Consider the following 118,153-nt stretch of genomic DNA (forward strand, 5'->3'; position numbering starts at 1 on the left):
CTAAGATCAGGAACAAGACAAGGTTGCCCATTCTCACCACTATTATTCAACATAGTTTTAGAAGTTTTACCAATAGCAATCAGAGAAGAAAAGGAAATAAAATGAATTCAAATCGGAAAAGAAGAAGTAAAGCTGTCACTGTTTGCAGATGACATGATACTATACACAGAGAATCCTAAAGATGCTACCAGAAAATTTCTAGAGCTAATCAATGAATTTGGTAAAGTAGCAGGATACAAAATTAATGCACAGAAATCTCTGGCATTCCTATACACTAATGATGAAAAATCTGAAAGTGAAATCAAGAAAACACTCCCATTTACCATTGCAACAAAAAGAATAAAATATCTAGGAATAAACCTACCTAAGGAGACAAAAGACCTGTATGCAGAAAATTATAAGACACTGATGAAAGAAATTAAAGATGATACAAATAGATGGAGAGATATACCATGTTCTTGGATGGGAAGAATCAACATTGTGAAAATGACTCTACTACCCAAAGCAATCTACAGATTCAATGCAATCCCTATCAAACTACCACTGGCATTTTTCACAGAACTAGAACAAAAAATTTCACAATTTGTGTGGAAACACAAAAGACCCTGAATAGCCAAAGTAATCTTGAGAACGAAAGACGCAGCTGGAGGAATCAGGCTCCCTGACTTCAGACTATACTACAAAGCTACAGTAATCAAGACAGTGTGGTACTGGCACAAAAACAGAAAGATCAATGGAACAGGATAGAAAGCCCAGAGATAAACCCATGCACATATGGTCACCTTATCTTTGATAAAGGAGGCAGGAATGTACAGTGGAGAAATGACAGCCTCTTCAGTAAGTGGTGCTGGGAAAACTGGACAGCTACATGTAAAAGTATGAGATTAGATCACTTCCTAAGACCATACACAAAAATAAGCCCAGAATGGATTAAAGATCTAAATGTAAGGCCAGAAACTCTCAATCTCTTAGGGGAAAACATAGGCAGAATACTCTATGATATAAATCACAGCAAGATCCTTTTTGACCCACCTCCTAGAGAAATGGAAATAAAAACAAAAATAAACAAATGGGACCTAATGAAACTTCAAAGCTTTTGCACAGCAAAGGAAACCATAAACAAGACCAAAAGACAACCCTCAGAATGGGAGAAAATATTTGCAAATGAAGCAACTGACAAAGGATTAATCTCCAAAATTTACAAGCAGCTCATGCAGCTCAATAACAAAAAAACAAACAACCCAATCCAAAAATGGGCAGAAGACCTAAATAGACATTTCTCCAAAGAAGATATACAGAATGCCAACAAACACATGAAAGAATGCTCAACATCATTAATCATTAGAGAAATGCAAATCAAAACTACAATGAGATATCATCTCACACCAGTCAGAATGGCCATCATCAAAAAATCTAGAAACAATAAATGCTGGAGAGGGTGTGGAGAAAAGGGAACACTCTTGCACTGCTGGTGGGAATGTGAATTGGTACAGCCACTATGGAGAACAGTATGGAGGTTCATTAAAAAACTACAAATAGAACTACCATATGACCCAGCAATCCCACTACTGGGCATATACCCTGAGAAAACCATAATTCAAAAAGTCATGTACCAAAATATTCATTGCAGCTCTATTTACAATAGCCCAGAGATGGAAACAACCTAAGTGCCCATCATCGGATGAATGTATAAAGAAGATGTGGCACATATATACAATGGAATATTACTCAGCCATAAAAAGAAATGAAATTTTGCTATTTGTAATGAGGTGGATAGACTTAGAGTCTGTCATACAGAGTGAAGTTAGTCAGAAAGAGAAAGACAAATACCTTATGCTAACACATATATATGGAATTTAAGAAAAAAAATGTCATGAAGAACCTAGGGGTAAGACAAGAATAAAGACACAGACCTACTAGAGAACGGACCTGAGGATATGGAGAGGGGGAAGGGTGAGCTGTGACAAAGTGAGAGAGAGGCATGGACATATATACACTACCAAACGTAAAGTAGATAGCTAGTGGGAAGCAGCCACATAGCACAGGGAGATCAGCTCGGTGCTTTGTGACCGCCTGGAGGGGTGGGATAGGGAGGGAGGGAGACGTAAGAGGGAAGAGATATGGGAACATGTGTATATGTATAACTGATTCACTTTGTTATAAAGCAGAAACTAACACACCATTGTAAAGCAATTATACTCCAATAAAGATGTTAAAAAAAAAAAGAAGAGAGGAGGGTTATGAAAAGGCAAGAAGGGAGACTAGAAAAAAAAACAACAACAATAAACCCAATTGAAAAATCCACAATTGAAAGAGGGTTAAAGAATTTGGAACTTCACAACCTAAAAAAGTAAGGATGTCTATCTGATATGAGAAAACTTAGGAGTTTGTGGAAGTCAGTCAGTGAGACAGGAAAACATTTTCTGTGAGTGATTGTATGTGCGTTGCCTGAGGAAAACCTTGGGCTTAAGATTTTGTTGTCTTTCGACAACATTTGGTGTGGGAGAACATCAAGGTTTCTTTCCAGCATCTCTACTTTGATATTCCTCCCACTGGACTGTGGTGAAACTGTCTACCCCTCTGGACTGTAAGTTTTTTGAGGGCAGGGACCATGTGCTATTGAAATTTATATTTCCAACCCCGCACAGACTGACTGCTACATCATGGCAAATCTTCAGTGGATGAAGTTGAATTACCAGCTGTCAAGACCTTATAGGTATAAAATAAGCAGAAAAGTGCTGCCTCTCTTTTTGAGATAGTGTTTGGGTTGTCCCCAAATTTCTGAGGTGAACCCAGAATCATGTTCATAATCATCCATAACAACATCTCTTTTTGACTATCTGGACCAGCCCAGGTGGCTGCCATGTTTCAGGAATAGTTATTGTCCCGTAGGACACTTTTGCCAAACCAGGTACTCCTCCAGGCGGTGGTTATGGAACAAGAGGGCAATGGGCATGGGTCAATGAGTCAGAAAAGGGCAGAGGAGCACGGCCAAATCCAGAAGGAGCTTTCTGGGCAGTGAGCATGCACTAACATTCTTCTTTAAATTCATGATTGGCATGGTTAGGAGATGACAGCACTGGAACCTGGCATCCCTCTGGAGTCTGCTGTTCTCCCAGCCCAGCCTAGTGGCTGGATCTCTTGCTTCAGCTGCTTCTTTTGAGTGTTGGCACTAATTCAGGAGCCCTGCTCTGAAAATCTTCTTAATTTCAGAAAATGGGTGAGTGGGAGGTGAGGTTAGGGGGTGAAAGAAAAGAGTGGGTGAGTGGGTACATGAAGTGGGCAAGAGGGTACTAGAGATAGGAAACGAGAATTTGTTAGGGATGGTGGGTTTTCACTATTCCACCAAATATGCTCTTTATTAAAATGTGTACTAAGAAGGCATCCAGAGTAGTGGGATTAAAACCTAGAGATTTCAGCAGGGAGTATGTTAGGAGGAGAGAGTTTCTAGGGATGAAAATAATTTTGGACTGAAGAGTGGAGTACAAAAGGATACTGGACATAAAAAGAAGAGGAAAGAGACAAAGGACATGTGAACACAATGCAGAGGACTTGGGTTTGAATCTGTCTGTGTGAAAATCTCTGAAGCTCGTGAAGTAGATGCTAACATGCCAGCAGGCAGTGGTGAGGCAAGGGCAGCACCCCCAGTGGGGCTTATGTCATTGTTGATACACTTGGTCACTTGTCTCTAATTAGCAGCCTTTTCTCCTTGCTAGCTGCACTGCTTGAGAAAGAAGCCAGAACCAAAGGTTGAATTTTATGTTGAATTTGGTGTTCATGAGATGTGCCCTTCCATGCCTCATTCCACTTCCTCCCTGTTTTCCTAACTGGTAAAGATAAATGAGGGTGTCTCAGAACATTGCCTATGGAGTTAAGGAAAGCAGTTTCTGCAGTCAAGTGCTCCCTTCACTTCTGAAAATGGAGAGGAATGCTTTCGGTGTGTCCCTACCTTGCCTGCCTCTGTTTGAGGCCTTGACTGAAACCCCCTCTTGGGTTCCAGAGCTGAGGAAATCCATTTACTCATGAAAAGAATCTGAGGCAGCTATGCAGAGAGAATTACCAAAGCCAGGCTGGCTCCTAAAGCTAAGCACCTTGAGCGCGTATGAGGTCACATGTGCCTACACAGGACTAAATGAAAACGTGCTTGCATTTCCACAAGAATGTCAGTACTCCACAGCTGATATTATTTGTTGACCTGTAACTAAGGTTAGTCTTTCTTCAGCTAACAAATATTCATATTTCCATGGAAGAGTAAGCACACCCCTTAATCATGAATTTGGTGTTTTTACTGCCACAAACATCTTTAAGGATGTTCTACAGCTTTAACACATCTGGGCGCCTGAGGTGAATTATGATTTTGTTCCAAAGTTGTTTCAAGTTTCATGGCAGCCACTCTGATTCTCCCAGGGCTCACCTACCTCCCAGTGTGCTCTGAAGGCCTCAGGGCTCCTCACCCCTCTCCCATAAACAATTTATTTTCTCTCCTTCTCTAGAGAGTGGAGGATGAATGATTTCTTCTGAAAAGATTCAGTTTTTGCACCCTTTATTACACACACACACACACACACACACACACACAGTGTTTTACATATGATTTGTGGAGACCTTGAAGGGAAGTTGTGGATTTCTTGAAGCTTATCCAGGCACCTCAATTTAAGATGCCTTAGTTTAAACAGAGACATCTTTATTATTCGTTTCTGATACTCATCGTGTTGCGAAGCTATCTAGATTCTCCTCAAACCTCCCTCTTTTAATACAGACATAGAGAATGGACTTGAGGACACGCGGAGGGGGAAGGGTAAGCTGGGACGAAGTGAGAGAGTGGCAAGGACATATATACACTACCAAATGTAAAATAGATAGCTAGTGGGAAGCAGCCACATAGCACAGGGAGATCAGCTCAGTGCTTTGTGACCACATAGAGGGGTGGGTTAGGGAGTGTGGGAGGGAGGGAGACACAAGAGGGAGGAGATATGGGGATATATGTATATGTATAGCTGATTCACTTTGTTATAAAGCATAAACTAACACACCATTGTAAAGCAATTATACTCCAATAAAGATGTTAAAAAAAAAAACCCAAACTCCCTCTTGTAAAGGCTTTCCAATCTTTGTCATCGCAAGTTTGCTGACAGCTGCTCATCACTCTTTTGAGGATGCATGCCTGAGGGGTGAGGTGGTACAGGGTGGCCCCTACTTCCTGGGCTTCCGTTCGGGTTTGCTGGGCTTACAGAGATTAACCATTGATGTTTCTAATACTGCCAAGGGTTTCCTGATATGTGTTTTCAAACAGAGGGGGCTGGACCAAAGCTCTGGTGGAAGCTGTGGAAGTGATGGTACAGATCTCCCTTCAGGAGAGGCCCGGCAGTGGGTGTGCCATCAGCTGCCTGCCTCCAGCTGCTGTGATTTCAGGGACCACCACAGGGTTCAAGAGCAGACCACCCTCTCCCAGGAGAGCTCCCAGTCAGTGACCCAGCGTGTTGAGGGTACCAGGCCTGGCCATTTCTGCCCACTGGGGCTTTTCTCTGGGCACCCTTTGCACACTGGTGGGCCAGCTGAGACTTTCTCAGGGCTGCTTCTCATATGGAAGCTCCTCCTGCCCAATCTTACCCTCCCCCTTTTTTCACAGGTGTCAGATCTGCATAGTGATCTCAAGGCCTCCCCTGCTTACCTTCCTCACCCCTTATCTTTCCCAAGTGTTCCCTCAATAAATCTCTTGCACTTCTGACTCTGTCTTGGTGTCTGCTTCTAGGAGGACCTGAACTGACACAGCTCTACTCATAGGTGACACTGTTGGTCACTTCATACAATCCCATATTACCTTCCCAGATTCCCACCTGGAAACAGTTCCCACATCTTGCCAACCCATTTTGTCACAGAGTTAGGAGTTTTCTGGGTGTTGGGTTCCATTCTTTGGTCTTTGCAATTTATTAAGATTCATAGTACCACCCCATTCAGTGTCTTGTAGGTTGCTTAGTTTCCCTGGAGATGAGACAGAGGCATGAGACAGTTAAAAACATACTTTATTTCTATATGGAGATTCTTTCTATGATCTCAGGTTGGAAAACATAGAAACTTCAAGAACTAGCCCTCTCCACTTACATGATTCTTCCTGAAACCAGGTCAATAAGGTTAGCTCCCAAGTCCTCTTTTCCAAGGGTTCCACTCAGTCCTTCCAAGAGAAAGGACATTCCAGTATGTCTTAGCACTCCAGTGGGAGGTGAGGAAAACAAGGACCCCTATCCTTTAGTTCTTGCCATGTAGTGTCCCTCCCCAACCCTCAGTTGCTATGGTACTACTGTGAGTCCATTATATACATCAGCTTCTCTGAAAGAATGAGGAGGAGTCAGCACAATACATATAGCTCATTGACAGCAACTGGATTCCACATTTTAGAAGTAACATAACAGTGATAGCCCCATGATGCCTTATATTCTATTACTACTGAACAGAATATCAAGGAAAAACACTTAGGAGATAACACAGCATGACAGATTTCTATAAGAATGAGACCAATGCACAGTGCAGATCATGGTGTTTCTCACACATGGGAGGAGACAACAAATTTATAAGTTAAATGGGTATTGGAGAGTGGGTCAGAGGAAGACTTGCTGGGCTCTCTCAGAGGAAACGTTCTGCCATATTTGAAACTGTACACTCCTATTACGTGCAGTGATGATGCTGTCCAAACACAGCCCTTCAGTTCCCCTGGATTGGCTGGTGCTCTCTTTGGAATTATCTCAGAGAGCTCTCATTGCAAAAGGCTATCTTAAGGTCTTTGGCCCGATTACCCACGTTGAGTGTGGGTCTTTAGAATCCTGTGGAAAATCTGCTTCTCAACTTCCTCCATGCCTGCTGGGCAGCCTAGACCCACTAAGACTGGTGAGTTAACAATGTCCTGTTGGTAGGCTCCTCAAGAACAGAAGGAGCTGTGTGTCCCCAGCTCAGGGGCAAGTCCAGAGCAAGTGCTCAATAAACCTTGTTGAATTCAACTCTAACCTCTTCCATAGAGGGGATGTCCCCTACTCATTAACACTTTCTTCTTAGGTACTTCTCATAATCATGCCAGTTCTTTACATCCCTCTGAAGTGAATAATCCATACATGGCATGATTCTTTATCAGAAGTAAGACTAATGCTTTGGGCACTGACTTTTGTTACCCCTAAATTATGTGTTCCATTCATATATTTGCACTGAGCTGGTTTTCTTAGTTTATTTAATCCTTCTCATGCTGCTTTGGAGGATATCTTTCTGGCTTATACTGTTGCTATATAGCTTCTTCCTGGCCTGTCAATGCCCTGGTAGGGTTAGGGCCAGCACAGCTGCTAACGGCTGTAAACCCTATGTGCAGCACAGTTCTCCCTGAACATGATGGATGCAGAATATGTGCATGCATTCTTCAAACCACGAAGAAGGCATTTATGGTAGTTACATGAGGTTTCTGCTTTCAGCCACATCTGGACAAAGCACAGATCTGGGAGACAGAAAGAAACTGTACACTCACCTGCTATAACTCCAAAACTGTCAGGACACGAAGCTTTAAGTTTGTGACTCTCTGTCAACTGACTCTTCTGTAGGGTTGATCAATCATCCCACCTCTTTTAGACAGGAGGCCAGCAAAGCTGGTGGCAGGAAGGGGAGATTCAGAGAGTCTAAAGGGAAGATGCAAGGTGGCCTCTTCCCACAAGTGTTGTTGCAGGGTGCAGCCTCCTCAGTCACTGGGCATCTGAACTCATGCCTTATGCTAGTATAAAGCTAAAAATCTAGGTGAGTGCCCCTGCCCTAAGATACCCAAAAGTCCAGAGCAGGGAGCCTACATGTTTTTCTTCCCTGGTGGCATTCTCCAGCTGGGAGACTTAGCCTGTTAAATCCTTATAGAGAGATGTAGGATTTGACATGAAGTCCTCTGCTCTGTCAAAGGCCAAAATCTTCAGGAGAAGGAAAGTGCTCACAGTTTTAGGATAAATCAGAGAATGTCATATATGGATATGATACATGGTCTTAGCAGTTGCTACATCTCTAGGTATTAATTCGCTGGACTTACTCCTTCTATTCTTCCTGAGACTACAAATTTTTTGTTGAACAGTAAAAAAAGACATACAATCATTGAACCAATGAATGTTAACATTCAAAAGGACACCTAGATGTAGTTCAGCTCATAATTTTACAAATAAGGAAAGAGAGGATCAGATAGATTAAGTATTGCACAGTTCTCCTGAGTCTTGGTTCATAACAGACATTAGCTAGTATCAGTGGACATATTCTATCAGCATTGATTGCTCAGGACAGTCACTGGGGACATAATGCAGATAAACTTGAGGCTCTCAATCCCATACTGCACTGAATTATTGAGATGCCAAAAAGGGGCAGAAGTATGCCTTCTTTTCATGGGTCCTTAGAAGAGAGTGTTACATCTTTCATTCAGATTTTATGTGGTTCCTCCTTTTGTTCACCTTATCAAGCAGAGGCTGATGCAGTATGAGCCACCAGCTAAAGGAAAATAATCTAAGCAAGACTGAGAACACCTTTATTGAAATAAGATAGCAGCTCTAGGCAAACAGATCAGTTGGATCTTTTGCTGCATTGCAGGAATTACCCTGAAATGAGTGCCAACATGCAATTAAAGTTAATTCTAGAATCTTGGAATGGACTGTAGAGAAAATCGAGTCTAACCTTCCCATTGTACAGGCTCAGAGAAGTTCGATGATTTGTTTTGGGTCACACAGCATGTGGGTGGCAAAGACATAGAAGAATGCAGGTTTTTGACTCCAGAATGGAATGTTTTTCCTAAACTATTCTGACCTTTTCACAAGCTGCAAAAGTGTTTCTTATGGTCTCTATATTGAGGATTTATCCATGCATGAAATGAAGCAAGACAAAGACAAAGGTGACTGCGCCTACTGAACGCCCCATAGTCTAGGAGAGCATGTTGGAGTAGAAGCTGAAGTTCTCCATCGTGGTCTTAGAGTCGCTGCGAGAGGAGTCATTGGAGGTCTTGTCCAGGGATGAGGGCATGGCCTTGGGGCCTTCCTCCAGGTCTTCCTCATGGGCCCCCACCACTGTGGAGACAGTGGTCTCCAGGCGGCTGACTTTATACACACTGCCCTGCGTCTGGAGGTACCTAGTGGATTTCATTTCAAGCCCCTCATAGTCACCAGCACTGATGAAAGGGCAGCACCGAAAGGCTTGCTTGAAGCCCAGACGGAACCTGAAGAGAGAGTAGAAGGAGAGGTAATCCTTGAGTATGGCCTGCTTTCAGAGGGTGTTCCCATCATTGTGGTAGCTCTTTAATACGTGGACATACCCAAATGAGACACTGTGTTATTATTTTTTTTAATTAATTGACAGCTGAAGATGCTAAGGGCAAAAAGATTCAAAGGTCAGTGATCAAGGTTAAATCCAGGACTAGAACCCAAGTTCATGTGAAATGCATGTCTGTACTTAGCGTGGCTGTTGAAATATACTGCCTCCACTGGTTCAGTGTCAGCTGATTTTGGGTCAATTCAACATCAGTAAAAACATTCACCAAGTGTTTACTATATGCACAATACTGTGTCAAGACTCAGTCCTTTCCTTCAAGTAGCCCACTGACTTTCTGCCAATCATGTCCCTTCAGAATCAGCTTTTGGGAGATTAAACTTAGAAGTGTTTAGGTATGTTGTGAGGCTCCTAGAAGAAAGATAAATCCATGAGTTAGACAAGCAAGACCATTTGGACAAGTCCCAGGGAATATCTGTCCCCAAATTCATAGTACCTGAGTGTCTCATTCAGAGAAGGCACGTTATAGACTGATAACTGTTGGCTATAAATGTGACAAGCCTTTTTTCCTTCCCCCTCCTTCTCCTGCCTTCTTTTTCACAGAGGCTGAGATGGTGCTCCAGATGAGTGAGCTGCCACCATGGCATACCAGCTGCCTCTTGGGGACTCTGCACACAGTGATGAATTCCCTATTACTGAACATCATTCTAGATGGCTCTCCCTTCTGTTACTTGTCTGAGGTTGGCTTCCACTTCAGGGAAGTCTCTCCTGGCCCCTGTGGCCAAGTAAAGGCAGAATCAGGCCTTTGAGGCTCTGACTTCTTTTTGCTTACCCTGTCCTGCTGGAAGTACTGGAAGAAACTGGACAAAGCTGCCCAGATTTTATGATGGGATGGGAAGAAGAAAATGAGAGACCAGAGAAGGGAAAAGATGCCATGTGGTGGATAATTATTCTAGGGGAATCAATCTCTCTCTTTCTCTCTTGTTCTCTCTCTCTCACTATCACTCTCTGACTCATTCACTCTCTGACTCTCTCTCTCTCTCTGATTCTCTTTCTCTCTGTCTGCATGGACAACCCTCTGTGCATGGAATCCATAGAGCAGATTGAGAAATTCATGAACTTGATCCAGCTTGCAACCTGCTTTATATACATTAATCACAGAGGTTTTTTAAATCTGCCCCTGCACCCCACCCTCTACTACTGATTTAGTAACAAGTGTTTAAAAGTCAGAAGATTTCACATAAAAACATGGATTTCTGGTTCATCTTGGAAAAGAAAAAAAGTCTCCTCAGGGCTCATATTCCTGCATGGTGACAAGAAGACCACTTGTCTTTGTAGTCCCCAAGTAGCCAACCTAAGTGAGGAAAGCCAGCTGTGAGACAAGAGGGAGTGGTAAAGACTACAGAGAACTAATCATCACATGGTTCAGTCAGCAGGGATTGAACAGTGTGATGATTAGTTTCTTGTCCTGGAGAGAGTATGGGGGATGGGGTTCTTACCTGTCATTGAGGCAGCAGTAGATGATGGGGTTGTACATTGTAGAGCTCATGGCCAGCCACATGATGGCCAGGTAAACCTGCTGAATAAACTTCTCCAGGTAGAGATCAGGGTTGATGTAAGGCAGGAGGAAGAAGATGTGGAAGGGCAGCCAGCAGATGGCAAAGGTGCATACAACAATAATCATCATCTTAACCACCTGGCAAGAGGGTGAGACAGGTGAGACCACCAGCACATCCTCCCTTTCTCATGGTTATTTTCTCTCTTATCCTGCCCCCTGACTGTGCACAGTGTGATACGGAGTGTAAAGTAATTATAATAACACCTTTCAAGGTGGAGGAAGGACCATTTATATGTAGTACCAAAGGACTTTGGTTATGTCAGTGATTCTCAGAGGGTGGCCCCAGGACCAGCAACATGGCCATAACTTGAGTACTTGTCAGAAATGCAAATTCTTGGACCCCATTCTAGGCTAACTGAATCAAAAAGTTTGAGTGTGGAACCCAGAATTCGGACTTTGACAAGCCCTTCTGATTGTTCTGATGTGCACTCATGTTTGAGAACTTCTGTGTTATACCATACTTCTGGACAATGACTGGAGAAGCCAAGGGAGACCAGATTAATGAGCAAAGGGGAATGGGTGTTCAGGAGGAAAAGACCCAGGAATGGGGGGGAAGCAGCAGGGGGAAAGGGGCCATGAGCCAGAGCAGGCTTCTAGGTGTGAAGACTCAGGGAGAGGGAAAGAGAAGGGGTGGGATTTGGACAGCTGCAGCAAGGGAGTGTCAGATGTTTAAAGGGGATATTAATAAAATGGTTTTATGAATACTGGGTGATATAACCCATTCCTTTTTATTCCCAAGAAACCTTCAGAGAAAAAATGACCTAAGAGAGGTGTGGCCAAGATAGTGGAGTAGGAAGACACTGAGCTCACCTCCTCCCATGGGCACACCAACTAGTTACAGAGAAACTATTAATGAGAACGACCTGAAGACTAGCAGAAAAGATTTTCTTGAACTAAAGATATAAATAAGGAATCACAATGAGATGGATAGGAGGGACAGAGATGCAGTATAGTGAAGACCCATAACCCTGGGGAGGTCACCCCCAAATGGAAGGATGATCACAATTGCAGAGGTCCCCCCCAAGGAGCAAGAGGTCTGAGCCCCACATCAGCGGGGTATGCACTGGGAAGACAAACCCTCAGAATCTCTTGCTTTGAAGGCAAGCAGGGCTTGCACACAGGAGGGCTAGAGAGCTGTAGGAAACAGAGATTCTGCTCTTAAAGAGTGCACAAAAAGTCTCACATGCTCTGAGTCTCAGCACAGAGGCAGTGATTTGAGAGGAGCCTGAGCCAGACCCACTTGCTGACCTTGAAGAGCCTCCTGGAGAAGAAGGAGGCTATTGGGAACATCCCTGGGGACAAAAACACCAGTGGCAGCTGTTTTGGGGACCTCATTCTACCATGAGGACACTGGTTTTGGCAAATGCCATTTTGGAGTTCTTCTTTTAGTCTATTAGCTCTGGGAGGTTACCCACCCATCAGTGGGCTGGTACCAGCCCCAGGGCCCTCATAGACCCACAGCCATTTGCCCCAGGACCTGGCCCTGTGCACAAGTGCGCCAACAGTCACAAGGCAGAGTCGGCAGTGAACTGGGCTGGGGGCCAGCCCCACCTACCAACATGCCCACAGTAGTCAGTCCCACCACAACTGAACGGCCCACACAGCACACATAGGGGGCACCCCTAGAGCATATAGCTCTGTTGATCAGAGGAGAGTGTGCTGCTGGGCCCCACAGGACAGCTCCAACACAAGGCCACTTCTCTAAGATCAGAACATGTAACCAACTTACCTAATGCATAGAAATAAGCACAGAGAAATAAATACACACAATTTGAGGAGACAGAGGAATATGTTTTCAACAAAGGCACAAGACAAAACCTCAGAAAAAGAACTAAATGAGGTGGAGATAAGCAATCTACTTGAAAAAGATTTCAAAGTAATGATAATAAATATGCTCAATGAACTTGAGAGAAGAATGGGTAAACCCAATGAGAATTTAAATAAAATTAGAAAATATAAAGAAGAACCAAACAGAGCTGAAGAATAACTGCAATAAAAAATTCACTAGAAGGAATCAACCGTGGATTAGGTGATACAGAGGAGTGGATCAGCAAACTGCAAGACACCCAAGTTGAACAAAAAATTAAAAAAGAAAATAATTAACAAAAAACTGAGTGTAGTTTAAGAGACCTCTGGGACAACCAAAGTATACAAATATTTGTATCATAGGGGTCCAAGAAGGATAAGAGAGAGAGAAAGCATCAAAGAACTTATTTGAAGGAATAATAGCTGAAAAGTTCCCCAATCTGGGAAAGGAAACAGACATCCATGTCCAAGAAGCACAAAGAGTCCCAAACAAGATGAACCCAAAGCAGCCCACACCAATACACATTATATTAATATGGCATATATTAAAGATAAAGAGAGAATATTAAGAGCAGCAAGAGGAAACAAATAGTTACACACATGGGAACTCCCATAAGACTGTCAGCTGACTTTTCAGTAGAAATTTTGCAGGCCAGAAGGGAGTGGCACCATATATTCAAAGTGATGAAAGGATAAAACATGCAACCAAGAATACTCTATCTGGCAAGATTATCATTCAGATTTGAAGGAGAGATACAAATTTTAAGACAAGCAACAGCTAAAAGAATTCAGCACCACTAAACTGGCTTAACAAGAAATGTTAAAGGGACTTCTCTAAGGGGAAAAGAAAAGACCACAACCAGAAATATGAAAATTATGAGAGGAAAAATCTCATTGGTTAAAGCAAACATACAATAAAGATAGTAAATCAACCACTTATAAAGCTAGTAGGAAGATTAAAGACAAAAGTCGTAAAATCATCTATATCCACAATAAGTAGTTAAGGGATACACAAAACAAAAAGATGTAAAATATGATGTCAAAAACATTAAATGTGAGGGGGGGCAAATAAAAATGAAGGGTGGTTAGAATGTGTTCAGACTTAACTGGTCACCAACTTAAAAATAATCACATGTGGGACTTCCCTTTGGTGCAGTGGTTAAGAATCTGCCTGCCAATGTGGGGGACACAGGTTCGAGCCCTGGTCTGGGAAGATCCCACATGCCACAGAGCCCACGCACCACAATTACTGAGCCTGCACTCTAGAGCCCGTGAGCCACAACTACTGAGGTTGCATGCCACAACTACTGAAGCCTGCGCACCTAGAGCCCATGATCCACAACAAGAGAAGCCACTGCAGTGAGAAGCCCTCACATCGCAACGAAGAGTAGTCCCCACAACCCACAACTAGAGAAAGTCTGCATGTAGCAATGAAGACCCAACGCAGCCAAAAAAAAAAAATCACATGTGTATGTATATATAGTTTGCTATATATAAACATCATGGTAACCACAAACCAAAAAAATCTCTAATAGATACACATGAAAAAAGAGAAAGGAATCCAAACATAACATTAAAGGCAGACATTAAACCACAAAGGAAGAGAGCAAAAAAGAGAAGAAAAAAAGAACTATAAAAACAACCAGAAAACAACAAAATGTCAATAAGTACATTACAGACCAATATAACTGATGAACATGGATGCAAAATCCTCAACAAAATATTAGCAAACAGAATTCAACAATACCTTAAAAGGATCATACACCATGATTGAGTGGAATTTGTGCCTGGGATGCAAGGATGTTTCAACATCAGCAAATTAGTCAATGTATTACATCACACTAACAAATTGAAGAATAAAAATCATATGATCATTTTCATAAATATAGAAAAAACTTTTGACAGAATTCAGTATCTTTTTATGACAAAAACTCTCAACAAAGTGGGTATAGAGGGAACATACCTCAACATATAAAGGCCATATGTGACAAACCCATAGCTAACATCATATTCAGTGGTGAAAAGGTGAAAGCATTTCCTCTAAGATCAGAAACAAGAAAAGGTTGCCCACTCTCACCCTTTTTATTCAATGTAGTATTGGGAGTTCTATTCAAAGCAATCAGACAAGAAAAAGATATCCAAATTAGAAAGGAAGAATTCAAACTGTCACTGTTTGCAGATGACAAGATACTATACATTGAATATCCTAAAGAAGCCACCAAAAAACTATTAGAACTAATAAACAAATTCAATAAAGTTTCAGGATACAAAATTAATATACAGAAATCTGTTGCATTTCTATATACTAACACTGAAATATCAGAATGAGAAATTAAGAAAACAGTCCCATTTACAACTGCATCAAAAAGAATAAAATACCTAAGAATAAACCTAACCAAGGAGGTAGATAACTTGTACTTGGAAAACTATAAGGCACTGATAAAATAACTTGAAGGGGACACAAGCAAAAACCAAAATATAGCATGCTCACATATTGGAAGAATTAATATTGTTAAAATGACCATACTACCTAAGGCAACCTACAGATTCAATGCAATCTATCAAAATACCAAAGGCAATTTCACAGAACTACAACAAATAATTCTAAAACTTATACAGAAACACAAAAAACCCCAAGTAGCCATAACAATCTTGAGAAAGAAGAACAAAGCTGGAGGCATTATGCTCTTGATTTCAAAATCATACTAAAGGCTACAGTAATCAAAACAATATGGTACTGGCACAAAACAGACACAGAGCTCAAAAGAACAGAATAGAGATCCCAGAAATAAACCCACACCCATATGGTCAATTAATCTATGACAAAGGAGGCAAGAATTATAGTGGGGAAAATACAGCCTCTTCAAAAAAACATGTTGGGAAAAGTTGACTGCTACATGCAAAAAAATAAAACAGGATTACATTCTCACATCATATATAAAAATAAATTCAAACTGGATTAAAAACTTAAATGGAAGACCTGAAACCACAAAACTTCTAGAAGAAAACAGGAAGCACCCTTTTTGACACTGGTATTAGCATTTTTTAAAAAAAATGTGTCTCCTCAGGCAAGGGAAACAAGAGCAAAAATTAACAAATGGGACTACATCAAAGTGAAAAGCTTTTGCACAGTGAAGGAAACTATAAACAAAACAAAAAGGCAGCTTACTGAATATTTGCAAATAATATATCTGATAGGGGATTAATATCTAAAATATACAAAGAACTAATATCACTCAACATCAAAAAAACCAAACAACTGCATTAAAAAATGGCAGGGACCTGAAGAGATGTTTTTCCAAATAAGGCATACAGATGGCAAAAAGGCACATGTAAAGATACCCAACATCACTCATCAAACCAAAACCACAATGAGATATCACTTCACATGTGTCAGAATGGCTATATCACAAAGACAGCAGATAACAAGCATTGGCAAGGATGTGGAGAAAAATGAGCCTTTGTAAACTGTTTGTGGAAATGTAAATTGGTGCAGCCATTCTGGAAAACAGTATGGAGATTCCTCAACAAATTGAAAAGAGAACTACCATACGATCCAGCAACTACACCCCTGGGTATTTATCCAAAGGAAACAAAAACACTTTGAAAAGATACAAGTACCCTGATGTTTATAGGAGCATTATTTACAATAGCCAAGATATGGAAGCAACCTAAGTGTCCATTGATAGAGGAATGGGTATAAAAATATATTTTATGTATATATATATACACACACACATACAATGGAATATTACCCAGACATTAAAAAATGAAATCTTGTCATTTGGGACAACATGGATGAATATAGAGGGTATTATCCTAAGAGAAAGTCAAATATCACATCATCTCACTTATATGTGGAATCTAAAAAACAAAACAAAGAAACAAACAAAACAAAAGCAGACTCATAAAGATGTAGAGAATAAAAGGGTGGTTGCCAGAAAGAAGGCGGATGGGTAGGTGGGTGAAATGGGTGAAGAGGATTAAGGGGTACAAACCTTAAATAAGTCATGGGGATGTAATAAGCAGCATAAAGAATATGGTCAGTAACATTTTAATAACTTTGTATGGGGACAGATCGTTACTAGAATTATTGTGGTGCTAGTGGATGCAAATGTCAAATCATTATGTAATACACCTGAAATTAATATACTATTGTAAGTCAACTGTATTTCAATAAAAAAGAAAAGCTATCTAGCATCCACACAATGAAATACTATGCAAAGAAGTACCAAAAGAGAAAAATAAAGAATGAGAAATCTCTTTCTATATTGATTTTTGAAGATTTTGTGGATGTTGTTAAATTTAAAAATAAGAGGAAGAACAGCGTGTATTTACTATTTGTGTAAGAAAGAAAAGAATGTATATTTATTTGGCTTATAAATGCATTACAATATCTGAAAGGATTAACAACAACTGTGGTTATCATACTGTGTGTGTGTGTGTGTGTGTGTGTGTGTGTGTGCATACACATTTGGGAACTGTGTAGATGGAGGACCTAGAAAGGAGGGAGACCTTTCATGGTAAGACTCAATATATTTTTTGACTTTTAATTTCCGAATAATTTAAGACTCCCAAGAAGTTGCAAAAATAGGTCAGAGAGTTCTCAGGTACCCATCACACAGCTTCTCCCAATGATATCATCTTAGATAATTATGCCACATGATCAAAATCAGGAAACTGATGATAGTGCGGTACTATTAACGGACTGTATTTGGATTTTGCCAGTTTTTACATGCATTTTTTTGGGGGTGCATAGTTCTATGAAATTTTATCATATGCAGAGATAAGTGAAAAACCCACAGCAATCAGGATACATAGCTGCTCCATCATCACAAAGAAACTCACTCATGCTGTCCCTTTGTAGACAGACTCTTCCCCCAGTACTAATCCTGGCAACTCCTAGTCTATTCTCCATCACCATAATTTTGTTTCTTTTAGTACTTTTTGATGTTTGAACCAAGTAAATGTACTATTTTGTCAAATTTTAATAATAAAAGAGAACTGAATAACTCTTCATGCTTTTGTAGTTAAATATGTGTGTTTGTGTTTTAATGACTTGACAGTTTTCAATTAGCCTTAAGGCGAGAGTGAGGTGGCTTATGCCTGTACAGGCAGGCCTAGGTTACGAAAACATTGAAGAAAGATCTCTTCCCTCCCCTCCCTTCCCCTTTCCTCCACTCCCTTCTATTGTTCCCAGGACCCAGGGATGTTTTGTGCCTGCTGCCTCTGGGTCTCCTGAGGCTCTGGGGCTCATAAGCTTGCCGGTCTGTCACCTATGCCAGGGTGGGTTAAGTGCTGCCTGCCCTTTGCTCACCTTGCGCTTGGCAGAGACTTGCTCGTGGTAACGGTCAGAGGAGTCCCCAGGGATCTCGCTGGCCCACAGTGTGATACCCACTACAGTGTACGCATAGCCTATCACCAGCAGGGGGAGGAAGTAGATCAACACAGTCACACAGATGTGGTACCTGCAACAAGGTGGATGGAAGGGGTCAGTTCAAGAAATAATAGAGTTGGTCAAGCTTTGACGGTTACATTTCTCAGCATTTGCCATTAATAAGCTTTGATGATAAGGCTAGCCACCTGCATTGGATGGATGGGTGATATGTTAATGGATAAAGTAGAGAAAGCAAATCTCTTCAACTTATGTTTTTCTTATGGACTTTTTCCATAATGGAGATTCCTATTCAGAATGAAAAGAGAAGAACAAACACTGATCAGAGGGAACTGAATCTGTTGTATACCTACAGCAATTTTAGTTGATGTTAAGTTCAATATTGCTTACCTCTCCCTCCAAAGAGAAAATGAAATCTTAGGCTGCATTGATGGAAGTATATTCTCTAGAATAAAGGAGATGATTTTACTGCTCAATACATACTTGTCAGATTTAAACTTAGGGTCAGTTTTGGTGCAGGGACATAGACCAACTAGTACATTCAGATGAGAACCATCGTCATGGTTAATGAGACAATCTATCCTAAATGACAAATGGCTTCACAGATATAAGCATAATTATCTTGGAGAGAGATAAGACTTATCCTAGAATTAAGATCAGTAGGTGAGAGCCACAAAGTTTAAGCTACTTCTAGGCCTGGTCCTTAAATATATATTTCCAGATGGAAGCTGTCTGGGTCTCTGAGTTACCACTTGGAGGACAGATACCAAATGATTTGAGTCTGATTGGAATATGAGAAAGAAACAAACCTTTGCAGTGTTAAACCACAGATTTTGAGGTTTCTTACAACAGCACAACTTATCCTATTCTGTTTAAGATGAAGCTCATTGTAAGTTGGACATTTTAATAAGTTATTTGAATTTGGAGAAAGAGTATTTTTTCTCAGATGGTCCTTGGCATGTCTGGCTAGTTATAGGCCTTTCCCCCTGATGTGAGTTTAATGCAAAGCCTCAGCATTCCTGATAATAATAATAATAAGAAGAAGAAGAACAGCTAATATTTTGCGGGTTTTACTCTAGGTCACTGTGTTCATAATAACATTAATGATAGTATTAATAGCTGAACTGGAAGTTAGATTTTATTGAGTGAATAGCACAGTGCCATGCACTTTACTGGCATTATCTTCTTTAATCCTCAAAACAAATGATTAGGTAGATACTATCATAATCCCATTTTGTAGATAAGGAAACCAAAGCTTAGAATTTAATTAACTTTCCGAAATTCACAGTTGGTAAAATGAGGAACTGAGATTAGAACGCAGGACTGTGACCACAGAGCCAGCTTCTTTTCACTGGAGAAAAGTCACCCAGTGATATATATATTTTTTAATATTTTAATTTAATTTAATTTATTTTTTTATACAGTAGGTTCTTATTAGTTATCTATTTTATACATATTAGTGTATACATGTCAATCCCAATCTCCCAATTCACCCAACCACCACCATCAGCACCACCACTTTCCCCCCTTGGTGTCCATACGTTTCTTCTCTACACTGTGTCTCTATTTCTGCCCTGCAAACTGGTTCATCTGTACCATTTTTCTAGGCTCCACATATATACGTTAATATACGATATTTGTTTTTCTCTTTCTGGCTCACTTCACTCTGTATGACAGTCTCTAGAACCATCCACGTCTCTACCAGTGACCCAATTTCATTCTTTTTTATGGCTGAGTAATATTCCATTGTATATATGTACCACATCTTATTTATCCATTCATCTGTTGATGGGCATTTAGGTTGCTTCCATGACCTGGCTATTGTAAATAGTGCTGCAAGGAACATCAGGGTGCATGTGTCTTTTTGAATTATGGTTTTCTCTGGGTGTATGCCCAGTAGTGGGATTGCTGGGTCACATGGTAATTCTATTTTTAGTTTTCAAAGGAACCTCCATACTGTTCTCCGTAGTGGCTGTATCAATTTATATTCCCACCAACAGTGCAAGAGGGTTCCCTTTACTCCACACCCTCTCCAGCATTTGTTGTTCATAGATTTTCTGATGATGCCCATTCTAACTGGTGTAAGGTAATACCTCATTGTGGTTTTGATTTGCATTTCTCTAATAATTAGTGATGTTGAGCAGCTTTTCGTGTGCTTCTTGCCCATCTGTATGTCTTCTTTGGAGAAATGTCTATTTAAGTCTTCTGCCCATTTTTTGATTGGGTTATTTGTTTTATTAATATTGAGCTGCATGAGCTATTTATATATTTTGGAGATTAATCCTTTGTCCATTGATTCATTTGCAAATACATTCTCCCATTCTGAGGGTTTTCTTTTCATCTTGTTCATTGTTTCCTTGGCTGTGCAAAAACTTTTAAGCTTCATTAGGTCCCATTTGTTTATTTTTGTTTTTATTTCCATTACTCTAGGAGGTGGATCAAAAAAGATCTTGCTGTGATTTATGTCAAAGAGTGTTCTGCCTATGTTTTCCTCTAAGATTTTTATAGTGTCTGGTCTTACATTTACATCCATTTTGAGTTTATTTTTGTGTGTGGTGTTAGGGAGGGTTCTAATTTCATTCTTTAACATGTAGCTGTCCAGTTTTCCCAACACCACTTATTGAAGAGACTGTCTTTTCTCCATTGTGTATCCTTGCCTCCTTTGCCATAGATTAGTTTACCATAGGTGCGTGGGTTTACCTCTGGTCTTTCTATCCTGTTACATTGATCTATATTTCTGTTTTTGTGACAGTACCATATTTTCTTGATTACTGTAGCTTTGTAGTATAGTCTGAAGTCAGGGAGTCTGACTCCTCCACCTCCGTTTTTTTTTTCCCCTCAAGACTGCTTTGGCTATTCAGGGTTTTTTGTCTCTATACAAATTTTAAGAGTTTTTTGTTCTAGTTCTGTAAAAAATGCCACTGGTAATTCAATAGGGATTGAATTGAATGTGTAGATTGCTTTGGGTAGTAGAGTCATTTTCACAATATTGATTCTTCCAATCCAAGAGCATGGTATATCTCTCCATCTGTTTGTGTCATCTTTGATTTCTTTCATCAGTGTCTTATAGTTTTCTGAGTACAGGTCTTTTACCTCCTTAGGTAGGTTTATTCCTAGGTATTTTATTCTTTTTGTTGAAATGGTGAATGGGATTATTTCCTTAATTTCTCTTTCTGATCTTTCATTCTTAGTGTATAGGAATGCAAGTGATTTCTGTGCATTAATTTTGTATCCTGCAACTTTACCAAATTCATTGATTAGCTCTAGTCACCCAATGATATTTTCTTCCACTATTTATGCTTATTTTCTGCAATATTTTTTTTCCAAAAAGGAAAACCCACTTACTCACTCACAATTTCTCCTTTATCAATAGTTTGTTTTCAATCACTTCTTTGCAAAGCCCCACAGTTTTACCACTTATTCTGCCTCCTCTGAATGCTAAAATTTGAAACTTGAAGAAACTTGGAAGAGTTCTTAAAGTAACAAGCCACAGATTCAGCAAAGCAGGGTGTTTAGTGCAAGCTGTTATGTACAGACTGGCTGTTCCATGCAGACAGGCTGTTCTGTGCAGACAGCCTGTTCCATGCAGACAGGCTGTTCCAGTCTTACCAGACTTTCAATGTTCACTTTGATTGTCTCCTCCAGAAGACTTCTTGGGAGCCTCAGTTCTCTAGTCACCGCAGCAGTGACTGCATACTTGTTTCCTACCTGATCTCAGTCCCTCTTCCTGATTGCTGTATAGATACTGCTTGAAATCAAAATGTTTGGAGACTATGGTGTCAGGGAGACCCTGGGAACCTGCAGGTTGCACCTACTTCTTCTATCTGTAAGAACAGCCCTCCCTTTTGAAGACCAATACTTACTTGGCGATAAAAACATGTTAACTGAGCTTTGTGGGGTCTTTCCCTCAGAGCGCTGAGCATCTTTTTGGAGTCAGGGATGTGATGGGAGAACACTGCAGTCAAGTCACAGATGCTTCTTAACTTGGACCAGTGGTTCTCAAACTTAAACCAGCCTCAGAATCACCTAGAGGGCTTGTACAAATATGGAGGACTAGGCCCCACTCTGGGCCCCACCCAGTTTCCTACTTAGCATGTCTGAGGTAAGTCTGAGAATCTGAATTTATAACAAGTTCCCAGGTGACGCTGATGCTGGTTCTGGTTCAGACTTTGAGAAACATTTAGACCACTGGTTCTCAAGCTCAGAATCACATGAGAAACATCGGGGGAGATTTTTAAATGATCAGTGTCCAGAGATACTCATGTAATTGGTCATGAGTGTGGGAGCAGAAAACCACAGTTTAGAAAATTCCCCAAGCCATTCTGGAATACAGCTGACATTGAGAATCACCTTTTCAGATCCAAGGCCTACAAGCCTGTTGGAACTACTATATTGTTGTTGGAGATTTAATGACATCAGTAAAGTACGTATTAACCATATTTTCTAGTTTCTGTATCTGATGCTTTGACATCTTGGGTCTTGCTGATGAATCTAGGAGGGACTGCGTGTCCAGAGCTAGCTAACTCCTAGAGATAACTCCTGCTAGTGTGACTTCATATTCAAACTAAACAACCCAAGGCCCCTACCTGCCGTCTATCTGCTTTTTCGGGGCTCTTACACTACAGGATACTATCCTCCTGCCCTAATCACCCCAGGGCCACTTCAGACATCTATGGGCAGCCCCTACACTGGAGCCCACTGAAATGATTCAAACAAGAAAATGCTAGGCCTGTTTACCCTGCCTCACTGGTTGCTTCCCTCAAAAACATAGTAAAAGACTTTCCTACAGTTTCCCCATGCTCTCTGCCTGTGACCCTCTGTGGGGTGGTGTGCACCTTCCTCTTGGGAACTATGAGTAATAAACTATATTTTCAATGGAAATCATGTCCTGATCTGTTGGCCTCACTATACGTGAATTAAAAAAATGAAATCTATACTTTAAAACAAAGTGCTCCAGGGAGATCAGCTTGATGCTTTGTGACCACCTAGAGGGGTGGGATAGGGAGGGTGGGAGGGAGACGCAAGAGGGAGGAGGTATGGGGATATATGTATATGTATAGCTGATTCACTATGTTATAAAGCAGAAACTAACACACCATTGTAAAGCAATTATACTCCAATAAAGATGTTAAAAACAAAAAACAAAAAAAAAAACCCCACAAAGTGCTCTTTGGAAAATCACAGATCAGACCATTAGGAAAATGCTAAGCTAAATCAGTAAACATAAATTATCAGCCTCTTTTTTTTTTTTAAGAAGGAAAAGTTATTTTGTTATTCATTTGTAAGAAAGAAAAAGTATGGACTTAATTTCAACTAAAATGAGTTATAGACAGGTCCATGCTCTAACAGGGATAATTAAGAATAACAGGAATATGCCCCAGCAATTCCAGTTCTAGATACATACCCAGAATTGAATGCAGGGACTCAAACAAATACTTGTACACCAATGTTCATAGCAGCATTATTCACAATAACCAAAGGGTGGAAACAACCCAAATGCCCCTCAGTAGATGAATGGATAATCAAAATGTGGTATATACATAAAATAGAATATTATTTAGCCTTAAAAAGAATGAAGTTCTGATACATGCTACAACTGGATGAACCTTGCAAACATTATGCTAAGTGAATAAGCCAGACACAAAAGGACAAATATTGTATGACCCCACTTACATGAAATATTTAGAATAGGCAAATTCATAGAGACAGAAAATAGAACAGAGGTTACCAGGAGCTGGGATATGGGGATGGGAGTTACTGTTTAATAGGTACAGAATCTGGGATGATAAAAAGTTCTTGAAATGGATAGTGGTGACAGTTGCATAACATTGTGAATGTAAAATGATAAATTTTACATTATGAATATTTTATCACATATGTAAATGTCATACATACACATATATATTACATAATATAATAAAAAACCATAAGAACATTTAATCTGACCTGGGGTCCCGGGTCTCCAGATTTTCAGCCTTCTATTCCCCTCAGGTACTCCTCAAAAACCTCCAAAATAATAAAAATCCTCCACTGTGATCAAAAGGTAAGTAAATCTTGCTCATATAAACCCTTTTCACATGGAAGTTGCAAGTGCTCAATCCAATGTCCAAGTTATCAAAAATTCTAAATGAATTTAGGTCAAATGAATGAAATTTAATCACTAGAAAATATGAAAATAAATATATTTCTTCCATCTTGACATATTCTTGGAGAAGTTTTACCTATTCTTGCAGTTAATTGGAGATAAACCTGCATTTTAATATTTTGCCAAAATCATTATTTTAGAGAACTGGTCAATAGGACCTAGTATAATCTTATTTTGTACAGCTTCATGGGTTTTTTTGGCTCTTGAATCTGATAGCTCTCAGAATTAATATCTGCCTTGGGAGAAGAGATCAGGGATCAGTGATCAGGGATGTGCCAAATGTGAGCCAGGGAAAGAATCAGGAGTGACTGCAATAGACTGTGACTGAAAGGACAGCTTGGTTCCCACATGATGAGATACATGAGACATGTGCATTGATTTTTTGTGTTTTTTATTAAGTCTTTTTAAAAACTGAGGCATAGTTGATTTATAAAATTATATGTTTCAGTGCAACATAGTGATTCACAATTTTAGAGGCTATACTCCATTTATAGTTATTATAAAATATTGACTATATCCCCTATACTGTACAATATATCCTTGTAACTTATTTATTTTATACATAGTAGTTTGTACCTCTTAATCCCATACTCCTATCTTGCCCCTCCACCCTTGCCTCTCACCACTGGTAAGCACTAGTTTGTCACTATATCTATGAATCTGTTTCTCTTTTGTTATATTCACTAGTTTGTTTTATTTTTTAGATTCCACATATAAGTGATAGCATACAGTATTTTGTCTTTCTCTGTCTGACTTATTTCACTAAGTACCTTCCAAGTCCATCCATGTTGTTGCAAGTGGCAAAATTTCATTCCTTTTTATGGCTGAGTAATAGTTCATTGTATTAATATTTATATACCACATCTTCTTTAGTCATTCATCTGGTGATGGAAACTTAGGTTGCTTGTCCTAGCTATTGTCAATTATGCTACTATGAACACTGAGATGCATGTATCTTTTTGATTTTTGAATTAGTGTTTTTGTTTTTTTGTATATACATCCAGGAATGGAATTGCTGGGTCATATGGCTAATTCTATTTTTAGTTTTTTGAGGAACCTCCTTTCTGATTTCCATAGTGGCTGCACCAATTTACATTCCCACCAACAGTGTAGGTTTCTTCACATCCTCACCAACATTTGTTATCTGTAGACTTTTTGAAGATAGCCATTCTGACAAGTGTGAGGTGATATCTCATTGTGGTTTTGATTTGCATTTCTCTGATGATTAGTGATACTAAGCATGTTTTCATGTGCCTGTTAACCATCTATATGTCTTCTTTGGAAATATGTCTAATCAGGTCTTCTGTCCATTTTTAATTGGGTTGTTTCTTGATATTGAGCTGTATGAACTGTTCATATATTTTAGATATTAAGCCCTTATTGGTTATATCATTTGTAAATATTTTCTCCCATTCAGTAGGTTGTCTTTTCATTTTGTCCATGGTTCCCTTTGCAGTACAAAAGCTTTTAAGTTCAATTAGGTTCCTTTTGTTTATTTTTGATTTTATTTCCTTTGCCTTAGGAGACAGATCCAAAACAATATTGTTATGATTTATGTCAAAGAGTGTTCTGCCTATGCTTTCTTCTAGGAGTTTTATGATTTCAAGCCTTGTATTTAGGTCTTTAACCCTAATATCATTTTCTTATATGTAGTTGTCCAATTTTTCCAGCATCACTTATTGAAGAAACTGTCTTTTTCCAATTGTATATTCTTGCCTCATTTGTCATAGATTAATTGACCATAAGTGCATGGGTTTATTTCTGGGCTCTCAATTCTGTTCCATTGATCTATGTGTCTGTTTTTGTGCCAGTACCATACTGTTTTTACTATAATAGTTTTGTAGTATAGTCTGATGTCCAGAAGCATGATCTTCCAGCTCTCTTCTTTTTCAAGATTATTTTGGCTATTCAGGGTCTTTTGCATTTCCATACAAATTTTAAAATTATTTGTTCTAGTTCTGTGAAAAATTACCCCAGCTTTCTTTTGATTTCCATTTGCATGGATTACCTTCTTCCATCCTCTACTTTCAGTCTGTGTCTTTAGATCTGAGGTGAGTATCTTGTAGGCAGCATTATATACAGGTCTTGTTTTATATTCTTTCAGCCACTCTATGTCTTTTGATAGGAGAATTTAGTCCATTTACATTTAAAGTAATTATTGTTATGTACTTTCTTACTGCTATTTTGTTTATTGTTTTTGCATTGTTTTTGTAGTTCTTTTTGTTTCTTCTTTTTTTCTCTTCTACTGTGATTTTATGTCTATCTTAGTGTTATGTTTGGATTCCTTTCTCTTTTGTGTGTGTATCTATTATAGAGTTTTGGTTTGTGATTACCATAAAGTTTATATATATATAATTATCTATGTCTATATATGATTGTTTTAAGTTGCTGATCTCTTAATTCAAACACACTTTAACAACCCTGCATTTGTACTCTCCTCTCCTCTCGATTACTGTTTTTGACTTCACATTTTACGTCTAATTGTTTGGGGTATCCCTTAGCTGCTTATTGTTGATATAGGTGATTTTTACTACTTCTGTCTTTTAACCTTCCTACTAGCTTTATGCATGGATCATTTCCTACCTTTACTGTATATTTGCCTTTACTAATGAGTCTTTTCCTGTCATAATTTCCATGTTTCTAGTTGTGGCCTTTCCTTTTTTTACTTAGAGAAGTCCCTTTAGTGTTTCTATTAAAGCTGGTGTGGTTGCTGAACTATTTTAGCTTTTGCTTGTCTCTAAAATTTTTGACCCCTTCATCAAATCTGAAGGAGAGCCTTGCTGGGTACTGTGTTTTTGGTTGTAGGCTTCTCCTCTTTTATCACTTTAAATATATCATGCCACTCACTTCTGGCCTGCAGAGTTTCTACTGAAAAGTCAGCTGATGGCCTTATGGGAGTTTTCTTGTATGTTATTTGTTGCTTTTCCCTTGCTACTTTTAATATTCTTTCTTTATCTTTAATTTTTGTCATTTTAATTAGAATGTGTCTTGGTGTGTTGCTCTTTGGGTTAATCCTGTATGGGACTCTCTGCACTTCCTGGATTTGGATGACTCTTCCTTTCCCAGGTTAGGGAAGTTTTCAGCTATTATGTTTTCAAATATATTATCAGCCCCTTTCTCTTTCTCTCTTCTCCTGGAATCTCTATAAAGCAAATATTAGTGCACTTGGTGTTTTCCCAGAGGCCTTTTAAACTGTCCTCATTTCTTTACATTCTTTTCTTTTTTTTTCTGTTCAGTGGCAGTGATTTCCACTACCCTGTCTTCCAGCTCACTGATTCATTCCTCTGTATCATTTAGTCTACTTTTGATTCCTTCTAGTGTATTTTTCATTTCAGTTATTGTGTTCTTCATCTCTATTTGGTTATTCTTTATATTTTCTAACTCTTTGTTAAAAACTTATAACTTCTGACTCTGTACATCTATTCTTCTCCCGAGTTCATTATCCTGAACTCTTTCTTGGGTATAGTGCATATCTCCACTTCACTTAGCTCCTCTTCTGGGGTTTTATCTTGTTCCTTCATTTTGAACAAGTTCCTCTGTTGCCTTATTTTTCCCAACTTGCTGTTTTTAATTCCTATGTATCTGGAAGTTTGGTTATATTTCCTGACTGTGGAAAGGTAGCCTTTCATAGGTGATGTCCTGTGTGTCTGACAGCACACTCCTCTCTCATCACTAGAGCTATATGCTCCCCTATGTGGGCTTTGTGTGTTCTTCTGTTGTGGCAGGTTGACTACTGTGAGTGGTCTGGTAGGCTTGGTTGGCCCTGGTCTGGTTGGTTGCTAGGCCCTGCCTTGTGTGAAGGTTGCTGGACACTAGTTGGTGAGGCTGGGTTACAAGGCATTTGGCTTCAGAACCCAAGGAGGACCAAGGGCTAGTGCTGATGCACTGGTGGATGTAGTTGGGGTCCAGGAGACTCCAGCATTGTTACCTGCCCACTGGTGGGTGAAGCCATGCTCTGGGGCTAATGCTGGTCCACTGGCAGGCAGAGTTGGGTCCTGGGATCTATCTTCAAGACCCAGGGGTCCCAGAGCTTGTGTCAGACTGCTGGTGGGTGGGGTCAGTTTCCGACACAGTAGGCTGTTTTGTCGGGTGTGTCCCAAAGCGTCTGTTGGCCTGCTAGTGGGCAGGGCCTGGGTTCAGTCAGACCAAGGGCCTGGGTTCAGTCAGTCCAAGCAGGTGCTGGACTGGTGGTGAGTGGGCTAGGTCTTCAGGCTGTGGGGTTGCAGTTGTCCTGTGGCTGGGCTCCACCTGCGGTGGGTTATGCTTGTCCTGAGGAGAATATTCTCACTGGTGGGCAAAGCTGGGGCCCATCTTGTCCCAGGGCAGGATCTGGCCTGCTATTGTGTGGACTGGGTCCTCAGGCTATGGGGCTGTGTATGTTCTGTGGCTCATGTCTACCTGTTAGTGAGTGAGGCTGGTCTCAAGGCTAGAGCAGGGTTGGTGGGGCCAGGGATTCTGGGGAATGGGTTTGCCTACTGGTGGGTGAAGCTGAGTCCTGAGGTCTCTGAGTGCAAGGCCCTGGGGGTCCCAGTTTTCGTTCTTGCACTCTGGTGTGTGGGGCCAGGTCCTGGACATTTTGGTGGGCCGGACTGTGTCCAGTGGTGGCTGTGGGCTCAGGGGGTTTTAAGGCACCCTGTTGTAAGTGGGGTGTTAAAGTCCCCTACTATTATTGTATTACTGATTTCTTTTCTTAATATCTCTTAATATTTGCTTTATATATATAAGTGGTCCTGTATAGAGTGCATATATGTTAATATGTGTAGTACCCTCCTCTTGCACTGATCACTTTATCACTATATAATGCCCTTATTTGTCTTTTGTTATAGAATTTGTTTTAAATTCTATTTTGTCTGATATGAGTATTGCTATCTGCTTCCTTGTCATTTCCATTTGCATGAAATATCTATTTCTATCCGCTTAATTTCATTCTGTGTGTCTTTGGTTCTGCAGTGCATCTCTTGTAAGCAGCATATAGATAGGTCTTGTTTTTTTCTTTATCCATTCAGCCATTCTATATCTTTTGGTTGGAGCATTCAGTCCATTGACATTTAAAGTAATTATTGATAGATATGCACTTATTGACATTTTATTACTCATTTTCAAGTTGTTTTTGTAGTTTTTCCCTGTTCTCTTCTTTTTCTCTTAGTCTCTCCACTTGTGGTTTGATGATTTCCTTAGTGGTATGCTTGTCTTCCCCTCTCTCTTGTTTTTGAGTATTTACTGTAGCTTTTTGATTTATGGTTACCATGGGGTTCATATATGTTCACTTATAACTATATCTATTTGTTTTAAGCAGGTAGTCCTTTAAGTTCAAACATATTCTAAAAGATCTACATTTTTTATTCCCTTCCCCCATACATTGTGCTTTTGATGTCACATTTTACACCTTCATATTTATCCTTTTACTGATTATTCTAGTTATACTTGATTTTACACTTTTTTGTCCTTTAATCTTTGGATTAGCTTATTTAAGTTATTGATCCTCAGACTTTCAGCCTTTCTAGTGGGATTTTCCCCTTTCCTATAGAATCTTCATGTTTTAGCCTTTTCTTTTCCCTTTAGAGAAGACCCTTTAACATTTCTTTTCGGGAAGGTTTAGTATTGATTGACTCTTTTAGTTTTTGTTTATATGAAAATTTCTTTACCTCTCCTTCTATTTTAAATGATAATCTTTCTGGGTAGATTATCCTTGGTTGCAGGCTTTTCCCTTTCAGTACTTTAAATATATCATGCTACTCCCTTCTGGTCTGCATAGTTTCTACAGAAAAAGCAGCTGTTAACCTTATGGGGGTTCCCTTGTATATAATTCTTGGTTTTTATTTTGCTACTTTTAGAATTCTCTCTTTAATTTTGCCATTTTAATTATGATATGTCTTGGTGTGGGTCTATTTAAGTTTATCTTGTTTGGGATTCTCTGTGCTTCCTGTACCTAGATATCTGTTTCCCTCTTCAGGCTTGGGAAGTTTTCAGCCATAATTTCATTAAATATATTTTTAACCCCCTTCTCTCTCTTTCCTCCTTCTGGGACCCCTATAATGTAAATGTTGGTATGTTTGCTATTGTCCTAAAGATCCCTTAAACTATTCTCATTGAAAAACAAATTTTTTTTTTGCTATCTTGATTGGGTGATTTCCATTATTCTATCATCTAGATCACATATGCATTCTTCTGTATCATCAAGTCTGCTGTTCATTCCTCTAGTGTGCTTGTCCTTTCATTTATTGTATTCTTTACTTCTGACTCATTCTTATTGATATATTCTAGTTCCTTGTTAAATTTCTCACTGTGTTCATCTGTTCTTTTTTCTAATTCAGTTAGCATTCTTATTACTAATGCTTTGAATTCTTTATCTGGTTTATTTCCGTTTTATTAGTTGTTTTTCCATGGATTTTCTCTTGTACTTTCAATTGTGACAAATTCCTCTGTCTTCTCATTTTGCTTATCTTTCTCTGTCTCTATGCAATTAAGTGAAACAGTTACCTATTGTAGTCTTGAAGATGTGTCCTTGTGTGGGAGTGTCCCTATACAGTCTCCCTATGTCCAGTGGCTTTGGTCAGAGAGCTGGATTTGATGTGAACACAAGTCACATCTTCTTCAGGGTGTGCTGGCAGCTATCATCTTGTAAAGAGCTGGGGCTGGAGATGGAAAGACTAGAGCCAGAGCCAAGTGTGACGCAGGGCTTCCCCTATGCTCAATGGCTGTTTCTGCCCTATCAGTTGTGGGGTCAGGTCCCAAGTTGCTGGAGCAGAAGAAATCCTGAAGGTTGGGTCCGAGTTGGCTCTGTTCCCTTTAAGTGTGTGTTCTTCTCCCTCTCAGCTCCTGCACCCAGCAGTACTGGTACAAGAGGGACTGTTGAGGGTAGTCATCAAGGTTTGGGATGTGCGTTGTGGCAGTCTGGCTGCTGTCAGAAATCCAGACTGCCTCTGATGTGCCACCTGTACAATTGCCAATAATGGCTGCCTTTTCCCTGCTCAGACGCTACTTAGGGTTTGAGCTTCTTCAGCATCTCACAGCCCAGCTTTTCCCTTGGTTGTAGCAGTCCTTTCTCCAGTTTGGAGATGCAATGCAAGGCAAGCAGTGTTGGAGCATTTTCTCAGTTCAAGCTGGGGTGCATGCCGGGGAGGTGGCGGAAAACCAGTCAGCCACCAGTGTGATTTAAATTCTCCCTCTCTGCCCTGCTCAGGAGCAAGCAAGTGTTTATGTATTCCTCATGACTGAAGTTCAGGCTTCCCTCTGCTCTCCTGTTAGCGCCACCAGCCCTCCAACCAGCCAAGGGTGTTCATCTTGCTGGCATCAGACTCCAGGGTTGGGGTGGCCAATATGTGGCTCAAACTACTCACTCCCCAGGGAGGATCTCTGCCTGTGTAATTGCCCTTTTCCTCCTGGTCCCCTCCGAAGGGTACTGACCTGATCGCTTCTCTTCCCTTCTAACCCAAGTCCATGTGTATCTTTCTTACAGCTTTGATTGTACAGGAGTCTAGACTCTGCCAGTTTCCAGATAGTTTCCAGTGAGAATTGCTCCACATGTAGATGTATTTTTGATCTGTTTATGGGGAGAAGTAAACTCTGTGTTCCCTTACTATGCAATCTTGATCTCCCTCCCCATATCTGCTTGATTGGATGATATGGTCCTTAGAGGGAGGGCCCAGTGTTATTTCTCTTTAATTCCTTTTACAACACAGGCACCAAGGAAATATTGGGTTGGCCCGAATGAACTTTTTGGCCAACCCAATACTTCACAGAAAGGTATAATCTTAGGCTTCAAAGGACATTAGAATTCTCACCTCATCCATTCCGTACAGCAAGAAATCCCTCCTGATGGTATCCACCACAGGAGTGGATTCATTGTAAGTTGAAATTTTACAATTATGCTATTTAGTTATTGTCATTTCTTTTTTGTGAATTGACCACTTGCATAATTTACTTAATTTTACATTGGGGTGTTCATATTGTCTTTGCTAATTTGTAAGAACTCTTTATGGATTCTATCATATCATAGTTAAAATGTCTTTTCCATATAAAAATCATGAAAACATTCACTTATGCTTTCTCCTAGCTTATTTATTTATTTGCATTTAACTATTCAGTCTCTCAGGGATCTACTTTGGTATTATGAGAAAAGGCTCCAAATTTGCTTTCTCCAACAATTGTTAATAGTTTCCCAAGTACCATTATTGGATACTCCATCCTTTCCCTGATGATTTAAAATTGCACTTCTGTCTTATACACTCACATGGTTCTGTTTCTGGGCTTTTGCTGTTTCCTGGATCTATCCCTCCTTTCTGGTATCAGCTTCACACCATCTCAATTTCTGTGGCTTTGTAGTACATTTTTTTTAATCCTATGGCAGTACAAATCTCGTACTATTTTACTAAGCTCCAAAAAATAAAGTATCTCCATTCCTGCACATTTCTTAAGAAGAGGGTCAAGGGATGGTTTTAGTTATTTGCAGCCAGGTTTGCAGCTTCACAAAAGATATCATATGGTCAGTTCACTGGCCCATCCCAGCACTGATTCTCATGATGAAGTTCAGTGGTGGATGCTGTTGATCTGTCCAGGGTCTTATGTCCTTGTTTCAGATTCTTTCTTGGTCAGCTCTTTCAGGCAAACAGAAAGGTTCTATAAGGATGTGTTGCCAGGAATGGCTCCAGAGTTTGGAAATGCTCTAACAAGAAATATTTAAATACTGGACTCCAGCAGAAATAAACTCAGTTCCCTTATCCACACCCCTCCTCCTTCTAGCCTGCTTAGGGGCAGGGCAGGGATTTGTGTGGAGGCAGGTGGCTAGTAATCCTGCCTGAAATTTTTATTTGGTGGATATGTTAAAGAAAAAAACAAACCATAAATTACAAAGCTTCTGCAGGCTTCATATATCTGAGAAAGAGGAACAAATTAGTAGTTGGTTTGTTGGTTGTTGGTAGTTGGTAGTTTGTTTGGCTGAGGATCTTATTGTGTTTTGCGATAAGAAAAGATAGGCCAATAGCTTAACTTAAGGTGGGGTGAAAAATGCCAAACTACTGTTTGTGAGGAAGAAAACTATCAAGAGTACCAGTAACAAGAAGGAGAGGGAAAAGGAGAGATTAAGAGAGAGAGAGAGAGAGAGAGAGAGAGAGAGAGAGAGAAAGACATTGAGAACCCTTGGTTGGTAACAGGGACTTGTAAAAGGACACATCTAGCAAGAAATTTTCTATGGTAAGGACTGCTCAGTATACTGCAGGAACCGTGGTATCTGAAAGTCAATTCAAGAAAGTACAATCCTGTCCTATACTGTAAATCTCTGATTTCTCTAACCACTCCCAAAATCTTCTGTAAAATATGCCTCATCCAACAACTCCATGTCAGTGGGACTTCGAGATGTGAATGAGGAGGACTGGTTTCCAGAGTGGAGCCAAGTGGGCTGGCCAGAAATAGTGGTGGCCACAAAGTTCCCATTACCTTGTGTGGGGTAGGAGATGTGGTGGAGAGGAAGTCTCTATCTCAGGAAGCAGGGAGACAGAGACAGATTTCCTGAATCTGTATTATGCTCCCTGGTCAATCTTCCCAGTCTGGCAGATGACATCAAATCATGTAGATATTCCTTGAATCCCCATGGTAGTTCTGGAAACCCCAACCAGCCACAGGGCTCAGATAATTGACGTCTGAACAGACATTGCCACCACGTGGCGCCAAACTGCAGCTGGCACCTGGACCATTCAGTATTTCATTTAGGTGACTGGTATTTCTGTAACCTATTAATAAAATAGCATGCATTTTATGTGCTTGAATTAATTGTAAACTGCATACCCCTCCTCCCAATCCCTTACCATGTCATGATGTCATTTTCCGGTATGTACCTTGGCCTGGTCTTTACCAACATGGCTTGGGCTTTGCAAAGCTTCTCGGATAATTACAAGCCCATTGAGAACAAGATTGAATTTTATCTGTAATTTGTTTTTTCTGAGTGTCAGTGGACCTTGATAAATGTTTTGTTTATATAACTTACCCACTTTCAACCTCTCTAGATAGTGCTTAACTCTATGTGTTTTGCTCACCTCGAGGTTGGCTTCACTGACTATCACTGCAGTGGAATATTCCTTGCTGTATAAGCAAGCAGGGACAGATCTGGGATGAGCTTATGCCTTGGCTGCTGAAGCTTGTGATGAATGCTGAGCCAAAGAGGACTCAGATAAATGTAGCAGAACTGAAGCTTGTACTTTACCATTCTGTTGAGCATTTAAAATACTGTTATTTTTGGTAGGGCATTGTTTAAAATTTGATTGATGCTAACTGGTATTAGTAAACATTCCCTTATATAAGTAAGTTGCCTATAAATGTGGGTGTTTTTATACCCTAGTCCCTGGCATCTGAAAAATACAAAATAATCAAAACAATCGTAGTCACAAGAGCCTGCAACTAATAACCATTCATGTCCCCAGGTCTGGACTAAGTGCTCAGACTCATGGCCTTCATGCAGAGTGCCCACTTTCCTTGCTATGCCCTGATAGTATTTTCTCTCCACAAGGAAAATCTTGGCATAACAACCACTAACAAATGGCCAGGTAGTGGCCATTTTTCTTTTGATAAAGTCTGATGAAATTTAGTTTATCAAGTGTGGTACAACATAAACAGCCATTTGCTTGTAGAAGATGTAAAAACTTTACATTTTCTATGTGCAGTAGTTTCATTGTAAAGGTGTTTCTGAAAAGTGGATTTGACTTCATCTATTACTTCTGGGACTTGGGGTAAGGGACAGATATTGCTAACCCCATTTTAAATTGAAAAATAAAGGTACAAGGAAGATAACTGCTTTGTTCAAGTCACTCAGGGTTGAAATGGGAATAGAAAACAGATATGTTCTTTTCTCATTTCAACCCTTTGCATTCTATTATTTCTGTTTAGATGAGCTTGAAAGAAGAATGGATAAATGTGTCTTAGAGCAGGGAAAACACAGTTTTCAAGAATAAGCACGTATATTAAGCACAAAAATTATTCACAGCATTTAATAATGCAGATAATTCACTGAAAAATATCATAGCTTAAAATATCAGACACAGAATTCAATTCCATCTACATGGGTGACTTGGAATGTGGCCAAGTCTTGGATTTCAGCTTACATCTGGATTCCTTTTTGTATTTCCACAGCCTTTTCCTGTCTTGAACCCTGAGCCCAAAGACTCTCAGTTGGCTGAAATATGTGGGAAAGACAAACACTTTACTTTCGGTACCTCAGCTAAAATTTCTCAGCATAGACAATAGACCGTTATGCTGTGAACCACACAAGCTGCTAGTCTATAGTTTTCATTAACAAATTGAGCAATGCAATTTGTGTGTTTCACAAGAAATTGTCAAGGAGACTACATTAATCAGTTTGAAGTCTGCTGTGAGTTATATGTGAGAGGACAAACATTTTTAATGAAGGAGTGTTGACAGCTTTTCATACCTCCTCAAGCTGGCCGAAGAGAATCTAGTCAATAGATGCTTTCATGCTTCTGTGGCTGAGGGGAATAGTTGTGACAGAAATCATAGGGCCTTCAAAACCTAAAATATTTACTACCTGGCCTCTTAAACTTTGCTCACTCTGTTCCACTGTACTGCAAAGAGAAGAGGCTATTACTAGTACAGAAAAAAAAGGGAGAGTATGCAAATCAATAAAATTAGAAATGAAAAAGGAGAAATCACAACTGATACCACAGAAATACAAAGGATTATGAGACTACTACTAGGAACAATATGCCAATAAAATGGACAACCTTGAATAAATGGACAACTTCTTGGAAAGGTACAGTTTTCCAAGACGGAACCAGGAAGAATTAGAAAATATAAACAGCTCTATCACAAGTAATGTAATTGAAACTGTAATTAAAAATTTTCCAACAAAGTCCAGGACCAGATGGCTTACCAGGCGAATTCCATCAAACATTTAGAGAAGAGCTAACACTGATTCTTCTCAAACTCTTGCAAAAAAATTGCAGAGGGAAGAACACTCCAAAATTCATTTTACAAAGCCACCATCACCCTGATGCCAAAACCAGAAAAAGATATCACAAAAAAAGAAAATTACAAACCAATATCACTGATGAACATGGATGAACAAAATACTAGCAAACTGAATCCAACAACATATTAAAAGGATCATGCACTATGATCAAGTGGGATTTATCCCAGGGATGCAAGGATTTATCAATATCCACAAATGAATCAGTGTGATATACTATATTAACAAATTAAGGAATAAAAACCATATGATCATCTCAATAGATGCAGAAAAAGCTTTTGACAAAATTCAACACCTTTTATGATAAAAAATAAAACTCTCCAGAAAATGGGCACAGAGGGAACCCATCTCAACATAATAAAGGCCATATATGACTAACCCACAGCAAACATCTTTCTCAATGGTGAAAAACTGAAAACATTTCCACTAAGATCAGGAACAAGACAAGATATCCACTCTCACCAATTTTATTCATCATGGGTTTGGAAGTCCTAGCCATAGCAATCAGAGAAGAAAAAGAAATAAACTGTATACAAATTGGAAAAGAAGAAGTAAAGCTGTCACTGCTTGCAGATGACATGATACTATACATAGAAAATCCTAAAGATGCCACCAGAAAACTACTAGAACTAATCAGTGAATTTGGTAAGTTTGCAGGATACAAAATTAATGCACAGAAATCTCTGACATTCCTATACATTAACAATGAAAAAATCAGAAAAAGAAATTAAGGAAGCAATTCCATTTACCATTGCAACAAAAAGAATAAAGTACCTAGGAATAAACCTGCCTAAGGAGGCGAAAGACTTGTACTCAGAAAACCATAAAACACTGAGGAAAGAAATCAAAGATGACATAAACAGACAGAGAAATATACCATGATCTTGGATTGGAAGAATCAATATTGTGAAAATTACCCAAAGCAATCTACAGATTCAATGTAATCCCTGTCAAACTACCAATGGCATTCTTCACAGAATTAGACAAACAATTTTACAATTTGTATGGAAACACAAAAGACCTCAAGTAGCCAAAGCAATCTTGAGAAAGAAAAACTGAGCTGGAGTAATCAGGCTTCCCAACTTCAAACTATACTATAAAGCTACAGTAATCAAGACATTATGGTACTGGCACAAAAACAGAATTATAGATCAATGGTACAGTGGGAGAAAATATTTGCAAATGAAAAAACGGACAAAGGATTAATGTCCAAAATATACAAATAGCCCATGGAGCTCAATATCAAAAAAAACAAACAACCCAATTAAAAAATGGGCAGAAGACCTTAATAGACATTTCACCAAAGAAGACATACAGATGGCCAAGAGGCACATGAAAAGATGCTCAACATCACTAATTATTAGAGAAATGCAAATCAAAACTACAATGCGGTATCACCTCACACTGGTCAGAATAGCCATTATCAAAAAATCTACAAACAATAAGTGCTGGGGAGGGTGTGGAGAAAAGGGAACCCTCTTGCACTGTTGGTGGGAATGTAATTTGATACAACCACTATGGAGAACAGTATGGAGGTTCCTTAAAAAACTAAAAATAGAAGTACTGTATGACCCAGCAATCCCACTGCTGGGCATATACCCTGAGAAAACCATAATTCAAAAAGAGACATGTACCACAATGTTCATTGCAGCACTATTTACAATAGCCAGGACATGGAAGCAACCCAAATATCCATCAAGAGATGAATGGATAAAGAAGATGTGCAACATATGGAATGGAATGGAATATTTCTCAGCCATAAAAAGAACTGAAATTGAGTTATTTGTGGTGAGGTGAATGGACCTTGAGTCCCTCATACAGAGTGAAATAAGTCAGAAAGAGAAAAACAAATACCATATGCTAATGCATATATATGGAATCTAAAAAAAAAAAAAAGGTTCTGATGAACCTAGTGGAGAAGCTGGGGCAAAGTGAGAGTAGCATCGACATATATACACTACCCAATGTAAAATAGATAGCTAGTGGGAAGCAGCAGCATAGCACAGGGAGATTAGCTCGGTGCTTTGTGACCACCTAGAAGGGTGGGATTGGGGGGGAGGCTCAAGAGGGTGGGGATATGGGGATATATATATGCATATGGCTGATTCACTTTGTTGTACAACAGAAACTAACACAGTATTGTGAAACAATTGTACTCCAATAAAGATGTATTAAAAAAAAAAGAAGAAAGTAATATAGATCAACACTGTGCCTTCACTGGTCTTATTAGTGCTATTGTGATGCTCTCTCTTCTTCTGGCACCAACCCAACTCCTACCCTTCTTCAAGGTCCATCTCCTGATGCTGAGAACTTCTCTGGACGAGTCTAGTCTTCACAATTCCTCCTGTTCCTTTGATGTCCAAGACCACTTAACATCTACTAAGTTTTTGATTACTTGATGCCTTGTACAGTTCTTCATTTCAGGCAGCTTAGCTTTGTCTTCCAAGTTACCTGTAAACTCTGTGAAAGCACAGACCATGGGTATCTTTCTTCTCCCTACATTATCAACCATGGATTAAGTTTTCTACTACTCAGCTCTGATTGTTGATACAAATGTCCTCCCTGTTTAGGCTCCCTATTACCTACCAGATTAAGCATGAACTCCTTAGCACAACATTTAAAGCTCTCTATAATCTTCAGCCCCCATTCTTACTAGCTAACTAGTGCCCAGAGTGGCTGCTCAGGAATGGTCTTTTCTGCTTTCCCTTACTTTGCTTTCTCTTATGCTCTTACTTCATTGGAAGAGGCCTGAGAACAGTTCTGGATTTGATAATGATGAGGTCAGTCATGAGCAATTTTAGTGTTAGGATGGGGACAAAAGCCAGAAAGCAGGAACAAAGGAATATGTCAATGAAAAAAATAACTGTAGCAGGCATAGTGTAGATGTTTGTGCTGAGAAGGAAGAGGTGGTGAGGCAGCCAGAAGACCAATGTTTAGTCTAGGGTGAGTACTGCATGGATTTGTGGGTGAATGACAGTAGTCAACGGCAATATGAAGAGGAAGTTAGCTAGGAATAGCTCAGAAGGAGCAGAAAGAGGGCTCAATTGCAGAGAGGGAGAGAGAAGAGAAGGGAGGTCCAGTTTCTGTCTTCTCAGTGTGGTTGACATGAGCCATCTACTGAGTCAAATATGTAGGACAGGATTAGAGATCTGAGGAGACTGGCCACAGGAAGGCAGCTGCTGACATCAGTAAGAGAAGATTGCCAAGTAGCATGAATTAATATGGACACGATTAGCCTCATTTCCTGGCTTTTGCTAGCATTCCTGGGAGATCTGAGTCTGATAGGGGAGAAAATATCAGGAGAAAATATAAGGTGGGAGAGTTGAAGTTGGGGATGACCATAGAAACCATGGAAAACCTTGGAAACAGTGCCTAGGTGAACACATTGGATTGAGCTACCTTTGATTTAGCACCAACTGCAGTCCAGAAAATTACCATGTCTTACCCTGTTTAACCAATTCTGTTAAGATTGGGGTTCATCATCCTAATTTTTCAATTTAATTTGAGGTTCAAAGATGTTCCTTGACTGATGTGGTTTGAGCTGAAACTTTAATCCAGATATTTATTTCTTTTTCCACTCTATCATTGTACCTTCGTACAATAGAAATGGTGTGCCAAGAGGCCCCAGGATACTACAGATTGGGTGGGGGGGTAAGTGAAGCCTTGAAAGGTTAAGATTCTTTAGCACCTTCATTTCTATCAAATCATATATCCTTCCTCATTGTGACACCATTCATCTAACCCCTCCTGGTCCACCCAGTCACATGCGTGGTGTTTGTTCTCTGCTGAATTTGTCTGTGAAAAGTGGAGTCCTGAGGGTACCAGTGTCCATCTGGGGGAACCATGGGTAGCACAGGTCACTCCTTGCTTTACCCTCTCTCCAGTAGAAGAAAATCAGGAGTGGAAAGGGGACCAGCAAGTGTCCAACCCCAAGACCCCTTTGCTCTTTACTATGACTCTCCAAGAAAGACCTCTGTTAGGGACTGAATGTCTGTGTTCCCCAAATGGACCTGTTGAAATGCTAACTCCCAGAGGGATGGTATTAGGAGACGGGAGTCTTTGGGAGGTAATTAGGTCATGAGGGTGGAGCTCTTTTTTTTTTTTTAAACATCTTTATTGGGGTATAATTGCTTTACAATGGTGTGTTAGTTTCTGCTTTATAACAAAATGAATCAGCTATACATATACATATGTTCCCATATGTCTTCCCTCTTGCGTCTCCCTCCCTCCCACTCTCCCCATCCCACCCCTCCAGGCTGTCACAAAGCACCGAGCTAATATCCCTGTGCCTTGCAGCTGCTTCCCCCTAGCTATCTACCTTACTACGTTTGTTAGTGTGTATATGTCCATGACACTCTCTCGCCCTGTCAAAACTCACCCTTCCCCCTCCCCATATCCTCAAGTCCGTTCTCTAGTAGGTCTGCGTCTTTATTCCTGTCTTAGAGGGTGGAGCTCTTATAAGAAGAGAGAAATGATCTCTCTTTCTCCACAATTGAGGATAGAGCAAGAAGGTGTCCCTCCACAAACCAGGAAGAGGGTTCTCACCAGGAAAAGAGTGGGCCAGCATCTTGATCTTGAATTTACCAGCCTTCAAAACTGTAAGAAATAAATGTTTGCTGTTTAAGCCACCTAGCCTATGGTATTTTGTTGCAGCAGCCCAAATTAAGATAACCCCAGTTTATTCCAGACTCAGATCTCTGAGTACAATTCTCTGGTGAAAACCTGTTTTGGTGCCATCTTGACAATAACAATAAAAAGTGTTTTTAAAGATAAGAAGGCAGTTTCATGGGTCTAGAAGCAGAAAGACAAGAGACTTTCCCATCATATTTAAACTCATTTCTTCCATCTTCATGGCAGTTAGTCTCAACAGAATGTTTTAAAAAATATCACTGTGAGCCAGCTTTAAAAATAATGATTTCTGGGCCCTACCCTAGAGATTCTGAGGGAAGTCCTGGGAGCACGAATTTTAACAAGTGCCTCAGTGATTCTGAGGCAGGTAGCTCTTCCTACATGTGAAAAAACGGTGCTCAGAGAGGGACATTGTGTCTGTCGTACACAATGGTGTTTCAGGGGATGGCTGGTTGGCCAGGCGCCAAGAGACCCTCAAGGGCATTTTCCTTAATAAGTTTTCTCTAGTGCAGGGGCTTGCTCCAGTCTTTGAGCCTCAGAACCCTCATTTGTCAGCACGCATAGCCTCACAGGCATGGACATACTAACCACACTCTCAGGAATCTGATTTGTAAACCATTTTTAAGGGAGAAATATGACCGCTAATTAAACTGGGTGTTGGTGCTGGCCAAATCAAAAGGCTGCAGATCATGTAACCAGATTCAGCACCAGGAGCGTTGGCTGGCTGAACCCAGGGCCTCCCTGGCATCAGACTCTGAGAGCCTGAAAGGCAGGTGCACCCCCTTCCACAGTGAGAATCTATTTGTCAGAGGGATGGACACACCTGTTCCTGAGGGGACACCTGCCCTTGCATAGTGCCTGGCACACAGTTGGTGTCCTGAAGGTGACTTAGCAGGGTGAGACCAGCTTCAGAACTCTTTCGTCTAAAATCTCAAGATCTATGGTCCCCAGACTTCTGCATTTCATGGAAAAATTTTAAATAAAATTTGGGAACTGATGTAGGTTTTGTTTTCAGTTTCTTATTGTTCCGAGTAAGGATGGAACAACAAAATTAACCTAAGCTAAACTAAGGTAAGCTAAACTAAGCTACTGATGATTGTCTTCATCATTCCATTTGGCAAAGTATATTTTAATAACAGAAAAGAAGGGTGGGTATAATTTCAGCATGAAAACCAGACCTTTAAATGAAAAAAACCTCATTACCCACAGGTATACAGACTGGGCATTTGGAAACACCTGACACTCTGGGCAATCAGTCTCTTTCTTTGCCTGCAGTCACCCTCCAGACAAGCTACAATCGGATTCATTTTATTTCCATCTACTCACAATCACAGTCCAGCCCAACCTCTGAGATCACCCTGATTGGGGTTTTAGGTGTTCTCAAACTGGGCAGTGTCACTTTCACAGACAAGCTCCTGATGTAAACACAGCTTTGGCATCCTCTGTGTGTGGAGGCTCCCAGTGAAAGTCTCAGAGGGTGATTTTATTTCCAAGAGGAGGCATTTGAGGAGAAGTGTGATGACTGCCTGGCGCTGGTCACCAGGGCTTGGAGCCTGCATCTTCACTCTGATCTCCCTCTTAGGGAGGGTGTGTGATAAGGGGGGCACACGATGTTGGTGTTGGCTGGGAAGACAGTAACTGGTTTGAGTCCAGTTTCTAAGTGGGACCAAGACAGAAGAAATAAAGAAACAAAAGGAATAAAGGATAAGCGCATGGTGGTTGCTCACAGGGGAGAGGGCAGCTTGCGGCTTTCCCTGCCTGGAGTCAGGTGGGCACCCACTGGGGCTGGCCTGGGAGGAGGGAGCAGTCAACCAGTGGGTAACGACGCTCCTCTGTCTGGAGACCAGTCACGGAGGAACTAGGAGAACAGAGAAAGGAATCTCTCCCACTTCCATTTAATGGAATTTCCCACAGCCTCACATAGGAATGGCCACCTCTTACCAAGAGACATAAGGCCAAATAAAGCAAGGCTCCCCAAACCCACCTGGAGGACCATTTCTGCTGGGCAGAGTGAGACATTTACAGAATAGGTTTCCTCAGCTCAGCTTTGAGGCCCTTTCCTACCCAAGAGCAACTTGACAAGCCCTGAAATAAAGGATACCTGCACCACCCCTCCCATTTTGTGTTCTGCCCAAACCCAAAACACATCTTGGAATTATATGACATGTATAGTGTCTGAGATGAACCACACATATTAGAGTTTATATTAGTGTATATTATTAAGTAGTGTGTTTTTTTAAAAAACACCTACTATGTAATATACTATCTACTAAATGGAAGGAAGTGTCAAAATATTTTCACAACTGGTGCAGCTGTGCCTGTTTGTTTCTGCTGAATGCCAGCCCAGCTCATGAGCAGCACCCAACTTATCAGCAAGGTAAGAAACGACTGACACAAGTGTTGGCTGGTGCTGTCGTAACTTGCTGCAAAGGAAAAAAATTGACAATGGGGGTTTTGTCATTTTTGTTCCCTGAAACTCCAGCCTCTAGCAAGAGCCCTATTAAATCTCTTAACTGTTAAGCCCTGTTAACAGTCCATCAGGAGCTCTTGGGCATACTGTGCCTTGTGGGGGAGGCAAAACTCAAACTTCATGTCCAAGTAACATGGCTCTATAGAATGTGGCTGATTTTTCCAGGTAGACTGGCCCTGGATCCTGCATCATTTTTGAGATGTCTTTCCCCACTATGGAGAAATAAGAATTTTTATAAAAATAGGTACTGAAGAATATACTGACATGAAATGCAATATGATCCAGATTTCTCTTTAAAACTTTTTTTACAGATTTCTCTTTTAAAATGAGAAGTAAAATTATTTTATTCACCTTATTCACTAATAACAACAGTATTTTCAGGCAAGACGGTAGCTTCGAATTGTTGTCTATATGCTGCCATCTGCCATACAGAGGCCAGGCTAATTTGGGGTGTGTGTGCATGAGGATTAGTCTTCCTTCATGGAATAAAATGTTTTAGTCCTAATAGGGTTGGAGAGCATCTATATATGCAGTGTGAGTAGGTGACCAAATTGTCTTGGCTTGCCCGGGATTTTCCTGATTTTAAAATGAAAAGTCCTACATTCAGGGAAACCCCTCAGTTCCAGACAAATCAGTATTGTTGTTTACTCTAGATGTGGAGTTGCTGTGAGCCTGCTCCTTTTCCCAGCTGTCCCCTCTTTCAATGGCTATAATAGGGCTGATTGTACACTATTTAAAATCCATTCTTTTTTTTTTTTTTTTGCAGTACGCAGGCCTCTCACTGTTGTGGCCTCTCCCATTGCGGAGCACAGGCTCCGGACGCGCAGGCTCAGCGGCCATGGCTCACGGACCCAGCCGCTCCGCGGCATGTGGGATCCTCCCAGACCGGGGCACGAACCCGCGTCCCCTGCATCGGCAGGCGGACTCGCAACCACTAAGCCACCAGGGAAGCCCTAAAATCCATTCTTTTGAGTTAAAACACTGTCCATATTAAAATGTAGGCATCTTTGAGAGGGGTGAACCATTATACCTGGAAGCAGCATTCTATGCAGCTGATCACTCCCTCTTCTTGAAACAAATATCTTCTTCCTCATAAAGATGCAAATTAAGATAGCATTTTACATTTACTATGTAGGCAAAAAATAAAGAAGTCTGGCAACACCAAGTGTTGACAAGGACACAGAACACCAGGAACTCTTATTTGCTGCTGGCAGGTATGTAGGTTGGTACACCCACTTTGGAAAACAATCATCATATAGACATTCTCTTATTAGGTTGAACATGTGCGAACTCAAGTTAATTTCACTTTAAGATATATGCCCTAGAGAAACTCTTCTACTTGGATCTCAGGAATCATACACAAGTATTTCATAGTAGCAAAAAATTGGAAACCACCTAAGTGATGACAAGTAATACAATGGATAAATGAATTATGGAGTACTTATACAGGAGACAATATGGAGCAGTTAACACTAATGAACCACAGCTACATAATGTCAAGCAAAAATGTTAAACTAATTATGAAAACTAAATGCAGCCTTTTCCATAAAGGTGAAAATCAAGAAAATTCCTATTTTTTAGGAATCCATACAGACTACCTATGGGAAGGAAGCAGAGATGGTTTCTATAGCTTAATAATGTTCTAGTTCACAAGATGAGTGTTAGATTCTTATATTATAAATTATTAATATGCCCAATTATTTACATATATGTTACATACATTTATTTGTAAAAATAAAAAATACATAACAAATGTTTTAGGAAAATAAAATGTGGAAATAAATCAAAATATTGTCAATGAATACAATAAACATAAAGAGACTAAATTCACTGGCTAAAAAGCCAGTAAGATTATATTTTAAACAACAACAATTATGAGAAATCCAGGTAAGTGCTCTTTATGAAAGTGACACACAAAACAAAAGAACACAGAAAAATTGACAGTAAAAGGGCAGAAGAAGATATTACAAGCAAGAGGTAACTATGTTAACATCAGACAAATAGACGTTAAGCCAAAATTTAGGAATATCCAATATCCTAATATCCAATATTAGGAATCGAGTCTCTGTAAAATCACCAGAAAGTTAAAACTTATTTCAATCTGTATAACATAGCTTTACTATGTTAGAAAGGTATAAAGCAATACACAACATAAGTACTAGGAGAAATGGATAAATTCACAACAACACTGGGTGGGAGATTTTAACACAAGTGAATGGGAGATGCAGGTTTGTGCTTCAATCTGCCTCTGCTATTCTGTCCCTACTAATTTTTATGTGACCGTGAGCAAGTCTCTTCCTCTTGTTAAACCTTAGTTTCTCATATCTGAAAAGAAGAGACTGGACCATATGGACAGGAATTCCGTGAAATACCCACAATCCTAGGCCAGGCAGTGTTTGGAAAAAGACCTTGTCATATGACGGATGCTTTTAAGAATCTACCACGTACTGTTTTCCCTGACAATGTCACCTCCCAACACCCCACTGCCTCTCACCCCCATCCCAGGAAGCTTTACAAATACAGAAGCTTATATGTGTTAGCTGAAAGGCTAAGAGAGTGAAAACACAGTCCAGTCGATCCAGCTTCTGGGAGCTGTACTTGTGGTTTGCCTCTTGAAGCTAATTAGAGTGAGGAAGGCAGTCCAAGCCACCTCCACTGGAAGGTTGGCATTAACACAGGACAAATGCACCTGCAAACCTGGAAGCAGCCATCTGTGAAAGTTGGGAGTACAGCTTCCTTCAGTGGCAATTCCAAGTGCAGCATAAAGGGACTAGTTGGACAGTGCTGGTGTGTAATAGAGGTTGGTTTTGCTGGCCTTGACAATCACTGGTGCAACATTGGGCTGACTGCCGCTTATCTCTGTATCTCTTTCTCTTCTCTAAAGTGATTGGACTGGGTTCTAACCTCCAAGGCCTTCCCAGCTCTGGAAGAGACTGAGAACTCTAAGTCTTGGCAAGATAGCTCTTTTGTTAATTGACGTTTTTACTCAGTAGGAAAAGGGGAGTGTACTAGCATTTACTAGGTGCTACGAGGTTCCAGATGCTTTACACAAGTAATTTCATATAATTCTCACCATATACCTATTGTTATTTTAGTTTTACTTGTGAGAACTGAGGCTCAGAGAAAAAATACAGTAATATTGACAGGATTCAAACTCAGGTCTTTTGACACCACAGAGTGTGATTTTTCTATGCCAACCAACCTACAGTAGCTAATTCATCTCCAGTAAAAGATTGTTCAGATTGTTCTGCTGTGAATTTTTCTTCCTATAAGGTAGAATTCTTCCCGAAGAAGCTAAAAGAAAAGAGAGGTTTTTGGTAAATTGCTGACACAGGACTACAAAAATTCCACAAATATCTGATGATTCACATGGGAACAACTCAAATACACAAACATTCTGGCAAGGGATGTGTAGGAGGTCATCCTGAGGCAGAGCCTTGTAGTCAACAAGGCAGCACATGCATTCATTCATTCTTACATCCACTTTTCATATACTTTCTCAGCATTTATTGTGGGACAGGGCTGGAATGCCGAGGGTACAGTGATGAGCAACATAGACCCAGTCCCTGCTCTCTTTAGTTCTGCTAAATTCTCAGTAGCTCAGGTCTACTGAGAATTCAGTCACTGGATAATGCATTTCAATATGGTGTGAAAGTGCTGTGATGGGAGACTACATGTATCATGGGAGCTTTTGGCTGGTGCCTGCTCCTCCAGACAAGAGGGTTCAGGGAAGGCTCCTAGGAACATAACCAATTAATGATCTTGTCCTCTTCTCTTTATCCTTCAATCTTCCCGTTTTTCTTGGTCTCAGCTCTGTGCTGTTCTCTCTTTCCTCCAATAATCAGACTCACATCAACTAACTCAGGTTGGAAAGCTCATCCACATCTATTGTGTTGCCCCTTCTGGAGAATCTACATTTTGATTTGGGACTCCTGATATCAAACGAACCAATTCTCTATTGGTGTGACTTCTATTATTAGAGCAGGGAAATGTTCCAGACTGGGAGTGAGATGGGCTCCCCTAGATCACCCAGGTAGGGCCTCTGACCATCAGCAGGGAGGAAAGAACAGGGGTTATTCATTTAAAGTACTTGGCATAGTACCTGGCTCATATAAGAGCTTGACAAAAAATTAATGTCATTCAAAATAATAATTTCATTTCTATTAGTTCCTCTTTGCTTCCATTTTATTATTTCTCCTTTCTATGAAGACCCTCTGCTTCTAGGCAAAATGTCCAATGGCATCTTGGTTTGCTTTTCCACGTTCCACTCTAATATGTTCCAATTACACCATCTATGCCACTTCCAACATTGTGGAGGTAGCACAGAGATGCAACCAGGGTCCTGGAAGTGATATATTCAGAGGAACTAAGGATCCTCTTTGGGCACCAAAAAAGCAAATAGTAACTCTAAGTGGTTTTCAAACCATGCATATTCTTGTCTGCCTTTGTTCCTTTTCTGATAGGAACAAAGTCACACTGTGTGCAAAATGTTTAGCACCATGACTTGTCTCCTATAGGCTCTTAGTAAATGAGAGTTTCTCTTTTTTGGTAGTTCTTCCACTACCCACCATATATATTTTAAAATCTATTTAGTAACAAATCCTGAAGATTCTCAGAATTATTAATGGGAAAATATGATAAAATAATTCTAAAGTTCATGTAAAGTGAACACAGACATTGAATCATGCACCCACAAGCTCTCTGACAAATGTATTAAAGCATCAAAATCCTGTCTGTGCTTGAGGCCTTACCAATGTCAGGGAGCTCACACTTCACAAGGCGGCAGTCTATACCATTACTTCTCAGTAGTAATTATTCCCAAAGTTGTCTTTACATGGATGCCACATAACATGCCTTCCTGCCACTTCCATTCATTGGTCCTAATTTGTTCTCTGGAACAACCCAAAGTAAGTCCCATACCTCTTTCATGTAAAAGGGCCGTAGGACTGTAGTGTTGTCCATCACAGTTGAAGGGGCTATTATAATAAGTCTCCTTAGCATATCTTTCTGTGTCTAGTCTCTCTTCCAGAGATAGTACATTAGTGCTCCCAGCCCCACCTTATACCTAGGCAAGAGGGGGTCATTATTCCATGTCCTTTGCTATAGGAGCCCCTGTCAGGCCCTTTCATGACCAGGACAACCCCATAAAGCAAGGAGTCTGTGCCCTTCCTGGGGTCAAGTAGACATGCCTGTAGGTGACCCCTCCACCCTCATCATGTTGTACTTGGAACCCTGGAATTCCCTAGACCCTATTTCTAGGGCCTGTGTAAGTCTCTTCCTTTGGGTCAGTCTCCCCAAGGGTAGACAATGCTGCTTGTGTTGCCTGTGGGGTGGCCAAGGGACAACTGCTTATAGGGACTGGATTTAGAAAGAACTTGGATGCAGCGATTGGGGTGTCACTGTGTGAGACCCCATCTCTGGGTAGGGGCAGAAGCAGTGGTGAGAAGGAAAGGAGACCAGTCTGTGAGCTAGAGGCTAGGTTGTCCTGCAAGATCATTTTCTCACAGAGAACGTCAAGGAGTAAAATGTTCAAACCTCGGCTTCAGGTCAACATTAAGGCATATTTTTTTCAAGATAAAGGATAAAGATGTTAATGAATGGTTTATTAGCTTGATTTATAACTTTTAAATATTTAGACATATTATGCGAGATGCACTCTTGTTTTGGCAGGCCTGCGTGCTACAGTAGTTTGGAGAAGGAAGAGACAAACATTTGCTAAGCAGCTGCATCACCTGAGGCATCAGAAGACGCAGAGAAGGTTTTCAGAGGCTGGTTTTGAAGCAATTAAGTGGATCTGACCACAGATCACAGCATTAGCGGAAGCAGTTACTCTCTAATTTTGCAAATGGTTGTTACATGTTTATTACTTATACTTCAGGATATTAAGATTGTGAGGAAAGTAATTCTTACTGAAATTAACTGCAAGCATAAGGAAGGAAGGACCTCCCCTAGGAGATAAGGTTTGAATTTTGCCTTGCAGTATTTGTCAATATTGGGAAGGAATTCCAAGGCACACAAATTATTGAGCAAAGTCCTGGAGGTAATGAGGGTGACCTGGCTGGAGTCAGTCATTGTTGATTTCTTCCAGCCCCAACCACTCTTTATAGTCCCCCATGTGGCTAAATTCCTGACCTTTCTTCAAATCTTACTGAAGTTCCTCTTCTTCCATGGAGCTTACTTGGATTTCCTCATTTCATAGTCACCTTTCTTTTCTGCTTCCATTGGAATACTTTATCTACACCATCAGCATATACAAGCATGTTTAAAAAATCTACTGTACATGGGCACTACTAGTTGGCACTAACCAGTTTAGAATTTAATTATGAACTAATACTTTTGGGAGTGTTATTTTGGCTCCAAAAACTAGAACTCGTGGGGATCAAGAGCCTTCAGTTAGAGAATGACAATAAAACTGGTCTGTGGCAAGGTCATTCTGACAGTTCTAAGTTGTTTGGGTTGAGGAGAGGGAAAACGAAGGAGGGGGAGCAATTATCAGTCTTCTCAGACTTTTTGATCAAAGTTGCTTCTTGCAGCAGAGGAACTGGGGCCATGTGTATCCTCTGGGGAATCTGAGGGCATAGCCCTAAGCTATGCATGTCAAGCTCAGACATTTATGTATAAAGCCTCTTGCTTTATCTTAAAACTTCATGCAGATTTTATATTTTATGCCATGATACATTTTTGAATCTGTTAAAATTAAGTTTTAAATTACTTATCACTGAGTAAAACCAACTCTCCTGGAATATTTATCATGCCAGTTTTATAAAACATGAATTATTCTCAGGGCCAAGCACAGCACTTGACACATAGTGAATAATTGATAAATATTTGTTGAATGAATGAATCACATTGGGGAGTCTCATACGTCCAGTCCATTGCACTATATTTCCAGGAGGAAGCATGGCTGCATTTGAGTAGCTGGAGGTTAGATCACTATTTCAATGGTCATATCAGGTGTGAACAAAGAATGTTGCCTGCCATTTCAGTAAACAAAAGATGTTGCGGCCATCAAGCTATCAGCCATTACGGTGCACCCTGAGGGGATTCAGGATGGAGAAAAACAGGATACTGGCCCTAGATAGTTAGGGTGCATATCAAAGGAATAACTTCATTAAGCCCAGACTCTTGCATCTTCCCATACATAGAAAAGTGCTAAATTCATTAACTTGAGATGTCTGGTTTTTCTTTAATTAGCAGTAATGTTTTGATGTTGGCTTACCTGTTTTTGTTTTTGGTTTCTTTGCAAAAATTCCTATATATCCTGTCTCCTCCCTTACCTCGTTGGAAGAGTCCCTCAGAGCTTTTTGAGAGGCTGTATCCCAGGCTTAAGTCCTCAGTAATACCCCAAATAAAACATAATTTTTAACTTTTAGGTTGTGCATTTTTTTCAGTTGACAGTTTTAGCAACCAATGAAGGGACCCAGAGCAGACTTCTCTCCTTTGCCTGAACTCTACGAGGACCTGGAACCTTGGCATTGAGAAATGGAATATTTCCTGCCATATCAGTAAGCAAAGGATGTCACAGTCATCAGGGATTGCAACCACAGCCTATGGTGAACTGGTGAGCCCTGAGGGAACTCAGGAAGTAAAGAATACCTGCCATCTAGCAACCAACAGACTTCAGCCACTTCCTACGGTGAGCCCTGAGGAAACTCAGGATATGAAAACAGAGGGTACTGGCCCCAGATAGCTGAGGTGCCTATCAAAGGAATGATTTCAGTGAGCTCAGACTCTTGCATCTTCCCATACATAGAAAAGTGCTAAATTCCTTAACCTGGCATATCTGGTTTCCTTTAATTAACAGGAATCTGTTGATGTTCTCAACTATCTGCCCTTTGTTGCAAAACTCCTGTATATACTAGCTCCCCCTTCGCCTCGTCGGGAACAGTTCTCTCAGGGTTACTTGAGATGCTGCCTCCCAGCCTTGAAGTCCTAAAAATTCCTGCCGAATAAAACATAACTCTCAACTTTTAGGTTGTGAATATTTTTTAAGTCAACAGTATCAGCAGAGGCCTCTTGTGCCCATCTGCCTTCTCAGAGAGTCCAGACAAATTTGGGTGAGTCTCTTCCGGTTCTTGGATTTTCAGATTATTGGCAGATGATCCTGAATTTTATGTGGTGGTGTATAACAGGTACCTGACTCCCCAGTTGAAAGATACTGCAGGAATCTGGTTGAAAGACACTGGGAGTTGCTCATTTGAGAGACACTGAGCACTCTGGACTGGGTGATTATTTGAGAGGCTGGCTTAAATGAGGGGCACCAGAGAGCCGACCTCCAACTAACACTCCAGCTAGATTTATGTATGTACAAAACTTATACTTAACAAGTACTTACTTAATTGGGTGTTAAAGGAAATCTCCCCATGAAAATAGCCAATATGGGGCTCTTTCATTGCATACACATTAAGTTAGAGAATCTGTCTTGATGGAACATCTTTTCAGAATTCTGACCTTAAAGAAACAAAAGCCCTTTTGGGGGAACTTGTACTAGGTGGCTACAAAGAACAATTATCATTCACTACACACATTTGATAGGGTTTACTGTTGAGAAAAGCTGTATAAGTGTAAATTCAAATGGAAACTAATTAAAACCCTTGCCTAAAGAAGCCCCATCAGTCCCAAACAACTTCAAGTAGAGACCTTTGATTAAAGTCACTTTTGTGCTAGTCAGTACTTCTCCAGCTATATCTCCAGGTTGTCACTGATTTCCCCACCCCTTTCCATTTTAAACAAATAATTGGACACCTGTTTATCTCCTTACCATTCCTAATCACTTCTCCCCTGCTGAGACCTGGTCCTTTAAACTAAGTTGTCTGTTCACCTGGAGGAATTGAAGCATTTTTGATACTGTTACCAAGTCTATCTGCAGCTCTAGCAGGGTCAGGATTCTAATTACCTAGTTGCTATTTGTGGTATTTTCATGAGGCAAAGTGCTACATGCAGTTACATAGAGACCTACTCATTGATAAGGAACTTGACCCCCAGAGGCAGGCATTTAGTTATTGTTTTTGGAATCTTTCCAAGGGAAGCTCTCCTCTGTGGCAGAATGAACTTCTCTCATCTGCAGTCCTGCCACACCTGAGTCTTTGCTTGATCCTTGGTTTGATCCTGCAGCCTGAAGTTCCACCTATCCCTTTTGGTGATGGATAAAGACCTAGACGCTCAACTGGCCAGCAATGCATTGTCTGACCTGGCCCTGCCCCTTTCTGCAGCCACTTCTCAAGCCACTCTCCCATGAACCTTGTTCCAGCCATCCTGGCTGGACTTTGTCCTTGTTCTTGATCAGGTCCTACTGCTTTCAGCCTCAGGACCATTCCTTGCAGCCTCTCTGCTTGGAATAAGTCCCCCTACTCTCCTTTTTCATTCACAAACTCCTCAAGGCTTAGCCCCACTGGGCATCTTCCTCGAAACCTCCAGCCTTTTAATTTGTTCTCAAGGTAGACTGTCTTTCAAATGCTTGTCACAGTTGATGGTATTACATTGTTAGATGATTATTTGATGTGTGTCTTTGCCACTTGATATTAAGCACATGGAAGATAGGGATAATCTTTGGTTTGTTCACTGTTTTATATCCAGGGGTAGAGACTCAATAAATATTTGCTGAATAAATTCATAAATGTGTTTGCTTTGTGACATGGTCATTCTGATAGTTCTGTGTTGTTCAGGTTGAGGAGAGAGAAAACGAAAGCGGGCGGGAGGCAATTACTGGTCCTCTCAGACTTTTTGATGAAAGTTACTTCTTGCAGCAGAGGAACTGGGGACATGTATCCTCTGGAGAATCTGAGGGCATAGCCCTAAGCTATGCATGTCAAGCTTAGACATTTATGTGAAGCCTAGCTTCATCTTAGACTGATGAAATTGTATTGGTGAGAGTGCTAAGGTGTATGTGCACGTACATGTATGTGTGGTGTGTGTGTGTGTCTCCCTCCTCTTCCCTTCTTCTTCCATAAGGTGGAGACCCTTGTACTTTAGACAATAGCTACCATGTGGATGGCAATGGTGGGTTAGATGGGTCATTTACAAGGAACATGGAAGCAAAATGACTTATGGTATCCTCCCAACCCATAAACCTTAAATCACGTCTCCCTTCTTAATTCCCTTCACGTGAGCTACCTATTCTCACTTCCTGAGAATCCTTATCTCTGGATTTCAAATCTTCTCCCTCTTCCCCAAAGCTCTTCTGCTTTAGCTGCTCACAACTCCTTCTCCCCCCTTTCCATATGCTGCCCCCATCTTCTTGCTAGTCTGATAGATTCCCTTAGAGAATATTAAGCTCTCAGCCTGTGGCAATTTTCCATCTGATTATAGTGGTTTCCAGTTTTAACACACCCACGTAAGATAGCCCAGGCTCAATTAGATGCCATGGAGGCTTATCACATGTTCCTCTCTTTGGCCTAGAACACAGGACTGGGGGCCATGTACAGAGTTTCAGATTAGGCCACTGGTTAGAGAGTTCTTCATGTTCCAGAGATCACATCTGCCACAATTTTACATAGGAAGTACACATGACTCATCTTTTGCATAAATGTAAGATTTTTCATCAGCAAAATCTACTAGCTCTCCTTTCAAAGATATATCAAGAATCAGACCACTTTTCACCACCTCCACTTGCAGCATTTTGACCTAAGCCACTGCCATCTTTCTCCAGAATTACTGCCATGGTCTCCCTGCTTCTGCCTTAAGTCCCTATTTCAACACTGCATTCTGAGTGATCTTATTGACATTGTAATTCAATCATGCTGCTCCTCTACTTAATGTCCTCCAATGGAAGGAAATCCTGCCATTTGAAACAACATGGATGGACTTTGAGCATATATTGCTAGGTGAAATAAGTCAGACAAAGAAAGGCAAATGCTGTATGATCTCACTTATATGTGGAATCTGAATAAAACCAAACTCACAGAGTACAGATTGGTGATTGCCAGAAATAAGGGATAGAGAGTGGAGAAAATGGGTGAAGGTGGCCAAAAGGTACAAATTTCCAATTGTAACATAACTCCTAGGGACGTGATATACAAAATGTGACTATAGTTAAAAATATTGTATTGTATTTGAAAGTTGCTTAAAAGTTCTCACCTCAAGAAAAAAAAATTGTAACTGTGTGAAGTGATGAATGTTAACTAAACTTATTGTGGTAATCATTTCACAGTATATACATATATCAAACCATTATGTTGTACACCTAAATTCTTTAAATTTCATTTCAGAGAAATGAAATGTATAAACATGTGAACATGTTGGTAGGGGCAGAGGTGTCACTCTCTTAGCTGACAGATTGGGAAAGTGTTGCCGAGAGGCTAAATTCTTAATGTAGAAGCTGGAAGCAGTTAAGGGAGCCTGAGTGGAGACGGCTTGGCTTTGTCACCACCACCACTCCATGTCCTACCTTCCCCCCATCCAACCATAGTGCATTACAAGGGTTTTATCAATACTAAAAGAAATAAATTTCTGGAAATCACAGCATACTGCCTGTCTTAAAATGAATGCACCAAATATGGTAACTCATCATTTCATCAAAATCATTATCAACACCATTCATCTAATTATCTATATTGCACCATTTTTTCCATAAGTACAGTGTGAGGACTTATCACAGCATTTGTTGAAACAAATATATTATTTCCTCCTCAGGTCTGCTCAAAGATCACTTCTCAATGACATGACCATCCTACTGCAAAGTACAACCCACTCCTTTCCTGTCCTCTGAACTTCCATCTCCACTCTGATTTTATTTTTTCCCCCATATTGCTTTTCACCTTCTAACATGCTATACAATTTACTTATTTTTGTTTATCTATTGCTTAATTTCTCCCCCCACCCCGCTAGAATGTAAACTAAGCATGGGTATCTGCTCTGCCCATTAGCATTCCACTCTCCCTTCAAGTTCCAGTCAAGTCCCAGCCTTCTTTCCTGGCTCTGGTTTGCACTGATTCTGCCTCCCTTGGTTACTCATGGAGTAAATTTTTTATTTCACATCTCAGTGTTTGACAGAATTCCTTTTTGTAATCTTCTATTTCTTATGTGCTTGGAGGTAAAAAATAATTTCACACTGGGCTATTACTCTTAATTTAGTCATAAGTTAATGATGGCCTTGAAAAATTACCCAACCAGTCTAGACCTCATTCTCTCCATTTTACAATAAGGGGCTCAATTAGATGATATTCAAGTTCTCCTCAGATTTTATGTTCTAAGACATGATAAGTAGTTTGACAGCAGGGTCCATGGCCAATAATAATAATGACAGTTCTCATTCACAATTTCCTGCTTGCTACATTGTTTCCAATCCTCTCAATAATCCTATTAGGGAGGTACTATTATACCCATTTTACAGATTAGGAAACTAATACTCAGAACTGTTAAAAAAAACTTACTTAAGTGACTGTTAGTGAGACAGTCACTAACAGCAGTGACTGATAGGCTGGAACTCTATCTTAAGTCTGTCTAACTTCAAAGGCTGTGTCCATTTCCCACTTCTAAATGGCTTCTTGCCTTATATTTCTTTTATATTACTCTTGACCATGGATGACATACCCGGGTACAATAAATGATCTGAGGTGAAATTTGAATTGTATTTCAAAGCTCAAAAAGAGGAATCTGTTTGCATTTTCTTGCGTGGCTCTGACACCTGCCTGTTGTTTGGGCTGGGGCTTACCCTCAGAGGCTCCTTGATCCTGGCAGTTGGACAGAAGGCAGCCCACCTGGTGAAGAAGTTGCTCTCCCACCCACTGATGTATGACTGTGGGCAGGTTACATAAGTTTTTTATGCCTCAGTTTACAAATTGTTTTCATTCATTAAATAAGGATAATAACACCTACCTCCTGGGATTTTTAGGAGAAATTTAAATGAGGAATGATTGTAACATCACCATGTGATGCTTTAAAGATTTTTTTTAATTGTGGTAAAATATATATAATATTTACCATCATTTTAAAAATATTTACCATCTTAACCATTTTTAATGTACAGTTCATTGGTATTAAATACATTCATTTTGTTATACAACCACTACCACTCTCCACCTCCAAAACTCTTTTCATCTTGCAAAACTGAAACTCTATATATGGTGGGGTTTTTTTTATTACAACTTAACCTGGATGCAGAACTCAGCACACCTTCCAATTCTCTCAAAAGAATACACAAACACCAAACATACACTCACATCAATGAGCAGCAAAGACCTCCCTGATAATCTGACGGGGTGATAGGAGGGAGGGTTTTCATCACACACACTGTAGTAAACAATTCCATATTCACATATTGTGAGTCACCTTTCCCGATATAATGCCAATCCTCTGGTTCCCATCCTTCTCATCCCTCCCCCAACTTCAAATGCCTCCTCCATTGATTGTGCAGAATGCAATACCACCAGCTTTCTTTTCCAAATTCATGTTTCCAACTTATTATGGTGCTCAGAAAACAAAGTCCTTGCCAGTTAACATGGCAGTTGTTGGGGTTCTAAATAATAAAGATTATTTTCCTTGTACATTATCATCATCACCTACATCATCAAAAACTTCTGTTGTGAAGAAGAGACCAAGATGACGGAGGAGTAGGAAGCAGAGTTCACCTTCTTCCACAGAAACATGGAAAATACAAGTGGAACAATTGTATTTTTACAAGTGGAATGATTCACACAGAACAGCTACTGAGTGCTGACAGAAGACCTCAGACATCCAAAAAGGGAAGAAAATCTCCATGTAACTGGGTAGGAAAAAAAGAAAAGGAAAAAGAACGAATCAGGATGGGACCTGTGACCCATGGAGGGAGCTGTGAAGGAGGAAATGTTCCTGCACCTTGGGAAGTCTCCTCACTGGTGGGGAGATCAGCCTGGAAGGAGGGGGAGCTTCAAAGCCTAAGAGGAGAGAGCAGCAATCAGTTTGTGGAAGGCAAAAGTAAGAGTAACCTGCACAGAGGGTTGGCACCACCACCCTGCGCTCCCCAACCTGAGACATTCCTCTCTCAATGTGGGGGGGTGTCAGGGAATGAAACTCAGGCTCTGAAGGTTAGTCCCAAGGAGAGGACTAGGGTTAGGTGTGGAAACAGCCTTAAGAGGTTGGACAGTGGCAACTGAGGGTGTACTAGGAAGAAACTTTGACCCAACAGAGAGGAAAGTCACAGTTATTGGAAGGCACATGGAGAGGGGTGGGACCACCATAAGAACTTCTTTTCCTGCGAGTGTTCCCAGGCAACAGGACACCACCGACAGGAGCTCTGGGGGCAGGCACAAGTCACAGCTGCCATCTTGGGCTCCAGAGGTGGACACTGGCCACCTCTTCCAAACCCATGGGCAGACACCAGGACATGCCCCTGCTGACCCAGAAGGTCAGGGATAGCTTTTGAAACTAGGAAATCTGTCAGTGGGCACTGCGACCCGCCCTGTTCTCTTGAGAGGGCATAGATAGCTCCCCCCACTAAGAAATCTGCCCAGAGGGGGGCTGAAACCACAGCAGAACCACAGGGGCCATATGACTAAGGAAGAAGAGCTGAAGTCTCTCCTCATGGCTTCATGAACTATGGAGTTACAACTCTGGTGACAGCTTCCTAAATGCAGCACCTGTGGAACATCCAAAAGGACAACAAGTGCTCTGGCAGCTGGGACGGGGCTGGATTTAGCAGCTATGGGCTTTGTGGGCATGTACATGTGGGGGTTGGGCAAAGCCAGAGTCTGAGCTGCTTCCATAGCTCTCACAGTGGGTCCAGGTGTATGACAACTGCAGTCGTGGGACCTGATCTCAGTGGATCTGTGCTAGTGGCCTGGTGAAAACGAAAGTCACCAGGGCCAATTATTGGCACATGCACAGTTAAGGTGGGACTGAGAGCAGTGTCAACAAGAGTGTACTTTGTGAGCCCATACAATGGGTGAAAAGTGACACAACAGAACACATTCACAGGTGAACAGCTCCAGAGGAGGAATAGTCAGTGGCTTCTCTCCCAGTGAGGGTGTTACAATTCCATCTACCTCACACCACAGGTCAGAAACACAGCTAAGAAACAGATCTGGGGGCCTCTACTCCAACGATGAGGGAGCAGCCACTGGCCCTGAAGGGCAGTGAGAACCACAGAGCAAAGGGGAGACCCTGCTCAATATCTAGGGCAGGCTCTGGTCTCCACACCAGTCAAAACCCATATCAAGGCAATAATGGCACAAGCCTCTGGACCAACCTCACCCAACAGGGGGCAGACACCAGAAGCAAGAAGAACTATGATATTGCAGCCTGTGGAAAGGAGACCACAAACACAGTAAGTTTCACAAAATGAGATGACAAAGAAACATGTTGCAGACAAAGGAGAAAGATAAAAACTTACAAGAAAACTTCTTCCTTTGAAGAGATGGGCAATCTACCTGAAAAAGAATTCAGAGTAATGATATTAAAGATATCCAAGATCTCGAAAAAAGAATGGAGGCACAAATTGAGAAGATATAAGAAATGTTTAACAAAGACCTAGAAGAACTAAAGAACAAACAAACAGAGATGAACAATACAATCACTGAAATGAAAAATACACTAGAAGGAACCAACAGCAGAATAACTTAAGCAGAAGAATGGGTAAGTGAGCTGGAAGACAGAATGATGGCAATCACTGCTGCAGAATAGAACAAAGAAAAAAGAATAAAAAGAAATAAGAGCAGTCTCAGAGACACCTGGGACAACATTAAATGCACCAACATTCACATTATAGGGGTCCCAGGAGAGGAAGAGAAAAAGAAAGAGCCTAAGAAAATATTTGAAGAGATTCTAGTTGAAAACTTACCTAACATGGGAAAGGGAATAGTCACCAAAGTCCAGGAAGTTCAGAGAGTCCCATATAGGATAAACCCAAGGAAGAACACACCAAGACACACATTAATCAAACTAACAAAAATTAAATATAATGAAAAAATATTGAAAGCAACAAGGGAAAAGCAGCAAATAACATACAAGGGAATTCCCAGAAGGTTATCAGCTGATTTTTCAGCAGAAACTGCAGGTCAGAAGGGAGTGACATGATAAATTCAAAGTGATGAAAGGGAAAAACCTACAACCAAGAATACTCTACCCAGCAAGGCTCTCATTCAGATTTGAAGGAGAAATCAAAAGCTTTAGAGACAAGCAAAAGCTAAGAGAATTCAGCACCACCAAACCATCTTTACAACAAATACCAAAGGATCTTCTCTAATCAAAGGGGTTGGGGAGAGAAGTCACAGCTAGAAATAAGAAAATCACAAATGGGAAAGCCCACTGGTAAAGGCAAACATACAATAAAAGCAGGAAATCATCCACACACAAATGTGATATCAAAACCAGTAACCATGATGAGAAGAGAGAACAAAGGTAGGAAATGGGAATTGCATTTGAAATTAAGAGACTAGCAACTTAAACAACCTTGTACATATATAGACTGCTTTATCAAAACATCATGGGAAATGCAAACCAAAAAACTACGATAGCTACACACACAAAAAAGAAAAAGCAACCCAAACACAACACTAAAGATGGTCATCAAACCACAAGAGAAGAGAACAAAAGAGGAAGGGAAGAAAAAAGACCTATGAAAAAAACCCCAAAACAATTAATAAAATGGCAATAAGAACATACATATCAGTAATTACCTTAAATGTAAAAGGATTAAATGCTCCAACCAAAAAGCACAGACTGGCTGAATGGGTACAAAAACAAGACCTGTATATATGCCGTCTACAAGAGACCCACTTCAGACCTAGGGAAACATACAGACTGAAAGCAATGGGATGGAAAAATATATTCCATGCAAATGGAAATCAAAAGAAAGCTGGAGTAGCAATACTCATATTAGACAAAATAGACTTTAAAATAATGACTGTTGCAAGAGACAAGGAAGGACACGATGTAATGATCAAGGCATCAATCTAAAAAGAAGATATAACAATTGTAAATATATGTGCACCCAATATAGAAGCATCTCAATATATAAGGCAAATGCTAATAGTCATAAAAGGGGAAATTGACAGTAACATAATAATAGTGGGGGACTTTAACACCTCACTTACACCAATGGACAGAAAATCCAGACAGATAATTAATGAGAAAACATAAGCCTTAAATGACAAACTAGACCCGATAAACTTAATTGATGTTTATAGGACATTCCATCCAAAAACAACAGATTACACTTTCTTCTCAAATGCACACAGAATATTCTCCAGGATAGATCACATCTTGCATCACAAATCAAGCCTCAGTAAATTTAAGCATCTTTTCTGACCACAGTGCTATGAGACTAGAAATCAATTACAGGGGGAAAAAAACCATAAAAAACACAAACATATGGAGGCTAAACAATATGTAACTAAATAACAAATGGATCACTGAAGAAGTCAAAGAGGAAATCAAAAAGTACCTGGAGATAAATGACAACGATGATCCAAAACCTATGGAATGCAGCAAAAGCAGTTCTAAGAGGGAAGTTTACAGCAATACAATCTCACCTCAAGAGAGAAGCAAAATCTCAAATAAACAACCTAACCTTACATCTAAAGCAACTAGAGAAGGAAGAACAAACAAAATCAAAAGTTAGTAGAAAGAAAGGAATCATAAATATCAGAGCAGAAGTAAATGAAATAGAGATGAAGAAAACGATAGCAACAATCAATGAAACTAAAAGCTGGTTCTTTGAGAAGATATAAAAAATTGATATACCTTTAGCCAGACTCATGAAGAAAAAAGAGAGAGGACTCAAATCAATAAAATTTGAAATGAAAAGAAGTTAAAACAGACACCACAGAAATACAAAAGATCATAAGAGACTGCTGTGAAGAACTATGTGCCAATAAAGTGGACAACCTGGAAGAAATGGAAAAATTCTTTGAAAGGTACAACCTTCCATGATAGAACCACGAAGAAACAGAAATTATGAAGAGGCCAGTCACTAGTACTGAAATTCAAACTGTAATTAAAAATCTTCCAAGAAAATAAAGTCCAGGATGAGATGGCTTCACATGAAAATTCTATCCAACATTTGGAGAAGAGTTAACACCTACCCTTCTGAAACTCCTCAGAAAATTGCAGAGGAAAGAACACTCCCAAGCTCATACTAGGAGGGCACCATCACCCTGATACTAAAACCAGACAAAGATATCACACACAAAAATTACAGACCAAGATCATTGATGAACATAGTTGTAAAAATCCTCAACAAAATACCAGCAAACAGAATCCAACAACACATTAAAAGGATTATACACCATGATCAAGTGGGATTTATTCCAGGGATGCAAGGATACTTCAATATATACAAATCAATCAGTGTGATACACCATATTAACAAATTGAAGAATAAAAACTATATGGTCATCTCAATAGATGAAGAAAAAGCTTTTGACAAAATTCAACACCGATTTATGATAAAAAAAAAACTCTCCAGAAAGTAGGCATAGAGGGAACCTACCTCAACATATAAAGGCCATATACGACAAACCCACAGCAAACATCACTTTCAATGGTGCAAAACTGAAAGCATTTCCTCAGAGATCAGAAACAAGAGAAGGATGTCCACTCTCGCCACTTTTATTCAACATAGTTTTGGAAGTCTTAGCCATGGCAATCAGAGAAGAAAAAGAAATAAACTGTATAGAAATTGGAAAGGAAGAAGCTAAAGTGTCACTGTTTGCAGATGAGGATACTATACATAAAAAATTCTAAAGATGCTACCAGAAAACTACTACAGCTCATCAATGAATTTGGTAAAGTTGCAGGATACAAAATTAATACAAGAAATATCTCTCATTCTTATACACTAACAACAAAAGATACGAAAGATAAATTAAGGAAACAATCTCATTTACCATTGGAACAAAACGTATAAAATACCTAGGATTCAACCTAGCTAAGGAGGCAAAAGACCTGTACTCAGAAAACTATAAGATACTAATGAAATGAATAAAATATGACACAGACAAATGGAGAGATATACCATGTTCTTGGATTGGAAGAATCAACATTGTCAAAATGACTGAACTACCCAAAGAGGTCTACAGATTCAGTGCAATCCCTATCAAATTACCAATAGCAATTTTCACAGAATTAGAACAAAAATTTTTTACAATTTGTATGGAAACACAAAAACCTCCAAATAGCCAAAGCAAACCTGAGGGGAAAAAAAAATCAGAGCTGGAAGAATCAACTCCTTGACTTCAGACCATACTGCAAAGCTACAGTCATCAAAATTGTATGTTACTGACATAAAAACAGAAATAGAGATAAATGGAACAGAATAGAAAGCCCAGAAATAAACCCATGCACCATGATTACCTAATCTATGACAAAGGAGGCAAGAATATACAATGGAGAAAAGACAGTCTCTTCAATAAATGGTGCTGGGAAAACAGGAGAGCTACATGTAAAAGAATGAAATTAGAGCACTCCTTAACACCATACACACAAATAAACTCAAAATGGATTAAAGACCTAAATGTAAGGTCAGACACCATCAAATGGTTAGAGGAAAACATAGGCAGAACACTCTACGACATAAATCACAGCAAGATCTTTTTTGACCCACCTCCTAAAGAAATGGAGATAAAACCAAAAATAAACAAATGGGACCTAATGAAACTTAAAACGTTTGCACAGCAAAGGAAACCATAAACAAGATGAAAAGATAATCCTCAGAATGGGAGAAAATATTTGCAAATGAAGCAACTGACAAAGGATTAATCTCCAAAACATACAAGCAACTCATGAAGCTCAATAACAAAGAAACAAACAACCCAATCCAAAAATGGGCAGAAGACCTAAAGAGACATTTATCCAAAGAAGATATACAGATTGCCAACAAACACATGAAAGAATGCTCAACATCATTAATCATTAGAGAAATGCAAATCAAAACTACAATGAGATATCATCTCACACCAGTCAAAATGTCCATCATCAAAAAATCTAGAAACAATAAATGCTGGAGAGAGTGTGGAGAAAAGGGAACCCTCTTGCACTGTTGGTGGGCATGTGAACTGATACAGCCACTATAGAGAACAGTATGGATTTTCCTTTAAAAACTACAAATAGAACTACCATATGGCCCAGCAATCCCACTAATGGGCATATAACCTGAGAAAACCATAACTCAAAAAGAGTCATGTACCAAAATGTTCATTGCAGCTCTATTTACAATAGCCAGGACATGGAAGCAACCTAAGTGTCCATCAACAGATGAATTGATAAAGAAGATGTGGCACATATATACAATGGAATATTACTCAGCCATAAAAAGAAACAAAATTGAGCTATTTGTAATGAGGTGGATAGACCTAGAGTCTGTCATACAGAGTGAAATAAGTCAGAGAGAGAAAGACAAATACCGTATGCTAACACATATATATGGAATTTAAGAAAAAAAAATGTCATGAAGAACCAAGGGGTAAGACAGGAATAAAGACACAGACCTACTATAGAACGGACTTGAGGGTATGGGGAGGGGGAAGGGTAAGTTGTGACAAAGCGAGAGAGAGGCATGGACATATATACACTACCAAACGTAAGGCATGGACATATATACACTACCAAATGGACATATATATACACTACCAAACGGTAGATGGCTAATGGGACGCAGCTGCATAGCACAGGAAGATCAGCTCGGTTGTTTGTGACTGCCTGGAGGGGTGGTATAGGGAGGGTGGGAGGGAGGGAGACACAAGAGGGAAGACATATGGGAACATATGTATATGTTTAACTGATTCACTTTGTTATAAAGCAGAAACTAACACACCATTGTAAAGCAATTATACTCCAATAAAGATGTAAAAAAAAAAAAAAAGAAGATGTGGCACATATATACAATGGAATATTACTAAACCATAAAAAGGAATGAAACTGAATTATTTGTAGTGAGGTGGATGGACCTAGAGACTGTCATACAGAGTGAAGTAAGTCAGAAAGAGAAAAACAAATACCATATGCTAACACATATATATGGAATCTAAAAAAAAAAAAAAAGAAAATAGAAAACGGTCAGAAGAACCTAGGGGTAAGACTGGAATAAAGATGCAGACCTACTAGAGAATGGACTTGAGGATATGGGGAGGGGGAAGGGTAAGCTTGGACAAAGTGAGAGCATGGCATGGACATATATACACTACCAAACATAAAGTAGATAGCTGGTGGGAAGAAGCTGCATAGCACAGGAGATCAGCTTGGTATATTGTGACCACCAGGAGGGGTGGGATGGGGGAGTGGGAGAGAGGGAGATGCAGGGGGGAAGATATATGGGGACATAGGTATATGTACAACTGATTCATTTTGTTATAAAGCAGAAACTGACACACCATTGTAAAGCAATTACACTCTAATGAAGATGTTAAAAAAAAAAACAAAAACCTCAAAATGGGTGAAAGACCTAAACATAAGACCAGACACTATAAAACTATTTGAGGAAAACATAGGCAGAACACTCTTTGACATAAATCGCAGGAAGATATTTTTTGATTCACCTCCTAGTGTAACAAAAATTAAAAAAAAATAATAAGCAAATGGGACCTAATGAAACTTAAAACTTTTACACAGCAGAGGAAATCACAAACAAAACGAAAAGACGACCCTCAGAATGGCAGAAAATATTTGCAAATGAAGCAGCCGACAAGGACTTTATCTCCAAAATATACAAAGAGCTCATGTAGCTCAATATCAAAAAAAACCAAAAAACCCAATCAAAAAATGTGGGGAAGATCTAAATAGACATTTCTCCAAAGAAGACATACAGGTGTCTGAAAAGCACATGAAAAGATCCTCAACATTGCTAATTATTAGAGAAATGTAAATCAAAACTACAATGAGGTATCACCTCACACTGGTGAGAATGACTATCATCAAGAAATCTACAAACAATAAATGCTGAAGAGGGTGTGGAGAAAAGGGGATCCTCCTCACTGTTGGTGGGAATGTAAATTGGTTCAGCCACTATGGAGAACAGTATGGAGGTTCCTTAAAAATTTTAAAATAGAACTACCATATGACCCAGTAGTCCTACACCTAGGCAGTTACTCAGAGAAAACCATAATTCAAAAAGATATGTGCACCCCAGTGTTCATTGCAGTATTATTTACAATAGCCAGGACATGGAAACAACCTTAAGTCTAACAGAGGAATGGACAAAGAAGATGTGGTACATATATACAATGGAATATTACTCAGCCATAAAAAAGAACTAAATAATGCCTTTTGCATCAACATGGATGGACCTAGAGATTGTCTTTTCTCCATTGCATATCATTGCCTCCTTTGTCATAGATTGGGTGACATATATGTGTGGGTTTATCTCTGGGCTTTGTATCCTGTACTATTGATCTATATTTCTGTTTTTGTGCCAGTACAATACTGTTTTGATTACTGTAGCTTTGTAGTATAGTCTGAAGTCAGGGAGTCTGATTCCTCTAGCTCTGTTTTACTCTCTCCAGATTGTTTTGGCTATTTACAGCTTTTCTGTTTCCACGCAAATTGTAAATTTTTTTTTGTTCTAATTCTTTGAAAAATGCCATTGGTAATTTGTAGGGATTGCATTGAATCTGTGGATTACTTGGGGTAGTACAGCCATGTTGATAATATTGATTTTTCCAATACATGGTATATCTCTCCATCTGTTTACATTATCTTTGATTTCTATCATCAGTGTTTTATAGTTTTGTGAGTACAGGTCTTTTGTCTCCTTAGGTAGGTTTATTCCTAGGTATTTTATTCTATTTGTTGCAATGGTAATTGGGAGTGTTTCCTTAATTTCTCTTTCTGATCTTTCATCATTAGAGTATAGGAATGCAAGAGATTTCTGTGCATTAACTTTATATCCTGCAACTTTACTAAATTCATTGATTAGCTCTAGTAGTTTTCTGGTAGCATCTTTAGGATTTTCTATATATATAGTATTATGTCATCTGTGAACAGTGACTGTTTTACTTCATCTTTTCCAATTTGTTTTCCTTTTTTTTTTTTTCTGATTGCCATGGCTAGGACTTCCAAAACTATGTTAAATAAAAGTGGAGAGAGTGGACAACCTTGTCTTGTTCCTCATCTTGGAGGAAAGCTTTCAGTTTATCAACATTATGAATGATGTTTGCTGTGGGTTTGTCATATATGGCCTTTTTTATGTTGAGGTAGATTACCTCTATGCCCACTTTCTGGAGAGTTTTGATCATAAATGGGTGTTGAATTTTGTCAAAAGCTTTTTTTTTGCATCTATTGAGATGATCATATGCTTTTTATTCTTAATTTGTTAATATGGTGTATCACACTGATTAATTTGTGTGTATTGAAGAATCCTTGCATCCCTGGGATAAATCCAACTTTATCATGGTGTATGATCCTTTTAATGTGTTGCTGGATTCTGTTTGCTATTATTTTTTTGAGGATTTTTGCATCTATATTCTTCAGTGATATTGGTCTGTAATTTTCTTTTTTTGTGATATATTTATCTGGTTTTGGTAACAGTGTGATCGTGGCCTCATAGAATGAGTTCAGGTGTGTTCCTCCCTCTGCAATTTTTTGGAAGAGTTTGAGAAGCAAAGGTGTTAGCTCTTCTCTAAATGTTTGATAGAATTCGCCTGTGAAGCCCTCTGGTCCTGGAGTTTTGTTTACTGAAAAAAATTTTTTTTAATTTATTTTATTTATTTTTGGCTGCATTGGGTTTTTGTTGCTGTGCATGGGCTTTCTCCAATTGTGGTGAGTGAGGAGTAATCTTGGTTACAGTGCACGGGCTTCTCATTGTGGTGGCTTCTCTTTGTTGTTGAGCATGGGCTCTAGGTGTGTGGGCTTCAGTAGTTGCAGTATGCAGGCTCACTGCTTGTGGCTCACGTGCCCTAGAGCACAGTCCCCATAGTTGCACCACATGTGCTTAGTTGCTCCGCGGCATGTGAGATCTTCCCAGACCAGGGCTTGAACCTGTGTCCCCTGCATTGGCAGGCAGATTCTTAACCACTGCACCACCAGGGAAGCCCTACTGGAAGATTTTAATTACAGTTTCAATTTCATTACTTGTGATTGGTATGTTCATGTCTTCTAATTCTTCTTGGTTCATTTTTGGAAGGTTGTGCATTTCTAAGAATTTTTCCATTTCTTCCACGTTGTCCATTCTATTGGCATAGTGTTGCTTGTGTAGTCTCTTATGATCCTTTGTATTCCTGCATTGTCAGTTATAATTTCTCCATTTCATTTCTAATTTTATTGATTTGAATTCTATCCTTTTTTCTTGATGAGTCTGGTTAAAGGTTTATCAATTTTTTTTATGTTCTCAAGGAATCAACTTTTAGTTTTATTGATATTTGCTATTGTTTTCTTCATTCCTATTTCATGTATTTCTACTCTGCTCTTTATGATTTCTTTCCTTTTATTAACTTTGGGGGTTTCATTCTTCTTTCTCTAGTTGCTTTAGGTATAAGGTTAGATTTTTTATTTGAGACTTTTCTGGTTTCTTGAGGTGAGATTGAATTGCTATAAACTTCCCTCTTAGAACTGCTTTTGCTGTGTCCCATAGGTTTTGGGTTTTCATGTTTTCATTGTCATTTGTTTCTATGTACTTTTTGATTTCTTCTGTGATCTCTTAGTTATTTAGTAGCATAATATTTAGCCTCCATTTGTTTGTGTTTTGTACAGTTTTTTTCCCTGTAATTGATTTCTAATCTCACATTGTTGTGGTCAGAAAAGATTCTTGATATGATTTCAATTGTTTTAAATCTACTAAGTCTTGATTTGGGACCCAAGATGTGATATATCCTGGAGAATGTTCCATGTGCACTTGAGAAGAAAGTGTATTCTGCCACTTTCAGGTGGAATGTTCTATAAATATCAATTAAATCTATGTGGTCTATTGTGTCATTTAAAGCTTGTGTTTCTTTGTTTATTTTCTCTCTGGATGATCTGTCTATTGATGTAAGTGGGGTGTTAAAGTCCGCCACTATTATTGTGTTACTGGCGATTTCCCCTTTCATGACTATTAGCATTTGTCTTATATATCGAGGTGTTCCTATGTTGGGTGCATGTATATTTAAAATTGTTATATCTTCTTTTTTGATTGATCCCTTGATCATTATGTGGTGTCCTTTCTTGTCTCTTGCAACAGTCTTTATTTTAAAGTCTATTTTTTCTGATATGAATATTGCTACTCCATCTTTCTTTTGATTTCCATTTGCATGGAATATCTTTTCCCATCCCCTCGCTTGCTGTCTGTATGTGTCCCTAGGACTGAAATGGGTCTGTTGTAGACAGCTTATATACGGATCTTGTTTTTGTATCCATTCAGCCAATCTGTGTCTTTTGGTTGGAGCACTTAATCTATTTACATTCAAGATAATTATTGATATGTATGTTCCTATTGCTATTTTCTTAATTGTTTTGTGTTTGTTTATGTGGGTCTCTTTCTTTTCCTGAGAAGAGAAGCTTAGAGAAGAGAAGCCACTTAGAGAAGCTCCTTTAGCATTTGTTGGAAAGTTGGTTTGGTGGTGCTGAATTCCCTTAGCTTTTGCTTGTCTGTAAAGCTTTTCATTTCTCTGTTGAATCTGAGTGAGATCCTTGCTGGGTAGAGTAATCTTGGTTGTAGGATTTTCCCTTTCATCACTTTAAATATATCCTGGCACTCCCTTCTACCCTACAGAGTTTCTGCTTAAAAACCAGCTGATAACCTTATGGGAATTCTCTTTTATATTATTTGTTGCTTTTCCCTTGATGCTTTTAATATTTTTTCCTTGAATTTATGTTTTTTACTTTGATTAATATGTGTCTTAGTGTGTTTCTTCTTGGGTTTATGCTGTATGGGACTCTGTGTTTCCTGGACCTGTGTGGCTATTTCCTTTCCCATGTCAGGGAAGTTTTTGACTATAATCTCTTCAAATATTTTCTCAGACCCTATCTTTGTCTCTTCCTCTTCTGGGACTCCTATAATTCGAATTTTGGTGAATTTAATTTGTCCCAGAGGTCTCTGACGGTGTCCTCATTTCTTTTCAGTCTTTTTTCTTTATTCCATTCCATGGCAGTTATTTTCACCATTCTATCCTCCAGTTCACTTATCTGTTCTTCTGCCTCAGTTATTCTGCTATTGATTCCTTCTAGTGTATTTTTCATTTCAGTAATTGTGCTGTTCATCACTGTTTGTTTGTTCTTTAGGTCTTGTATGTCCTTGTTAAACATTTCTTTTATTTTCTCAATCCATGCCTCCATTTCTATTACTATTTGGATCATCTTTACTATTGTTACTCTGAATACTTTTTCAGTTATGTTGCCTATTTCCTCTTCACTTATTTGCTCTTGTAGGTTTTTACCTTAATCCTTCATCTGTAACATATTTTTTGGTCATCTCATTTTTTTGATGGGTGCAGCTGTGTTCCTGTCTTGCTGATTGTTTGGCCTGAGGCATCCACCACTGAAGTTTGCAGGCAGTTGGTTGGAGGCAGGTCTCATCGCTGAGATGAGGGCCTCTGGGAGAGCTCACACTGACTAATATTCCTGGTACCTGAAGATCTCTGTTAGTCCAGTGGTTTGGACTTGGTGTTCCAACCACAGGTGCTCAGGTCTCCTCTATGTTAATTTTGTCAATGGTTTGTCTCATACATTGTAGGTTTTTCCCTCACTTTGTCATTTGCCAAACTCTCTCATGGAGTTTCCTGGCATACAGTATTTAACAAATATATCTATACCTGTATCTATATCTATGTTTATACTCAAACCAACCATCTCTTCATTTTAGTTTTGTCTTGAGTGTTATTTTTTGAAAGTTTTCACTCCTTTCCAATATATTTGGAATTTATATTCATTTTAAGATGTGAGAAAGAAACACATTTTTTTGATTAGTGCAGAGTTTCACCAGAATATATATTATGGACAATATTTCTGTGGGATGTTACCAGGGTTAGTCAAAAGAAGGATTCTATGATCAAGTAAATTTGGGAAACACAAGGTTTAAACAAAACCATCAGGTTTCTTTGCTGAAAAATTATCAAAGTGGAGCCTATTCATTACAATATTATTTGAAGTAGCAAAGCACTAGGAGCAATCCAAATATAAATCAATATCATGCCAGATAAATAAGTTATGATTTTTCAATACAAAGTAATACTATGCAGCTGTAAAGAAAAAAATGAGACTATTTGCTTAATACTAAGGGGAAAGAATATCTGAGTTAAACTGTAAGTGGAAAAAACAAGAATATGGTATGTCATATATGACACTTTGTGTTAAGAAAGGAGATAATTAGAATATATAGTCAAACCCTTTTTGATAAGCAGAGAGGAATTTTGGAAAGCTCACAAGAAACTAAGAACAAAACAGATGGAGAGATATACCATGCTCTTGGATTGGAAGAATCAATATTGTGAAAATGACTATACTACCTAAAGCAATCTACAGATTCAATGCAATCCCTATCAAATTACCAATGGCATTTTTTTTTAAAGAACTAGAACAAAAAATCTTAAAATTTGTATGGAGACAAAAAAGACTCCGAATAGCCAAAGCAGTCTTCCGGGAAACAAATGGAGCTGGAGGAATCAGACTCCCTGACTTCAGACTATACTACGAAGCTACAGCAATCAAGACAATATGGTACTGGCACAAAAAGAGAAGCATAGATGAATGAAATAGGATAGAAAGCCCAGAGATAAACCCACGCACATATGGTCAACTAAACTATGAGAAAGGAGGCAAAGATATACAATGGAGAAAAGAAGTAATTAAAATTTAAAAATTCAAAAGAAACTAAGAACAGTGGTTAGAGGAAGAAATCTTTTTTCTGATTACTTTTGAAACTTACTGGTTTTTAAACCACATGAATATATTATATTAAAAAAGTAAATAAAAAATTAAAAAATGGAAAGCCTCTTAGAGGCTTCAGTATACTAATGTAATTTTGACTCTCTAAGTTGTGGGTAGCTGTGAGTTATGTGGTTACCCACAATGGTTACTTATAAACTCATTCAAGTTACAAAATCCTACAGAATTTGGGGTTCTAACATTTCCAAAAAAAATTATGGAAAAATCATTTCAGAATTCACATGTTATCTGTAGCATATACTATATACAAAGTTTTATATTCTTGGGTTTCTGTGTGTGTGTGTATGTATGTGTGTGTGTGTGTCTGTGTGTGTGATTTCTATTCTGTTTTTTATTGACCAATTCTATCCTCAGTACTGAGTATTTTCATCTCTGAAAGAACAAGCCACTTCTTATATTTCTTTTTTGTTATTTTGCTGATATCAAAATTAATTCTTCTTTTTCAACATTTTCTTGAACTATTTTTATCCATTTATTCTTTCAGATGATTTTCTTTATCAGCCACCTAAACATACTTGTTGGAATGGTTTGAGAAGAACTGATATCTTCATGGAATTACATAAAGACAGAAGGGCGTTTCCACCTTTTTGGCTATTGTGAATAATGTTGCTATGAACATTGGTGTACAAAAAAAAAATGTATATAGAAGGGAGACTGTTTCCTATATACCCTTAGATAATTTCCAGGTTTTGGATCATGTGAAATGTTTCTCAAGTATTCTGTTATGCCATTCAGTAAAGTCTAAAATAGCATGATTTTTTTGTTTTTCTTCATATAATGCCTATTTCTTAATTTTCTGGGGTTTTCTTTGTTTGTTTCTGTTGTAAAGAAGATGTGTTATTCACTTTATTTTCTCAAGGATTATTATTGATATAAACTATTTTTTTCTTTAATACATATTACCTTTTAAAATTTTATTTTTGACATTTATTGAGACAAATATATACTTCCCTTTGACCAATTCATTTGATAAAATAAAATAACAATTTACTGATAACTTACTAACGTTATTGTTGGAAGAAGTCATGCTCAAAAAATAAAAATTGCTATTTTAATATAATTTTGAATTCTTTTGTGTGGATCTCTTATCTATAGTTGGAAATGGAATTGGCCTAAATGTTTGTTTTTGGAGCTTAGTTTGTCAACTTTTTACATTTAGGTCATACCAAATGCATATAATAAATTAGCAAGTTCTCCATATGGTTCTGAACTCATTAAGAGCTTATAAGGTATTTGAAAGAAATTTTCTGCACAAATTTTGATTCCATTGCCTTTTATAATTGTAACTCTCGAGCAGTATTTTCATTCTTCGCCTCTCAAGCTGCATTAATGTGATTTACAGTTTTGTAGAAAATTGTCCATTTAATCTTACATTCAATTACACTTTCAGGCCTGGTTGTGTTTTCTCTTTCAGTAAGGTCAGCTATCTCTGGAAATTTAACAAGACAGCACAAAGGAATCCCAAATTTGGTAGTCTCATCTTTTTCAGGCTTACACTTTCACCTCCAAATTAGGGGTTGCCATATGTATTGCACATGACTTCCCATGGTGGCTACTGCCTCCTCTTTGTCTCTATCTGTGTAATATCTACCAGAAAGGTAGTGAAATTTATGGCATTTTTATGGCAACCTTCCTAGTTTCTGCATTAATGTAGGCTTCTTCTCTTTCTCCTTCTTTTTTTAAAATTTTATTTACTGTAACTTTTTGTCTGAGTGTCAGGGTTAAAGACTTGCTTTTGTGCAACCATTTTCCCCTGAAATATCAATGCACTTTTCATTATCAGTTTAACTGCTTTCCATCAACAGCAGTGACAATACTAGGAGTGCTGGGCTATATAAATGTAGTGGGCGTCAGGGAGGAGATTAATCATACAAGCTAGCATAAACAGTCCTGGAACCACTAATATGCTGACACCCTTTTGGCAAAGCCTGGAGCAGCTTGGTAAAGGATCCACACTTGTTTTTTATTTGTGAAATAATCAAGAATGTGGAAAATTGGGGAAGTAAACTGCAGGTACTTTTTCTAATATTCTTTTTTCCTTCTTATTCTCCACCAATTAGTTGATTTTTAATTTTCATTATTATTAATGAAACTAAAGGATATGTATAAATGTAAATATTTCAGCTAAGATGACAGGATATGACATACAAAAGACAAAATGCTATAAATAAAGACAGTCTTCTGTTACAATTGGTACTAATAAAGAATTATATTAGAGGACCTCCCTGGTGGTGCAGTGGTTAAAAATCCACCTGCCAGACGTAGAGAATGGACTTGAGGACACAAGGAGGGGGAAGGGTAAGCTGGGACAAAGAGTGAGAGTGGCAGTGACATATATACACTATGAAATGTAAGATAGATAACTAGTGGGAAGCAGCTGCATAGCACAGGGATATCAGCTCAGAGCTTTGTGACCACCTATAGGGGTGGGATAGGGAAGATGGGAGGAAGACGCAAGAGGGAAGGGATATGGGGATATATGTTTATGTATAGCTGATTCACTTTGCTATACAGCAGAAACTAACACAACATTGTAAAACAATTATACTCCAATAAAGATGTTAAATAAAAAAAAGAATCTGCCTGCCGATGCAGGGGACTAGGGCTTGGAGCCCTAGTCTTGGAAGATCCCACATGCCACAGAGCAACTAAGCCCGTGTGCCACAACTACTGAGCCTGCATGCCAAAACTACTGAAGCCCATGCACCTAGAGCCCATGCTCTGCAAGAAGAGAAGCTACCACAATGAGAAGCCCGTGCACTGCAGCGAAGAGTAGCCCCCAGTCGCCACAACTAGAGAAAGCCCGAGGGCAGCAATGAAGACCCAATGCAGCCAAAAATAAATAAATAAAATGAATAAATTTATAAAAAAATAAAAGAATTATATTAGAGTTAATATATCCACATTCACGTACATTTTCACAAAATCTCCAGGTAATTATAGTCATGAGTGATGCTGTTTTCTGACATAGTTTCCTTTCCCAGGACTATTGGTAATATTTGTAATTCAGATAAGCACATCTTACTTCATGCTAAAACTTTACCCCAAAGTTATGTACAGAGAAGTTTAATTAACAGAAAATGACATATGACCAATATTAATAAATGATTCAGGGAAGCTGAAATTCCCCAGGCTGCCTAAATCTCATTCTTTGGGATGTATTTCTCATTTTTCATCCTTATTACAGACTTTTTTTTGGCCATATTGATGAGCCCTCTGATAAAGAAATATTGACTCATTCATCTTCCTTGCCCTCAGGGGTATTACCCCATAACCTTCCAGGGCCACGGCAACTTGACACCCTGGATAGCATCCTCAAGAGTGGGCTTGGATCCAGATAATTTTGAAAGCTACTGAATTTGCATTTTGCAAAGCCAAATATTTCTTCTTTATACTTTAATTTTTCTTTTACTGTGCTTTTTTTCTCCATTGGGAAGAGTTACTTTTGGTTACCCGTACCCGTGAAATTTTTCTTCCTCACCAGTCAATCACTCTACCATTATAGGACTTCCTAGGTAGTGTCACAGTTTCACAAGAGCAGTCACAGCTGCCAAGTTGCTAAAATTATGGCAGGACTCAATCACAAGCTATGACAATACTATATTAATAATGAACTCAAGTCTCCAGTTGCATGAATAATTTTAGAATAACATTCCATAACTGCAGATTGTAGACATAAACAGTGGATGACAGAAGACATTGAACCTGTCCCTGCAGAGATCTAGGGATGTAGCTAGAAGCAGCCTGCTTATGAAGTTTGCTGTTTTATCTTACTAGTCAGCTAAGGGAAATCACTAATCAATTTTCAAAGAAGGAGATTAGTTAAAAAAACTATTATTTACATATGGATACACACATATATGTTCACATCCAATTGTACAAACATGTTTAATGACATAAGAAATTCTTTATGATACGGTAAGTGGCGGATTATAAAATGTAAATACAAATGATTCAAACTATGAAAAAAATTCAACCCCATTCCAATAAGAGAAATGCATTTTTAACTTTAGTGGGTAAAAATCTAAAATCTTGACAATACCGTCTGTTGACGAGGCTGTGGAGAAACAGAGACTTTCACACATTTCTGGTGGGAATGTAAATTAGTATGGAGGGCAAATATAAAAATTTGACCCAGCAATTCCATTTTGGGGATTTTTATGCTCCACATAGCCTTACATGATAAATGTAAAGGTTATTCATGACAGCAATCCAATAGCAAAAGGCTGGAGACAATCCCAAGTCCACTAAAAGTGACCAGTTAAATAATATTGTACATTTATAACATGGAGTACTGTGTAGCTGAAAAAAAGAATAGAGAAGCTCTTCATGAACTGATATGAAAAGATCTCTAAGACATATTAAGTTAAATAAAAAGCAGAACAATGTGCATAATAAGCTACATTTTGTGTTACAAAAAGGGAAACAATCTATATTTGTGTTGACCTGTAGGTACACAAGACACTTCAAAAGAAACTAAGAACAATATTTCCCTGGATGGAAATTCATCAAAATGTTAGAGCCTTTGTAAATGATGGGAATATGGGTGATTAAAGAAATTATAAGAACTTTCATTATACCCCATAATTTATTTATATTTTTAAATGCAAAATGAAGTTTTAAATGGTTTTCCAGGAAGATGAACCAAGTCTATCTGTAGCATTTTGTAGCCCAGATGTACGTGTTTATGAATAATAGCAGTAAGGGATGAGTGCTGTGGAGAGTCTATGGGCTTGTTCTCTGGTTAACATTTGTCACATCCTTCCAGGGACAATAATTTGTCCTAACCCCCCTTAGACCAATTGGAAAAATTCCAAATGGGCTGACACATAGGAGTTAGCAAGGTAAAATGCAAGTAAACATGAGAATGAAACAGGGCCCATCCATACTTCGGCTAATTCAGAGATGAGTACTTATGAATGTCACCCCAGGCACAGCCCACACTTCAGAAGATAATTTCTTATGGAGGAAATTTGGGGTTATCCCAATGGAAGCAGTATCTTGAGAGCTTGCAAAAGCAAAAACCTTTGGATAGCATTTAATTTTAAGTTAAATAAAAATGAAACATAAATTCCAGAAAAAGTGCCTAAGTCAAACTACTTGGTATTATGAGTAATTTTAAAGCAAACACTCATGCTAGTACCATTGTGCTGGAGAAATATAATGCCATATCCTCAGAAGCAACTCCTAGTGTCCCTTCTTGATCACATCCCTTTCTCTCCCTTGAAAGATAATCATAGTCTTCACTTTCATGGTAACTACTTCTTTGCTTGCAGTTGTAGTATTACCACCTTTCATTTTGCTTGTTTTAAAACCTTATTTACAAGAGCCATTTATGCTGCATGGAGCTACATTTTGTTCATTCTGCCAACTACATAATATTCCATTGCATGCTTGCACCACATTTAAAATATCCATCTAACTGAAGATGGACATTTGGAATATCTCCAGTTTAGGGCTTTAAGAATGATGCTGATATAAACAATATCTAGATGTATGTGGGTTCATAGCATGAGTTTTTCTAGGGTAATTAATTGTCCCTGAGTGAAATTGCAGGGTTATGAATAGTTTCTTCTTTTCTAGATACTACAAAATGTTTTCCAATGTGGTTTTATCAATGTATACTTTTAGCAGTCTACTAAGGTTCTTCACCAGAAGTTCTAAATGCTTAGTTTAGTCAGACTTCTGAACATTTGCTAGTCTAATAGGTAGATAGTAAGATCTCATTATGGTTTTAATTTTCATTTCACTGTTGATGAATGAAGTTGTGTGCCTCCTTATATATTAATTGGCCATTTAATATATAAGGATATCTTTTGCCTGTCCTTTTATTGGATTGCATTTCTTTAAAAGTGTTTACTTTAATACATGTATTTATAAGAATCTAAATGATAAATGATCAGGGTTAGAGGTTAACCATGTAGCCAGAAGGCAAATGCCAGATTTTCAAAGATTTTCAAAAGACCCAGATTTTCACAAAACCTTTTAGTGTAATTATCTGGCATAAATTATTCATCAGATAAATTGGGCCTAAGCATTTGCCCATCTCACTCCCTGCTGCCAGTTTTCTGCCCATGTACCCAGATCAATGAACGATGCTAACAACAGTAGGTAACATTCACTAGATTCTTTCCAATGTGCATGGCACTGAGCTAAGCAAGTACCTTATTTACTTCTCTCAGCACCTCTATATGGACTGTACTATTAGTCTGAGGAGCTTGAATAACGACTATTACGACTCAACTAGAGAGAGATGTAGCTGGGAGTTGATCACTCATTTAACTCTCAAGCCTATGCTCTTACCCTGTCTCAAAATAAAATTTCCTTATGGTTTCAAATTTGGAATCACTGTGTACTGTGGAAATGGCAATCATTAGTTCTAATAAAAGAGAATATAATAAAGTACGTAGTTTAGAACTGATGGAATTTAAATTCCCTAAAAAACATATCATGATGCATTATGACAGATACTGACAAAAATAAAATAGGTTTGCATAAAGCTTACACTTATGTTTGTATCACAGACAATATGTGAATGGCAAATGTGGACGCTTTCAACTTACTACTGCATCTATAAACATTTTATACATCTTGAATAGATAAAATCAGGAGCTCTTATTCCAGGCCCATTTTTTTTGAGGTTAAAATCATGAAATAAACAATAATGGCAAACCTAACCATGCATCCAGGAGCAGTTACCCAACATTCTTTAAAGGTAACTTGAAAGGACAGTCCAAAACATTGAGTCTCAAAGGGACTTTCTAATCATTAGTAAGCATAAAATAGAAAAATGTTTAAAAGTAAAACACTACTGTTTCTTGCATGAGATCCCAGAGATCTGTGAGAAAATAAACCTTTATTTCCAAGTTAAAATTTGAATCTGTTGGAAGATAAAAGAACTGTGCTTATTTGAAGCAAAAAGTTGCAGAAAGGTGATCAGACTTTGAAAAGCTCACAAGAACTAAGAACTGAGCTAAGGTGCATGAAGTTGACGGCAGTTTCTGAAGCAGTTTATATAATGAACTTTAATTCAGAGGGTTTGTTTTTCCCCCTTTTGAGGGAAGCTTCTGGCTTGAACATGTTCATGGGTCCCATACAGCTTGTAAATCTATGTTCTTTCTCCCGCTATGACTCTGCTCAGGCTTGTAGTTTCACTTGAAAGAAAAATGTTCAACATCTCCTAGGCTAAGCATTAATCCTCCCACTGCTTGATCAATTAAATCCCACTGTCTGTGTCTGGAAGGCAAAGTCTGAGCTTTATGTATTGCTTTCTGACAAGCTCCATTTCCATGCTCCATGGAACAGATGCAGTAGTGTAACTCTGTGTGCAACAGGATTTTGGACCCTCAAATCTAGAGGGCCAACAGGTACAGTGTCTCATTTTACCATTTAATAAGTTCAAAGGTCTATAATGATTATATTATACTATCTAATGAATTTAGTTCAATAACAGTATCTTATCTTTCGTATGGCATTTAATAGTTTACAAGGTGAGAATACATTATCTTGTTTGCTCTTCAAAGCAGTTTTTTATGTGAGGCAGTGCTTTATCATATTCCATTTAACAACGAGGAGAGACTGTGCTCTTGCCCAGGGTCACATAGCTAGAAACTGGCAATCTTGTAATTAACATCCAGATCTTCTGATTCTAATACAAGTGGTCTTTCTTTTTCAATTCACTTAATAAACCCAAGATTGGAAAATTATAGAGGACTTTCAAAAGGAGCCATATTATCAATGTGCTTTGAATCCAGAAAACTGATGATAATATAAATGTCAAATTGCTGCTCACTTGAATAGAACAAAACAAAGAATAAGCCATTTTAATGCTGCCTCTAAGATAAGAAATTTTGGAAAATATGCCAAGATAGCTTTAAAAAGCCCTAAATGTGATCGGTCAGGCCGCTGGAAGAGAAACAGGCTTGTCCTGTGGGGGACCTGTTACTCATAAGGTCCCAATGTTCTGGCCTTGCCTTCTCATGCATTTCACATGTATAGGTATTTTTCCAGCTGCAAAATCCTAGAAGGTAGGTGTTTTGGTTTAGTTTTCCCCAGAGACACATCCTGAGATAAAGATTCAGGTGCAAATGACTTATTTGGAAGGAGAAAGAAACACCAGTAGGGAGTGGGGCTAACAAAGCGTGTGTCATTGAGCTAGCTGCTACCAGGGTGACTGGAGATTAATCCCAAGAGGAAACCCTGAACACAGTAAAACACACACCTCAGAGACCTCCCACCTGAAGGGGGAGGGAGCTGGGGTGTTCATATGCCAACTCCCATCAGTTTGTGTGTGTGTTTTTTTTTGGTTGAGTTGGATCATTTTTGCTGTGTGCAGGCTCTCTCTAGTTGCAGTGAGCGGGGGCTACTCTTCATTGCAGTGCGCAGGCTTCTCATTGTGGTGGCATCACTTGCGGAGCACAGGATCTAGGCGTGTGGGTTTCAATAGATGTGGCTCGCAGGCTTTAGAGCACAAGCTCAGTAGTTGTGGTGCACTGGCTTAGTTGCTCAATGGTATGTGGGACCTTCCCAGACCAGGGCTTGAACCCCTGTCCCCTGCATTGGCAGGCGGATTCTTAACCACTGCACCACCAGGGAAGTTCCCCCATCAGTTGTTTTTGAGAGTTGCTGGGAGTGTGGAGGGAAGGATAATTCCCTTACCCTCTGGCATGCTGTGCAAGAGGGCAAAATGGCATTCTATAGAGTAGGAAAAAGTTCCCAGGCAAAGAAATGCAGACACTGGCAGGGCAAAGTCACTGGTAAGAGGGACACGGTAGTGTGCCCAAAGGGTATGCTATATCAGGATCCAGGTCTTATATTTTAAAACTTTTCATTCAAAGTCCAGAATAGTATTTGGGACATAATAGTCTCCTGATAATTATGGACACATCAACCTGACACAGAGTGGTTGTGAGAAATGTTTACAAATTAAATCCTAACATACAAATTAAATCCTAACCACAAGAAGAACAAAAGAAAGAAGGAACAAGAAAGGACAAAGAAGGCACTGAAATTCATCTCTACTCACACTTTCTCATAAATCTTGTTGGGATGCTCCGGCCATTCAATCATGCACACCACTCGGTTGGGCATGGTCTCAGTGGTTGAGTAGTAGCCCTGGGGGAAGGCCAGGAGGAGAGCCAGGACCCAGATGACACAGATGACCACCTTGGTGGCTGTGGCCGACAGTCGGGGCTGGAGGGGGTGGATGATGGCCATGTACCTGGAACAGAGAAGAAAGGACAAACATTCCAATTTGGTCACCAAAATCTGCATTAGTGATTATGCATTGCTCCTGCCCAGTGAAAAATTCTCCAAAAGCCCTTTGAGTCCTGGTGATTTTTACAATTATTTTCTTTTTCATATTCTGTCCTTAAGTTTTATGACTTTTATGACATAAATGCTAAACTCAGCCATATATTTTTAATATTTTAGAACCCATCTAGCAACATTACAGGAGAGAAATTTTCATTCTTGTCCTTATGCTAGGGACATGATGCCTAAGTATATGTCAGTGGCTTACAGTGAAATAAGAACAACTTTGTGAATTTAGCCAATGTAAAGCCTATCTTTACCTTTTTTGGATTAAGGAATAGTGGTGATAGAAATAGTAGTTTTTAAAGTCCTGGTGTGGCAATTTAAAAGGCTAGCAATCCTGTACAGGTCCATACAATTTGAAGGGAAGTGAATGTGTACGAATGAGAAAGCAGTGGCCTAAAGCCAACAAAAAACCAATAGCTCCTGGAGAAATCTTCACCAACTCTTTGAACATCTAGAAATCAGTGTATGGCTAACAAAGTATGCTTCATGAAGAGAAAGAGACTCTCCACCTCCTGAGACAGACACACTTGAGCATATCAAAGCCCAGGGTAGATGAAACCTTTCTGCAGGAAGAGGGAAGCAAAGTGAATGATGACTTTAGGTCTGGAGCCATTTCTCCATCTCTTACTTGGGATCAAGCACTGAGTGGTGTCATCTGAACGAGTGTCCACGTCTGAATTTGTGTATAGACTTTGAGATTCAGCAGAGATTTTAGAATTAACAAATATTCCAATCAGCATTTAATACCAGTTATAGTCACATCAATTCTGCCTCCTGCCTTGAAAAAATCATCTACCTTTTAAAGGGATAGGTTTAGCCCAGTCCCCTAACACCCCTGCCCCGAGCTTTTGAGGTGTGTGGTGGACAGGAACAAAGCAGCTTGGGACGGAACACAGCTCACGCCCCTTCTAGGGTACTGCTCCCTTCCCCCATGTTGTGAGGACCCCTCCTGCCTGGAATCTTGTTCTCCAGTGGATGCTGGACTCAAAGTGGCTGAAGTCAAGTACTCCCACCTCACTGGCCTGGTTACAGGGTCCTCACTTGGGGAAGGGGAGCCATGCCAACCTCTTTTCTCATCCCTTTGTTACTATTTTGCACTCTTAACACCTGCCAGTAAATATTGTCTACACTGAAAACAATTATTTTTTGCAGAGTTCATGGATCCATCCCTTAAAATATGCATTTTTTTTCACAGTCGGAATTATGTCTTATACCGCCTTTGGGGTTTAAGTATCTGACAAAATCTCCGAATCATGCATTTGATTCTCTGACAGGCAGGTGTTTCTGGCTTCCATGGGACTGAATAGTCAATGGAGACTTCAGAAATGAGCAGACAAATAGAACAGCTGTCAGCTGGCTCCAAATAATTCCACATAATTCTTTTTTACAGTCTTTGGACTCTAGGATCTCTAGGCTGGAACTGGGGCCAGGCTTACAAGGAAAGTAATTTCATTCAGTATGCGCACTACAAATTCACACTGTGCACCTGCCACACGCAGAGCACTGTGTTTCCTTGTGAACTCCGAGCTTCTAATTTCTCCAAGGAGAAAACGCATATAAATAAACAGCCACAAAACATGACAGTAGGATATGTGACCTCAAGCGGTAATCTGATAAATACCTCAGAGCCTTAGGGAGGCTGCAGATTCGGAATGGCAGGTGGATTATTGAAGAGGCTTAAAGGGGTGTGCTTTGCTGGATTTGGGGTGAGCCTGCTGAGCATCTGGCTTGAAGGGCAAGAAGCATTCAGAGACTTCCTCCCTTCTCCATGTTATGATTTGTTAGATCTTCCCTGTCTGAGAAGCTTGATGGCTCAGTTTTCATGAAGGCTTCCCTGATTGTCCTTTTATAGAATACCTTTTAGAATACCTTTTCCTAGATTTTCTTGCTAGGGACTTAGGCTTTCCTTCTCTGGTCTGTAAGAGTGATGGCACTGACAGTGTTCAGTATATGAAAGTATATTAGGATGCCTCAGGTCAGCTTTTACACATGTAATCAGAACTGATGATAGCTGCCCGGAAGGAAATCCCCAGGATCTTTTCCTTCTCCCTCTTTTGGAAAGTGGTTAGGTAGTCTTTTTAAAAATTTATTTTATTCAAGTATTGTTGATTTATAATATAGTGTTAGTTTCTACTGTACACCAAAGTGAATCAGCCATATGCATACATATGTCCCCATATCCCCTCCCTCTTGCGAACAGCCTTAGTACTTTTTTATCTTATAATGAAGTTTGTACCTTTTGGCTACTTTTACCCAATTCCCACTCCCCCAACCCCCACCTCTGAAAACCACAAACATGATCTTCTTTTTCTATGAGTTTGTTTGTTTTTGAAGTATAACACTATGTTAGTTCCTGGTATACAGCATAGTGATTGGATATTTCTATGCAGTTCAAAATGATCACCATAAGAAGTCTGGTTATGACCTGTCACCATAAAAAGATATTACATAATTATTGACTTCCCACACTGTACATTTCATACCCATGTCTCTACTCTTATTTGAATATTTTAGTCATGACATATCAGCAAGTCACTGTGCCCCTCCTTTGTCAAACACACAAAAGTGTCAGCATGACTCTGAAAATGTTATCACCTATTTGGGAAATATAATTATGCTTTAACAAAAAGACACCAAGTGTAGGTAGTCTTGAAGTCAGGAGAGAGCGGAATTAGGAATAGATTTGCAAAAGATATTGTGGTGGAGGTGAGTAGTAATCTATAAATCTCTGGGCAAATTTCCCTGGTTGATTTGGTGGCTATAAAGTCTGTTACTCAACTATCATCTACAGAGCATTGAAAGGGCAAAGACAGAGATTTCCCTGGTGGCACAGTGGTTAAGAATCTGCCTGCCAATGCAGGGGACACGGGTTTGAGCCTTGGTTCGGGAAGATGCCACATGCCACGGGGCAACTAAACCTGTGCATCACAACTACTGAGCCTGTGCTCTAGAGCCCGTGAACCACAAATACTGAGCCCACACGCCACAACCACTGAAGCCCGCGTGCCTAGAGCCCGTGCTCCGCAACAAGAGGAGCCACTGTAATAAGCCCACGCACCCCAACGAAGAGTAGCCTCCGCCTGCCGCAACTAGAGAATGCCCGCACGCAACAAGGAAGACCCAACGCAGCCAAAAATAAATAAATACATTTATATATAAAAAAGAAAGGGCAGGGCTTCCCTGGTGGCGCAGTGGTTGAGAGTCCGCCTGCCGATGCAGGGGACACGGGTTCATGCCCCGGTCCGGGAAGATCCCACATGCCGCGGAGCGGCTGGGCCCGTGAGCCATGGCCGCTGAGCCTGAGCGTCCGGAGCCTGTGCTCCGCAACGGGAGAGGCCACAGCAGTGAGAGGCCCGCGTACCGCAAAAAAAGAAAGAAAGAAAGGGCAAAGACAACTCTCAACCTGCAGTGAATCGAGCATTGTCTGGCTACTTCCAAAGGAGGTCCAGTATACTGCAGACCTGATGACCTTCTATACTTGGGGTGGTATCCTGAAAAGAATCCTGAGAAGTCTTGGTTCTGCCTCTTTCCTGCTGCCTGACAGCAATGAAACCTTTGTTTCCTCTTTAGTCATGGGGTGGTTGTGGCAATCCTAGAATCAGAGCCAGTGGATGTGGATTTGTGCAATCACTATTGTCTTCTTTCCAATTTGCTGAAGGGCTGGACCTGGTTGGTCATGACTAGAGTCTCTTTTGAGTGTCTGTATTAAAATTGTAGAATTGCTTACTGAAGCATTTCCCAGAGACAAGAGCTTTCCCCTACAAAGCTGGACATGCAGCCGTGAAGATGCCTGTCTCAGCTTCAGCACCTCCCAGGCTCCTGCTTTCACTGTGTCTGTGCATTCTCAGACTTCACAGGAGCTTACAGAGGATGCACAAGGGAGAATGTGGTGATTACACTGTCCCTTTTGGATATTATTTCAAATGCAAATTTTTAATTTACTTTTAACTCAGAATAAATGTTCAGACTTTAATAAATTTAACCTAACAGTCATCCTCATGGCCGAATTGGTGATACCTGGCTCAGAATCTAATGTGACTGGGGCTTAAGGGGGAATCGCATAAGCATATCAGTGCTGTAGCTCCAAATGGGTGGCGAAAGCCATATTTTATTTTTATTGCAAAAATTGTAATTTGGAAGCCCATTTCAGTTAACTCTGCCATTTCCTGAGTGTAGGAGCTATTTCAGTGACAGATAAAAGTATTGTACACATAAAGCCAGAGAGACTAAAAAAGATTGACTTTAAAAACGTATATATTTTCATTTGTATGAAATAGAGCCATTTATAAATCTCCTTCCTCCATTTTTTTCTTTCTTCTTTCTCTCTCTTGCAATTCTCACTTCTGGGGCTTGTGTAATGCACTTCTTTCTTATTTACCCTAAATCTAGTACCACTTGGATGACTTGTCTGCAGAAGGATACATATTTCCTTTCTTACTGTCCATTTGTATTTTGGATTCCATTAACATACATTTATATATTTATTTGTAACCACCCTGAACAATTCTTGCTTATTCGCTTATAAGTTATCACAGAGTAAGTGCTGCAAGCACCAGGAAATTACATTCAATAAATATTTATTGACTACATTGTGCTCATGGGACTAGAAGGCAGTCAATGAAATGTCTTTCTAGTTTATGCATTAATCATCAGGCTACCAGAGAGACTGTCTGGAGGCTGTGTGGGATGTAGATTATGTTCTCCACTTCAGGTTGTTTCAGTCCCATGGTGGGCCATGAGCTCTGATTTGAATTGTATGTGGCCTCTCTGATGAAAACTTGAGGTACTGTCTTCCTCCTGCATAATTTTGCTTTATAAAAAGAATTCTCCATATATTTATCTTTGCAAAAACCAGCTTTTGATCTTTTAATTTTTTTAACAACGTTATTGGAGTATAATTGCTTTACAAAGGTGGTTACATTCTGCTTTATAACAAAGTGAATCAGCTATATATATATATACATATATCCCCATATCTCCTCCACCTTGTGTCTTCCTCACACCCTCCTTATCCCACCCCTCTAGGTGGTCACAAACCACCAAGCTGAACTCCCTGTGCTTTGCAGCTGCATCCAACTAGCTATCTATTTTACATTTGGTAGTATAAAGAAGTCAATGCCACTCTCTCACTTCATCCCAGGTTACCCTTCCCCCTCCCCATGTCCTCAAATCCATTCTCTACATCTGTGCCTTTATTCCTGTCCTGCCCCTAGGTTCTTCAGAACCATTTTCTTCTCTTTTTTTAGATTCCATATATATGTGTTACCATACAGTATTTATTTTACTCTTTATGACTTACTTCACTCTGTATGACAGTCTCTAGGTCCTTCCACCTCACTACAAATAACTCAGTTTCATTTTATTTTATTGCTGAGTAATATTGCATTGTACATATGTGCCATTTCTTCTTATTCCATTCATCTTTTGATGGACACTTAGGTTGCTTCCAAGCTAATGTCCAAGCTAATGTAAATAGAGCTGCAATGGACATTGTGTTACATGACTCACTTGGAATTATGGTTTTCTCAGGGTATATGTCCAGTAGTGAGATAGCTGGGTCATACTGTAGTTATAATTTTAGTTTCTTAGGGAACGTCCATACTGTTCTTCATACTGGCTGTATCAATTTCCATTCCCACCAACAGTGTAAGAGGGTTCCATTTACTCCACACCCTCTCCAGCATTTATTGTTTGTAGATTTTTTGCTGATGGCCATTCTGACTGGTGTGAGGTGATAACTCATTGAAGTTTGATTTGCATTTCTCTAATGATTAGTGATGTTGAGCATCCTTTCATGTTTGTTGGCAATCTGTATATCTTCTTTGGAGAAATGTCTATTTAGGTCTTCTGCACATTTTTGAACAGCATAGTTTTTTTTTTTTTTGATATTGAGCTGTATGAGCTGCTTGTAAATTTGGAGATTAATCCTTTGTCTGTTGCTTCATTTGCAAATATTTTCTCCAATTATGAGGGTTGTCTTTTTGCCTTGTTTATGGTTTCCTTTGCTGTGTAAAAGCTTTTAAGTTTCATAAGGTCCCATTTGTTTATTTTTGATTTATTTCCGTTTCTCTAGGAAGTGGGTCCAAAAGCATCTTGCTGTGATTCATGTCATAGAGTGTTCTGCCTATGTTTTCCTCTAAGAGTTTTATAGTGTCTGGCCTTACATTTAGGTCTGTAATCCATTTTGAGTTTATTTTTGTGTATAGTGTTAGGGAGTGTTCTAATTTCATTCTTTTACAGGTAGCTGTCCAGTTTTCCCAGCACCACTTACTGAAGAGACAGTCTTTTCCCCATTGTATACTCTTGCTTTCTTTACTAAAAATAAGGTGAACATATATACATGGGTTTATCTCTGTGCTTTCTATCCTGTTCCATTGATCTATATTTCTGGTTTTGTGCCAGTACCTTACTCTCCTGATTACTGTAGCTTTGTAGTATAATCTGAAGCCTGGGAGCCTGTTTGCCCCAGCTCCGCTTTTTCCTCAAGTTGTCTTTTGCTATTTGGGGTCTTTTGCATTTGCATACAAATTGTGAAATTTTTTGTTCTAGTTCTGTGAAAAATGCCATTGGTAGTTTGATAGGGATTGCACTGAATCTGTAAATTGCTATGGGTAGTATAGTCATTTTCACAACATTGACTCTTCCAATCCAATAACATGGTATATTTCTCCATCTATTTGTATCATCTTTAATTTCTTTCATCAGTGTCTTATAGTTTACTGCATACAGGTCTTTTGTCTCCTTAGGTAGGTTTATTCCTAGGTATTTTATTCCTTTTGTTGCAATGGTAAATGAGACTGTTTCCTTAATTTCTCTTTCAGATTTTTCACTTATTAGTGTGTAGGAATGCAGGAGATTTCTGTGCATTAATTTGTATCCTGCTACTTTACCAAATTCATTGATTAGCTCTAGTAGTTTTCTGGTAGCATCTTTAGGATTGTCTATATATAGTATCATGTCATCTGCAAAGAATGATAGTTTTACTTCATTTTTTCCTATTTTGATTCCTTTTATTTCTTTTTCTTCTCTGACTGCTGTGGCTAAAACTTCCAATACTATGTTGAATAATAGTGGTGAGAGTGGACAACCTTGTCTTTTTCCTCATCATAGAGGAAATGGTATCAGTTTTCCACCATTGAGAATGATGTTAGCTGTGTGTTTGTCATATATGGTCTTTATTGTGTTGAGGTAAGTTCCCTCTATGCCTACTTTCTGGAGGATTTTTTATCATAAAAGCATATTGAACTTTGTCAAAAGATTTTTCTTTATCTATTGAGATGATCATATGGTTTTCTCCTTCAATCTGCTAATATTGTTTATCACATTGATTCATCTGCGTGTATTCAAGAATCCTTGCATTCCTGGGATAAATCTCACTTGATCATGCTGTATGATCATTTTAATGTGCTGTTGGATTCTGTTTGCTAGCATTTTGTTCAGGATTTTTCATCTATGTTCATCAGTGATATTGACCTGTAGTTTTCTTTCTTTGTGACATCTTTGTCTGTTTTTGTTATCATGGTGATGGTGACCTCAGAGAATGAGTTTGGGAGTGTTCCTCCTGCTGCTATATTTTAGAAGATTTTTAGAAGGATAGGTGTTAGCTCTTCTCTAAATATTTGAGAGAATTCTCCCGTGAAGCCTTCTGGTCCTGGGCTTTTGTTTGTTGGAAGATTTTTAATCACAGTCTCAATTTCAGTGCTTGTGATTTGTCTGGTTATATTTTCTATTTCTTCCTGGTTCAGTCTTGGAAGGTTGTGCTTTTCTAAGAACTTGTCCATTTCTTCCATGTTTTCCATTTTATTGGCATATAGGTGCTTGTAGTAATCCCTCATGATCCTTTGTATTTCTGCACTGTCAGTTGTTACTTCTCCTTTTTCATTTCTAATTCTATTGATTTGAGTCTTCTCCCTTTTTTTCTTGATGAGTCTGGCTAATGGTTTATCAATTTTGTTTATCTTCTCAATGAACCAGCTTTCAGTTTTATTGATCTTTGCTATTGTTTCTTTCATTTCTTTTTCATTTATGTCTGATCTGATCTTTATGATTTCTTTCTTTCTGCTAACTTTGGTTTTTTTGTTCTTTTTTCTCTAATTGCTTTAGTTGTAAGTTTATGTTGTTTAATTGAGATGTTTCTTATTTCTTAAGGTAGGATTGTATTGCTATAAACTTCCATCTTAGAACAGCTTTTGCTGCATTCAGTAGGTTTTGGTGTTTTCATTGTCATTTGTTTCTAGGTATTTTTTGATTTACTCTTTGATTTCTTCAATGATATCTTGGTTATTAAGTAGTGTATTGTTTACCATCCATGTGTTTGTATTTTTATAGATATTTTTCCTGTAATTGATTTCTAGTCTCATAGCACTGTGGTTGGAAAAGATACTTGATACGATTTCAATTTTCTTAAATTAACCAAAGCTTGATTTATGACCCAATGTATGATCTATCATGGAGAATATTCCATGAGCCCTTGAGAAGAAAGTGTATTCTGTTGTTTTTTGATGGAATGTCCTATAAATGTCAATTAGTCCATCTTGTTTAAAGTATCATTTAAAGCTTCTGTTTCCCTATTTATTTTCATTTTTGATGATCTGTCCATTGGTGAAAGTGGGGTGTTAGAAGCCCCTACTATGATTGTGTTACTGTTGATTTCCCCTTTTATAGCTGTTAGTATTTTCCTTAGGTATTGAAGTTCACCTATGGTGGGTGCGTAAATATTTACAATTGTTATATCTTCTTCTTGGATTGATCCCTTGATCATTTTGTAGTGTCCTTCTTTGTTTCTTCTAATAGTCTTTATTTTAAAGTCTATTTTGTCTGATATGAAAATTGTTACTCCAGCTTTCTTTGTTTTCCATTTGAATGGAATAACTTTTTCCATGATGTCACTTTCAGTGTTTATGTGTCCCTAGGTCTGAAGTGGGTCTCTTGTGGACAGCATATATATGGGTCTTGTTTTTGTATCCATTCAGCCAGTCTATGTCTTTCGGTGGGAACATCTAATCCATTTACATTTAAGGTAATTATCGATATGTATATTTCTATTACCATTTCCTGAATTGTTTTGGATTTGTTATTTTAGGTCTTTTCCTGTCTGCTGGTGGGTGGAGCTGGGTCTTGTCCCTCTGGTGTCAGGGATGTGCTCAGGAAGACTTTAAGCAGACTGTCTGCTGATGGATTGGGCTGTTTTCCTGCCCTGTTTGTTGTTTGGCCTGTTGTATCCCAGCAACAGAGCCTAAAGTCTGTTGGGTGGGGCTGGGTCTTGGGGGAAAATGGTGGCCTCCAGAAGGGCTAATACCAATAAATACTCACCAGAGCTTCTGCTGCCAGTGATTTTCTTCCTGTAGTGAGCCACAGCCACCCCCTGCCTCTGCAGGAGACCTTCTGATACTAACACGTAGCTCTGGCCCAGTCTCTTACGATGTCACTGCTTTTTTCCCTGGGCCTTCCTGCACAATAGACCTTGGGTGACCCCTCCAAGAATAGAGCTTCTGTTTCTTCCAGTCCTGTGGAAGTCCTGCAATCAAACCCCACTGGCTCTCAAAGCCAGATTCTCTGGGACTCCTCCTCCCATTGCCAGACCCCCCAGGCTGGGAAGCCTGATGTGGGGCTCAGGACTTTCACTTCTGTGGGAGAACTTCTGTGGTATAATTGTTTTCTGGTTTGTTGGCCACCCACCTGGCAGGTATGGGATTTGCTTTTATTGCAATTGCACCCCTCCTACTATCTCATTGTGGCTTCTTTTTTGTCTTTGGACTTAAGGTACCTTTTTTTGGTAGGTTCCAGCATTTTATTTTTTTAGATGTTTTTTCAGCAGTTAGTTTTGATTTTGATGCTTTTGTAAGAAGGGATAAGCTCTCATCCTTCTACTCTGCCATCTTGCTGGCAAGTCTCTAAAGGCAGCTATTTTTGAGAGCTCACTCTACCACAAGGACACTGGTTCTGGCAAGGACAATTTTGACATCTTCCCTCTAGCCTATTAACACTGGAGCCAGGTCCCATGCACCAGTAGTCCAGAACCAGCTCTGGGATTCCCTGGGCTATGCAGTCAACTATGCCAGGAACCAGCAATGCCCACCAGTAGGATAGGATCAGCCCAGTGACTTCCTGGGTCACATAATCAGCCATGCTGGACCCTATACCACCCACCCATGTACTAGGAACAGCCCCATGGCCTCCTGGCACACACAGCCATGCTGGAATTTAGCACTACTCACCAGCAGTACTGCAGTAGCTCCAGGACACCCAAGGCCCTAGCCCTGCCCACTAGTGGGCCAGTCTCAGGGCTGGGACCCCCTAACACATGCAGTCAGCCATCCCAGGACCAGGATGTGCCCACCAGTGACTGGCAGCATACACACAAGGCAGGACTGGCAGCCAGCTGGGCTCGGAAATAGTCCTGCCAACCAGCACACTCACAGTAGTTGGTCCCACCACAACAGATGGGCCCACTCAGCCCACACAGAGGGCACACCAAGATAATATATCTCTAGTGTCCAAAGGGGAATGTGCTACTGGTACCCAATGGAATCTGCTACATAAGTTCTTTTCTCCAACACTGGAAAAAATAACTGACCTAACTAATATATACAAATAAACACAGAGTCTTGGGCAAAATGAGACAACAAAGAAATATATTCCAAATGAGGGAACAAGATAAAACTCCAGGTGAAGGACTAAGTGAAGTGGAGAAGAGCAAAGCACTGAATAAAGGACTGATACTTATACAATAATAGAAGGGGACCTTAACACCCCACTTACATTAATGGATGATCTTTGAGACACAAATCAACAGGAAAACACTGGCAACAATGCATTAGAGAAGCAATACATTAGATCAGATGAACTTAATAGACATATATAGAACATTCCATCCAAAAGTAGCAGAACACACATTCTTTTCAAGGGCACATGGAACATTCTCTAAAAATAGATCACATACTGATCCACAAAACAATCAATAAATTTAGAAAAATTGAAAACATATCAAGCATCTATTCTTTTTTAATATTTTATTTATTTATTTATTTATTTGGCTGCATCAGGTCTTAGTTGCAGCATGCAGGATCTTTGTTGTGACATATGGGATCTTTAGTTGTGGTGTGTGGTCTCTTTGTTGCAGCACATGGGCTTCTCTATTTGCAGCATGTGGGTTTCTCTCTAGCTGTGGCTCATGGGCTCCAGAGTATGCGGGCTCAGTACTTGTGGCATGGGGGCTTAGTTGCGCTGCAGCATGTGGGATATAAGTTCTCCAACCAGGGATTAAACCTGTGTCCCTGCATTGGAAGGTGAATTCTTAATCACTGGACCACCAGGGAAGTTCCCAAGCATCTACTCTGACCACAATGGTATGAGACTAGAAATCAACTACAAGAAAAAAACTGCAAAAACACAAACACATGGAGTCTAAACAATACGCTAGAAAACAACCAATGGGTCACTGAAGAAATCAAAGAGGAAATAAAAAATACCTGGAGAGAAATTGAAAGTGGATCCAAAATCTATGGTGTGCAGCAAAAACATTTACAAGAGGGAAGTTTATACAAGTGTACATCAGGAAACAAGAAAAATCTCGAACAAATAATTTAACCTTAAACCTAAAGGAACTAGAAAAAGAAACAAAATCCAAAGTAGTGGAAGGAAAAAAATAAAAAATATCAGAACAGAAATAAATGAAATAGAGACTGAAAAAACAATAGGAAAGATCAATGAAACTAAGAGCTGGTTCTTTGAAAAGATAAACAAAATTGATAAATCTTTAGCCAGACTCATCAAGAGAAAAAGAGAGAGGACCTAAATAAACAAAATCAGAAATGAAAAAGGAGAAGTTACAGATAAATACTTCAGAAATACAAAGGATAATAAGAGATTACTATGAAAAATATACACCAATAAAATGGACAACTTAGAAGAAATGGAAAATTCTTAGAAATGCACGATCTCCCAAGACTGAATCAGGAAGAAATAAAAAAGTATGAATAGACAAATTAACAGTAAAGAAGCTGAGTCAGTAATTTAAAAACTCCCAACTAGGGTTTCCCTGGTGGCGCAGTGGTTGACAGTCCATCTGCCAATGCAGGGGACGTGGGTTCGTGCCCTGGTCCAGGAAGATCCCACATGCCGCAGAGCGGCTGGGCCCGTGAGCCATGGCCGCTGAGCCTGCGCGTCTGGAGCCTGTTGCTCCGCAACGGGAGAGGCCACAACAGTGAGAGGCCCGTGTACTGCAAAACAAAACAAACAAACAACAACAAAAAAACCTCCCAACTAACAAAAGTGAAGAATCAGGCAGCTTCACAGGTGAACTTTACAAAACATTTAAAGAAGAGTTAACATCTAACCTTCTCAAATTATTCCAAAATACTCAAGAGGAAGGAACACTTCCAAATTCATTATATGAAGCCAGCATCACCCTGATACCAACATCAGACAAAGATACCACAAAAAAGTAAAGTACAGGTCAATATCACTGATGAACATTCATGCAAAAATCCTGAACAAAATGCTAGCAAACCGAATTAGACAATACATTAATAGTACCATTCATTATGATCTAATGGAATCTATCACAAGGATGAAAGGGTGGTTCAATATCAGCAAATCAGTCAATGTGACACCCAAGTTAACAAATGAAGAATAAAAATTATAAGTTCATTCATTAGATGTAGAAAAAATTTTGGCAAAATTTAACATCCATTTATGATCAAAACTCTCAACAAGTGGATATAGAGGGAATGTACCTCAACATATAAAGGCCATATATGACAAGCCCACCACTAACATCATACTTAATGGTGAAATGCTGAAAGCATTTCCTCTAAGATCAGGAACAAGGCAAGGATGTCCACTTTTGCCCCTTTTATTCAACATAGTATTAGAAGTCCTAGTCACAGCAATTAAACAAGAAAAATAAATAAAAGGAATCAAAAATGGAAAGGAACAAGTAAAGTTGTCAATGTTTGCTGATGACATGATATTATACATAGAGAATCCTAAAGACACCACCAATAAATATTCAAATTAATAAATTAATTCAGTAAAAGTGCAGCCTCCAAATTAATATACAATAATCTGTTCTGTTTCTATGTTATAGCAATGAACCAGCATAAAGAGAAATTGAGAAAACAATCCTATTTAAAATCACATCAAAAAGAATAAAATCCCTAAGAATAAAGCTAAGACAGTTTTGTACTCCAAAAACTAGAAAACTCTGATGAAGTAACTTTAAGATGACACAAACAGATGGAAAGATATACCATGATCACAAATTGGAAAAATTAATATTGTTATAATGATCATACTATCCAAGGAAATCTACAGATTAAATGCAATTTCTATTAAAATACCAATGACATTTAAAAAAAATTTCATTTCATTTTACCCAGTAATTCTACTTCTGGGAAATCTACCCTAAAGAAATAATCAAGAAAGCAAAATAAAATTATCATACAGAAATGTTTATTAGTACCTTAATCATAATGGCAAAAAAATCTAGACATCACCTAGGCTCCCAGCAGTAGGGAGATGGTTAAAGTAATAATGGCACATTCATAAAATGGAATAATAGGAAGCCACTATGATTATGTGACTGAAGACACTTTAATAATATAGGAAAATATTATTAATGTTTTCCATTAATATCAATGGAGAAATGTAAGCTACAAAATTATCTAGAATCTGACTTCAATTATGTAGTGTAATAGTCATAAAAGAAATTCAACTGTTAACAGGTGTTACTTTTACATTGTGAATTAGTGGTTGATTTGTATTTTTGTTTCTATGTCCTTCATGAACAAGGTTTAATTTTACAATCTGGAAAACCATGTTGCTTTCATTTTTAATATGATTCAAAGATTATCTGTTAAAAATTCAAGGAGCATACAAAAAGCTAATTTAACATTTCCTCAAAGTCTGCATTGTCATGGTAGAGAAAGAAGCAATCATTCATATGGAAAGAGTTCGAGGTCTCTTCCTTTCTAAAGCATTCTTGGGAGAGAATGGATGACCATGCCTGTGGTGGAGCTAGATTCATCAAAGGGCCTGAGGAGATTAATTTACTCAGCTCATGAGGCCGAGCAAGGAAAAACAGAAGGAGCACTTGGAGGACTTGGAGACACAGCCTTAAGGCATCCTCCCTAACTCTACCTTGAACTCTAACCCTGAGCATGCCATTGATAATCTGCACATCAGGCACAGATGACATTTCTTGTTGTCATTGCTCTCAGCTCTGACACCAGAGATCCTCTGACCTCACTGAGCAGGTGTCATGGAGGGTCAGGGTCTATGGTTTGCCTGGAAAGAAACAGTGGAGCCTGTGATGCCAGAGTCAAGGCAGCCAAAATCTGGCTCCTTGCCCAACCCACTGAAGAGTTTGACCCTGAATCTTGCCCCTAACCTTCTAAGTTCAAAGGGAAAGAGAAGGGCTGTGGAACATGTCATTTCTGTGTAAGCCAAAGCAAGAGAGCTGTCCTCTGGTGTTCCATCAGCTACTGAATGCTTGGGCTCATGCTGACTGTCAGGTCTCCCTTGAGCTCACACAAGTACCTGATGCAGTAAAAATACCAACTTCCCCTCTAATTTAGGGATAATCAAGACAGCATGTGTAAGGCCGAAAAGGCACCAGGTTTCACTGCACATATAATCAGTTATACATCATGCTGTGAGTTTTCTAAGTTTAAGAGGACTGATGTGAAGTTAAAAGAGCAAGTCAGTGCAGAAAGATTACAGGTACCTCCCTTTCAGCAAACCAAATGTCTAAAAACCAGAATAGCATAAGAGATAAATTTACAAAAGAATTCATTTCACTACCACTTTGAGTAATTGGTTTCCCTTCTACATTTAAAATATAAATTGATTCACCACAACTTATTTTACACACAACATATTAAGCACTTAAGAGTTGCATAAAGGGAACTTTAAAATTAGCATTTGGACGTCACTGCAAAGAAAACATAGTTTTCTCCGATTTTAAAAGTGATCATTGACTACAGAACCTGCAAAAGACCTCAAATCAATTGCAAATCTCTATACAAAAGAATTCAGTAATTTGGGAATTTTTTTTTTTTTGAAGTTTTTCTCTTAGCTCCTTCTTTGGGCTTCTCATATTCATTTATCTCAGCAAGGCCATCAAAAGAACCCATTTTAAAATCACAGTGGTAGGAGTTTTAAACATACCTCCACATCCTAGGTAAACATTTAACACTTGTACACCCAGAGATATACACATTAGAGACCTAGGACACCCACAAAAAAGTCAATACAAATAGAGCTGTGCTCTAATGATCAATTTTCCATCATGCCACCTGAGGACACTTTCATTCCAGAACTGTAGCTCCAATGTGTGAAAATGCCAACACTTTCACTTTTAATCAGCTTCTGAAACCTTAGCCTGTTGGGTGCAGGAAAGAAAGAGCTTTCAATTGCCTTTAATTGCCTTTGCCAAGCATGTTTATCTGTAGATGTAGAGAGGCTAAAAACATTGACCTCACATGGCCAGAGAAGTTTAGAAAAACTCTTGGATCCTTAAGAACAGCATAGCTGCCTCTCATTTCTGAATGAGAACCCCTAGCAGCATAGAGAGAGCTGAATTAGAATCCTGAGTATTTTATGATTCTAATAAAATGCTTTTCACATCCAAATAATATTGGAGAGTTGTGTTGGGAGCAGAAAGTTCCTGAATATTCAGGAAAAATTGAAGATGAGAAAGTTGTCCTATGTGTACTTAAAGCTGGAAGGTATCAAAAGGCTGTATAGCTGAATAGCAGGCCTGCAAGGATTCACAAAGCCCTAGCCAGGGGTTGGCCCCTTGGCCACATCCTGGGTATCTCCTTCAGGCTTTAAAGGCAAAAGAGAGAAGGAATATATGGAAAGAAGCAAAGTAGGAGTTGAATGGAAAATGTCAGGAAGATGAGTGGAGAAGGGAAAAATAAAAGAGAGAAATGGAGAAAAAAGATAGCATGTATACATAAAGGAAGGGAGACTGGTGATGGGTGGAAAAGAGTAGAAAAAGAAAGAGAAGTAGAAAAGAAAATCGTGAGATAAGATAAAATCCCCCATCAACAACTGACTCAGCTAACTGTCAGTATAAATCCAGGGGTTCAGGTGGCCAATCTCCACCTTGAACCAGGCACTATCCAAGCCTGAAGTTGCATAGCAATGCTATCTTCCTTTAAGGATTTTTTTCCCTTTTCCACAAAGGGCAAGCTCACCTATCGAAGGCCACAGCTGTCATGGAGTAGATACTGGCAAAGACAGCAGCAATGGGGAAGAAGTTGTGGAATTTGCAGTAGAACAGGCCATAGTACCACTCGTTGTGGACAGCATAAGTGAAGTTCACCACTGTATTGAATGCAGCCATGGAGGCCTCTGCGAAGGCCAGGTTCACCAGGAAATAGTTAGTAACTGTCCTCATTCTCTTGTGAGCCAAGATGATCCACATCACCACCACGTTGCCCACCACGGAGGTCACCACAATGACTGTGTAGGCAGCTGCCCAAAGGACAATTTGCCAGGCTGGCTGCACAAACTGGTTGGGCTCCGAGGTGTTGGTGGAGATGTTTGGGAAGAGGTCTGAGTCCACAGGGAGGACGTTATCCATTCTTCTGCTAAGCGATTAAACCTTCCTCTCTGTACACACACACAAATCCTTTGCAGCAGGGTCCTGAGCCAGCGCCTGGGGTCAGAGTCCTGTTTAACCAAGACAGGAGGGCTGCAGGCTCTTTCTAGACAGAACTCTTTCCTTGTAAGCAGAAGACTTGACGCTAAGATAAAAGCTTCTAGATGTGCTGTATGCCCTTGGTGGCTTTGAATTCCTCCACTTTCGAGCTTCAGAAAGCACTTGAGTTCTGTAATCTGGAGACAGCGTCTCTCCTGCGTTGAGCTGGAAAAGAGAAAGAAATTCCACGGGTCGCGGTTCCAGGAAGCAGAGATCCTCCACCTTACTGCACCTGCTGCTGCTTGAAACTGCTATTCCTCCTATCTGCAGCGGGAAAGGCAAAGCCCTGTGCTGCGTGAGGACTTCGGGGCGAAGGTGGGGGTGGGAGGTATTAGTCACAGCACGACCTGTTAAAGTTCAGAGCCTGTGGCAGGAATTCTGGGGCCCTGCGTCCAGCTGGAGATTTTTTCCTTTGCTTTCACTACAGCCGCCGCCGCCGCCGCCACCGTCTGCAGCTTTGCAGGCGCCTCTTGGCTCGGGTCCTGCTCGGCTCGGGAGTTAGCAGAACCTTGGCAGGCTGCGCGTGAGGTCTTTATAACCCACTGTAAAGACGTCACTGGGAAGGGGCAGTACCTGGCTACGTGCTCGCCAGTCCCCTTGCGCAGAGCTGCAGCTGCATCGTCTGTTAACAACTGTCTCACTGCACCATCTCAGGCACCAAGCCTTTTGCTGCTACCTGCTGTGAGAGTCTGCAAGCCGGGTTCCCCACGCACTCCTCGAGGGGGCGCTAGCGAGGTCCCCTCGGAGTAACTGCGCCAGATGGGGTCCGCAGCTGGAACCCCAGATGAACCAAGGAGAAAGGAAGGATTCGCGAAAGAGCTGTAGCGATGGACGCTCAACATCCAGGGAGGTCAGGAATGCTGCCATAGCTCTGCAGAGGCCCCTGCTTCTGGAGGTCGGAGTTGGCCAAGTGTGGGGGCGACGTGCCAGTGCTCGCTCCAGCCCGAAGCGCTCCCAAAATACCTAGTTCCTTTCCCTAGCAGGCCGATTCCCCTGGGAAGCAGTGATAGGTTCTAAGCTTTGGGGACACCTTCCCCAGCCACCCTTGTCCCGTGAAAAGCTCCAGTAGCGCTCTCCAGATGAGGCCCCCGCGCAGGCGGTGGGGACTGGGCTGAGCTCCCTGCGAAGGGGTATGTCTCCCAGGCACGCATCTCTGGGCTCTCTGCCAGCAACCACTGCGGCCTCGCGTTGGCTGTCCCGAGACCAGCAGCCTCTGTCTCCGCGCCTCTCCGGCCTTTGGGCCAGAGCCGGTCCCGGGGTGGCGTCGGGGGCTCTTCCTCCTCTCCCCACCCGCTGCCAGGTTTGCATAAATACAGGAGGGCATGTCTGCTCGTCTTATCTCCCCACCCCAGACCCGCCCCTGGCGGGCTTCGAGGCCTCGTCCCCTAGTCCAAGACCATTTCAAATGGCCAAGCTGGCACAGGGCGCTGGGAGAAGCTGGGAGGGGCTCGCCAGTAGGTGCCAACCGCTTCGCAGAAACCGAGGTGGACTGAGATTCTGAGGGCGTTCCAGCCAGACGCCCTGGGAGATGAGATTCCGTGGGCACACGAATCTTCCGAGCCTTTCTGGGGGCCATCTACCCCTCTGCCCGATCCCACACCTTTCACTGCGGGGACTCGGAACTGTGGGATGTGGGCTGAGATGGGCGCGGAAGCTCGGGTTTGAGTAAGCCGGCACTCTACTGGGAGCTGAGTTTATGCACTCGTTCTGCCTGGTTGAGCGCTTCTCCTGCGAGGGAGCAAAGTATCTCCCGGGGAGCGCTTTAATGTTCAGAAAGGTTTTTTGTTTGTTTGTTTGTTTTAACATCTTTATTGGAGTATAATTGCTCCACAATGGTGTGTTAGTTTCTGCTTTACAACAAAGTGAATCAGTTATACATATGCACATGTTCCCACACCTCTTCCCTCCTGCGTCTCCCCTCCTGCCACCCTCCCTATCCCACCCCTCCAGGCGGTCACAAAGCACCGAGCTGATCTCCCTGTGCTATGTGGCTGCTTCCCACTAGCTATCTACCTTACGTTTGGTAGTGTATATATGTCCATGCCTCTCTCTCGCTTTGTCACAGCTTACCCTCCCCCCTTCCCATATTCTCAAGTCCATTCTCTAGTAGGTCTGTGTCTTTATTCCTGTCTTGGATTTAAGCCGGGCTAAAATCCGATACTTTCGGGGAATCTGCTAGTTCACTCTGCTTTTGTTGAATCCTGGAATTTCAGCGTTTATATGAATCGCATGTTGCACTGCCTGGTCCTCCAAGCACCCTTAAACCCTGAAAAGAAAACTCCAGTGATACCTTGAAGAGAACAGTGCTCACCCTGCCCCATCTCACCCCACCCCACCCCATTTAGAGAAGCAGCAAAGGAGAGCCTTCTTGTGGAAGGGAACACTGGGGTGGGGAGAAAGAGAATAAATCCTAAGTAAATAATAAAAGCTAAATATAAATAAATTTAAAATAAATGCTAAAAAAATCAGGATTTATCTATTAATCCTCCATTAGTGGGGCAAGATGATAATTTGAACCAGGTACTACTGTGCTGTGGATATAGCCTAGAAAACATTTACAGTATAGTGACAGAGAAAGAGACAATTACCTACACAAAATGGGCAGTATTATGATGAACAAAGGTATTAGGCCTGATAAGAGAAGAGGGAGGCATTAATCTATACAATGAGGGGAACCAGGGAAGAGTGTAGAAAATCATATCTGTGGATTTGAATGTTAAGCCTGAAGAACGTTAAGGATGAGAGGAGGCTGAGGGTGAAAGGGAGGAGAATATCCCATATATACATTTCATATGTCAAATCATGTCACCCTGCTTAAAGTCCCAAAAGGTCCAGCTAACTCAGAAGAACACCTACATTTCTTTGACCTTCAAGAGTCTGCATTCCTGGCCCCGAAGAGTAGGTGAGGCTGGCTTAGGTGGCTACTTCCTGTTCCTGGATCCTCATGGCTGGTAAGCCATGTCCTAAGTATGTATGACTTGCTGAAGTTAATTTCTTTCCCACAAAAAAAACAAAGCATATTCATGATAGTTTCACATTAATAAAATGACTCAGCCATACAGTAGCAAAAGTTGTCCTTAATTCACACACACACACACACAGACACACACACGCACACACACACCTTATAAGCAGAGACTTGCTCTGGAATCACTCCTTCCCCACACAGGGAATAACTTTGTTTGCAAAATTTTATCAGTAAGATCCTATATGTGCTTTTTTTCTCCAAGAGTTGAAATTTGTTTCCTTAGCTCTCCTTTCTACTGAACTTCCTGCTTGGCACACAACACAGACCCACCAGGCTCAAAGAAAATTCTGACAACCAAGTATAAATTCTTTCTTATTTGTCCAGGTCCTTTAATAGTATAGGGAGAAATACAAACACAATAGCCATACATTTACACATATAGGATTTTCACTATCATCTGAATTTTGTTTTTCTCACTCAAAATATTGTTTGGATGCTTCAGAGACAACAGGTAGATTTAACTCATTCTTTTCAATGGCTAAATATTATTCTTGTGGTATAGATGTATCATAATTTATACACTCTCTTCCCTATTTGCTTCCAGCTTTTCCTGCTAAAGACAATGCTACTATAAACATTTTTGCTACTTTCCTGCTAAAGACAATGCTACTATAAACAGTCTCTTCACTTTGCTTCCAGTTTTTCCTGCTAAAGACAATGCTACTATAAACATTTTTATGTCTCCACAGTCCGATGCTTTATTTCAATGGGATAGATTCCAAGTGGAATTGCTAGGTAATGGATTGTATTTATATTCATATGCATATATGTATATGTGTTGTATGTTTCTATTTTATGTTGCCAGATTGCCTTCTAAAAGGGTATAACACTATAACATTTCAGTAGTGATTAATTTACCGTTTTCCCCGCATCACCTACAGTAATAGATATTAAGGGTTTTTTTAGTTTTGTCAGTCTAAAATATGTAAAATACGTTAACATTGTTAATACATAGTTTTTATTTTCCTGACAACTAGAGAATTTGGACTTCTTTTAATATTTTTTGGCTATGTAGATTTTCCCTTCTATAAATTGTCTATTCATACCCTTTGTCCCTTTTTCTGTTGGATTGCTTTCTGGTCATTTTTTTCTAGGTGCTCTTTGTATGTTATAGGTATAAACACTTTGCATGTCATAAATATTTCAAATATTTTTTCTAGTGTTATTATTTATCTCTTGAATTTATGTATTTTCCATAAAAATGTAAACAATTTTAAAGTAGTCTGTATTTGCTTTAATAGCTTTTGGGGTTTTTAAGTTCTGGTTTAAAAGAACCTCTCCAAATCCTGGCTTTTTTCACATTGTTTCCTAGATTTTCTTTTCAGTTTTTTACTGTTTCTTTTTTTTTTTACATTTAGGTCTTTAATTCACCTCGAGTTTGCTATTTTATATTATGTAAAATACTTTTTTCATATAGTTTGCTCATTTTCACAGCTCTATCCACTTTCATCGTGAATTAAATCATTATCCTTGTCATAGAATAAATTTTTGAATATATGTGATTTAATATTTATATTCTTCAGTCTTTCCCACTGATCTATTTATTTATTTCTATAGCAACATTGTACATATAATTCATATGAGCTCCTACTTTTCCTAGCCCACTTGCAATGAGGCAGAGCCAACTAATTCAGCCAACAGGATGTTAGTGGAAATGAAATGATATGTATCACTTCCAGGCTAAAGCATAGAAGTGTGTGTGTGGGGGGGCGGGGCAGGGGAGGGAGTAAAAGAAAGAGAGTGAGAGAGAGAGAGACTTCTCCATATATTGTCTCCTGCCAAGTCCCAAATGATGCAGCTACAAGAGGCCAGGTCCCAATCATCTGGAATTCCGGAGTGACTGCATAACACAGGCCCCTGCCAAATCATTATGGACATGTAACATGAGCAAGAAATGAATTCTTCTTGTGTTAAAGCAGTAGGGGGGCTTCCCTGGTGGCGCAGTGGTTGGGAGTCCGCCTGCCGATGCAGGGGACGCAGGTTTGTGCCCTGGTCCGGGAGGATCCCGCATGCCGCGGAGCGGCTGGGCCCGTGGGCCATGGCCGCTGGGCCTGTGTGTCCGGAGCCTGTGCTCCACGGGGGGAGAGGCCATAGCGGTGAGGGGCCTGCGTACCGCAAAAAAAAAAAAAAAAAAAGCACTAGGGTTTGGGATTAATTTGTTACTCACTATGATATAGTAGCTTATCCTGACTAACACAGAAATAAAATATTCTGATACTGGTAAGGCAAGTTCACGTAAGTGCTCATTTCATGATTTTCTTGTCTATTTTGGGACTTTAAATTTTAGTATTTTTAATTCAATTTTAAAAATTCCAAACAAAATAGACTGCAGTACTCTTCTAATTGGAACTGCCTGTAATTTATTTAATTTTGACAGAATTGACATTTTTGATACTAGATTTTTTCTTCCAAGAACATGGTATGCCTTTCCATTTCTTCAAGTCTTGTTTTATGCCTTTCAAAATGATTTTATAATTTTGGTTAAAATAGATCCAGTCTTTTGATTAAATGTATTTCCATGTGTTTTGTTTCTATTGTAAATGAAGCATTTTCCTTTTTTACCTTAGATCAAAGAAAGCCTATTGACTTCTGTGTATATGTATTTGTTTACATGTGTCTGTGTGAGTGTGTGTGTGACCTAGCCATCCTACTAAATTTCTTATTCAAGAAAATTCTAGTGTTTTCCACTTGAGTTTCTGTAGTTTTCAATCACATCTTTAGCATTTTCTTGTCTCATTGAATTTCCTTTACCTTCCAAAACAAAGTTGAATTCAAAACAGTGATAGCAGGTATTTCCATACAGTTTCTGAAGTTAATTAGGATGGCTTTGGTTTTTTACCGTTTAGGATAATATTTGTTGTTAAATTTGCTAAACAGTCTTTTATGTTTAAATAGCTTCCTTCTGTTATATTTTGCCTTGAAGTTTTCATTGGAATGTCATATCATTTCTTTTTATTAATGCCTTTTTCGGGAGTTGTTGATATGAATGTGCAATTTTTTTCACTAGTTGACACAATGGATTAAATGGATAGACTTCCCAACACTGACCCAAACACTGACCTACCCTAACCTTCCTGGCACGAATTCTGCTTGGCCAGAGGCTATATCATTCCTTTGATACATTGCTGGAATCAAATTGCTCGTGTTTTATTTAACATTTTTGCATCTATTTGCCTAAGCGAGATTGATGTCTGGCTTATTTTCCTCTTTTCCTTTTCTATCTTTTTTTTTCATGGTTTTATCTCATTTATTTACAGAAATAAATATATTTATTTACAGTAATAGAAAGATGTTCAGGAAAACAGGCAAATTGCAATATAAGGTTTTGGTATCAATGTTATGTATCAAAAAGTGAACTGTGAAGCAGCTAATCTTTAACTATGGCCAAAGTATTACTCCTGGTCCCTGAACCAGCAGCATTGGCATCACCCGGAAGCTACTTGGGCATGTAAGTGCTTGGGCCAATGCAGAACTATCAAACTAGGTAGGCATTTTAATAAGACTGTAGGTCTTATTACACAGTGTTCATTGCAGCACTATTTACAATAGCCAGAACATAGAAGCAACCTAAGTGTCGATCAACAGATGAATGGATAAAGAAGATGTGGCACATATATACAATGGAATATTACTCAGCCATAAAAAGAAACCAAACTGAGTTATTTGCAGTGAGGTGGATGGACCTAGAGTCTGTCATACAGAGTGAAGTACGTCAGAAAGAGAAAAACAAATACCGTATGCTAACACATATATATGGTATCTAAAAGAAAAAAAAAAGGTTCTGATGAACCTAGAGGCAGGACAGGAATAAAAATGCAGATATAGAGAATGTACTTGAGGACACGGGGAGGGAGAAGGGTAAAGTGGGATGAAGTGAGAGAGTAGCATTGACATATATATATTACCAAATGTAAAACAGGTAGCTAGTGGGAAGCAACTGCATAGCACAGTACTTTGAGACCACCTAGAGGGGTGGGATAGAGAGGGTGGGAGGGAGACGCAAGAGGGGATGTGGGGACATATGTATACATATAGCTGATTCACTTTGTTATACAGCAGAAACTAACACAACATTGTAAAGCAATTATACTCCAATAAAGATGTTTAAAAATAAAGACTGTAGGTGACTCGTATGCACATTAAAGTTTGGGGAGCTTAAAAGAGGTCTAAGTGTTTTCCAAATTTCTCAGATGATAAGAATATTTTGAGTTGCTTGTTAAATAAACATGTTATCATTTTCCCCTAAAAATTCTAATTTGGTAGGACTGGATTGAGGCTCAGTGATCTGTGCTTTTATCAAGTACTTTGGGTCAGTCTTCTCTTCAAGCAAGTTTTGGAAATAAAGGGGTCTGTGATTTAAAATGAAGCATGAAACTAGATGATTCCTTTCTTCATCTCAAGAAAAATTTCTTCTAGTATTTTTTGAAATTATTACCTCTTTTCCATTAATCCTTTTTTCTCCTTTTGGGACTCTTATTTTTGGCATGCTATGTCTCTTGTATTCATTCTGTGAATGTTTTAAAAACTATGCTTCACCCCTTGGTGGTAACTAGTATCCAAAAGATGAAATAACAGAATAGAAAATGTCAGAGTGCATAACACATAGAGTAAGGGTAAGTATTGTTTTGTGAAATTTTTATTTCCATTACAGCCTTGTGTGAATTGCAGTAAAAAAAAAAAATTTGAACGTGATTCTGAAAGTTTCTTTAAAATTTCCTCATGGTTTCCATCTTTTTTATATTTCTGATTTGTGATCAAATATATTTCTTGCACTTGATTTTTCTCAACCTTTCTCTTGGGTCTTTTAATACAGATGTAGAGTATTTTAGCCAAAATGTTTTTGTTTAGTTTCTTGAATCTCCTTAAGGATACTTACTGTTATTGTAATGTTTTATTCAGGTGTTCATGTAACTCTTTCAGCAGCTGTCTTACCTGAACATGTTTTCTGGTCGTCTAGCTTCATACTTTTTCTGACTGCTAGGTACCATTGCATAGATTGCTCTTTTCTTCCTTACATTACCAGGACTCAGGTTGAAGCACTCTAAACAGTGGACATTTAGTGATTACCCAGGTCATGAAAGAAGCTGTGGGATTAGGGTTAGGGTTATCCACTCTCTCCCCCAACATACAGGCTATCAAAGTCCTGCTGTGATGCCAGGGAGCATACCTGCCTTCATTCTCCTAGCCTTTTTCTGCCCCAGGGGCAGGGAGACCTACCACTTCCTTTCTATTTCCTCTAGACATTTTGAGCATCATGGAGACTCCCTGGTACACCAACCCAGGGCAGACACTTGCCCCTATTTTAAGATCTGAGTACCCAGTTTCCTCCGTTTTGGTTCTCCAAGTTTTCACTCTGATCTCCCAACAAAGCCCAGTCTGCTAGAGGAAGCTCTGCCGAATTCTATCGTTCTCTTAGTTCAACCCCCAACAGAATCTCAGGAATCACTTTATGTCCAGCTGCCCTTAAGGCCCGAAGCCACTTGGATGTTGAGAGAGGATATTGGAGTTGGCTGAGAAAGGGAGGGAAGCTGCATTCCAGTCCCCATAAACCCTGGTCCCCTGGAACCACTGGTGTGGAAGCAACTCCTTCCCTGCTTCAAGTGTTGATATGTTACTTAGTCACTGGGTCCCTTCCTCAGCCATCCTTTCACAAGACAGACTGTCTGGTGTGCATTATACCTCATTCAAATTAGATTGTTAGCTCTCTGAAGGCAAGAAAAATGTTATTTGTTAGCACTCCCTTCCATACAGTGTTCTTCCCAGAGTGAGTGATCAATACATATGTATTAAATTGGATTGAATTACACAAAAATGGTTGAATTTAGAAAGGCAAGGAGGCAGCAACAGATCAGAAATCATTAAACTGTAAATCTTCCAAACAAAAAAACAACAATAAAAAATAATAATAACAGGAGGCAGGGGCAGGAAGAGGAGGATCCCTGGCACTTAAACAGTGATTACTATGTGCCAGGCACTATTCTATGTGCTTTACATATAATAACTTTATTTTATCTTGTGTCAGCACTTCTAATATAATAGCACGAGTACTGTGATTATAACTGTACGTGGATGTTATTCCCCTCCTACTTCTCCAGACTCGTGAAATATTTTTCTTAAAGTAACCATTTCCCACACAAACCCTTGTTCCTCACAGTGTTCTGAACAGTGAGATGCCTCTGAACTGAACTGAAGGTGGTGGGAGTAGGCAGTGTGGTCTGCTCAGTCACGGTAGGGAGAGACACTGTGGTCTATCTGAAAAACTCCAGTGCAAAGCCTTTGTTTCTTAAAGGGTGGCAGACACAGTTCTGAGCCTAAACCTTATGAGGCCTTGTGAACTTCTTTTCCCATTCTCTCTCTCACACACACACTCTGCTAACCACATTAAAACAAGCCCAGACTAGCCTGCTGGTAGATAAGAGGCCATGTACAGGAGAACCCAGTTGTCCCAACCAAGAACCTCCTAGACCAGATCACAGCCCGTCAATCTCCAAACACGTGTGGGTACCCAGATCTGCAGAGCCACATGAGCCCAGGCAATACCAGATGAATCATCCAATTGACCTGCAGACTCATGAACAAAACAGTCAATCATTATTTTAAGCCACTGAGTTTTGAGGTGGCTTGTTATACAACAGCTAACGAATGCAGGAAGACTGGCAATACGTAAGTGAACAAATATATAAGGGAGAGTAAGCAGTTCAGATATGGACAACTGCTGTGAAGGAAATAAGACAGGTTCACATAATGGAGAGGGACTTGCACAGGCTACTATATACAAGAAGCGGAGTGAAGGCCTTTCTGAGGAGGAGAGAGGTAAGCCAACATCTGATTGATTAGAAGATGCTGACTGTGGGGAGGGTTGAGGCAACGTTTCCCTGGAGCAAAGAAAAGCATGTTGTTGGGGGAATAATGAATTAGAAAGGCAATGATAGGGGAAGAGGTCTGGGAGAGAGGCAGGAGCCAGACTGGAGCCCTGCAGGCTGCAATAAGGAGTTAGGATTTTAACTCATGCTGGGAGAAACCATGAGGATATTGACACAGGGGAGTGTTGTGTTTTTTCACTCTCTGGTTGTTGTGTGGTGGCTGCAGGAAAGCAGTTGATAGACCAATGCAGAGGTCAGATGGGAGGTGCTGGTGACTCAGATGAAGATGGCCCAAAGTGAGCAGACCCCCTCCATGCCTGTCATAACACTCACTCCATTCTTCCTTGTTCAGAGCCTGCTGTTTACCCAGCAGGGCTGCCACCTGATGGTGGGCTCCCTGAGGGGGTCACCTGTCTCCTTTGTCTCCCCATATCTGATGCCACACACACAGTAGGACCTTAGTAAACACTTGCCTTAGGAAAGCTCTTCTCTGAATTTTTGATCCCTAACTTGTGCAGTGAAGTCCTATCCAGTCTCTTCCCTTTCCTTTCACTCCAGTGGCTTGGAAGAGGTGCTAGTCCTCTTTCACAGCACTGTGGAGGCCCCAAGAACTGCTCCAGGACATGGTCCTTGTTATTACAAAGCATCTCTTAATGGCCTGTGGCCACCACCGCCCAGTTGGTTCCTCTCCAAAGCCTGGAGTGCGTGCCTGGGCTCTGTTTGTGGTTCAGCCTGAATCATCAGGTGACTGTGGGGAAGTCTTTAGGCTTTTTGGCACCTCTTTCTCCTGCTATAAAATGCCTCTGGTTTGCACTTCCCACCAACCCACCTTGAAGGCCCTAGACTCTTACGATCCAGTGTTTATAGAGCGCCAGGAGTGATTGAGGCAACCACTAGGAGCAGGTGTTGCATTTGGGACCCTGACCTGATGAGCTAACATTCCCCAAGCTTGGAAGTCACAAATATAGGAACTTTATGAGGATATTAACCTTACTGATTTTATTTTTTAAAGAGAGGCAGGCAACACCATGTCTTTAGAGGTAATGACCTAAAGGTCATCCAAAGTAGTTTTAAAGGATGATTGGTCACAAAAAGCCTTGAAACAAGTTATTTCATTTTAGATGAATTGGACAAGAGTTGTTATTTAGTTAACGATTGCAAGAAAAATGCTGTATTGCGAGAAAGAGCAAGAACACACAATGGATGTACTGACATCCGTGGGAACAGAATATAATTGTGAGTTACTGAGATGGAAACAAAAATTAGCATGGTCAAGGGCTGATAGTAATTTTAGTGTATCTATCTGGGAAATTTTTTAAGGATAGTGTATATGAACAGCTGAAGTAGATGCAGAGTGATTATGAGAGTCTGAATGTTTCTTTGCAAAGTGGAAGAGAAAGAAGGACTAAAATAAAAAATAGTCATTCCTCTCTAAAGAGTAAAATTCTAGCTAATATACAGGGTAGATGAAAAATTAATACATTATCAATTATGGTTCTGCTTTTACTTCTATTTGCCAGGATTTATGGCTTCTGTGTGATGTCCTCTTGGGATAAGTGATGTGAATATATAAAAATGTGTCATCTGTGACACATATCACATTTAACAGAAAAAATCTCAGGCTTGATCAATATTTTCATTTGCTGTCACCTCTTTCTAAAGTATAGGGTAGAGGGGGGGACCTTGAAGATGGCGGAAGAGTAAGACGCGGAGATCGAAAAAAATAAATAAAAGACAGTACACTTAAAAAATAAAATAAAATAAAATAAAGTATAGGGTATTAGAGGAGGTGGCCAAGTAGGAAGACCCTGAACTCATCTCTTCCCATGGACACACCAAAATTACAATTATTTACAGAGCAACTATGAGAACAACCTGAAGACTAGCAGAAAAGATTTTCTACAACTAAAGGTATAAAGAAGGAACCACAACAAGATGGGTAGGAAGTGTGGAGACATGGTATAGTCAAGACTCACTCCCCTGGGAAGGTGACCTAGAAATGCGAGGATAATCACAATCGCAGAGGCCCTCCCCAGGGAAAGAGAGGTCCAAGCCCCACATCAGACTCCTCAGCCAGGGAGTCCTGCACCAGGAAGACGAGTCCTCAGAACATTTGGCTTTGGAGGCTGGTGGAACTTGCATATGGGAGAGTCTGAGGGCTATAGGAAATGGGGAATCCTTTCTTAAATTGTGCATGCAAAATCTCACATGCTTGGAGTCCCAGTGCAGAGGCAATAATTAGAAGTGACCTGGGTCAGACCCCCTTCCTGCTTTCTTGGAGAGCCTCCCAGAGAGGCAGGAGGCAACTGGAACTTGTGCTGGGGATAGAGCCATTGGTGGCAGCCTTTCTGGGAGGCTCCTTATGAGGAGCTATCACTGGCAAGTGCCATTTTGGAACCCCCCCTCTAGTATATTAGTACCAGGGACCCCACCCCGCCCACCAGTGGGCCAGCACCAACTCCGAGCCCCCTGGGCCATGCAGCCAACTGCATGGGAAGACCACCCCACCATCCACTGTGCCTGCAGCCACTGCATGAAGCACAGCTTCACAGACAATCAGGACAGGGGTCAACCCCACCTACCAACACAGACTCTGGTGACCAGAGGGGAGCATGCTGCTGGGTCCCTCAGGATGTAGCCTACATAAGGCCATTTCTCTAAAAGAGGAAAATGTAATCAACCTACCTAATACATAGAAATAAACTCAGAGATTGGGCAAAATGAGGAAACAGAGGAGTATGCTTCAAACAAACGAACAACACAAACTCAGAAAAGATCTAAATGAGGTAGAGATAAGCAATTTACCCAATAAAGAGATCAAGGCAATGATCATAAAGATGTCCAACAATAAAATGATATGCGTATTACCTTCCTCAAGGGCAGTTTGAGAACTAAAGAAGATAATGTGTATGTCTTTAACATTGCATTGATTACGTAAATGATGGTAATAGCAATGTAACACTGCTTACCTAAACGTCTTACTTTTAGTATCTACACTCCCTTATGGCACATACTGTGTCTTTTTAAAAATTGAAGTATAGTTGATTTACAAATTTATATTAGTTTCAGGCATATAACATAGTAATTCAATATTATTACAGATTACATTCCATTTAAAGTTATTATAAGATATTGGCTATATTCCCTGTGCTGTATAACATATCCTTGTAGCTTATTTATTTTATACATAGTAGTTGGTGCCTCTTAATCCTCACTGCTAATTTTCCCCTTCCCCCTTTTCTCTCCCTACTGGTAATCACTAGATTGTTCTTTATATATGTGAGTCTGTTTCTGTTTTGTTATATTGATTTCTTTGTTTCATGTTTTAGATTCTATATATAAATAATAACATAGTGTTATCTTTGATTTATTTCACTAAGCATAATAAAACTAGGTCCATCCATATTGTTGCAAGAGGTAGAATTTCATTTTTATGGCTAATATTCCATTGTGTGTGTGTGTATATATATATATATATATATATATATATATATATATATATATATAAACCACATCTTCATTATCCATTCATTTGTTGATAGACACAGGTTGCTTCCATATCTTGGCTCTTGTAAATAATGCTGCTCTGAAATTTGTGGTTCATGTATCTTTTCGAATTGATGTTTTCTTTATTCTCAGATATATACCAAAGAGTGGAATTGCTGGATCATATGGTAGTTCTAGTTTTAGTTTTTTGAGGAACCTCCATACTGTTTTCCATAGTGGCTGCACCAATTTACATTCCCATTAACAGTGTACAAGGGTTACGTTTTCTCCATATCCTTGTCAATATTGGTTATCTGTAGACCTTGTGAGGATAGCTATTATGATATGTGTAGGGTGCTATCTCATGGTGGTTTTGATTTGCAGTTCTCTGATGATTAGCCAGGGTTGAGCATCATATCATGTGCCTGTTGGCCATCTGTATGTTTTCTCATGATTTTTTGTATCTTTGTGGTATTGGTTATTTCTCCTGCTTCATTTCTTTTTTTGTTTATTTGTGTCCTCTCTCTTTTCTTCTGGCTAAAGTTTTATTAGTTTTGTTTATCTTTCCAAAACATCAGCTCTTTGTTTCATTGATTTTTCTATTGTTTTTTCAATCTCTATTTTATTTATTTCCTATGTGACCTTTATTATTTCCTTCATTTTGCTGACTTTGGGCTTTGTTAGTTTCCTTTTTCTAGTTTTTTTAGGTGGTAGGTAAGACTGATTGAGATTTTTCCTGTTTCTTGAGGAAGACCTATATTGCTATGAACCTCCCTCTTAGAACTTCTTTTGCTGCATTCCATAGATTTTGGAAAGTGATATTTCCATTTTCATTCATCTTGAGGTAGTTTTAAATTTTCTCTTTGATTTAATCATTGACCAATTGGTATTTTTTAGAAGCATGCTGTTTAGTCTCCACTTGCTTGTTTTTTTCCCCCACTTTTCTTGGTAGTTGATTTCTAGTTTCATACCATTGTGGTTGGAGAAAATGCTTGATATAATTTCTATCCTCTTAATTTTGTTGAGGCTTATTTTGTGGCATAGTATGTGATCTATTCTGGAGAACCTCCCATGTAGAGTTGAAAAGAATTTTTATTCTGCTATTTTTGGATGTAATGTCATGTAGATATCTATTAAATACTATTGGTCTATTGTGTCATTTAAGACTGTTCTTGCCTTATTTACTTTTTGCCTGAATGATGTGTCCATTGATGTCAATGGGATGTTAAATTTCCCTACTATTATTATGTTATAGTCAATTTGTCCCTTTATATATTTAGGTGCTTCTGACTTTTTTTTTTTTTTTTTTGTGGTACGCAGGCCTCTCACTGCTGGTGGCCTCTCCTGTCGCAGAGCACAGGCTCCGGACGCATAGGCACAGCGGCCATGGCTCACGGACCCAGCCGCTCCGCAGCATGTGGGATCTTCCCAGACCGGGGCACGAACCCGTGTCCCCTGCATTGGCAGGCGGACTCCCAACCACTGCGCCACCAGGGAAGCCCGGTGCTTCTGTATTGAATGTGTACATGTGAACGAGTGTAATATCCTCTTCTGGTATTTATCCCTTTATCATTCCCTTTATTAATATACAATGCCTTTATTTGTTATAAACTTTGTTTTAAAGTCTATTTTTTTTTCTGGTATGGGCAATGTTGTTTTCACTTTCTTTTCTTTTCCATTTGCATATCTTTTTCCATCCCCACACCTTCAGTCTGTATGTTTCTTTAGCCCTGAAGTCAGTCTATTGGAAGCAGCATATTGAAGGGTCTTGTGCTTTTTTTTAATCCAGTCACCTTGTGTCTTTTTTTTTAATGAATTTTTATTGGAGTATAGTTGCTTTACAATGTTGTGTTAGTTTCTACTGTGCAGCCAAATGAATCAGCTATGAATATACATATGTCCCCTCTTTTTGGACTTCTTTCCCATTTAGGTCACCACAGTGCATTAAGTAGAGTTCCCTGTGCTATACAGTATGTTCTCATTTGTTGTCTATTTTATACATAGTATCAATAGTGTATATGTGTCAATCCCAATCTCCCAATTCCTCCCACTGCCCCCCTCTTTCCTCCTTGATACCCATACATTTGTTCTCTATGTCTCTATTTCTGCTTTGCAAATAATATCATCTATACCATTTTTCTAGATTCCACATATATGTGTTAATATATGACATTTGTTTTTCTCTTTCTGATGTATTTCACTCTGCATGACTGTCACTAAGTCCATCCACATCTCTACAAATGACCCAATTTCTTTCTTTTTAATGGCTGAGTAATATTCTATTGTATATATGTACCACATCTTCTGTATCCATTCATCTATTGATGGACACTTAGGTTGTTTCCATGTCCTGGCTATTGTAAATAGTGCTACAATTAACACTAGGGTGCCTCTGTCTTCTTGAATTATGGTTTCCTCAGGGTATAGGCCCAGTAGTGGGATTGCTGGGACATATGGTAATTCTATTTCTGGTTTTTTAAGGAACCTCCATACTGTTTTCTATAATGGCTGTATCAATTTACATTCCCACCAACAGTGCATGAGTGTTCCCTTTTCTCCACACCCTCTCTAGCATTTAGCGTTAGTAGATTTTTTTGATGATGGCAATTCTGACCAGTGTGAGGTGATACCTCATTGTAGTTTTGATTTGTATTTCTCTAGTAGTTACTGATGTTGAGCATCTTTTCGTGTGCCTCTTGGCTGTCTGTATGTCTTCTTTGGAGAAATGTCTATTTAGGTCTTCTGCCCATTTTTTGATTGGGTTGTTTGTTTTTATGATATTGAGCTGCACAAACTGCTTGTATATTTTGGAGATTAATCCTTTGTCAGTTGCTTCATTTGCAAATATATTCACCCATTCTGAAGGTTGTCTTTTTGTCTTGCTTATAGTTTCCTTTGATGTGCAAAAGCTTTTAAGTTTCATTAGGTGCTATTTATTTATTTTTGTTTTTATTTTCATTACTCTAGGAGGTGGGTCAAAAAAGATCTTGCTGCAATTTATGTCAAAGAGTGTTCTGCCTATGTTTTCCTTTAAGAGTTTTATAGTGTCTGACCTTACATTTAGGTCTTTAATTCATTTTGAGTTTATTTTTGTATATGGTGTTAAAGAGTGTTCTAATTTCATTCTTTTACATGTAGCTATCCAGTTTTCCCAACACCACTTATTGAAGAGGCTGTCTTTTCTTCATTGTGTATTTTTGCCTCCTTTTTCATAGATAAGGTGACCGTAGGTGCATTCAACTTGTGTCTCTTGATTGGAGCATTTCATACATCGACATTTGAAATAATTATTGAAAGATATGTCTTTATTGCCTTTTTATTCCTTGTTTCCAGTCGTTTTTGTAGTTGTTCTCTATTCATTCCCTTTTATTGTTTCTACCATTATGGTTTGATTATTTTCTTTAATAGTGTGTTTGGGTTCCTTTCTTGCTAGTTTTTGTTTATCTATTGTAGGTTTTTGATTTGTGGTTACCAAGGAGTTCATATATGTTGGCCCATAATTGTATCTACTTGCTTTAAACTGATTGTCATTTAAGTTTCAAACACATTTTAAAAGATATTGTATTCCTCTTCCCCACATTTTGTGTTTTTGATGTCATAGCTTATCCATTTACTATTTACTGAGATTTCATTTGGTTTACAATTATTTGTCTTTTAATGGATGTGTAGGCTTATTTAAGTGATCTTCTATCTTTACTATATATTTACCTTTCCTATCAGGATTTTCCCTTTCCTATAGATTCTTAGGTTTCTTCAATTTAGAGAAGACCCTTCAACGTTTCTTTTAACGTAAATTCAATATTGCTGTATTATTTTATTTTTTACCTGTTTGAGAAGCTCTTTATCTCTCCTTCCATTATAAATTATGATCTAGCTGTGTACAGTATACTAAGTGGCAGGTTTATTCCTTTCAGTACTTTGAATATATCATGCCACTCCCATCTCACCAGCAAAGTTTTGCAGAGAAAGAAGCTGATAGCCTTGTGGGGATTCCCTGGTATATGACTCTTTGTCTTTCTCTTGATGCCTTTAGAACTCTCTCTTTATCGTTAACTTATGCCACTTTAATTATGATATGTCTTGGTGTGGGTCTATTGTGTTCATTTGTTTGAGAGCCTCTGTGCTTCCTGTACCTGGCTGTTTCCTTCTTTAGGTTTGGGAAGTTTTCAGCCATAATTTCTTCAAATGCATTTTTTAATTCCCTTCTCGTTCTGGAACCCCTATAATGCAAATGTTGGTATGCTTGATATTATCCCATAGATCTTGTATGTTGCTTTTATTTGTTTGTTTCCTTTGTATTTCTGTCTGTTGTTCTGATTAGCTTATTTCCATTACTCTATATTCCAGATCACTTATGCATTCTTCTCTTTTAGTCTACTATACATTGTTTCTAGAGTGTTTTTTTTATAAAGTGAAGTATAGTTGAAAAACAATAATATATAAGTTACAGATATCCAATACAGTGATTCATAATTTTTAAATGTTATACTCCACTTATAGTATTATAAAATATTGGCTATATCCCTTGTGTTGTATAATATACACTTGTAGCTTATATTATACATAATAGATTTTACCTCTTCATCCCCTACCACTATCTCACCTGTTCCCACTCACTTCTCCACACTGATAACCACTAATTTGTTCCCTATATCCGTGAGTCTCTTTCTTTTTTGTTATATTCATTAGTGTGTTTTAATTTTTAGATTCCACATATAAGTGATATCATTCAGTTTTTGTATTTCTCTGTCTGACTTATTTCACTTAGCATAATACCATCAAAGTCCATCCATGTTGCTTCAAATGGCAAAATTTCATTCTTTTTTATGGCTGAGTAATAATCCATTGTGTGTGTGTGTGTGTGTGTATATACACCACAACTTCTTAATCCATTCTTCTGTTGATGGACAATTAGACTGCTTCCATATCTTGGCAATTGTAAATAATGCTGCTATGAACATTGAGATGCTTGAATTTTTTTTTAAACGTCTTTATGGAAGTATAATTGCTTTACAATGGTGTGTTGGTTTCTGCTTTATAACAAAGTGAATCAGCTATACATATACATATATCCCCATATTGCCTCCTTCTTGCGTCTCCCTCCCACACTCCATATCCTACCCCTCTAGCTAATCACAAAGCACCAAGCAGATCTCCCTGTTCTATGTGGCTGCTTCCAACTAGCTATCTTACATTTGGTAGTATATGTTAGTCCATGCCACTCTCTCACTTCATCCCAGCTTACCCTTCCCCCTCCCCATGTCCTCAAGTCCATTCTCTACATCTGTGTCTTTATTCCTGTCCTGCCCCTAGGTTCTTCAGAACCATTTTTTTTTCAATTCCATATATATGTGTTAGCATATGGTATGTGTTTTCTCTTTCTGACTTACTTCACTCTGTATGACAGACTCTAGTCCATCCACCTCACTACAAATAACTCAGTTTGGTTTCTTTTTATGGCTGAGTAATATTCCATTGCATATATGTGCCACATCTTCTTTATCCATTCATCTGTCAATGGACACTTAGGTTGATTCCATGTCCTGGTTATTGTAAATAGAGCTGAAATAAACATTGTGGTATAAGACTCTTTTTGAATTATGGTTTTCTCCGGGTATATACCCAGTAGTGGGATTGCTGGGTCATATGGTAGTTCTATTTTTAGTTTTCTAAGGACCCTCCATACTATTCTCCATAGTGGCTATATCAGTTTGCATTCCCACCAACAGTGTAAGAGGGTTCCCTTTTCTCCACACCCTCTCCAGCATTTATTGCTTGTAGATATTTTGATGATGGCCATTCTGACTGGTGTGAGGTGATAACTCATGGTAGTTTTGATTTGCATTTCTCTAATGATTAATGATGTTGAGCATTCTTTCATGTGTTTGTTGGCAATCTGTATATCTTCTTTGGATAAATGTCTCTTTAGGTCTTCTGCCCATTTTTGGATTGGGTTGTTTGTGTTTTTCATATTGAGCTGCATGAACTGCTTGTAAATTTTGGAGATTAATCCTTTATCAGTTGCTTCATTTGCAAATTTTTTCTTCCATTCTGTGGTTTGTCTTTTCATCTTGTTTATGGTTTCCTTTGCTGTGCAAAAGCTTTTAAGCTTCATTAGGTCTCATTTTTTAAATTTTTGTTTTTATTTCCGTTTCTCTAGGAGGTGGGTCAAAAAGGATCTTGCTGTGATTCTGCCTATGTTCTACCTATGTTTTCCTCTAAAAGCTCTATAGTATACAGTCTTACATTTAGGTCTTTAATACATTTTGAGTTTCTTTTTGTGTATGGAGTTAGGGAGTGTTCATTCCTTTACATGTAGCTATCCAGTGTTCCCAGCACCACTTATTGAAGAGGCTGTTTTTCTTCCTTGTATATTCTTGCCTCCTTTATCAAAAATAAGGTAATCATATGTGCATGGCTTTATCTCTGGGCTTTCTATCCTGTTCCATTGATCTATATCTCTGCTTATGTGCCTGTACCATACTGTCTTGATTACTGTAGTTTTGTAGTATAGTCTGAAGTCAGGGAGCTTCATTCCTCTAACTCCCTTTTTCTTTCTCAAGATTGCTTTGGCTACTAGGGGTCTTTTGTGTTTCCATACACATGGTGAATTTTTTTTCTAGTTTTGTGAAAAATGCCATTGATAGTTTGATAGGGATTGTATTGAATCTGTAGATTGCATTGGGTAGTATAGTCATTTCACAATGTTGATTCTTCCAATCCAAGAATGTTGTATATCTCTCCATCTGTTGGTATCACCTTTAATTTCTCTCATCAGTGTCTTACAGTTTGTTGCATAAATGTTTTTTGCGTCTTTAGGTAGGTTTATTCCTAGGTATTTTATTCTTTTTGTTGCAATGGTAAATGGGAGTGTTTCATTAATTTCTCTTGCAGATTTTTCATCATTACTATATAGGAATGCAAGAGATTTCTGTGCATTAATTTTAAATCCTGCTACTTTACCAAATTCATTGATTACCTTTAGTAGTTTTCTGGTGGCATCTTTAGGTTCTATATGTATGGTATCATATCATCTGCAAACAGTGACAGCTTTACTTCTTTTCTGATTTGGACTCTTTATTTCTTTTTCTTCTCTGATTGGTGTGGCTAAAACTTCCAAAAATATGTTGCAAAATAGTGGTGAGAGTGGGCAACCTAGTCTTCTTCCTGATCTTAGTGGAAATGCTTTCAGTTTCTCACCACTGAGAACGATGATGGCTGTGGGTTTGTCATATATGGCCTTTTTTATCTTGAGGTAACTTCCCTCTATGCCTACTTATTGGAGAATTTTTATTATAAATTGGTGTTGAATTTTGTTGAAAGCTTTCTCTGCATCTATTGAGATGGTCATATGTTTTGTATCCTTCAATTTGTTAATATGGTGTATCACATTGATTGATTTGCACATATTGAAGAATCCTTTGCATTCCTGGGGTAAATAGGATTGTATTGCTATAAACTTCCCTCTTAGAACTGCTTTTGCTGTATCCCATAGGTTTTGAGTCATTGTGTTTTCCTTCTCATTTGTTTCTAGGTATTTTTTAATTTCCTCTTGATTTCTTCGGTGGTCTCTTGGTTATTTTACTAGTGTATATTTTAGCCTCCATGTGTTTGTATTTTTACTGTTATTTTTCTGTAATTGTTACCTAGACTCATAGCATTGTGGTCAGAAAAGATACTTGATACT

The 118,153-nt window shown here is 39.4% G+C and overlaps 1 protein-coding gene across 1 annotated transcript; it reads right to left on the minus strand.

Moving 5' to 3' along the window:
* Window positions 1-8,916: 8,916 nt before the first annotated feature.
* TACR1 (tachykinin receptor 1) lies at window positions 8,917-96,972 on the minus strand. The gene is made up of 5 exons (XM_024750663.1): window positions 96,584-96,972; window positions 80,086-80,280; window positions 18,000-18,150; window positions 10,758-10,954; window positions 8,917-9,208 (listed from the first exon to the last, which is right to left on the minus strand). Exons 1-5 carry the CDS (start codon window positions 96,970-96,972, stop codon window positions 8,917-8,919), a joined length of 1,224 nt encoding a protein of 407 aa, XP_024606431.1.
* Window positions 96,973-118,153: the final 21,181 nt, after the last annotated feature.

The sequence above is a fragment of the Neophocaena asiaeorientalis genome, unplaced genomic scaffold (assembly GCF_003031525.2).
Source record: "Neophocaena asiaeorientalis asiaeorientalis breed wild unplaced genomic scaffold, Neophocaena_asiaeorientalis_V1.1 scaffold454, whole genome shotgun sequence".
Classification (NCBI taxonomy): domain Eukaryota; kingdom Metazoa; phylum Chordata; class Mammalia; order Artiodactyla; family Phocoenidae; genus Neophocaena; species Neophocaena asiaeorientalis.

Bases quoted from the DNA above. Each gene is read 5' to 3' on its own strand.
- TACR1 (XM_024750663.1), bottom strand. From the start codon at position 96,972: ATGGATAACGTCCTCCCTGTGGACTCAGACCTCTTCCCAAACATCTCC. The intron at 80,281-96,583 runs GTGAGCTTGCCC...TCTCTGTTCCAG, and splicing joins ACAGCTGTGGCCTTCGATAG to GTACATGGCCATCATCCACC. The intron at 9,209-10,757 runs GTAAGAACCCCA...CTCTCTCTTCAG, and splicing joins TACTGCTGCCTCAATGACAG to GTTCCGTCTGGGCTTCAAGC.